This window comes from Lolium rigidum, chromosome 1, assembly GCF_022539505.1.
Source record: "Lolium rigidum isolate FL_2022 chromosome 1, APGP_CSIRO_Lrig_0.1, whole genome shotgun sequence".
NCBI classification, from domain to species: domain Eukaryota; kingdom Viridiplantae; phylum Streptophyta; class Magnoliopsida; order Poales; family Poaceae; genus Lolium; species Lolium rigidum.
In genome coordinates, this window is record NC_061508.1 from 276,260,142 (window position 1) to 276,404,320 (window position 144,179).

General features: G+C 48.2%; 1 protein-coding gene across 3 annotated transcripts in view; it reads left to right on the forward strand.

Annotated features, from left to right (window-relative positions):
- Positions 1-139,494: 139,494 nt before the first annotated feature.
- Positions 139,495-144,179, forward strand: part of LOC124694460 (protein NRT1/ PTR FAMILY 4.6-like) — a 12,234-nt gene continuing 7,549 nt past the window's right edge. The window contains exons 1-3 of one of the 3 annotated variants that reach the window (XM_047227452.1): positions 139,495-139,521; positions 139,620-139,728; positions 140,907-141,124. In XM_047227452.1, the coding sequence (XP_047083408.1) occupies positions 139,519-139,521; positions 139,620-139,728; positions 140,907-141,124 (330 nt within the window). In that variant the 5' untranslated portion in view covers positions 139,495-139,518. The other 2 variants (XM_047227447.1, XM_047227459.1) reach the window with 2 other exon arrangements.

Genomic DNA, 144,179 nt, shown 5'->3' on the forward strand with positions numbered 1-144,179 from the left:
TAATTCTGAAAAAGAATATAACTCCCAGTTACAGACAAATTTTAAACATACCTATCCATTTGCCCAACCCAATGATTTGAGCTAATGATCAAGTAATATCTGAAGTACGAAGAATTTAGGAAAGTAGGCCTAAATATTTATAAATGAAGTTCGTGGATAAGTATAAATTACTTCTTCTATATATAAAAAAATCAGTGGACTAAATCTACTATTGTCCACCTTTGTATAATCCAAATATGTAGGGCAGGAAAAACTCAAATTTGTACTACATGCAGTACTTCCTCATTTTGGTACTTCACAAAATCATAGAATGGGTGCTTTAAAAGTTCTTAAATCTGAATGAGATATAAACTAATCCAAATTAGATCTCAATAACGAAGTGGAAGCATGAGAATCAGATCCATATTTGTACTACATGCAATACTTCCTCATTTTGGTACTTCACAAAGTCATAGAAAGGCTATTGGTGCTTTTAAAGTTCGTAAATCTGAATGATATATAAGCTAATTCACTTTTACATTGCCTCTAATCTTACCTACTCTTCAGGTAATAATTTGTTAGATCTTCACTGTAATTTATGTTGCATTTAGCCTTCTGCACATATTAGTGCACTGATTTATGTCTATTAGTAAAATATACAGGTGCCTCGTGGAGTTGGGACTGGATTTACCTTGCTGTAGCAGAACACTTTTTGGCAACAATAGGCCGAAGTACAACTCACAAATGACAGCAGCTGAAGTTGGCACTTAGAAGAGAATGGTTTATAAGCTCAAAATATATCACCATGAAACAAAACCTGGAGAGGCAAAATAGTTATCATCAGTACATATCTTTATATTCTTATTTACTCAGTTCAAAGTTTCAGACTGAGATGTGCCAGATCTGGATTCGAGTTTTCCCCATTGTTTCGTTTCTCTACCTAACAAACCGTGAAGACTTTAAAAAAAAAAAAAAAAAAAGATATTTGCAAGAAGCATGTGAAACTATGAAGGGCTAGCTAGTTCCAGGGCAGTTACTTATGCAAAACAATAGTATAAATCACCTGCTCGCCCGAAGAACTTGTGTGATGCTTACAAACTGAAATCTTCAGTCAAGTGAAAATTCAGTATTGTACCATCCAAATCAGTACAAAATACTGGGAGTTTCACTGCAAATTCAGAATACTGAGAATATCCGCGCAAATTAACTGTCCTAAAGTATGCTCAGATAAGGAAACACTCAAGCTGACATCTAGGCAACGATGTTTCATTTTCATTTACTGGGGAACTAAACAAAATGTTGCTTCATCTCTGTTTAACATGCATCGGAAATTTCAATCTCCATTTTACAGTTACATGGGCAGAGACTCTGCCACATAAAGTATGAGCATCCGATACTACAGAGATAATGCCATGTAATCTTATGATGATATTTTACTAAGAAATATGCCTATATTGTTTATTATGGCATGTGTTTGCCATGGCTGGTAAGTAATAATAAGATGCTGCCATTGCTATTCCCTACAGATTATACAAAGCTAAGTTAAGGTGAAGAAAGTTTTACAAAACCGAAAAGTTATTTCCATCTAGAAATCGAGGTACAGAAAACTCAGCCTAAACCACCAAGACAATGTACCACAGATCAGGCACACCCAAAGAAATCGACTTATTCCAATAGAAAAAATATACCATGTCTTAAATGGTTATAGTAATGAAATAACGAACTACATAGCACCAAAGGCAGAGAGCTTCTCCAAGCGAAGAAATTGTAAAAACAATATGAACCACAGAAGAGGTAAAATAGTATAATTCATACCTGGCCAGTCACCATCTTCATTTGATTTCTTTAACAAAAATGTATAAATTCCATTAGAAACCGTTTCTAAATATAAGACGCTTTTGGAGTTCAATTTAAACTTCCAAAAAATCTTATATTTAAAACAAAGGTTGTACTTCACTTATGGCCATGCCATCCACTGGGAGGAACATAAGGCATTACAAATGCATGCCCTAAGGAATTGTCCCTGAAATAATAGAGAAATAAATCTTTGGACCACAGCTACTCAGCACATATAATAGGCTGAACTAAATATGAACATATAATTATTTTTATCCATGACATGATGACCATTTTAACAGATCAACCAGATTAATAGGCTGAGCAAAACAATAATCTGCCGACAGCATGAAATCTACTCACACTTACCAACAATTGGGATTAAGGAATATGTCTCAATCGCTTTTAGTATCGGAAATAAAGAGTACTTTATTTTAAAGGGGAAAATGTATGGATACTAAGGTATTTGTGTAAGAACAAACAAACCTAAACCATAAGTTTGCCCTTAGTTTCAGAGATTATAATAAGTTCCACCGGGTGTCGAGCCTCTGAACTGTGACTGTCATGTCATGTAGTCTCGATTTGCTGGTGTTGTATCATTTAGAATACTGACTGAAACTCTGGATAACTGGACCAATCATTTCTTCTCATTAATGATCGCATCACAAAGCTATTTGGCCTATGACCACATGGAGTACAACCCAATCAAACCCCCCACTGCAACAACAGAAGACATACTAATAACAATCCATCAATCATATGCTAGCCAATAACATAATTAAACGATGAATATCCATAGGAGAAATACATAACAAAACATACCAGCTGCAGCCCCCAAATCAGAGAACCCCGCCTCATGTCAAACCCTTGTGCAAACTGCAAAACGACACACCTCAGCAGAAACATGATACCAGAGACCACAACATCAGGAAGCCAGAAGCTTTGTTCAAAAAAAAAAGGAAGCCACAAGCCCCGGCCCAAACGAAAACTCTCGTCGCGGAGAATGTGCTCGGGGTGGTCGGACGCTTCACGGAGAAGTGCCGGCGACAGGAGGCAAGGAAGCTCGGGGTTGGCTTCTGGATCGGCCGGGTAAGGAATGGTAGTGGGCAAGGAGGCGGGGGCTTTGCTTTGGAGGAGGAGAGGTTACAGGCACCGGCATCGAGGCGGAGCCGCGGAGGGGTACTTGATGCCTCGGCGAGCTGGATTTGGAAGGCGAGGTCGAGGTCGGAGACATCGACGGAGGATGCGAGGGAGGTCTGCTCGCGGAGGGCGGAGAGATCGCCCTCGTCGGAAGCCGGTCGGCGGAAAGGCCGTGGCCGGAGCTCTCGTGGCGGCGGCCAGAAACCCTCGCCCCATACTCCATGCGTGTTTTTTTCTGGGGAGAGAGAAGGTTCGTGGGAGTTTTCCTGGCCAATTGCACGTTTTGAACTGGTGAAGCAAACCGTCCTGTCTAATGATTTTTAACCAGAGAACCACCCAGACCCACGCACCCGGTCCATGCGCCGTCCAAACGCTGAGAATGCAACAGCCTTATTTGTTTAGTAGAATGCAAACGAAAAGTGCAATTGAAGAATGAGCATGCCACCATACATTCCTGCTCTTTGAAGTGTATTGCCCGTAACCAGAGCAACCACGCTACTTCTTTTATGCACTTATTTTAGTATCTTCTTCACTCCAACAAAATAGCATACTATAAACTTATAATCAGCATGATACGACATATGGTGATACTAATATATGTTGGTTCAGGCATAGTTATGGCTGGACATAATTTCTCCAAAATATCTTTGAATCAAGAATCAAAATGGAGCCCAATGCTAATGTACAGGTTATGCATAAATATGTCACTAAGAACAGAAGCTATCAATAGGTTATTAGTAGTTTTTTCAGATCGTGCAGCTGAAAATTAACTAAGGATCTAAAAGCTTGAACACAGCTTCCAAGCGGTAGCACTATGATTCACTCCATTAATCTTGTTGCAAGAAAAAACCAGATACAGTCAGGAAAAAAAGGATGCAGGGTACTTGGTTTCGCTTTCAATGCTGAATAGCAGGTCCATGGTGTCCATCTTAACTTTTTTATAGACCTAAATCCATCACATTGCAGTTCTCACTTGATAAAAACTGCAAATGCGGAAAGTAGGTGGAAACCACTTCATGCAATTACAGAATATGATAAATACTCTGAAAAACAAGTATCTTTACTATTAAATTGGAATAGGTGGCTGGCTGGTGTCACAAACGGGTCAAAGAAATTTTTATGCCCAACGTCTTCCGGCAGCCCTTGGCCCAATGTTTTTTAATCCTGTCCTTGCTGACAGCCACGGTATCCGTCGTGGTTACCATCCGTCGACAGATCGGAACAGAGTTGCCATCCGTGTCCAAGTAGTATGATCTGTTCGTTTGACTGAAATTATTAGTCTATATTATTATATAGAACTATTTTGTCGGGGCACTATATAGAGATCTAAAGAGATTATAACTTAACCGAGACGGGCGCTGACATGCGCCCGTGCATATGCTGTCCTGCTGGGCAAGGCACCGGAGCGCTACAACGAAATAAAAGCCTTGTCCATCCAATCGGCATCGACAGCATGCATCCGGAAACGTAAAAAGACATGACCTCCTAATCCATCCTGTAAGCACTGTGCATGATCTGATCGTTCTTGAACGGTTACGGCTGTCTAACACCATACATCTTCCAACCCCCGACTCGTCAATCATGGCGTTTTGATAACGGAGTGGTTGCAAAACAGATATGCACCTACAATACAATGGAGTGGCTGGAGTTGGGGACATGGACTATGCCTGATCAAGGCCGTAATAATCATGTAGATCTTGCAAGTGTTCTACTAATGCACATGCATGCAATTTCTCTCAAGATTATAAATTTCGGTTCAAGTACTATACTGGTACACTTGGAGATCCAGAAATTGTAGAAATATTTTTTTTCCAATTTTATCCAAGTTTTAAAAAATTAAACAAAATTCAAATTTGACTGACGCAGCGACGCCTCCCTGGAAGAAAAAGGTTGTGTGTTGGACCGCAGTCCGCTGGATCTCTTCATGGAACAGAGTAGCTGAACACGTATCAAGATACATTTGCAATGGCAAAAGTTCAGCTACAATAATATCATAGCACAATATTTATGAAACTTTCTCAGTAGCAACGCACGGGTATTAAGCTAGTAGCAATATGATTAAAAAAGATCACACGTCTCAATAGAATGTTGTGTTCATGTGGATGGACACAGAAGTCAAATGTTTAGCACTACATCAAACGTCAATTACGCATCACCGTTTAGCACTACATCAAACGTCAATTACGCATCACAATTAAATTGAAGTAGTACCAGCAAATAAAACGACGACCTAAACATCCGTGGCTCTGGTTCGGTGTCCTCTGTGGTGCCGCATTGCCGCAAATCGCGAAGGGATGCGTGCGCCTCGACCTCAAGGCGATGGCGAGCACGAGCCCGACCGCGGGCAGCCTGTGGCGGCGCCTGGAGACGGTCTGCGAGCCAGTCGCTCCTCGGGTGCGCCCGCCAGAGAGCCTCCAGCTCCCTCCTTCCGCGCCTCACCAAGCAAACGTGTTATCCGGGCTCGTGGCCTCGTCCTCGGCACCGGCCGTGAGCCAGGTCGCTCCTCGGGTGCGCCCGCTGGAGGGCCTCTAGATCCCTATTTTCCTTGCCTCCTTCTCCGCCTACGTAGCTCTATCTGCTCGGTTCGCTGCTCCACAACCCTAGCACGGATCCATATTTGTCCTCACATTAACTTTAACCATTCAAGATGCTTATGATAGGGGTAATGAGAACTCAAAGCTAATGAGTACCATACTTTTTGGAAGGTTTATAAAACTTGTTAATCTTCCTTCCTTCTTCGAAGGACTTCTCTTTTACTTTTATGTTGAGTCTCCATCTTCTTGCTTTATGCACCAATTAAGAGAGCATAGTTGTCATTCTTAGTATAATATGCATAGTCTCAAATCTATTATTGATTGATTAATGATTATGCTATTGCTTGTTCTTAAATTACTTGTATCTAGTCACCCTTTGAACTTTAAAGGTGTCCTAGCATTTATGTTTTGCTACTTCATAAAGGACATGTTGAGTACCACTTTGCTATGTTTTCTCTATATTCATGATCCTTTGTTTGAGTTACTTCTCATGTTATAACATAGTTGCTAAATTATATTGTTAGAATTATATCTACCATGTCTATGTTAGAGTACTTTGATCCCAGCTTATAATGCTCTACCATAACTTGATCATCAAGACTGTGTTGGCTTCATGTCACCTTAAAAATTAATTTTTTATCACTTACCTACTCGAGGACGAGCAGGATTTAAGCTTGGGGTTGCTAATACATTGCAAACGTATCTATAATTTTTGATGCTCCATGCTTGTTTTACACCAATTTATATATGTTTTGCTTACACTTCATTGCATTTTTATCCATTTTCCGGCACTAACCTATTAACAAGATGTCACAGTGCCAGTTTCCTGTTTTCTGTTGTTTTGTATTTCAGAAAAGTTGTAGGGGAAATATTCTCGGAATTGGATGAAACAAAAGCCGAAGTCAATATTTTACCATAACAAAACAGAGTCCAGAGGAGGGTCGAAGAGGCGCCACAGGGCGGCCAGACCACCCCATGGCGAGGCCTGGGTGTGGCCTGCACCAAGGGGTGGTGTGGCCCCCCCAGGCATCCACCGACCTCGCCCTTCCACCTAGTTATTCACGATCTGTTTTCGCACGGGGTGGTTGATGTTTCTGGGTGTGCCGTTTGATTTCAGAAACGATTACGATATAGCTAATGCAGTTGCATCTTTTGGGAAATTCCACCACTGACATCAAGATGATGAGATACTTGAAAGAACTTTGGTCTATGCATCTTTTACATCACCAGCTTTAGTACCTCGAGATGTGGTGTTTGGAAACTATGCAACTCCAGGAGGTATAAAGGAATCATGGACTGCTGCATGTTATGTGTTGACAGCTGATTTTGCTGACATTGCTCCTGCGAATGAAGATCAAATGCCCCTTGATGGTAACCCCCACCCTATGCCAGGTCATATGGTTCCCAATGATCATAACTTTGTTGTTCCTCAGTTCCCAGAATTGGGGTGGAATGAGATCCCAATGCAGGAGCAACAGTTTTTCCAGCCAGAGGAACAAATACAGCATGAGCAGCAACTTGAGGAACAACTGCCCGAGGTACAGCTTGAAGTGCACCAGGAGCAAGGGTCCATTGTTCTGAATGAATCTGACTCTGATGATTCAGTCAACGATCAGCAGTATTAGCAGAATATTGTTTTAAACCAGGTGCTAATTAGGGATTATCACACTATACCTTTCTGGAATACTATGGATATTATTACAAAACATCTGCACATGCCCTCCATGCTGAAGGTTTTTAATCCAAGTGAAGGAATGGTTGGTCCAAATCTAGCACCGACTATGGTATGGAACAAATTTGTTGATATGTCAGTCCCTGTTTTGATGGCTCATTCTATTCCGAGGCCTCTATTTGACTATGATATAAAGGTTGATATGAATAAGAAGCGTAGTTGGGTTGTACTTTCAGACTTGGTGTGTTCTTTTTAACCTGGGAGATGGACAAATACTGGTCCACGTCGTGTTCATGTTACCATTGCTAGAACAAAGATCAGGGAACTAGGTTTTGATTCACTTGAAACTCGTCGGCCTGTAGCTCGTGCCCTTTGTTTCTCTGATCAGATTGAATAGTGCAATATTGGGACACATGTTCTAGCTTCTCCTGAATTTTCTGCTTCACCGGTTACACCTGTTAGGAAAACAAGAGGGAGGAAGAAAGTGCTTACTCCAGTATCAGATGTTGGTCTGCGCAGGTGTACACGGAGTTCCTCCAAGTTGGATGGACATAGACCTCCTCCAGTGTGTGATAACCCTCGGCCCAGGAAGAAAACCAAAGAAAAGACCACTAAGAGGAACACTCAACCTAAGGGTCAGACGTCGCCGCCAAGGGGAGAAAAACAACAGACTTTAACCCCTGAAATTCCTATAGAGACAGTGCAAAAGGTTGGTCAAAGTTTGGGAATTGATACAAGCAAACTCACAAAGGAGAAGCTTACAGCTGATCCTGTAACCAACTCTTCCAGCAGCTCATCCAATGATAAATGAAGTTGCAGTATATTTGGGGGTCTTGAGCTCTTGGTATAGGAGATGCTATATGTTCAGTTTTACACCGTGCTGGGGTGTGATTTTATCTATATGCTTTTGGGTCCAGTATTTTGTTAGTATGGTGCACAGGGTTTATGGGAGTGGGTCTGTTTCCTGCTTGCCATTCTGTTTTTTCAGTTATGTGTCAGTTGTTATATCTGTTGCCTTTACAGTGGTCATGATTATGATAGTAGAACTATTATTTGCTGAGAGTATGGTCTGTAATATGGTTTATAGTTGTCAGTGGGAACAGCTAGCTGCAATCTATTACATATGTTATCATGTGTCCACAACGTACTAGAATTTGGCGTGTTCTTTGTTGGAACGTAAGAGGTTTAAATGCTGATGCCAGGCAACGTGCTGTTCGATCAAAAATTGAGGAAAGCCAAGCATCTATAATATGTCTTCGGGAAACTAAATGTGAATATATAGATCACAGGTTTATCAAAAAATTGCTCCGAAGCGTTTTGACTGTTTTGCATATGCACCATCTGTTGGAGCCTCTGGTGGCATCCTAGTTCTTTGGAACTCAACAGTTTTCAATGGAAGGCTTATTCAAATTGATAGTTTTGGCATTATCATTGAATTTACCTCTTCCCATAATGGAGTGAGTTAGACATTGGTCACGGTTTATGGCCCATGCCAAGGAGTGCAGAGGGATAATTTTGTTACATGGTTATATAATTTACAAATACCAGTGGCAAGTAATTGGCTCCTTTTGGGGGATTTCAATTTTATAAGGTCTGATGAGAATAGAAACAAGCCAGGGGGATGTAAACGATATGTTTATATTTAATGATGTAATTGGACACCTGGGATTGTTGGAACTACCTTTAAAAGGAAGAGCATATACATGGTCAAATATGCAAGAACAACCTCTACTTGAGCAACTTGATTGGTTCTTCACAAGTGCAAATTGGATCTCTTTCTTCCCAAACACAATGGTACTTCCTCTTGCCAAATCTGACTCAGATCATGTCCCATGTGTGGTCAACATTGATACAATAATTCCCAAAGGAAATATCTTTCGTTTTGAGAATTTTTGGGTGGAGCAAGCTGGTTTTCAGGAATGTGGTAAGGATGCTTGGATCAAAGACTCAAATAAAATTTCTAGTGCTGCTATCCTTGCTGACAAATTTAAGACTCTTAGATATGCTCTTAAAAAGTGGCACATGAATTTGTCTAAGCTCAAACTGCTAATACAGAATTGCAACAAATGTATTCTGTTACTGGATACTCTAGAGGAAAATAGACCACTCTATACTACTTAGTTCAATTTCAGGAAAATTGTTAAACTCCATCTTGAAGATCTGCTGAAGATTGAGTGCAATTATTGGAGGAAGCGATGTACTATAAGATGGATCAAGATGGCCGAGGACAATACTAAAAAAAATCATGCTATGGCGACAGCTAGATACAGGAGGAATAATATTGCTATGCTGAAAAGTGAGGATGGCCGAGTTGTGACTGATCACCAAGAGATAGCTGGCATGCTTTGGTCCTGTTACAGAAATAGGATGGGACAAACTGAGGGTATTTCAATGCAATTTGATTTGAATAGGTTGTTTTCTAAGGTGAGTGGTTTGGAGGAGCTCACTGTACCTTTTTCAAAGGAAGAAATGGATCTAGTCATAAAGGAAATGCCCCCTGATAAGGCACCTGGGCCTGATGGTTTTAATGAGCTCTTTTAAAGAGATGCTGGACAATAGTAAAAGAGGAATTTTATAAGCTTGCAGCTGATTTTCAGGAAGGAAACCTTAATCTTCAGAATATAAATGGTTCATATATTACATTGGTTCCTAAAGTGCACACACCAGAATCTGTCAATGACTTTAGACCTATTTCGCTCACAAATGATTGTTTGAAGTTTCTCACAAAATTGGCAGCAAATAGACTACAACAACACATTCTTAGATGTATTCACAAGAATCAGTATGGTTTCTTAAAAGCTAGGTCAATCCAGGATTGTCTTGGATGGGCATTTGAGTATTTATATCTGTGCCATGCATCTAAAAAGCCAATTGTGATCTTGAAGTTAGACTTTGCTAAAGCGTTTGAGACCATTGAGCATGATGCCATTCTTCAGGTTATGGAAAGTATGGGTTTTGGTGCACTATGGTTGAAATGGATCAAGAATATAATGTCTTCAGGCACCTCATCCATTCTGCTTAATGGAATTCCCATGAAACAATCTGTCTGTAAGAGAGGAGTTAGGCAAGGGGACCCATTGTCACCTCTGTTATATGTGTTAGGCTCTGAACTGTTACAGTTGTTGTCAATGCATCAGGGTCACATATCTCCACCCATTGAGACATCTGAAACTGATTTTCCTATTATACAGTATGCAGACGATACATTGCTCATTCTGCCGGCAGATATGGATCAGTTACTTGCATTGAAAGATTTGCTGCATAAATTCACTTTATCCACTGGTCTCAAGGTGAACTACCTGTAACGACCCGGAAAAACTCCATATTAGATTTTTCACCGTTGCTTGTTTTTCCGTGTCGTTCCAAGTCATCATGGCATCATGCATATATTTTCAACCTCAAAATTATTTTATTAAACCCTATTTTATTCCTAGTATGATCCCATCTTTTATTTCAAACTAGCACAGTGGCCCTCGCAAATGCGAGGGCATCAACTTTAATGTATCAAAAAGTACACTTTCATGTTATGCAGATATTCTTCTTTATTTATCTCTTTTATCAATAAATTATACGATATTTATGCATGTTAGATTCCTACATACACCCGCAAATTTTATTTTTACAAATAGCGTACAAATTTTTCATATCTAAGATTGCATGTATTTTAGCAACTCCATACGTACGGTGAACGTATCGGTGTTTGACGGGATACTTAATCTTAAGATATGATTTAATTTGAATTTATCTCTTTGCTCTAAAGCTTAAGTACTTCTAATTAATGTTGTATGATTAATTGGTTGATTCCATGAATGTTATATACATAGTCCCAATTTTATTTTAACATGGTATAGATTTTCAGAAAGATCGGACGAAATACACTTTTGAAGATTTCATATATTCTATCTGTTATGTAGACTACATGCCACCACATCTGGAAACTTTTTATGGCTTACCCATGTCGAGGAAAAAATACTTTTACAAACTTTTGCTGTTATAGGCACTACAAATGCATCGCCACATTATATTGCCTATCACAAAGATTGTGCCAGCATGGAAAATACCAATATGTTCAATGATCCATATCAATCGTTAGGATCTTTAATATTAAATTAAATACTTGGTATCATATCGGTTAAAATAAACTCTCGTCAAAACTTACTATATTCAACTTTCCTAGCTCATGTTACAAAATATAAACCCGGGCCACTCATTTCAGAATGTTACATTTGCGAAATTGGTCTTCGGCGTGAGATGTTTATGAAGCAGGTTTCATGATTGACAAAAGTGCATCCATGGTCAATCCAAGTATTGGTTGACTAACCGTAATCTGTGTGTTCTCTGAATCTGCTTGTTGTTGTCTTATTGATGCTGACCTTTGTTTGCGGGATTAATCGTCTTACCTCGAAAGCCCATGGTATTTGCGGAGGAGACACCAACTGCTTGAAGGTGGATCATGTCCTGCATTTCGGAGACAATGAAATAACCGTGAGTCAAGCTTGCTAATAACAGTTATTTTGTGTGTATTGATTAGAACTGGTTTATTTTTCCTCCTATTATATGCAGGTTAATTTAAAAATTCTTAGATATATGCAAATATGCCCAAAGTATTACCATAAAAGTTGTGATCCATGCAAACAAAGTCATCGCAGCCACCGGGTTTTTTCACATTTAGCTACTTCCTCCGATCCATATTAATTAATTAATACTAAAATGGATGTATTTACAACTAAAATGTGTCTAGATACATCTATATTAGCGTCAATTAATATGAATCGGAGGGAGTAGCTCTAAACATCATGTAGTACTTCTTCACGGTAGGTGCATTGTGACGTGCCGATATGACTGCGAATAAACATGCCAAATATTAAATCAATTAGATTATGAAGTTTGGGGTAGAAAGAACTTGCCATGATATGACACATGTCCAAAGATAATAATAGGGGCTGCAGTCATTGGACATGGGGATCTTACGGGGCAGTGCAGCCATAGCCTGCAGTGGCTTGCTAGTGGAACGCATAGTGGATCGCCATTGGCAGCAGATTTTTGGCTTTACAAGATGTTGAGTGTGGCATCTTCCTGCAAGATTACTTAAGAGATTAAGGCTGATGCATGCTTTGACTTACCAGGTTATATAGAGATTAAGCCGAGCGCGATCCATTTCATTAATGTGATATTCCATAAATGGTTCAAATTATTAGCTTCTCTAGATATGTATCGGATTGGGCCGCGGGCGATTGTGAAGCAAATAGTTTTCAAGTCGCTGGCGAATTTTGGCTGCGAACATAATCTGATGTTGAAGTGCCCATATAGGGTTGCTTGTGGTCACCTCAGAGAGGCCGATAGGTTAAATGATCTTATGATGTATAACCAATAAGGAACTGCATGTTATATATGTTTATGCATTTATAGTTAACGAACAATGAATGTGTGGTCGATTTGGGGTGTTGGTAATAATTGTTTTTTCAAACTATTGGTAATTCATCTGGACGAAGCATCTTGTGTTGATAAACTTTATTTCTCTGTCCCAAATTAGTTGACTTAGTTTTCTCTAAATACATATGTATCTACTTTATATTTACCAATTTATAAGATGTGTTTGGTTTGAAACCCTCTTTACAATTTGCAACCTGAAGTTGTTGACCTGCATAAACGGGGCGAAACGTCGAGTCTTCATAGTCGCACGGCAGACCGGCCGAACGACGGCACTAAGGCGAACTCATCATGGGTGGCGACGATGGTATGTGCGAGGGCATGGAATAGAGTCCCAATACTTTCCACCTTTTCTTGAGACCCAATGGCGGCGGAAGTGAGGGCATCCATACGGAGTTTATCTAGTCATCGGGAGATCGTAGGGGTACGGCGAAATTTAATCTATGGCATACGTGGGTAATTATTTAAAATTCTAATATTACCTGATTATTATAGAGATCAAACGGGTTCTAATTGCCTAGTTAGTTTGATTGATGGTTGGATGTTTTTTGTTTTTTGTGTGATTTTCTACATAAAAGTCTTATAATTTGCTACAGAGAGAGTAGACACAAAAAACGTTCACGTTTCTAGACAAAGTTAAGTCAATTAATTTGGGACTGTGGGAGTAGATTGCTACCACCAGTCATTACATAACTACTCCCTCTGTCCTACGAAATATATCGAAGATTTATCAAAATTTAGATGTATCTATTATTATTTTGTGTCTAGATACATCTAAATCTTGATAAATCTTTTACATGTTTCGCGAGGAAGTATATCATTGCGGATACCTTCTTTTACCGTAAGCCTTATAAATCACTTTCAGACTTTTACTTTAGGATAAAGACAATGTTCTATAAACAATTAGCTAAGTATGAGGCAAAACCAAAGAAATTAAATATGGATGCATGCATACGTGTAGTTGATTGACGAAGCGAAGCCTAATCAATTGGCAAAAGATCAGTGAGCACGTACTTTGGTGATTCGCGGCCGCCGCCGTACTGGCCCAATACCTGAATATTTTATGGCCACCGCCGGACTTGCCAAGACCTGCATACTTTGATCGATCAAGGAACCTATATATTTTAATCGATTGGCTTCATGCAAACCACTCGAGACGCGCGGGCATGCAATGGTTGTTGCTTGCTTCTTACCAGTACACCTCATGCTCATGGGACGCGCTCTACCTGAGTATCTACCGGCGGCGGCAGCCTAGTAGATTGATCTAGTTAATTCTAGGGTGTTACATGGAAACATTTTATTCTATTCACAGAAAGAGTAACGAAACGGTATCTCATAATGGCAAAGGTGGGTAATTTATTTTAACGGGAAAGATCAATCGGCTGTTGTTTGCTATGTATAAAATTAACGGACAGATGATTCTGATTATTGTGGGATTTTCTAGCTAATTCTCTAATTTCAATCGGCTGTGGTTTGCTATGTATAAAATTAACGGACAGATGATTCTGATTATTGTGGGATTTTCTAGCTAATTCTCTAATTTCTGGTTAGCCCGTAATGTACTTTTAATATATAATAGATTATATCTCTCTTTTTTCTGTTTAACTTTATTGCTAAAATCTATTTAGTAAGCGGTTTTAAAAGAAACAGCAAACAGTTTTTAAAATAAAAAGGGAGAAGACGTCCCAGCCGACCAGGCCAAACCTAGGCCCAGTCGGCGGCCCAGCAAAGGCCATCCGGCCCGGCCGGCAGGAATCCTAGGGTTCCCATGATGGGATTCGTAGCACAGAAAACAAAAAAATTCCTGCCGCAAGAACGAATAACAAGCCAAGATCTAATCTAGTAGATGGTAGCAACGAGAAGATCATGAGACTAACCCTTGAAGATTTCCAAAGCCTATGAGATTAGATCTCGTTGTGGATGTAGTCGATCACTTGCCGCTTGCAAAAGGCGTAGAAGATCTTGACGGTGCCACAATCGGGCAGCACCTCCGTACTCGGTCACACATTCGGTGTTGATGACGACGTCCTTCTCCCCGTTCCAGCGGGCAGCGGATGTAGTAGATCCTCCTTGGAATCCCGCGAAAACGACGGTGTGGTGGCGGTGGTGGTGGAGAAATCCTGCAGGGCTTCGCCGTAGCCGTGCAAGAGGGAGGAGGAGGAAGGGGCGGCTAGCGTTTGGGGAGAGGGAGCTAGGGCTGCGACTTGTGCACCTCTTGGGGCTCCCCTTGCCCTCCTTTTATAGGTGGAAAAGGTCCTTGGGTCGTCCAAGACCTGCCCCTTTCCCGACCCCGTCAGTGGCCGCTGTCGCTAGCTCCTCTACGCTGCAGCGCGCCGCCCCACCGCATCCCTGCAAGCTCTGCGCCGTCTCAAGCGCGTCCAGCGCGTGCCGAGGCCGCCTGTCATCCTCGACCCTGCAGCGTCGTCGCACCGCCCGGCCTCCTCCCCGTCGACCCCTTCCCCTGCAACCGACGGCGTCGCCACAAGGACGACCTGACCCTGCTGTGCTGCGCCTCCTCCCAAAAGGAGCTCGCCTCGACCATCTGCAGGCGCGACTGCCTCCGCGCGTCCAGCATCTCTCGGGGCCCCGTTGCATGTTTTCCTTCCACGCGCTCCACCAGGACGAGAACCAAGCCGACGCCGCGGGTCCGCTCCTCGTTGGCTGGAATTGCAGCTCCTCACAATTTTGTTGCCATGAGTTTCCGCATCGTCAAGATCTTCTGGAGGTGGTGCATTCCCCGCCGGCTGCTACATTCTTGTTGCCACCCAAAGCTCTACTGCCAACAATCGTAATAAAACAAAGACATCGACGCCTCAAGTTCACCACCGACAGTTGAAGACGGAACACCAAGTTCTTCCCAGATCCTAAGACCAAAACCCCGCTTCATCTTCTTCCTCATCAATCCGGCGGCCCCCCTTGTTTCGATACCGTTAGACCCTGAGCCTAACCAACCCTATTTTATAAATATGGCATCTATCTTGTTGCATCAATCATACATGTTGCATCGCATCGCATATCTTGTGGGTTCGGGTTAATAGCAAATCACCTAATATCCAAATATGGAATTGTGCGGGATTGCTTATCTCCTATCCCGGTTCCATTTAATTTTGCGTAGCGCACCCATGCTATGTCTTTGCCATGCTAACCACCATTTAATATGCGGGGTAGGTAAATAAATCGAACCTAATAATTGTTTGTCCGGACTTTGGTTCCGCTTAAATTGGATAGTTGCATAGCATCATCGCTGCCATGTCATGCATGTTATCATGATCATGCCGATTCTTTTTCCGTAGTAGTAAGACTTGCATACGTTGTGTGTTCCAGCATTTTCTTCTTCCCGGATAGGTTCGCGAAGTGGTGTTGTGAGATACGACAAGTTCTCCGGTTGTTCCTCGGCAAGCTTTAACATGCAAGCATTTCCCTATACTCATGTCCCTGCAGGAGTCGCTCACCTATTTTATTTTGCCTTCTCCCTTATGCTATCCTTAAGTTGCGTTCTTATCACGTGTCCTTTCCACTTGTTACCTTAAGCAGCCTATATTGCCTCCACCAACCTCCTACAGCTATTGTTTGGTTTCGGGTCTGCCTTGCGAGTCGTAGTGCATGCTAGTGCTGTTATATCTCGTTACCGTTATTGTTATCTTATCGGGTTATATGTTGGGAAGAATCATGGTTACTTTAGTTGTTGATAATTGTTTAGCGGAGGCATCGGTGGGTCAGCTGATCATTTTGTGACGGCTCACTTGTGTTTCCTAAATAACTTAGGACCCGAGTTCTTGTTATCTGTTCCGAGACTGAGCGCTCTAACCAAACGTGGGTATGCTTACCGGGTCTCCCCTCGACCACTGCCGGAATCTACAGCTTTGTCCAGTGGCCACAATTAGTTTGAACGTTTTGTTTTTCCCGGGCGTGCAAGCATGTTTCTTTGTGGTCAGATGATATGACGTTACTTTTGGGGAAGCCGTGAGTGCCTTGTAACCCCGTTGTCTCTTGCACGCTCGTAGGATGCGGTACGTATTGTTAAGAGGTCATCCTCTAGTGGGCTCTGATCCTCTTAGCCGTAGACGCAAACAGCTAAGTCCGCTTCGGAGCACGGCCGGACTTCGATATGGGTTAACTTAGTTAGGTGGCTTCCTGGACATTGTTGTCGTGAAGGAGAGTGCGAGTCGTGATATCCACCTGTCGTAAGTGGGTTGAGCGTGCGTGTGGGCACATTTGGGCACCCCTGCAGGGTTACAATCTTATCGATAAGCCGCGTCCGCTGTTATGGACGACTTGGAGCTGTATGACTCGACCATAGACAACTTACACCTGTTGTTCCAATATTAATAACTTGTGTAGTAAGATAGAACAACTTAAATAATAACTGGTTAAAACTTGTCAACCGTGTGAGTGCCTTTGTAAGTACTTCTTTGCGAAGGGGGAACGCATCGGTTGTGTTATGTTTGCAGAGTATAGAACTGTTAGTTTATGCGCTCTCTCATCTTCTCTGATTAGACGAATGTTGTAGAGTGTCTCTATAGATTTTAAGTGCTTTCGCGTTGCCGCTTAACTCCACCATATTGCCTATGACGTTCCTCTTGCGTCCTCTAAGTCCCCTGCGTGCCTCAAGTACAAAGGACGACTGGTTGACGAATGCTTATACGTCTTGAAGTCTTGTTAAGTACGAACCCGTACTTATTGCTGCTTCTACGGGACATAACCGGGCAGGTATGAAGATATGTTCAATGAAGACGACGTTAGCAAGGTTACCCTTCCGGCTTGGCCTGTGCAGGGTTATGGACGCCACTGGTTATCTTCAGGACTCTTAGTCCAATTTGTATCTTGTCCGTATTCGGACGTAGTTGATCTTCTGTATGATCCGGATCTTGAGTTGTATATTTGTATCTTGACTCGTTGGAGTCGTTGTTGTAATATATGTTTCTTGTGGGCTCTATTGTAACCCTGTTGTAATGTTACCGCTCGTATTAATTCCTCTGGCATCACGTGTGTGATTCGTCGCGCACGTCGTGTCGGAGGGCGTCTCTGAATCGATATCGTGCGGATTTCGGCGGATCACTGGAATCCTCATGGTACCGGTTCCGGGGCGTCACACTACCACAAATCTAATTTAATTCCTGTCAATGCACCTGAGGGTTTGGTAAATGAGATTGCCCAGGCTTTTGGCTGTAAAGTTGCATCGCTACCGTTTACATATTTGGGGCTGCCGCTGGGCACTACTCGACCACGCATTCATGATCTGACTCCAGTTGTCACTCGGCTAGAAAGGAGGTTGTGTTCAATCTCAAGTTTTCTGTCGCAGGGGGCAAGATTACAGTTAGTACAATCTGCTCTATCCTTGATGAATACATATTTCCTTTGCTCGCTCAGTGTTCCTGATGGTATCAACAAGCAGTTTGAGAGAATCCTGAGGCAGTGCTTGTGGCGAGACAATATAGATACACCTAAACAATCACTGGCAGCCTGGGATATGCTTTGTAAACCAAAGCAGAATGGAGGAGTTGGAATAGTGAATTTTAAATTACAGAATGAGGCTCTATTGCTCAAGCATTTAGATAAGTTTTACAACAGAGCAAATGTACTATGGGTACAGCTCATTTGGTCGACTCACTAGAGGATACTGTGCCGCATGGTGGTACTGTATCTGCATCATTCTGGTGGAGGGACATCATGAAATTGGTAGATAAGTACACAGAGGTGGCTCGAGTGAAACCTGGTGCTGGTAACACAATATTATTTTGGTCAGAAAACTGGTGGTTTGATGGTTCTATACAGCCAATATCAGAAAGGTTTCCTAGACTTCTTTCCTATGCCCTTATTCCAAGTTATCAGCAGCTGAGGTTTTTGCTAGTGAAGATATAACAACTTTATTTCATCTACCCATGTCTGCACAAGCCTATGAGGAAATGCAACAATTATCTAGTAAAATGAGAGCTTCCCCTCTTTCTTTGGATCAGGATTGGTTGGAATATGTTTGGGGCAGCACCTATCAGGCCTCACAATATTATAAGCACTTACATGCTCATATCCAAACTTTTGTTGTTTCAAAGTGGATTTGGAAATCCTGCTATACCCTCAAAACCAAGTTCTTTGGGTGGTTGTTATTGCATGATCGGTTAAACACTAGGGATATGCCTCAACGGAGGAACTGGACGGTAACTGATGAAACACATTGTGTTCTTTGTCCAGGTAGAATTTATGAGGATAGGATGCACCTTTTTTCCAGTGTAACTTCAGTGAGAGGATTTGGTGTTATCTCCAAATTGATTGGTCTTTGAGTCAAGACTTGCAGACAGCAGCTTCTATGGCAAGAGCAGATTTTGGTAAGCCTTTTTTCATGGAGGTTGTCATAATAGCATGTTGGAATATTTGGAAGCAACGAAATGAGAAAATCTTTGAAGCACACAGACCTTCATTTAAAGGGTGGAAGTGGAACATTATTCATGATTTATCCATGCTTGGCCATAGGATAAAGAAGAAACATCATGCATCCCTCATGGCCTGGATAGGCAGCTTGTTGTAATTTAGCTTTCTCTTTTTTTGTACATATAGATAGTTTTTTGCTTCTCTCTTTTGTATATACTGTTCTTTTTTAATAAATTTATGCTGTGGGGCTTTTTGCCTCACAGTTTCATGGTCAAAAAAAAAGTTATTCACGATCTTGGGAGAAACCTTAACTCCCAAGCCTCCATCCACGAAAAGTTCCGTCGCGGCCGACATCGCATACCCTAGCTCGGGAGGGTTCTAAATCTCTTCCCGGCACCCTGCCGGAGGGGGAGATCATCACCAGAGGCATCTACATATCCATGCCCGCCTCCGAAGTGATGCGTGAGTAGTTCATCCCTAGACTATGGGTCCATAGCAGTAGCTAGATGGTTGTCTTCTCCAATTTGTGCCTCATGTTTAGATCTTGTGAGTTGCTTATCATGATCAAGATCATCTTTATGTAATGCTACATGTTGTGTTTGCTGGGATCCGATGAATATTCAATAATATGTTGAGATCGATTATATATTTGTCATATGTTATTTGTGATCTTGTATGCTCTCCGTTGCTAGTAGTTGCTCTGGCCAAGTAAATGGTTGTGACTCCAAGAGGGAGTATTTATGCTCGATATTAGGTTCATGCCTCTAGTTTTCTGGAAGAGTGACAATAAATTCTAAGATTGTAGATGTGTTGTTGCTACTAGGGAGAAAACAACAATGTTTTATCCAAGGGTAATTCTATTGTTTACTTTACACAATTCCTTAATGCGATAATTTGTTGCTTGCAACTTAATACTGGAAGGGGTTCGGATGATAACCGGAAGGTGAATTATTAGTCATAGACGCAGTTGGATTACGGTCTATGTATTATGTTGTAATGCCCAAACGAATCTCATAGTAATCATCTTGTCATGTATGGTCTCTATTCTGTCAATTGCCCATCTGTAATTTGTTCACCCAACATGTTATTTCTCTTTATGGAGAGACACCTCTAGTGAACTGTGGACCCCGACCCTTTCTTTTACACTGATACAATCATCCTATTCTGTTTACTTTCTGCAAACACTGTTCTTTTAATTCCACTGCAAACATATCTTTCCACGCGATACGTTTAATCCTTTCGTGTTCAGCAAAACCGGTGAGATTGAAAACCTCACTGTAAGTTGGAGCAAAGTATTTTGGCTGTTTTGTGTGCAGGGTCCACGTTGTTGCTGGTGCCGGTAGTGCACCCTACCAATAGTCAGCTAGCAACACCTTCAGAAGTCACGCCTTTCTCCTACTGGTCGATTAAACCTTGGTTTTTACTGAGGGAAAACTTGCTGATGTGCTCATCATACCTTCCTCTTGGGGTTCCCCAACGGTGTGCAATCTGCGCTCATCAAGATCCCACAATAGGAACCCTAACAACAAGATCCACAAAGGACTAGGTGGGATTGGTGAAATCTTTCTCGGTGGAACTATAGATCGGGGTCTCCTCCATCCCTCCTCAAAGTTTGGGCATGATTGGTTGGATGGGGAGGGAGATCCTCAAGGTTTTGAGCTCAGCAACAATGGAGCAGAGAGAGAGAAGACTTGGGTCGAGATGGGGAAGAAGGCCCCCTTTTACAGGGCCCCCCAAATCCAACCGTTACCTCCAGTTCCCGCACGATCGGTACTACCGCTCATGAGAGCGGTACTACCGCTTTGGGTCCAGAATTGGCCTGCAGTGATGACACGTGGAGCTTAACGGGTACTACCGCTGCAGGTACCGTAAAGGTACCGGCATGGCCTCTGGGAGCCCCGGACTCCTGCTCGGTACCGATGTGGTACTTGGGCAGAAGTACCATCGCGTTAGCATAACCGGTACCATGCCGGTACCTGGTCGGAAGTACCGCGTTCAAGCAGTACTACTGGTCAAGGTACCGGCATGCTCACTGCAAGCCTTTTCCATAGTGCAATGGCAGCAGCTGTACCTTGACCGGTACCAAAGACGGTAGCTGTACTACCGCTTTCAGTACCGGTACTACCGGTCATGCCGGAACTGATTTCTTCTCTTTTCCTCTCCAACCACGTCGCCTCACGACACACACACAAAACCAGAAAACCTATCAACTACTCTTGAGTCTTCTGATCCTGAGGTGTTCAGCGAGGACACCGTGCACCTGCAAATCTTTCAAGGTAACTATGCAAACGGTGAAATACATTCAAGTGTTGCTATCAAACATACAAAACACTATGGAGAGATCTTGCTCTTTCACACGTGATGACCAGGTGTGATAGATTCAACGTGTGCATACAACGGGTGCAAGCCAGATTTGCACATGCAGGAACTAAGGTTTAACTTGACGAGCCTAGTATATATTGACATAGCCTCGGAACACAGCAAACCGAAAGGTTAAGCATGAATCATATAAATTATATGATGAACATGTCGATGTTCGCCATTGAAGCTACATCATCTCTCATGATGATCGGACTTGGTGTAGTGGATTTGGTTCGTGTAATCACTAAAGAAATGTGAGGGATGTTGTTTTGACTTGGTGTAGTGGATTTGGTTCATGTAATCACTAAAGAATTAATAGTAAACTCAGTTTATCATGAACTTAGTCTAAACTCTTTGCAAATATATTATAGATTATGGTGATCCCTACCATCAACTTTAATTCCTTCCTAGAGAAAGAAAAGCTGAAAAATAATAGAAGCAACTTGACGGACTGGTTCCGTAACATGAGGATTGTCCTCACTGCTGAACAACTGCTCTATGTGCTCGATGCACCGCTGGGTGACCCACCAGCAGAAACAGCTACCGATGAGGCTAAAAATGTTTACCTCACTTGAAAGAACCATTACTCCACAGTTCAGTGTGCCATCCTCTACGGTTTAAAATCGGAGCTTCAGAAACGCTTTCAGAACCACGACGCTCATGATATAATCAGTGAGCTCAAAATAATATTAGAAACTCATGCGGCCATGGAAAGCTATGATGCTTCTGAAAAGATTTTAACTATAAGATGGAAGAGGGCAGTTCCGTTAGCGAGCACGTGCTCAAAATTTCTGGGCACGCGAAGTAACTCCTAGACTTGGGAATAACGATTCCTAATGCTTTGGGGATTCATCGTATTCTTCAATCACTGCCACCTAGTTACAAGAACTTCGTGATGAACTACAACATGCAGTGCATGAAAAAGACGTTACCTGAACTCTTCTCAATGCTGAAAACTGCTAAAGTGGAGATTAAGAAAGAGCACCAAGTGTTAATGGTCAATAAGACCACCAATTTCAAGAAGAAGGGCAAGCCTAAGGAAAAGGGTAAATTCAAGAAGGGCGGCAAGAAAGCTATTATTTCAAGGAAGAGGGATACTGGAAGCGGAACTGCTCAAAGTACCTGGCAGATCTGAAGAGCGGCAACATCAAGAAGAAAGGTATATCTCATATACATATTATTGATGTGTATCTTACTTGTAATCGTAGTAGTGCCTGGGTATTTGATACTGGTTCGGTTGCTCATATTTGTAACTCGAAGTAGGAGCTACAGAATAAACAAGACTAGCGAAGGACGAGGTGATGATGTGCGTTGGAAATTGATCCAAGGTCGATGTGATCGTTGTCGGCACGCTCCCCCTTCATCTACCATCGGGATCCAAGGTCAATGTGATCGCTGTCGGCACGCTCCCCCTTCATCTACCATCGGGATTAGTTTTAAATCTGAATAATTGTTATTTGGTGTCTGCGTTAAGCATGAACATTATATCCGGATCTTGTTTATTGCAAGACGGTTATTCATTCAAGTATGAGAATAATGGTTGTTCAATTTTTATGAATAATATCTTTTATGGTCATGCACCTGAGATGAATGGTTTATTCTTGTTAAATCGCCATAGTAGTGATACACATATTCATAACACTGATGCTAAACGAATAAAATTAAATGATAATTCTACATACATGTGGCATTGTTGTCTTGGTCACATTGGAGTGAAACGCGTGAAGAAACTCCATTCCGATGGACTTCTTGAATCACTTGATAGATCTGAAGCATGTCTGATGGGAAAAATGACCAAGACTCCATTCTCTGGTATAATGGAGCGAGCTATAGACTTATTAGAAATTATACATACTGATGTGTGCAGTCCAATGAGTGTACCATCGCGCGGTGGTTATCGTTATTTTCTTAGCTTCACGGATGATTTGAGTAGATATGGGTATATCTACTTGATGAAACATAAATCCGAAAGTTTCGAGAAGTTTAAGAAATTCCGAAGTGAAGTAGAAAATCAGAATAACAAGAAGATTAAGTTTCTGCTTTCAGATCGTGGAGGTGAATATCTGAGTTACAAGTTTAGCATGCATTTAAAGAAATGCGAAATACTTTCACAATTGACACCGCCAGGAACACCACATCGCAATGGTGTGTCCGAACATCGTAATCAAACTCTCTTAGATATGATTCGATCTATGATGCCTCTTACAGATTTACCATTATTGTTTTGGAGTTATGCATTAGAGACAACCGCATTCACTTTAAATAGGGCACCATCTAAATCCGTTGAAATGACACCGTATGAATTGTGGTTTAACAAGAAACCTAAGTTGTCTTTCCTCAAAGTTTGGGGCTACGAAGGTTATGTAAAAAAGTTACAATCTGACAAGCTCGAACCCAAAGCGGAGAAATGCGTCTTCATAGGATACCCTAAAGAAACAATTGGGTATACCTTCTATCACAGATCCGAAGGTAAAATTTTCGTTGCCAAGAACGGATCCTTTCTTGAAAAAGAGTTTCTCTCGAAAGAAGTGACTGGAAGGAAAGTAGAACTCGATGAGGTTACTGAACCTTCTCTCGAAAATCAGAGTAGCGCAGCACCGGAAGATGTTCTTGTGCCACCTGCACCGCTAAGAGAGGTAGCTAACGATATAGATCATGAAACGTCGAACGAAGTTACTACTGAACCTCGTAGGTCGATGAGGGTTCGTGCCACTCCTGATTGGTACGTACCCGCCTTAAATGTCGTGTTGGATGAAAATAATGACCACCCTGCAACGTTTGAGGAAGCAATGATGAGCCTGGATTCCAAAAAATGGCAAGAAGCCATGAAATCCGAAATGGGTTCCATGTATGAAAACTAAGTATGGACTTTGGTGCTCTTACCCTATAGCCGCAATGCTGTCGAGAATAAATGGATCTTCAAAAGAAAAACAGATGCTGGTGGTAATGTTATTGTCTATAAAGCTTGACTTGTCGCGAAAGGGTTCAGACAAATTCAAAGAGTTGACTACAATGAGACTGTCTCACCTATAGTGAAGCTAAAGTCTGTGAGGATTTTGTTAGCAATCGCTGCATTTTTTGATTATAAAATTTGGCTGATGGATGTCAAAATGGCGTTCCTTAATGGTGACATTGAGGAAGAGCTATATATGGTACAACCCAAAGGTTTTGTCGATCCTAAAAATGCTGACAAGGTATGCAAACTTCAGTGCTCCATTTACGGAATGAAGCAAGCATCCCGGAGTTGGATCCGACGCTTTGATAAGGTGATCAAAGACTTTGGATTTATACAAAATTTTGGAGAAGCTTGTATTTACAAGAAAGTAAGTGAGAGCTCTCTAGCATTCCTAATATTGTATGTGGATGACATATTGTTGATTAGGAATGATATAGAATTTATTAGTAGTGTCAAAGGTACTTGACTAAATGTTTTTCAATGAAGGACCTTGGTGAAGCGGCATACATTTTAGGCATCGAGATTTCTAGAGATAGATCAAGAAGCTTAATAGAGCTTTCACAAAGTACATACCTGGACAAAATTCTAAAGAAGGTTTAGAATGGATGAAAGCAAGAAAGGATTCTTGTCTATGTTGCCAGGTAAGACCTTGAGTAAAACTCAAAATCCAGCTACGACAGAAGAAAGAGAAAAGATGAACAAAATCCCCTATCCCTCAGCCATAGGCTCTATCATGTATGACATGCTGTCTACAAGACCGGATATTGCACATGTTGTTAGTTGGACCAGCAGATATCAAAGTGATACAGGAATGGAACACTGGAAAACGTTCAAGAATATCCTGAAGTACTTGAAAAGAACTAAGGATATGTTTCTTTGTTATGGAGGTGACCAAGAGCTCGCTGTAACAGTTACACTGATGCTAGTTGGAACACTGATCCAGATGACTCTAAGTCACAATCTGGATACGTATTTGTTTTAAATGGTGCATCGGTGAGCTGGAGGAGTGCTAAGCAAAGCGTTGTGGCGAAAGCTTAAACTGAATCGGAATACATAGCTGCTTCGGAGGCTTCATCAGAGGCGATATGGATGAAGTGTTTCATTACCGAGCTTGGTGTGGTTCCTAGTGCGTTGGACCCGATGACCATCTATTGTGACAACATGGGTGCCATAGCCAATGCACAGGAGCCAAGGTCACACAAGTAGCTGAAGCATATCAAGCTACGTTTTCTTTCTATTCGCGAGTATGTCGAAGATGGCGATATAAAGATTTGCAAAGTACACACAGATCTGAATGTGGCAGATCCATTGACTAAACCTCTCCCTAGAGCGAAACATGACCTACACCAGAACGCCATGGGTGTTAGGTATATTACCATGTAATCTAGATTATTGACTTTATTGCAAGTGGGAGACTGTTGGAGATATGCCCAAGAGGCAATAATAAAATAGGTATTATTATATCTTTGTGTTTATGATAAATGTTTGCATCCCATGCTATAATTGTATTAACCAGAAACATTATGTGTTTTGTAAACATAAAAGAGTCCCTAGTAAGCCACTTGTTAAACTAGCTTGTTGATTAATAGATGATCATAGTTTCATGATCATGAACATTGGATGTTATTAATAACAAGATCATATCATTAGGTGACTGATGCGATGGACATACACCCATAGTAAGCGTAGCATATGATCAAGTCATTAAGTTCGATTTGCTCCAAGCTTTAAGATACATAGTAACCTAATCCTTCAACCATGAGATCATGTCAATCACCTACACCGGATGGATGCTTTGATGACATCAAACACTACTTCGTAAATGGGTAGTTATAAAGGTGGCATTAAGTGTTCGGAAAGTATAGGTTGAAACACGTGGATCAATAGTGGGATTTGTCCATCCAAATGATGGATAGATATACTCTGGGCCCTCTCGGTGGAATGTCATCCAATTAGCTTGCAAGCATGTGACTGGCTCACAAGGGATGTCATATCACGGTACGAGTAAAGAGTATTGATCGGTAACGAGGTTGAACTAGGTATAGAGATACCGACGATCAAACTTCGGATAATTAAAATATCGCGCAACAAAGGGAATCAGTATCATATGTTAATGGTTCTTTCGATCACGAAGTCATCGTTGAATATTTGGGAGCCATTATGGATCTCCAGGTCTCGCTATTGGTTATTGATCGAAGAAGTGTCTCGAGAATGTCTCATAGTTCGCGAACCGTAGGGTGACACACTTAAAGTTCGATGTTGTTTTAAGTAGATATGGAATATGGTTTGGAGTTCAAATATTCTTCCGGGTCTTGGATGGGATCCAGCACATCAAGAGGAGTTCCGGAATGGTCCGGAGAATAAGATTCATATATGGGAAGTAACATTCCAAGTTTGGGAGTGCTCCCGTGAATTTATGGAAGGTTCTAGAAGGTTCTAGAATCATCCGGAATAATTCACTATGGCAAGTGGAGTCCCGGAGGGACTCCACTAGCCCTAGCCGACCCACAAGGTGGGAAGGTGGAGTCCATGGTGGATTCCACCACCTTGGCCGGCCACATGACAAGGAAAGGGAGGAATCCCTCCCTGACTAGGTTTCCAAAATTTGGTAGGTTTTGGAATTGGACTCCAATGTGGTTTTTGGGTGAAACCCAGGGCTTTCCACCTATTTAAAGGGGAGAGGAGGGAAGGGGCCGGCCGCACCTTGGCCGTACCACCTCAAGGGCTCCCTGACCAGTGCCCTAGCCCCTCCCTCTAAACCCCAGCGAACCCCTCCTCCTCATATCTCCCGCATAGCTACGGCGAAGCCCTGCTGGAGTTCTACACCACCACCATCATCACGCCGTCATGCTGCCAGGATTCCTAGGAGGATCTACTACTTCCGTTGGCCACTAGAACAGGGAGAAGGACATCTTCATCGACACCGTACGTGTGACCGAGTGCAGAGGTGCTGCCCAATTGCGGCACCGTCAAGTTCTTCAACGCGTTCTTGAGAGCGGCAAGTGATCGACTACATCGTCCACGAGATTTATCTCGTTAACGCTTAGCGATCTTCGAGGGTATGTTGATCTCATCTCATTTCTACCATCTACTAGATTAGATCTTGGCTTGTTATTCGTTCTTGCGGTAGGAAATTTTTTGTTTTCTATGCTACGAATCCCTACAGAACGTCCCCTCTTGGCATACGTCTGTTCGTCTAGTGCCGGCACAAGTGCCATGTCGTGTGCCACGACGGGCCACAACAGCCATGCGCAACATGCCCAAACCCCTGACTCGCACACGCCCGTGTAACCCTAGCGAACCTCTCCTCCTCATATCTCCCGCACGGCTACGACGAAGCCCTGCCGAAGTTCTCCACCACCACCTTCACCACGCCGTTGTGCTACCAGGATTCCTAGGAGGATCTAGTACTTCTGCTGCCCGCTGGAACGGGGAGAAGGACGTATTCATCGACACCGTACGTGTGACCGAGTGCGGAGGTGCTGCCCGATTGCGGCACCGTCAAGTTCTTCAACGCGCTCTTGAGAGCGGCAAGTGATCAACTACATCATCCACGAGATTTGTCTTTTTAACGCTTAGCGATCTTCGAGGGTATGTTGATCTCGTCTCGTTTCTACAATCTACTGGATTAGATCTTGGCTTGTCACTCGTTCTTGCGGTAGGATTTTTTTTGTTTTCTATGCTACGAATCCGTGCAGAACGTCCCCTCTTGGCACACGTCTGTTCCTCCAGTGCCGGCACATGTGCCATGCCATGTGCCACGACGGGCCACACCATCCATGCACCACATGCCCGAACCCCTGCCCCGCACACGCCCGTGTAACCGCGAAGGTCGGCTCTAATACCAAATGTAGCACGCTGACCACCCCCGGCCGGGCCTGTTACCCCTGGCAGCTCTCTAGGATCTCTAGACTATCCCCACAGACGAACAGATGTCTTTCCTGCACACTTTCTCCTCACTCGTGCGCACCCGGGAACTACTTCCCGGTCAGTCACCCATCCTCAAATTACTCCGGGCCAAGCACTCTTAACCTCGAAGTTCTTTGCTGATGAGCTTCCGAAAAAGAAGTTGCAACTTGTTGGTATGAGTATTCTATCAATCCTATTAAGCCCTAGGACAGGATGTCACACTAATGCCACTGGTGGATAGATCGGAAAGGAGATTGGTGTCCACTTCCACTTTTTTGGCCTATGGAGGCAAGTTACAGATTATAAGATCATGTCTTAGCTCAATGCCCATTTTCTTCATGTGCTCTTTGGATATTGCTCCTGGTATAGTGAAATAACTCAATAGAATTATTAGAAACTACCTCTGGAGTGTCAGAAAGCCAAATTCAAAAGGGAAGTATCTTTATTAGAAACTGCCTCTGGAGTGTCAGAAAGCTAGATTCAGAAGGGAAGTATCTTGCTTCCTGGGACATGATTTGTAAACCTAAGGATAAAGGTGGTTTGGGGATCCTTGATTTCAAAAATAAAAATGAAGCTCTCCTTATGAAGCATCTCCATAAATTCTATAATAAAGAAGAGCTCCCTTGGGTGAAGTTAATCTGGAATTATTACCCAAATGGAGTGCCACAGGCAACAAACCTATATGGCTCTTTCTGGTGAAGGGACATTATGAAATTAGTGGACAAATACAAAGCGGTATGTAATGCCACTACTGGATGCGGGGATTCTATTTTCTTCTGGAATGATACTTGGAATGGAATTTTGCCTTCAAAACAATTCCCAAGGTTGCACTCTTTTGCCTTAGACAATTTGCTCTCAGTAAGGGAAGTGGTTCAGTGTGAGGATAGGTCGACACTATTGTACCTGCCTTTATCACAACAAGCTTATGATAAGTATATTAACATGCAAAGTTTTATGGATTCTGTTTACCTCAACTACTCTGAGAAGGATGTGTGGAGAACAATTTGGAAGCAAGGAATTTTCTCAGCCCATTTTTACTACCAGCATTGCTTTTCACATATTCCCACTAGAAGGCTTCACTGTTGGATTTGAAAAAAGTAAAGTGGTCTTAAGAATAAAGGTTTTTTGCTTGAATATTAGTCAGTAACAAACTGAATACAAGAGATACGCTAAGAAGAAGAAAATGGAATGTCACAAATAATTACACATGTGTTTTATGCCCTACTCATCAAACAGAAGATTGGATTCACCTCTCTTTTGACTGCAATTTTAGCAGAAGAATCTGGACATATCTGCAAGTGGAATGGACACGAGAGGAGATGTTCATCAAAGCAAGGAAATCTTTTACAAAACCTTTCTTCACTGAGGTGGTTATTCTAGCATGCTGGCATATATGGAAACAAAGAAATGGGAAAGTGTTTGAGCACATTAGACCTTCTTTTGGATCATGGAAAGCTCAGTTTGTTCATGAGGCCTCTTTGCATGTGCATAGAGTCAAGCATAACATGCTGATATCTTCAAATCATGGATTGAAAATCTGTTGTAACTTTTTTCTTTTCATTTTTGTAACTATTCTCTTTTGTACAATTTGAAAGTTTTACTAATATGCTGTGGGGGTTTTGCCCCGCAGTTCTTGGTAAAAAAAAGATAGCGTTGAACAGAAAGAAGAGATTGCAGTTGCATGTGAAGTGACATGAAGTCAGTGAGTAGCAGCGAAGCTCATGGAAGACAACTCGAGTCCGAAGTACATGAAGGTTTGAGGCTTAGATGAACCCAAGGTGGCGAAGAATATTTGCCAAGGTGGAGTTTGTTGTGTTATGTCGAATATTAGTGTACGAGTTGGATTACATTTGAACTCTGAGTTGTAATAGGTGCAGATAAGATATGTGTGGTGTTCGAGTCAGACACTAGTAGCATGGGCTCCCATATAACGTGAGGGGTACCACACAATGTAACCCATGACGACTTGATAGCGGCGGGAGCGCAAGGGGAGCCGGCGGCTTGTGCCGGTGCCCAAGGTGCCCAAGAGCTGCGGTATCAAAGGGGAGAAGCACCCATAAAGTATGCCCCGCAGATGTAGGTGTTCGCCAAACCGCATTACCAAATCTTGATGTCGTCATCGTGCTTTGATTGCATGGTTTCTTGGTCGATCGACTGTGTGCCTACGACGACAACAATTTCGCCCAACGGTTTCGTGCCTTCCAACACCCATAACCGTGCATCTTTTTTAATCCTACCAAAGACTATATCCGAGGGGGCTTGCCTGTTATGAAAGACTTAAGCATTGTGTTCAATCCAAATCTCCCAAAAGATAAGCATTGTGAGAGAAGCCATAGCTTTGAGGTTAGGGATAGAGCCACCCGACATGTCACTCTGCCAATCCAAAATTTTGAGCCCGGACCATTGCGAAGGGTGAAGATACGGGCGACCCATCAACCCTTCACAAGACTCCAATGTCTAACGGTGAAGTGGCAATAACGAACGAAGAGGTGGTCGAAAGTTTCCGTACTTTGTTTGCAAAGTGAGCAAGGGCCACAATTTAGCGACAAACGCTTTGCCAACCTATCCGCCGTCCAAATCCTATTTTAGTTTGCAAGCTACGCGAAGAACATGACCTTGGGAGGTGCCCAACCTTTCCAAATCGTTTTGTTTATGGCTGGAGAAATTGAACCCAATAATTGCACCTCATAGACCAACTGGGCAGAATATTGCCCATTAGGTGTGAGCCTCCAAAGGATGTCATCCTCAACTTAGATCATCAATGTTGACATTTGCAATAAGAGACCAAAGCTCAATGAATTGGGGAAGGTGCTCCAAGGTGAACGGGCTCTCCAAGTCAATTTTGGCCACCCAAGCCCCATTATGCAAGGCTGCGAAACCTTCCAATGCTTGCTCTTTGAGGAGGCGAAAATAAGCGGTGCAATATCAATCGGTTTCCTTCCTTCAAGCCACTGTGCCTATAAAAAAGGGGCCATCCTTCCATTTCCAAAGGTGATTGTAGTGGCGGCATAGTAGACTTTCGTATCCTCGTTTGAGCAAGGGTTTCTGGAGCCCACTCAAAATTTATTGGAATCCTTCCATTCCAACCAAGGCCAATGAAGCCTTGGACTTTGGAGAATCAATGATATTTTCTCATCCCTTAAAAAATGACATTTTTTCACAAGAAAATGGAAATAAGATTGGTAAATGGTTGAATGCAAGGCATACGTAAATAAAAATCTAGTCTAAAGATTACTAAGTGGTTGTTTGAAGCCAAGATAGGCGATCTGTCTCGAGAAAATGAGTTTATACTGAATTTAAAAACAAAAAAATACTAAATTTTCCGGTTAAGGATCAGTTTATAGGACATCATGTTAGGGTTTAAAAAATTCTAATACTGAGTACCAATATTATGCTGTCTTTGTTTGGATACAAATTACCAATTCAGCTGCTCCTGTACTGGCAAGACCTCACAATAATTGAGACATTAAACTTCATTTTAGCAAAGTTTTAGCTATACTAGCACAGTACCCGTGCGTTGCTACGGCGCCACCATTCTCGGCAACAAACTCAAAATACAATTCTAAAAAAATAATAACAATAACAACTTTGAGATAGACAACATAGTCTAATATGGTTAAACTTACATGAGCAAAAAGCAAGACAATCCCAGATAGATGACCTCCTGGCTTCTTAGTTTTCTGGCGTAATTCATCTGAACCACTTGATACTCTCATAATTTGACTTCGTATAATTGATTGACCCGTGTTTTCCTCTAGCGTTGGCCTCCCATAGATGTAGTTAAAAAATAGATGACACGACACAATATGTTATCTTTAAGCTAATGGAAGTTTGCAACAATTTGGAAACGTGAATTTCATCAGTCATATTCAAAAGACGGATATGTGTTCTAATAACCCAGATAAGAAATAACACTAATATATGCACTATTTACTCGCAGATGAAGGGAGAGAGAAAGCCAATAACTTAACATAAAATCCTCGCATGTTTCTATTAGAAATCTGCAGACCATCAGTTTGGTGTGGATGATGACCAAAAGGCTTCATTCGTTTATTGAATAAATTTAGATTTTGATAGCGATTAGGAGTTCCAAATCGCTCCAATCTCTACACAATTGTTTGCCGTTACAAAAGGGAATGGCAGATATATCTGCTGCAACTGCTCCCACGGCCCACTCGATATCTGTACTGCTCCTTCGAGTTGAGTTTCAGAAAAAACAACAAACAATCAGATTGGGGTACAGCTATATGGTACCGATCCTGAAGTGCAAAGAGCAAAGCAAGACCACATTGCAAGTGCTCCAGCCATCGTAACGCGAGGCAGACTGGTAGTGCACGTCGCCGGCCGGTAGGGAATCTGACTACTGACGCACTGAGCGAATAGGAACTGGGTCGATTGGGCTGCCTACCCGGTTGGCAACATTGACTCGTGCGTGATCGCCAGGGCCGGCGTCAGGCAAAAAATTAGTAGGGCACCAGCAATCTCGCGAATCCGTCTCTCAGATTTCGGCCTTGGTGCGGTCGTCCAGGACGCCCTTTAGCTTCCTCGAGTCCGGCGGGATCTCCGGCCCCCTACCCAGTCGCCACCGCCGCTCGCGGGGCTGCTACTGCGGCCTCCTCCCGCCGCCCCTCCTCTGCATCTGCCCCTCTCATGGCGTCCCATCCGGATCTGACGGGGACGTGCTAGGGATCGGCCGGCCGGTGCTCAAAGAGGGCGGAATTGAGCAAGAGATTTGGTTTAGTTTGATCGAAGGTTTGCAGCCCTATTTATGGCCAATGGACGCGGTGGCGGTGCGGGGTCGAGGAGGGTGGGCTCGCTCGGCCCATATTTTCCTAGGCCCACTTCGTTCGTGCGAGTTAACCGGTACGTGGGTGGCAGTTGTGCAGTATTATGTGTTTTGGTGGGAGGGCAAAACGGTCCAACGAAAAGTTGGACGAAAATTTTGGCAGAAACCTTAGCTCCTTTATTATTAGGTATAGATTTTGAAAGATGTCACAACAATTGATAAGTTTTGACCCAAAAAAAAAATCTGTCGCCTGCACCAGTCCACCTTGCTATTTTCTCTACGCAAAAGAACACAAGACATCCCGGCAGTACAAAGTATATTTCAACTGACCATGCATCAAGATATTTAACATATACAGTGGTATCGTATATTTTTTCCAAGCGATCCAACAGGGGATCGAATTTCATTATCGACGAGATAACGAAACCATGTTTTACAGGAAACATAAAAACAGAAGGGGAAAGCGCCGCCCAACTGCTAGCGTTCAAACGAACAACAACCAAAACTAACACTAAGAAGTCTTATTACAGGACGCGTGGAACTGAATTTCCACCGAGATGAAACCATCAACAAAAGGATCGCCCAGGCATCAAGACAGAATGAAATATGCAACAACTAAAAGGATCCCAAAAGCACTTTCTCTTAACGTATTTCTTCAGCCAATATCTCCAGCATCTTTGTCATCCTCAAGCTTCTTATCTTCCAGGAGAAGAGTAGGATCTGGGCCGGAGATCCCAGTTTCAACATCCCCTCCCATCGACGCTAGCCGCATGAGGTTATCTGCACCAGCCTGGATATCTGCATCGTCCTTCTTCCCATGGAGCCCTGGCCAATATCCTCAAGCAGGCTCTATTTTTCAGTTTCCAAATAGCCCAGCAAATTGCTGCCAGGCCAGCAATTTGCGTATTGAGGCTGGCAGGAACAAACAACGTGTACCACCTGACAAATTGGGAGAAACTCCCAGGACGCGTAGGAGAGCCGATGCCAGTTGCAACGGCCCTCCAAACGAATTTGGCAATAGCACAGCCAAAGAACACGTGACTTATAGTTTCATGCTCTCAACAGAACTGACAGAGAGGACTTTCAGTCCAGTTGCGTCTGATCAAACTATCCTTGATAGCAGTGGCATTATGCGAGATCAGCAAAAGCCAAATCTTGATATCATATACTGAACCATTGCCAAGATTTATCTCCAGTGTCCAACTCCTTAGACGCTCGACTGCACCTGCAGCTGCTTGGACCTGGTGGACGATCTGTGCGTCAGTGAACCTGTGCTACATCTGACAATTCTTTCATGTCGGCACGTCTCGGACCGCTCGCTAAAAAGAAAAATGTACTCCACTACTGTAAGTAACGTGCAATTCTGTTACGGTGCAGATGCAGAAAAGAAAATATAGAAAAGCACTCGGGACTGCATTTCCATGTGGAAACAAAGTAGGCTTCGATCGGCATTAGTGATCTTGTAGCTAGAAGAGAACCGGCGCACGTGGTGACTTGGCTGGAGTCGGTCGTCTCGTCAGAGAAGATAAGGAGAGACACCGCCGGATGACCTGACGACACACCGACATGCCTATGCGCAGCAACCAGAAATGCAATAGCGAGTTGGCGTTTCGTTCTTTGTCCGGTTTGTCCCTTCTTCTTCAGATGAAACGGGCGGATGATATACGAACGAAAGATGACGCGCGCTTGTGGAGAGCGCACGTGCCAAAAACATTCGGGCTCATCTCTCGAAAGTCAGATCTCGATCAGGAGTGAGGACAAGCAAGCAGCAGCCCATGTCCATCGTCATTGGGGCTGCACTTGCGAGACCATTTCCGGAGCCATGACGAATGCTCTGTTCTGTTCGTCCGTTGTGCCGATCCATCTGGAGGAACTGAACTCAGCATTTCATTTTTTTTTTGTTATTTCGATGATATCGCCATAGTTTTAAGAAGATGCAAAATCTGTACAGTAATTAAACCAATCTAACCAAATCTGTTCTGAATGTTGTATTCTGCTTCTGCACAGTTCGCAAAACAGTCAGAGTTCATGTTTGGAGCCAGCTAGCTCTACAGAGAGGAGCATGACAGGCCTAGCTAGGAAGATCTTCAGAGTTCAGAACCTGGCAGAGAAGGAGCAACCAACGGTGCATGATTTAAAAGGAACAATAAGGGAAACATTGCAGTGATCCAACGGTCTTTGTTTTCTTACGGTAAAATGTCTGAACCGCGCATCCGAGACAGTGATTACTTGGTGCACTCAGTTCACAAGACTGAGTTCTTGTTTGGAGCCAGATAGCTCTACAGAGAGAAGCACGACACGCGTACCTAGTAAGATCTTCAGAGTTCAGAACCTGATAGGGAAGGACTGAAGGAGCAATCAGCTTTGCATGATTTAGAAGGATCAGTAAAGGGAGCATTGCAGCGATCCAACGGACTTCATTTTCTTCCGATCGATAAAATGCCTGAACTGTGCACTCAGAAATTTTCGAACGGAAAGTGCAATTACTACAATACATACTTTCTTAACGAAAGGGCTACTTGCAAAGTTGAAAGTGTGGATGGCGCCACTAAATTTCTTACTGCTTAAGATTTGAAAGTCCTTACTGGTTAAGAATCTTTGTATACAGGCCAACGGTTCACATCTTATCTCTGATGAGAACTGCTCAAGAGAGAGACAGCTGTGGAATCAGAACAAGCCATCAGAAAAGAACAGATTTTCCTCTCCTTATCCTAGGAACTGAATTTCCAGCTTTGCCACGATCCGTCTTGTAAACTATATACTCCTATGTCCTAGGATAAGCAAAAGAAAATCAGAGCCCTTTGATGGCTTCACTAACTGACAAAGGTATACCTGTGTTGATTAGTCTCAAGTCAACTGCTTAGAGCTGTTGCCAGATGCTCTAATCAGTGTGCTTTGCTTCCTTATATATTCACTTCATGATGCAGCTCTAGACTAAGATTATTCGGTCATGTGCTACCTGCCGTTAGTTCACGCGACCTGAACCTTTGCAGCCGGCCTGAACATGACCGACCATTTATAATCAAAAGTCGGGGGCAGAGAGTGTCAACTCGTGATTAGATCGAAACATACGACCAAATGAAAAAATATCCATCACCGATCTCGACAAGTCATCTGCCAAACTACGCTAATTTTCTAGACAACCCATGCTTATTTTTATTTTGGGCAGCCTGAAAGCAACATTTTGGTCAACTGCACAATTTCTTCAGTTACTTAACCTGATCAGAACGATTAACTAACTTGATGATTGAGTGCTGCCTTTGTTCCGGAACTGCTGGTCTGATTGATGTCACATAGCTTTCAAGAAAGAAACTGGAATACTGCATACGACTGATTTGCTGCTGAAAAACTTGTGCCTTAAGCTCTGCTAGCCGCTAGCATAAGAAAGCTACGCTTCTCCAGCCTTCTAATGCTCATGAAAGCAATTCCAGCAGGCACATCTTGTTGTGTGTGCATTGGATGCCACTAACAAATCATAGTAGCATGGTTGGCTGCCTCTCCCAAGACCAGCCTTTATGTTTGTTTATTCCAAAGGAGAGGCCGGCTTGCCCTTTAGATGCAGGACAAAACCTATCACTAGTTTCCTCCTTGCTCTGTCCTACTAGCAGATTAGGAACCAGTAGCATTATTGATTTAGATTGCGCCCACCTGCAATCAAGCAGGCTAAAAGAGACAAGAAATGGGTACTTGATCAGAATCTAAAGGGAGAAGAGGTCTTCTTAAGCTTCCTTGCTTAGAGCTATAAACTTCTCAGCTGGAGTACAAGACAATTCTTCTTCTTCTTTGTTAGGGATACTTCACGTACATGATGGAGCGAAAAATATTTACAATATATATTCTCATAAATTATGACAGAGACTACACATATAGTAGTGTTAATTCATGCATAGTTACGGATTGTACATCACATCAGATTCTTTCGCATATATAGGCTACATCCCATGCAGGATCACAATATTCTCCCCTACATATTTCATGAGGTTTACTACACACAAAAAGTTTATTCTTGTTCTATCTAACGAAACAAACAGAAGATGAAAAACTTGAAACATTATCAACAGAGATAGAATGACATCCGATATGATTCTTGCATGAATCATGTAAATTTAGGCCGAGGAGTTACAACTATTTTCCTTATAGAAAAAATAGTTCTATTTTTTTATAAAGAGGAATATGTTACTACCAAGTTTATATACACTTGATATCTGGAATAATACAATGTCAAGAGCTAATCAACACATCGAGTACGCACACACCTAAATTACTATATAGAAGAAAAAAAACTCCAAATTATAGAACAAAACAAAAAAAATACAGAAAAACTAGACAAAGATCTTTGGTTGAAAATTTCTCGGTTATTCTGACCAGCTCGTGTGCATCATGTTTGAGTCTGTTTTGTTCATTTTTAGAAAGCTAACGCAAACTTTTAGGTTGTATAAACTTATAATTCTAGGTGGTAAGATTACCTAAAGGAATTCAACAGTACCAAAATATCGATTCCAAAGGACGTAATATACTCAGCACACAGTTTAGTGAGTGCCACACGCAGCAACTGGGACTGGACTAACATTTGATACACAACTAGGTGCTTGCAAGTTACTCGGTAAATAACACACTTGACGGAAAAAATCCCGGCGATAGCCGTTTGACAGCGCCGTCTTGTTTTTTACACACTCGGCAATGAGCTCACCGCGCTCGGTAAAGGCAATGACCGGATGATTCATAATGGGCAATGTGTTAGGACAATGTTGTGCGTATCCAGTTGGGATTCATTCACCTTTTTGCCAATTTTATCCACTAGGCATACGTTCCCCCCATGACTTATTGCCGAGTGCCGGGTGTTGCAGAGTGTTTCTCTATACTATCGGCTTATGGCATCTCCAACGGGACGACGCATTTCAGCGTCTGAAAATATTCGCGCGTGTTCGTTTCCGTCAGCTGAAATGGTCGAAATCGAACGCGCGTCCGTTTGCGTCGGGGGTGGCTCCAGCGGCACGGCACATTTTTTGCTTGAATTACCATTTTTTATAACATGAAAACATAATTTACATAGTTGAACACATGGAAATAAACCCTAAACGCCTGCGACTACTGCTTCTCCTCGTCGTTGTCGAGCACGATGAGCTCCGGTACCACCCACGGCCAGTTGGGAACCGGCAGTACATAGGCCGGGCGCGCTGGCGGTGCTGGAGGTGGAGGCGCCCAGGCTGTGGCTGTGGCGGAGGTGGAGGCGCCCAGGGATGTGGCGGCGGTGGAGGCGCCCAGGGATGTGACGGCGGTTGAGGAGCCCAGGGCTGAGGTGGGGGCCCCCATGGGTTGTACGGCGGCGGTTGTGGCGTGGCCGAGTCCTGTAGCGCCAGTCGTAGGGCTTCATCCTCCGACAGGCCCGGCGGCATGATGCCGGTGGCGTACCGGGGCAGCGGTGGCTGCACAGGTCGGTCGTTCTCGGAGACGAGGACGCCGAACCCCGCGATCTCGTCGTCCGTCATGTTGTCCGGGTACTCAAACTTGCGGCCCTCCGCCATGGCCAGCTGCCATTCCTGGAAGACGACCGCGACGTAGTCGTCGCTGTCGTCCTTGACCTCCTCGTTGTGGTACGACAGCGCCTCGGTGTAGTCGTCATCGTTGTAGTCGTCATCGTCGTCATCGTCCTACTGCGCAAGCGTCAGTGCTTGCTGTCTTCGAGGACGAGGTGGCGGTGGACGGTCGAAGGGAAAGTCCCTGTCGCCCATGAAGCCCGCCCTCCTCCTCCGATCCCTCTCGGACACGAGATACGTGCACCAGCTGTTGGAGTCGATGGCGTACGCCGGATCAGCGCGGAGGTCCGGCGGCAGGTACCGCCTCTTTCGCCGGATATCGGCGCTCCTTTCTGGCTCGCGCGCAGGCACGGGAGGGACGGGCACCCGGCGGTAGCTGAGCCACCAGCCGCCAGGCATGTGCACGTCCCTCCATGCGTCGCACGCCGTCCAGTTCGCGTGCATCAGCCTCCCCAAGCTGACGGGCAGCGCCACCCTGTTCGCCCGCTCCTCCTTCTTGGTGCCGCTGCCAGACGCCTCGAAGTCGTTCTTCTTCTTCCCCATGGTGCTGTGGTGGTGGTGGTGGGAGTGGAGGTGTGGGCGATGAAGGAACGATGCCGATGGACTTTTAAGGCCGGCCGCGCACGGAAAACGATGCCATTGAAGGCAGCGCAGAAGCCCAGCCGCCGTCCGCCAGTGCACGCGCACAAGAGGCAGCCGCGACATTGATAACGAAGGCTGCGGCGCAGACGCGAAAGCGCTGACCGCGGAAGCGATTGCCGCGGAAGCGATGCCCTCGATACAGGCCCGCTGTCAGGCGGGCCCGGTGGAGATGCGAGCGGTCACTTGGTGCGTCTGCGTAGCGTCCGCCGCGACGCATTTCAGTCGGAAATATGCGCCAGGTTTGCATCGTCGCGGACGGCCCGGTCACGATGTGTCGTCCCGCTGGAGGTGGTACCAGACGCATTTTCGGGCCGAGCGAACGCAAACGGTCGCTTAGCCTCCGTTTGCGTGGCCCCGCCGCTGGAGATTCCGTACGTTACACGAGGTTTTGTCGAGTGTGCCTAATGATTTGATCTGGGCAAACGCGGGGGCACTCGCCAACTTAGCCGTTTTCACTAGTGCGGTCGATTGTGGTTGATTTGTGTTATCACCGATAGTTGTACAAATTGCAGACAAGCATCAAGAATATGGTCATGAATATGATCGGCAGAAAAGAAGAAGTCTACCACGGGAGTCCTCCAGACGGTCAATCTAATGGTCAACTCTAGATAGCTAGTAGCCAACATTTCTATATGTGGATGGTAATCCTGAAAAGGGTACGTAGGAATAGAACCGTATGCGCCTATTCCTTCCACTTGCAGGCTTCTCAAAAAGTGGAATATCAAGATATTTATTCCTCCCATGTATGGAGAATGTGTGAACAATATCTATGGTTTCTCCAGTGTTCTGACTAATTGAGTATAAGTAACAGCCCACACTAATTGGGACCTCTTAGACACAAACTGCTATTGTATACATTGCAGCTTTATTTGTCGTTTCTCTAGGTTTCTTAAATTTTCGAATTAGCTGTGCTGGGAATAGGTAATGAGGCTACTTTCTTTGGTGTTAGAGCAAGTACAATAAATTTTAGTCACCTGACTATAATGATTAACATAATATATTATTATTTAATTGGAGGAGAGAAGGTAAGTGAGCTTTCAATATCTAGCTGTAACACATGCTCGTAGACATTTTGTGAGGGTGTAAGGTATGTCATATATTGATAAAGTAGTGCATCTTTATAGCCAACTATTATACGTTCCGGCTATAATTCAGCTATGGATGACATTTCACCTTGCTTATAGCTAGCAGTTGGCTATACTATTGAACTTGCACTTAAACAAGTTTACATAGGTTCGGAGTAACAAAGCTCACATTCGGAACAAAAAAACACTAGACTAACCATCGACACGCTTCCAGATACATCTTTTAGCTATTTTTTTATTTTGCTTTGCTCGTATAAAACTAACTCAAAACTTAGAAATATGGTATGTTACGAGGATTTTCATTTTCTACGGCAATGTCAAGGTTTGCTTTCAGAGACTAGTGAAAAAAAAACATTCTTAAAGAAAAACTAAGTCCTGTAAATACGTACATTGATCAGATACTTGAATCAACAACTCATATCTTAGCAAGTGGAATACTTTTATTTTTCAACAAACCAAAGGCAAAAGGATGGCATCAATTCGTTGGTAAAGAAAGAGTTGTAAAGAAAAGCATACCGAAATCCTGCAAGACAACAAAAACCTAATGCTAAGAAAGGCAAATTCTGGGAACCCACCTTTGGTTAGATGGTTAGGAGGATTGTGGCACCCCAGCCACCAGAATTCAAACACTAGGTTTGACACTTTAGTATTTCATAAAATACAAAAAATTCTTTCAGTGGGAGGCGATGTTACCGTCGACATCAATACGTTTATATTGACTTTTGTCAATCTCAAGATCCGTTGGATCAGTCTTTTGGACTCAATCTCTCAAAGGTGTTTATAGGGATAGGATATATGTGTGCACGTTCATAGAGGTGAGTGTATGTGTCTATTTGTGAGCGTATTGTGTTTCGCAAAAAAGAAAAATTATGATGTACACATGGCATTATTATTTAGAAACAGTATTGTTGATCAGTGCCTTGTTCTTCGTTTCCTCAGATTATAACAAGAAAAAAAGCTTTCCTATTTATAACGTGGAAGTCCCTTATCGGAAACTTTATCAAGTGTATATATGTGGGGAACCAAATTCTGGTATTCGAATCACGACCAGCCACTTTACAAGTTGCACTACAATAAAAGTGTATAAATAGGATGGTGGTTGTTGTTGTTAGCTTGCCGGTGCCATATCCTATATTCGTACGTATATATAGTGGCACGTGCATGCTGGTCCACTGTCATCTGCAGAATCGATACCCCGATGGAAACACCCATACTCCATACCATTTGGGCGGCGCGATATCGTCCTGAAGTCCTAGCGAGAATATATTGAGTTATTTACCGTGTGTAATTAAGAAGAATGCACCAGCTAACTGTTGGTGCGTAATTCTTTCTGGCTCCTTCTTTCCAAAGAGACTATAATAAACAAACATGCAAGCATCCAACGGCAGCTTGATGAGCGCACGCAACCAACAAACAAACCTGCACGCATGGATGGATGCATATATAGAGGTAGCTCTCTCATAATCCGTATTTCAACGTTTCAAAAAATCTAAACAGAATTTTAGAGGTAGCTATTGGTGTGTAGTACATACATGTAAAATCTCAATGCAAATAAATTTATATTCTAGGCTACATAAAAATAACAATTTCTGGCAAATTTTGTCAAATTTCGTCTTTTTGTGTAGCCTAGAATATAAAGTAGTTCGTATTGAGATTTTACACGTTTGTAATATACATTATTGGCTATCTCTAAGTTTTATTCAGAATTTTTGAAACTTCATAATATGATTTTCTAATGTTCCAAAATGAAGGGATACACATGTAGCTCGGCCTTCGTTTAGCAACTCTCGAGGGAGAAGACAAAGATTAACTGGTGCACCAACACTGCCAATTGACACGTGACATGCATACCAATTTAGATGTAAAAAAACAACTCAATCCTATATGTTTTCTCTCATGTCAATTGGTAAAATTGATCCACACAGTTAAATATTCTTGTGGACCAGGTCTATGAAATTATTTTCCACTTGCGAGAGTGTTGAATTATAGCGGTACACTCAACACGTAGGCGTAGAGAACTATAAACTATAAGGTGAGGAGTGGCTAAGCGTAGCCACACTCTCGCGTAATAAACCTGGAATTCGAGCCGAGTCAAGCTAGCTTGACTTGAATTAGGCAAAGCTCGATCAGCGTGTTAGCTTGACTCGACTCATTTAACAATTATGTTTAGATTTGAAACTCGGCTCGACTCGCAAAGTTAATTAGATAAGGCTATAAACCATATTAACCAGAAATATTGCAATGCAAGTTAATAAACTACAAGTGTACTTGAGTTATCACATAACAACACTGGGCTTGGGATAGATTAGTTTCTTTGACCAAATTGCACTGCCTAATTTTAATTTTTACCGAGCTAAACAAGCTACTCGTAAGCTAGGTAAAACTGGCTCGTTCAGCTCGAACTTGTTTAACGACAAAAGTTGAAATCGGTTCATCTTGTTATACATCAACTTCGAGCCAAGGCGAGTTAAATCGCGAATTACTCGTTTAACTCGCGAAGTTTCGAGTTTTAATTTGAGTCCTACGACCTGAGTGATGCGCATGGTCATCTCTGACTGACTCGTATTGCACCCGGCACCTGGCGGTAACATGGTGAGGATAGTGAAGGTTCAGCTTATTAGAATATATGTACGGATGAGATTAGACTAGGATTAGATCATCTTGTACTCCAAGTCTACCTCCCCTTGTACGTCTATATATACCTCCAAAGGGTTATGACAATACAACACACAATTCTAGGGTTCTACAATTTCAACATGATATCAGACCACAAGGTCCTGGGTTCAAATCCTAGCCAACGTAATATTTGCGGCCTCCCTAAAATACAAATCCAAGGATACAAGTCTAAGACCCGTGCGAGATCTATAAGAAAAGGCCCACCGGCCTGGACGAGAGGGGAGGTGTTGAATATAATTGCCTAGCCCTCCTCCATTAGATCGGTCTTTTGATTGAACTAGTTAAAGCATGCAATTTAACATGGTATCAGAGCGGTTAGCCTCGCGGCGTCGATCCTAGGTTCCTCACCACTTCCGCATCGCGCCGCCACCGGGGAGATCTCTCCTTAGGGCGCGGCACCCGGTTTCAATTAATGATCGGATCGGTTATTAGTTTAGATTATGCAAATTTCGAATTCCTAATTTCCATAGATTAGATCCAATTTAGCCAAATAAAATCCCTGCATCCATGGTGAAACTAGTGCACCTTCCACACCGGAGAAGATTCTTCATCAACAAAAAACGCCACACGCCGTGGTGGTTCGTGCGGCAAGCATCAGCAGCAAGCCCACGTACGTGCAAGTGGACGAGGCACGGACGAGCGCGTGGCCATGCCATGCATGCATATGGATGGAACAACCATGCAATCCTAGGCAGGCGCAGCTACATCGCCAGCGGGCCGTCACCGATCTACAACGCCAACACGCCATCTTTATGGAGCTCGAGCACGACCTCACCAACACGAGATCTACACTGCACCAAGCCGAACTACACCGAGCCGAACACCTACGTCAAGCTATACGACTACACCAAAATCTACGTCGAATTCTATGTCGTCAACTACATCGCCAAGGTCTACATCAACATGATCTCCGTCAACATCTTCATCAAAAACAAAACCCGCCGCCACCAACAACCAAAAACCCGCCGCCGCCGTAGATCCGCTGCCGCCGCCGAGCTACGACACAAAAATCCGCCGCCGCACTACGATAAAAACCCGCCGCCGCCGCAGATCCGCTGCCGCCGCAGTGCTACGACACAAAAACCTGCTGCCGCCGCTGCACTACAACAAAACCCCGCCGTCGCCGCAGGTTCCTGCCGCCGCGCAAAATCTAAAAACACACGACCAAAAATGCGCAATTTTTTGCGCCTTCGGCGAATGCGGCTACACCGCTACACCACATATGACAACTACGACATCGACCTTGCCTCGACCACGGTTACATCAGACTCGGCTACCTCGACATCGACATCAAGAATATGTCTACAGTAACTGAAGAACACCAGTCAACAGTGTCCATGTCGTCACTTGCATCCACGACACTCCCGCTATGACCGCGGGAGGGAAGAGAAGGAACCAGAAGGGGACGCTGATGATGACAAGGAGGAGAAGCAACGTGAGGGCGACACTTCATATCCAGTCGAAAGCGTTCACTCCAATCCCGCTATGACTGAGGGGGATCTTAGAATATACGTACGGCTGAAATTAGACTAGGATTAAATTATCTTGTACTTCAAGTTTACCTCCCTCTGTACGTCTATATATACCCCAAAGGATCACGGCGATAAAACACACAATTCTAGAGATCTACAATTTTAACACAGCTCCGTCGGGGAAGGCGGCCTGGATGTATTCACACGTACGGGATCGTCGGATCCAGAGTCCATCGAGATCAGATGTATTTATAAAAAAACGACATCAGAGTTAGTTAGGCAGGCAGCTGTGTCATTGCATGCACCCGGAGGAAGAAGCTGATTAAGCCGCGGAATTAGCATGCCTAACTGACTAACAGAATAGTTAATTAGCAGGATACGACTCGATCCGAATGGCAATCCATCGAGTGCGTGTCTACGTTGTTTCTTTCTCACGATCGACTGGAGATTCGGTCGACTGAAAGCTCTCGGTCGAGTCAAGTAGTCTTGCGTGATCCGAAACCGAAAGGCGCGTAGGAACTTCCTGCCAAATTTACCGGACCAGCTGGCCACCGAGCCAGCAACAGCCGTCCATCGCGTCTCCATCGAGCAAGTTCATACTGGCCTGGAGTCTGGGATAACACGCGGGTGACCGGATAAGAGGAAAACCTACGAGGAACAACACGTGTCACGTACACTCGGTTCCTGACTTGTCCAAAAACATGGAGTACAACGTACGTATACGTGTGCATGCAGTCAAGAGCGATCTGGACCATCAGCGCTAGTGCCCCCTGTGACTGGCTCTATCACGCACGTGCGTTAGGGTCGTCCACGGCTCTCGCGGATGGAACGGCGGTCGAGGCACTTGTCTCCATGACACGTGGCAGCCAACGAATGCAAGCTTTGTTTCGTACCGGCCGGCAGACCTCACAAGTCACAAGTCAGAACATCCACGGATCGGATAATTTGGGAGGTCCATCACTCCAACCTTGACTATTACGTCTGCAGCTGGCAAGTACACAAAACTTGGTTGCCTATGGGAAAACTTATTCTTAGTTCCATATTAACCGTTAGTTCTTAGTTCTGAGTATTTCCTTCGTTCTACCATTAAAGATTACTTAATTCTTATTTCTTAGTTTCTTAGTTCTACCATTTAGTATTTCCTTCGTTCCAAATTAACGATTAAAGATTTGTCTAGGTTTGTATATTTGCATGTTATACATGCGGAAAGTTTTTGTTGGTCAATATGGAAGGAGGTTGTACATTTTAACTGTTCTTACTCAAGAGAGAAGACTTCAGATTATCCGATCACTAGCTAACAAATATTTAGAGCATCTCCAGTCGCGTCCCTCAAAGCATCCTCAAAGGGATTTGGGGCGCGTCTGACAAAAAAAATGTTCCTAGCCGCGTACCTCAAAGCCTATTTTTGTCCGGTGCGGCCCAATACGGTGTCCGGTGCCCCGAGCTCGTCCCCGCTACACAGGGGACGCATCGGGCACTCCGAACACAACGAAAAGCGAGGCGAGGAGTGGCGGGACCAACACGTCAGCGACACATTGAAATTTAACCTAACTGTCGTCTACCACGAACGGAAGTTATTGGCGCGCAGGAACGGTGCAGTTCCCGCAGAGGCGCAGCGAAACGTCTCGTCGCGCCTAGCCCTGCGTGCCAGCGTTGATGAGCGCCACCGCTCCCCCGGCCCCCTCCGGCCAATAAAAAGGGTCGCTCTCTCATCGTCCATCACACACAAACCCTAGCGTCTCTCTCCCCAACCCTAGCCGCCACCATCTCAAGAGTCGACACCATGGCTGGTAGAGGCGGATGACGAGGTTGTGGCCTCTTGTTCGTGGTCGTGGTCGTGGCCGCGGCAGAGCTGCACGCTCGTCGTCGCCTACAACACCGTCGTCTTCATCGTCAAACATGCAAGAGGATGAGCGGGAAGTGTTGTTCGAGTTTGTCGTCGTCCTCAAGGGCGACCCCCTCGGCATCCAGAAGCTGCCGGACAAGTTCGGCAACTTCATCGCTGGCAACGAGCCGGCCTCGCTGCATTTGCGGGAGGCTGCCTGCCACTGCTACCGGTGGATTGTGGACGTGCTCTTCGACACACGCGACAAGATGTACCTCCACATCGGCTGGGAGAAGTTCGCGCGCTACCACGACCTCAAACCGGCTGCGTGCTCATGTTCTCCTACCTTGGCAAGGGCGACATGAGCGTCAAATTGTTCGACGAGACGCGCTGCCGCCGGCACTACCACGGCGAAAATGCCGAGGAGGACGACGACTGAGTGGTGTTTCTTCGCAGCGAAAATAGGCACGGAGGTTTCTGGATGTTCTTCCTCGAAAGGACCAACGGGGCTATCATCACCAGCTGAATTTTCCTGTTTGGGTAACTGGGAGTGCCTGGGAGAGTTCTTTCACTAGTAGAAAAAGAGGCTTCCGTCCACCCCCATTAGTCCCGGAAATATTCGAACCGCGACTAAAGGGGTCTTTAGTCGCGGTTCGGGAGGTGACCCGCGACTAATGATCCATCCGCGACGAAAGGGTACCCCTTTAGTCGCGGTTGGTAACACCAACCGGGACTAAAGGGCTATGGAGGGATGCGGTCGGCGGAAAAACCTTTAGTCGCGGTTGGGGACACCAACCGCGACTAAAGGGTAGTGTCCCCAACCGCGACTAAAGGTTTTTCCGAGTTTTTTTACTCCCACGCACCCTGCACCCCCCCCGTGGATCGCTTTTTTTGGTTTGTAAAATACAAATGAAAATGATAGAAAATTCAAAAAAAAATTGTTTTCAGATTCTTGTATGTTATGCAAGCTACTATTCGGAGAAATTAAGAAATTCGAATTTTCACTTTTTTTGCAAAAAAAGTTTAAAAAATGGTAAAACCGCAATAACTTTTGCATACGACGTCGGAAAAAAACGTATAATATATCAAAAAAATCCTGGATTTACCCGGTTAGCCAATTTTTAGATTCTCAAAATTCCAAATGAAAATACAAAAGCAGGAAGATTTTAGTTTTTGCTATAAATTATGGATTTTATATTTTTAAAATTTTTCAAAAAAATAAAATTAATAATTGCATCCAGCATAAAGATTACTATTACTTTTACCCAATTTTAAGATTTTCAAATTTTTAGGTTTTAGGTTTGGCAAAAAAAAAATTTAAAAAAAAATTTAAAAATAATAAAAATTAAAAAGTTAATGTTTATTTATTTATTCATGATTATTATTACATCATTATTTTTGTTTATGAAAAAAATTATTTGAAATTTAAACAATAAAAAATGTGACATCGACCAACATGTTAATAGGATTGATATGATACTAGTATCACATACATGTGCGCGTAGCACTTGGATGCGGGACGGAATGGAACTCGGAAGTTAAGCGTGCTAGAGGTGGAGTAGTGGGAGGATGGGTGACCGAGCGGGAAGTTTGACCACGAGTAAGTAATTTGACTAGAGATAAGTGTAGTTAGAGATAGAGACTAAGCTATGCAAATAACTGAAATAATAGAAATTTTGAAAAAAAAAAACAGAGTGAAAAAAAATTTAGAAACCCAAATGAATTAAATTTTTTTAACGAAATAGCCTTTAGTCCCGGTTGGGGACACCAACCGCGACTAAAGGTCCTTCGCCCAGGCGCACGCTAGCCGCCCACGTGGACGGACCTTTAGTCGCGGTTCGTAAGCAACCGCGACTAAAGGGGGGGCTTTAGTCGCGACCATTTAGTCGCGGTTGCGCAACCGCGACTAATGGCAGTTGCGAACCGCGACTAAAGGCCATTTTTCTACTAGTGTTTCTTGGCAGCGAACACACGAAATCTACGATGCCAACACTAATTAGGTTTCGTTATTTTGCTATGTTTTAATTTGTGTCAACCATGGTTCAAACTATGTATTAGTTTGTGAAAACCATGTTCCAAACTATGTATTAGTTTGTGGAATGTTTCTTCTCTCTACTGAAATAAAAATGCAAAAAAAAAAACAAAAAAAAGTGTATTTTAATATTTTAAAAAGTTCGGGGGCAGCGTTTGGGGGACGCGGCTGGGGAGCGACGTCCCCCAAACGCGGCATGGACAAAACACATCCCACAAATGCTCGATTCAACGCCATTTGAAGATGCTTTGAAGGACGCGGTTGGAGATGCTCTTAACTATTCTTACATTGTAACGTCGGGTGCAGCCCTGCCAAAAGTTGTTGCGCGAGCGGGAAACTCACATGCCGGGTGACGGGGTTGAGGGAAACTAGGCCCTAGCAGCCACGCTCGAGGGTGTAGATAGCTAGTAGCATAGAGCAGAGCGCGAGGGCGGTGGCTGTGGCCCCGCATCAGCACACAAGTTGTACTACCCAGGTTTTCCTATCTTTTAGGGGCGCGTTTGGTAGTTTGGACGGCCCTTGGCTCGCATCGGCCCAACAATTTTCAGCTATTTGGTTGCCTGCGGGCCACCATGTTGTTGCATGAACCGGTTCTCAAAGCACCCCTGGGACAGGCCTGGAGGAACGTCCGGAATGGCAGTTTCTCTGGAGCCAGACCCGTTGTGGCAAGAAGGTTGCACGTGTGGGGAAGGAGGCGGAAACGCAGCGTCCCTTCGGGAAAATGCACCATAATTAGCCTCACCGCTCCCCTCCTTCGTCTCACTCGCGACCTCACTCTCACCACCCCAAACTGTCACATCACCAGACGGTTACCCTCCCATCGACCAATCCGCCGCACCGCCTCTAGGAGGAGCACCTGTACCGGAGGAGGAGACGTCGGCGAGCAGCACCCCGACATCAGGCTCAACCTACTCCGCAGTCTTCATCGGCATCTCGAGTTCGGACGCGAACTCGACCTCGTCCTCGGTCGGAACAATGGAGGTAACGACCTCTGCGTCTCACCTTCTTAGTCGTTGTGCGTGAATAGACCATGCTCGGGCATTTGCAACGACATGCATATTAGATCTGCTAGGGTTTCCATTAGGATAGGGTTCAGATAGATGTTTGCAAGGTGTTCGTCGCCATTGCTTGTTGTTCTTGTCCAGTTCTTGTTGTTCACGGTCTCGATTTGCTTAGATCTATTATTGTCGTTGTCGAGGGTGCTCCTCGGCAATGCCCTCCGATAGGGGCTTAGGGTTGATGGAATCCTGTAAGCTGACACGAGACATCGGTTCACAGACAAGCGGGGAGAGCGATTTACCCAGGTTCGGGGCCCTCGATGAGGTAAAACCCTTACGGCCTGCACTGTCGATCTTGATTATGAGAATATTGGGTTACAATGGGGTGCCGAAGGGTTCGGCTGAGATCTCGTCGAGAGGCTAAGTGCTGCGGCGACCTAGCTCTAGACTTCTGGTGGCTAAGATTGCTAAGATTGTACGTGTGTCCCTCAGCAGCCCCTCTCCTGGCCTTTATATAGGAGGCCAGGTCTCAAGAGGTCTAACCGAGTACGACTAGATTTTACAATAGTTCTATCTCTAAACCTTCCTTGTTCGGCTCCTTCCTTGCCTTGCCTGTCAAGGAATCTTCCGTTTCGCTATCCAATTGGCCCGCCTTGTCATCGAATACCTTCATGGGCCTCCAGCTAGATCGTATAGGGTAGGGCAATGTCGGTTACCCGAAGGGTTATGCCCACGTCAGTAGCCCCCGAGTGTCTAGCCGAAGATAGTTCGGGTAGAGACTAAAGCATGCCTCTACCTGATGTTCTTCTCCTTGATTGTTTTGTTCATCTTGTATCAGCATCATCTGCTTCTATCGGGTGCGCGTCCAGCGCTCCCGATGGGAGTAGCCCCCGAGTCTAGGTACGGATGCTTGCAATCCGTGCGTAGACTCAAGTTGTGCCACTCGAACGTTTTCCTCTGAAGTTTTGCTACAAGTCTTCATGGGTCATCTGATACATTTGTACCAAGGCTTGTTTTCTTCGATAAGTTTTCCATGCGTAAGGGATAATAAGTAACGTGCCCAACTTTTGCTGGTTAATTGCCGATGGCAAAACAACGTCACCCTACACAGAATCAAGTCCCCGGGCATGATCCTGGAGTGCAAAAAAGTTCTATCGGGTGCGCGTCCAGCGCTCCCGATGGGAGTAGCCCCCGAGTCTGGACACGGGTGCTTGTAACCGGGTGCAGACTCGAGCTAAGCATTCCATCCTTTTCTCCAAATATTTCTTCACAGGAATATCTTCGAGTCCTCATTTTATCGGGTGCGCGTCCAACGCTCCCAATGGGAGTAGCCCCCGAGTCTAGGTACGGATGCTTGCAATCCGTGCGTAGATTCAAGTTCACCATCCGATATCTTTTATATTTCTTCGAATGCTTCGAGTGTTCCTCATGACGTCACTGATGACGTTATTGTTACTTTGATCTTGACAGACAGGACGCGACCCGCTGGGCCCATCCTACCTCTGCATGGCTCTGTTTTTAAGTAATATCCGCTTTCCTCGTACAGTTTCCAAGGTGCCTCCTCGATTTCCGCAATCGATGGAGAAAGGGTCTTTTTAATGTGGCAGTAACGACACGTGCCCACGCAATCCTTAGGTTTTCCTCTTCTTAAAATCCCTTAGGAAAAAAATCCCCGGCATTCTTTCATATCCATCGTAGCATCCTCCCGTTCTACTTCTACCTTTATCTTTCACAACCGCCGCGCCGCCGCCGCCACCATTTTTAGATCTTCTCCAGATCTTGCGATGGTGAAGAAGAAGAACTTCGCCGCCGCCGCCAGTTCTACGAGCGGTGCCCCCGCCGCCAAGGCTTCCTCGAACCTTCCGAAGAGAAGCGTGCCAGATGCTCCTCCCCCAGCTCCGACGCCGTCGGCGCCGCCAAGTTCGGTAGCCGCGGCCAGACCCGGGGACTGGCTAGCGTCCTCCATCACAAAGCCTGATGAGAAGAGGGCCCGGAGCCTTGGGCTAATCTCCTTTGATGAGGAGGATGTTATTCTCCCAGGTGCGATCTCTCGGCCCAATCCTCCTGCTGGTTTTACCGTGATGTTCCTGTCATTCTTGTACCGGGGTCTCTCGCTTCCTGCTCACGAGTTCCTTCATCGTCTCCTGCGCACTTACGAAATCCAACTATGGCAACTCACCCCTAACTCAATCCTCCACGTTGTCATGTTCATCACCCTCTATGAAGCATTCTTGGGCATCGAGCCTCACTTTGGGTTGTGGAAGAAAATTTTCTTCGTAAAGAGATAGAGTAGTAGCAATGGTCCCTTTGTCATTGGGGGAGTGGGATTTGTCGCTCGTTCAGAGGTCAACTATTTCAGTTTCCCAATGAGAGAATCCGTGCAAGGATGGAGACTGAAATGGTTTTATGTTAAGGATTCCCCAACAACCGAGTCCCAGCTTCCTTGCTTTGCCGATGTCCTTGAAGCCAAGCCGAAGCATTCTTGGAAGAAAATTCTTTCTTTCGATGAAAAGGCAACAGCCGACGAATTATTTGCCAAATTCCTTCGGATCAGAGAAACCGACGGCCAAACCATGATTGGTACAGAGGTGGCTGCAGTGTTCTTGAAACGTCGAGTCCAGCCAATCATGGCCAGGGTCCATCCGATGTGGTTGTATTCAGGTCCAAAAGATGAAACCAGGATAAACATCGCCGAACTATCAGAAAAGGAGCTGCTTGATGAAGTTCGTCGCCTCACCCTCTTTAGCCAGGAAGACTCGATCCCGTTGATATCTTCTTATACTCCCCTTGATGCCGATCATCCGTTGACAGAGGTAAATTTTTCTTCTCATATCCATATTATTCTGTTCCACTCTGCTGATACGACTACTATTGTTCTTATTTACTCCTTTATTTGACAGATTCCGATAGTTTCTGAAAACTTGCATGATTTACCAAACGACACTTCCAAAGGAAGAGGTTCCTCAACTCCTGTCGATTTTCATACTGCCGAACATGATGATCCGATAGATTCTGAAGCTGTCTTTGCCGATCCTCCTCCCCCAGTCAACGATACTTGCGACACAGCGGGATCAGTGCGTGATGATGACGCTGATCATGATGCCTTTATTGATGCAGCTGTGGAGGAGGTCAGAGCTCCGCCTGTGAAGAGGTCAACCGTAGGCTTTGCCGATGAAGACGATCTCTTCGACCTGTAAGTGCCTTTTTCCTAGAGCGCGTATTTTGCTTTCATCATTCGTATTTCTCTCATAATTTTTGCTAACCATTTCCTTTCGCAGTGACGAAGGTCTCATCGAGCCCCCGCCTAAGAAGGCCAAATCTGACGCTGCTCTGCCAGATGTCGCAGCTTCCGAAGCTTCGGCTCCTACTGCAACCCCCGCGGCTCAAATATCGACTGCCTCCTCCCTTTCTGAGGGGAAGGACATTCCTTCGACTGTCGCCGCTGCAAATCCTCCTTCAGGAAAAACTGTAAGTCTTTCTCGATCGTACCGCTATCTTTCCTGAATGTGCCTTGATTAATGATTCTTCGTCAAACGTCTATTTTTCCCTTTCCTTAAGGATCTGCGAGGCGTTATATCCTCCTTGGAGGCCTTCGCCTCCCAATTTACTTCTCCGGAGCGGACAAGGTTCGGCTGCAAAAGGAAGTTAACTCCTCTTCCTTGAAGTTGGAAGGTGCAAACAAAATAGCCGCTGCTGCTCGCCAAGAGGTCGACTCCTGAAGGAGGAGCTCAGCAAGCTGAAGGAGAGGCTGAAGGAAGAGGAGGCGTCCAGGCTGGTTGCCGAAGCTCGGGTGACTGAGAAGGATGAACTTCTTCGCCAGTCTTCCTTAGCTTTGCTTGGTAATTCTCTTTATGCTTCCCTGTCGATTATTACACTGGAAATTCAAGCCTCTGATAGTAACTTTCCTCATTTCATTCCCTTGCAGAAGCCGCTGACATCCCAGCCGATGCCTTGGATAAGGTCTCGAACAACTCTACAGCAAACAGTGTGTCAATGACTCTTGCCGCGCACCAGCTTACATGGGAGCTCCTTGATAAAGGTAAAGGTGCCATGGCGCGGATGCACTCGATGATCTTCCCCAAGATTAATCAAGATAAGACTGCAGGGCAGCCTGATCGATGCCTTCGCGATCGACACCAAGGAGGTTATATAGGTATTCAAACGTACTTCACGTACTTATGGTGCACTCCTAGCCTTCCAACTTATGATGGGTCATGGCTTCAAGGCCGACATTGAGAAGATGTCTAGGGAGCTTCCGAAAGATCAAGATGGGCAGTTCATTGATTTAAGCACCTTCAAAACGTCAGCTCTTACATGTGCGCGTAAGCTCCTTGAACTGGTTTCATCAAAGAGAACATCGGCTGACCCAAGTTTATCGACCCAGACTCAAGCCCCTTGATTGTTGTAACAGACTTCATTTTGAATTGATGTGAAACATTGTTCTGTCACAAGCCTTGTGATTGTAATAAATTCCGTACTAGCAATGTTTGCTAGTGTACCCTTGCTATGACTTTTATGCTTGCATTCTCCCGATGGGAGGTTATTTCTGATGCTGAAGCGATGCAACCCGTCATACCTTTGACGCTGTTCTTTGTAGATTTTCCCAGTGCCTGCGTTTGTCGATGATTCTTCGGGTGCTCTTTCTGAAGGGGAACGGATCCAGCGCATGAAGGATCGGATTGCGCAGATGGAAAAGGATTTGCGCAGTACCTATGCCTTGGCTGCCATTGTTAGGAAGAAGGGCGAAATTGCAGCCGACGTAGAGCGCTATGCTCTTACTGAACTGCATAAGGCCACTGAAAGTTTGAACTGTAAGTTTTCTTGGTCCTTGTGCTTATTATTCTTTGTCGAACATATTGTCTGATCTTTCCATTAATTCCTTTGCTAGTCATAGCCCTGAACCGTGCTGAAGAGAACAAGCGAATTTACGAGCGCGTGAACGCATTGACTCAACTGTCATCAGCCGAAGAAATTTTCTGGAGGGAGCACTCGAAAGCTTCGGCTGTCGTGCAATTCCAAGATCGGGTCCAACAGGTCCATCATTTCTTCGACAAGTGCTACAAAGCCCTGAGGGTAATTTTGAAGACGATGTTCCCCTTGAACGCGGTCCCTCCTACGTTGTTGACTCTGATGTCTGAATTTGGGAACACCATGAAAATTCGAGACTTGGTGCGAGCTCAGGTTTTTGCAGGGGCCAGGTTTACACTTGCCCTTATCCTTGCACGGTATCCTTCAGCGAATCTGCTGTCTATCACCAAAGCAGTTGGTGATTTGAAGACGCTGTACCCGAAGGTAGTGCTGCCTGCCAATATAATTGCTGACAAGCTTGAAGAGGATTCGAAGGTACCTGAAGAAAGAGAAACTCCGCAAGAGTAATTCAGGATTAAGTTCTTATTGTAAATAGGCTACTTTATCCAAGCGTTTGGATTGCATAGTTCAAACTTTAAGTTCGGTAGATACATGTATATGTACTTTTACCGTATCGATGCCGTTGGCAAAAAAAAAATTTAAGGAGCAAATCTTAATTGCCCGTTTGAACGTATGTGTACTTGTTGGTCAGCAAATTGTTTGAGTGATCAGCTCGTGTTGCAGGTCTTGCTAAACCCGTTGTATGCGCAACTTTTCTTTCAACCGATGTATGTTCTGACAGCAGCTCCCGAACATATCGGGAGCATTAACTCTGCCGATGAGCCCGTTATCCTTTGATATTTCCATAAGTAAAATATCGAACGTGGGTTGTATGATATATAATTCCAGACTCTTGCTATTTACGGCGCTCGTAGAGGCATCTATAGCAGAGGGAAAGATCATCATCCTTGTTTATTTTTGCATCCTTTAGCACTCGTAGAGGATTTTTCGGAGCACAATCTTTTGCCGAGTACTACATTGCACCATCGTTCACCGAGGGGTGTAAGCAAAGGTTACGATGATGCGGATTAGGTGCTCCGAATTACTGCAATGCTTATCAAGGAATCAAAACTGAAGTTCTCATTAATAAGGTAAACACGGGACTAAAGGGCGAAAAAGGGGGAGCCCTGTTGAAAATAAAAAGGGAGAGCTAAACATTATTCGACTATTCTAAACAAGGAAAAGGTTCTTCTTATCTTCTGGCTTGTCTACCACGTTAGCGGTTTTCGAAGCGTCGTTGATTGCAGTGGGGGTCTCGACAGCGATTGGCAATGTCTTGCTGTCTCCTAAGACTGCTGTGCCATCATCTGCCGAAATTTTTGCTGCCGAAGCTTCTGGAGCAAGGTCGGCTGGCTTCTTCTTGGTTTCCCTAACATGCTTCTCCTCCTTAATTTCACGTATCGATAACTTGGGTGGAGGATCGACAAATTCTTGTTTTAACCCAAACTTCGCAGCAATCCTCTGAAAGTCGCGATCACAATTGTCCGAGCGTGAAAAACCATAGACTGTGATGTTTGTCCCGTTATTCCCAGGCATTTTCAGCTTGAGGTATGCGTAGTGCGGTACAGCCATGAACTTGGCATAAGCTGGTCTCCCGAGTATATCGTGATACTGTGATTCCCAGTTCACTACTTCAAACTCGATTTTTTCCTTCCTGAAGTTGTCGGTTTTGCCAAAGACGACGTTCAGGTAAACTTTGCCAAGAGAGTACACCGGTGAAGTTGGGAGAATCCCATGGAAGCAAGTGTCTGTTTCTTCTAGCATCCTCATGGTGATCCCCATACTTTTGATTGTGTCGACGAATATTAGGTTTAGCCCGCTTCCACCATCCATGAAGACTTTGCTCATCTTGAACCCCCCGATTTGTGCCTCGACTACTAAGGCAGCATGTCCTGGTTTTGGTATGGTCATCGGGTGATCCGCTCGACTGAACGTAATGTTCTGAGACGACCAGTCGACATACTCAAGGATGTTCGCCATGATATGTTCTGCCAGATTAATTTCTCGGGTGAGCTTCTTCATTTCTCTTCTCGAGACACCTGTCCTATGGATCATGCTCATCTGCCCACGTGGTGGTGGAAACGCCTCATTGGGTTGATGAGGCTGAGCCTGCTGGACCTGGTGCTGGGGTGGTGGTGGTGGTGGTGGTGGAGGTGGTGGTTGCTGTTGCTTCTGCCGGATGAGTTTCTCCATGTCAAGGAACTGCCTACAATCTCTGAGCAGGTGGCTTGACTTTGTTTTGTTGTCCTTGGAATCAATGTAAGAGTGCAAGTAGCAAGGAGCGTTGATCTGCTCGGCGAAGGGTAGCTCGGGAGTCCTCTGTGGTCGCGGTTTGTAGTTGCCGCGGTTTCCAGAATTATTCCGGTTACCATCCTGCCGATCGTCTCGTCTGTCGTCATCTCGATCGTCCTGCCGATCAGAGTATCCTGCGGCTACCAGGTTACTGTCGTCGTAGCTGCGGTTTTTCCTTTTCTTGTGACGATCCCTTCGTCCACCCGAATCATGCTTCGGCTGGTCGTCATCTTCGTCATCACTGCGCTGTCGTGGCCTTCGTACGTTGTCCTCGCCATCAGCCCAACTGTTGGCGATTTCCATTAACTTGGTTATTGTTTTTGGTTTTTTACGCCCGAGTTCCTCTATGTAGCTTTCAAGTCGGATGCCGTCGCTGAAGGCATCGATTGCTCTGTCGACAGAAACGTCTTCGGCAGCGTTTAAGAGCTTGGTGAATCTCCCGATGTATGCACGCATCGATTCCTTCTGCTTTTGCTGGCAATGCCGTAATTCCTCAATCCCGACGAGCCTTTTGTATGTTGCTTGGAAATTGGCAACAAAAGCGTCTACTAGGTCGTCCCATGATTTGATGGAACCCTTCGGCAGACCTCTTAACCAAGCTCGTGCTGAGTCCTTTAGGTAAAGCGGCAAGCATTGCATTGCTGCTATCTAATTTCCTTTGTGTAGAATCACAGTCTGCAAGTAGTCGTCTATCCAGGACCTCGGCTCCTGCTGTGCATCGTATTTGGCGGTGTCAGTAGGAGTAGGTTTGAACTTTCTGGGGGGGCATCGCCTCGCGGATTTTGTAGCTTAAACAATCGGCCCCCCTTAGCTCGCCATCGTTCTCCCGGCTTTCATCTGAAGAATCACTGTCATATTCCTCCCTAGCGGCGCGTCATCGCATTGCTTTGTTGATTCTGCTCTGAGTGATTTCATCTCGAGCATCTCTCGCATGATGCTTTGAGCCACTGGCCTGTAGCGTGGTCTTTTCCTTCCGCGGGACCAAGTTGTCCCCCAGTATCGCGAGACTTTCTAGGGCACCTCGATGGGCTTGGGCCATAGAACCTTCAGGGCGCTTATTGATGAGGTATGCCGCGCGATTGGCAGTTGCTCCTGCGATGGTTTTTGGCCGTGGCATGCCCGCGGTGTCCGTGGTCATAAAAGACTTGGTCAGGTTCGATGTTATTTCCCTGGCGTCATCTTCCGAGAGTCTGGACAATCTTGATCGGTGCTTGCCCGCCCCTTGAGTGCTTCGAGAGGCGCTTCCTCGCGAACCTCTCCTAGATTGTTCTGCAGTAGTTAAGCGTCTCTCGAGGGCGGCTTGCTATTTCGATAGGTGTTCCCAGTTTTTCTCTAGTATAGAGCGATAAGCGTTGAGGGTTCCAACCGAGGTTCCTGCGGGGAGCGGCGTGTTGTTAAGTACGGCTGCCTTGGCTGCTGCCCACTCCTCATCCGCGATGGTGTAATCGTTGATGTTGTTGCTGGCGCTGTTTTCGAAACTTGCTCGTCTACTGGAACGAGGGGTGTGATCTCCGTCCCCCCTGTGCCTTGTGTTTCCCGTGTTATTGGCGTCATAAACCTGGTGGTGTGCCGTTCTCCGGGTGGTACCTTGGATGATGCTGTCGACACTGTCCTCTCCCGATGAATACTGGGCATTGCAGATGAACGGTGTGTCGCTTGAACCTAGCCCGTGCCTGGCATCGCAGTGCAAGCAGTAGTATGAGGTTATCTCCGAAGATGCGGGATTGTCAGATCCAACCGACATGGAAGACGTTGAACGAGAAGTCGATGACGCGGGCTAGTCCGTTGAGTCCGTCAGAACAACCGAAAGGTCGATTGATGACGACGTGCTTGGATCTATCGATCCGGAGGCGAGTGGCTCCAGCAGCCGAAGAATTCCTTCTGCGTTGACGTTGTAGTGGACGCTGCCGAGGGTCATCTCCATGTTTCCTTGTAGATCTGAGAAGGTCGAGCGAGACGAGTCGCTGTGCGGGGTGAATTCATAGGAGCCGAATCGAATCGGGCTTCCTAGGCTTGGCGATGACGGTGTCGATGAAGTTGCCGATGACATGACTGGATCTTCCGATGACCGATCTTGTGCTGACAGGATTCCCACAGACGGCGCCAATTGTTGAGGGTGCTCCTCGGCAATGCCCTCCGATAGGGGCTTAGGGTTGATGGAATCCTGTAAGCTGACACGAGACATCGGTTCACAGACAAGCGGAGAGAGCGATTTACCCAGGTTCGGGGCCCTCGATGAGGTAAAACCCTTACGTCCCGCCTGTCTGATCTTGATTATGAGAATATTGGGTTACAATGGGGTGCCGAAGGGTTCGGCTGAGATCTCGTCGAGAGGCTAAGTGCTGCGGCGACCTAGCTCTAGACTTCTGGTGGCTAAGATTGCTAAGATTGTACGTGTGTCCTTCGACAGCCCCTCTCCTGGCCTTTATATAGGAGGCCAGGTCTCAAGAGGTCTAACCGAGTACGACTAGATTTTACAATAGTTCTATCTCTAAACCTTCCTTGTTCGGCTCCTTCCTTGCCTTGCCTGTCAAGGAATCTTCCGTTTCGCTATCCAATTGGCCCGCCTTGTCATCGAATACCTTCATGGGCCTCCAGCTAGATCGTATAGGGTAGGGCAATGTCGGTTACCCGAAGGGTTATGCCCACGTCAGTCGTGGATATGACCTAGGCAGGTGCTACAGGGTGCAACACTTCCTTGATGCGGGAGCAAGGACACGTAGCCATCTGCGGAGCGAGGTGCACAAAACGCAAGGTTTTACCCAGGTTCAGCCCCTCCCAAGTGTAAAAGGCCTACGTCCTGCTAGATCTATTACTTAGTGGAGAATTACAATGGGGGGATCAGTCGGCGGCTACGCCGAGAGCAATGGTGGAGAGATGTGATCTCAGATGATGTATCTTATAGGGTTTAGCTTGAGGGTTTATATGGACATCCCCGATCTAGGGTTACAGGAGGATAAGTACGAATCATATCAGTTACTACCAATCCGGGATTCGTTATCCCGCGCTCAAGTAATTTTGGTCTTCAGTCGCCTGGGCCTCCAGTCCAGTCGCCATTTCAAGGGTTTACGCCCAGTCGCTTCAAGGCTTTAGGCCCAGTAACCATCGCGAGTAAGACTGATGATGTACCCCTTGGGCATATCCCATCAGTAGTCCCCGAGCGCGCTGGTGATGAGGCAAGAGCTTGAGTCAGGACATGAAGAGGCCTGACGATGGGTTGAGGCGAGTCGACGGCGTCCTGAAATAAAGAAACGAACATGGTTTTGGCCCTTAGTCGTAACGAGCCAGTCAGAATTTTCCAATCGGCGTATACCAATCGACGCATGTCAATCGGCGCTTGTGATTTTCTAAGTACTAGTCAGCGAAAGCTAGCCGACGTGAACCGTCCAGGTGACGCACGTGGCGGCTTCAACGGCTAGTTTCACGTTGACCGAGGCGCGAGCCGTTGCTCCTCAGTTGACCGTTGTGTTGGATGTGATGGGTAATGGTTAGTTAACATCCGCACAAGTGACTCCGACACGAATCTCGACCATTGATCTTCGGGCACCGATTGCGGAACGACATTGAACGGCGGATCCACTTCCTGATATGGAGCGACTGGAGAGGATCATTCCGCTTCACTTCTTCTCCACTGCTCTATCTCTTCGCCCACAATTCCCAACCGATCCTTATCCGAGCTCTGAACGTAGCGATGGCGGCAAAGGGGTGGTCCAAGTCCAAGGTGACCAGGGAGGCTCTCCTCCCATACGTCTCCGCGGGCATCATCCCTGAGATGAACCGCGAGAGGTGGCGGGTGCCGGCGACGAATGAGACGGAGCCGCTGCCAAGGACGGGGGAGTTCGTGATCTTCATGAGCTTCCTTGCCCGTGGCTTCGCGGTGCCGACCTCGGATTTCCTGCGGCTGCTGCTCATGTTCTATAGCATCAAGATCTCCGACCTCGGCCCGCACATTGTCCACCAGATCTCGCTGTTCGTGGCATTGTGCGAGTGCTACCTGGGCTGCCCGCCCTACTTCCCGCTCTGGGTCTCCATTTTCCATGGACGGGCGGATCGGGTGAGTAAGAGCGATCAATCGCTCGTCCCGAATGGGGGGATCACCTTCCAGGCGAAGTCCGGGGAGGCCTTCATCGACATGGTGCTCCTGAAGAAGGCGCAAGCGCAATTGCGCAAGTACTGGTTCTACGTCAAGGAGCATAGTCAGAAGGGCGAGGTTGGCATCCCTCAATACTCGCCCGAGCCAAGTGTGTCGCGGCAGCTGAATGTGGGTCGCTGCCGCGCGAGCAGAAGGAGGTCGTGAGGGAGATGCGGACGGTGATCCAGACGTTGAAGGACGCGGGATTGACCGCCGGCAATCTCTACAACTGCTGGCTCACCAGGCGGATGATCACTAGGCGGATGATCCCGCTGCGGAGCCGAGGCCACTACATTTGGGAGTACATGGGGCTGGGTGACTGCAGCCGCTCCACTACCACCGAGTGGACGGAAGCGTAGTACCGGAGGGCACACGCCAAGATCACCACGGCGACCTTTAGTTCATTTGACGCCGAGCTGCAGCCCTTCTCGGGGGACAAGCCGACTCCAACGGTACGTAGAGATTTCCTTCTTTCATGTTTGATAAAAGTAGCTTTTTAACTTGTTTGTTGTTCTTGTTGGAGATATGCCCAAGAGGCAATAATAAAAGTGGTTATTATATGATGGGGATATGCCCATAGGGGGTGGGTCGCCAGTCCCACTCGCCGTGAAGACGGAGGCCCAGGCGGACCGCCAGTCGCCCAAGCGACTGGGCCCTAAGGCGACTGGGCCGTGATCCCAAGGAGGTGATCTACGCGACTGGACAAGAAGATTACTTGCGAGAGGGTTAGCGGATCCCGGATTAGTAGCAACTGATACGATTCGGAGTTATCTCCATGTAACCCTAGATCGGGGTGCCTATATAAACCCCGAGCTTAAACCCTAGAGGACACCTTACTCGAGATCTAATCTCCCCTTGTAAGCTCTTGGCGTAGCTCGCCGACCGAGCCCCCATTGTAATTCTCCACCGAGCAATAAGATCTAGCAGGACGTAGGCCTTTTACTCTCCGGAGGGGCTGAACCCGGGTAAAACCCTTGCGTCTCTTGCACCTCGACCCGTAGATGGCGATGTTCCCTTACCCTCGCATCAATGAAGTGCTACCCCTCGTAGCATCCGCCGTGGTCACATCCACGACGGTGGCGCCCACCGTGGGGCATGGGACATCAAGCCTCCGAGCTACGGCGAGGCCCTACTCGCCAGTGCGGCGGCCGGTCGCTTCCGGCAGGATGATCGCCACCGGCAATTTCTTCCACATCCAGCCAAGCACCTACCGGCCCGCCTCGTCACCTCTCAAGCACGCCTGGATGGTGCCGATCGGCTCCATCAACCTCTTCGTTCGGCTCGCCGGTGTCAGCGACCCCGCCGAGCCCCGCCCCGGTCGGTCGCACGACCCCTTCGCGCCGGGACAGCACCTCACCGCTACTCGCCCGGTCACCGGCGAGGTATACGCGGAGGCTGAGACGGCCCTGGAGGATGATGCCGATTCGGCGGTCGTGGCGCCGACCGCCAACTCCATCGTTGCCTCGACAGCCGCCGACCCCGTCGACACCGTCCCAGCCATCGACTCCGTTATCTCCGCGATCGACGCCGACTTCACCGACATCATCGCTATAACATCGGCCGCCGGGTCCACCGCTGCGTCCCCGACTGCCCGCTCTGTCGCCGCGGCGTCGGCCAAGGACTCTATCTCCTTGGTCTCTCACCCGAGCGACTTCGAAGATGGCTTCGAGGACGACTCCATCCTCTCCCTCTTCGGCAGTGACTCCGACCCGGACTCTGTCGACGCCCCACGCTACCGCTACCCGACCGCAGTCTTCATGGCTGGGGGCGAGGAAGAACTTCCGGTCGACACCTTCACCACCCCCCTCCCTGCAACCGCCACCGCAACAGAGATCGAGGCGCACCGGGCGGCCCTCGAAGAGCAGAGGAAAAAGGAGCTCGCCGAAAGGCAGAAATTTCGTCTCGAGCAAGACGAAGTGAGAGCCGTATCTCACTATCGTCAGCAGCGAAACCGCCGGCGCATGGAGCGCGCCCGCGCAAACGACTTCCCCAGCGCGCGCCTTAACTTCGACGACCCAGACGGAGAGATCCGGGTCGCCCGAATCCAAAACCCTGACATCCCGGAAGGAAGTCGGGCTGCTGCCGATAGAGCGGCGCGCGGAGCACCTCCGCCACCCCCACCGCCACCACCCGAAGTTCCTCGGGCAGAAGTTGACGCCAACGGCCTACCATTGCACTCGTCTCCAGCCGACAACGTTGCGGCTGCTCAGGCCGTCCTCGCAAGAATCCCCGAAACGGGAGATGGTGCAATCCTTGTCCAACACGCCAAGGCTTTGGTAGCCAAGGCATTGGAGCAGCAGCACGCCGCAGCCGACTCGCAAGGGCGACTCTATTCGCGCACATCCGCCAGTCGCGCGGCGTCGTCGGACGCGGCAAACCGCGCAATCGTCAACGCCAACAACGGCCCGCCGCCAGCACCACGCGCGGCCCACTCGTCTAATAACCGAATCGAGCCGCGCCCCGCGCGGGTGATGGTCGCCGCAAATGGACAGCCAGTGGACGCGCGGACCCACATTGTCAACGACCAAGAATGGCGGGCGCGAAATCGTCTGAACGACCGCCACGCCGATGAAGCCCCGCGCCAGAGCGCGTTAACTCGGATCGGCCCCGCTTGCTTCGGGCCAATGATCAGAGGCGAGCCGTACCCCGTTGGGTTCAAAGGACCACGTGACATCGAGAAGTACGACACACATATCGACCCTACGGTCTGGATCGACTCGTATGCCATGGCAATGGGGATCCAGGGCCACTCCGAGTTACTCGCAGCACGTTACCTGCCCCTCATGATGGACGGCGTCAATCGCCACTGGTTCAACACCCTCACCGTCAACAGCATTGACTCTTGGGAAGAGGCCCGCGCCGCATTTATCCAGCACTTCGCCAGCGCATACACTCGTGCTACAACCATAGAAGACCCGGATCGCTGCGTCCAAGGCCCGCGCGAGTCGACCCGCCGGTGGGTGCAGCGCTGGCAGGACATGTGGACGACCTCCAGCGGCATCAGCACGGACACGGCAATCTATTGCTTCCGACGCTGCTGCCGGTACGAACCGCTAAGCGCCAAGCTCCGTCGCGTCAGCAGGGATAACATCTCAATCTCCGAGCTCTTCGACATCGCCACCCGCTACGCCGACGAAGACCCTACAGTCGACTCGGACGACGAGTATGGCCAGCGACGCAATCGCCGCCCCGCGCACACGGAGCCCCGGCGTGGCGACTACCGATTCGCTGGCCGGTCTAACAACGGCAAGCGCCGCGGAGAGGGAGGACACAATGAGCTGGTCGCCACCACCGACTATGAGCAGCGCGAGCCAAAATCGTTCCGGCGCGACACTCGCGCACCACGGGAAGATCGGCCTCAGCCCAAGCGCTTCGACGCCCGCAGCCTCCTAGATGCACCATGCATCTATCACAGCAAGGAGGGCAAACCCGCCAATCACACGACGGGAAATTGCTACTCCCTGAAGCAGATAGAAAGGGCCCGCCGCGCCAAGGAAAACGACGGCGGTAATCAGCACAAGGACCGCGCCAAAGACCAAGACCAGCACAAGGGAGAAGGCTTCGGTCGCAGCGCCGGCTCGCTCCACACCTTCACCGGGGTCGGCGACCGGCGGGATAGGAAGGTCCTCGCAAGGGCAGTGGCGGTACACGCAGTCATACTTTCTGACGTGCCCCGGTGGCTCAACTGGTCAGAGCAAAGCATCACCTGGAGCCGCGAAGATCACGCCCCCCGCATCGAGTACCCCGGGCGAGTAGCACTAGTCGCCAGGCCCAAGGTCGCCGACTACTGGCTACCAAAAACCCTGATGGATGGGGGAAGCTCCATCAACATTATGTACTACGAAACCTTCCAGCGACTTGGTTTACCAGACTCACGCCTCGAGAACACCAAGGTTACGTTCCACGGCATCGTCCCTGGGCGGAAGGCCTTCCCGATCGGCAAGGTGACATTGCCAGTCACCTTCGGCACGCCCGTGAACTACCGCACCGAGCGGATAACGTTCGAAGTGGTGAACTTCCGCAGCTCCTACCACTGCGTACTCGGCCGACAGGCGTTCGCCCGCTTCATGGCGACCCCCCACTACGCATACAACATGATGAAGATGCCAGGGCCTCGAGGCATCATCACCGTCCACGGCGATCCAGAGATGGCACTGGAATGCGAGGACGTCAGCGCCAAGCTCGCCGACGCCGTCATCGCCGACGAACAAGACAACTCCGCCGAGCTCGCCAAATACCCAGTAGATCGCAATGACCCCGCCATCCTGGAGAAGCCGACCGAGCTCGACTCGTCCGCAGCAACCTTCAAGCCTGCAACAGGCACTTGCCAAGTAGATCTTGTAGAAAACGATCCAAGTAGGCAAGTTACCATTGGGACGGGCCTGTCCGCCCAATAGGAAAGCGCGCTCATCAAGTTCCTCCGTGAGAATCGAGATATCTTTGCATGGAAACCGTCTGACATGCCAGGTGTCCCGAGAGAACTTGCTGAGCACAAATTACACGTCGAACCCCTCGGAGTAGTGCGCCAGCACCATGCTCAGAGCCATGGTAATGCCAACACGGCAGGAGGAGCGGCGGAGCCAGTCAACGACGGCCGGAATGTTGGACACGGCCCTGAAGACGGACGGCGTGTCCCGCGGAATCACCTCCCGCGGACTCGAGTGCTCGGAGCGCAGCCGATATCTCCCCCGCACAGGCAATGATGTGCGCGGTCGCAGTCGACAGGCATTCCCGCGGAGTCGCCGTCTCCGTGAAGTCGCTCGTACCTACAACCAACAATACAAGGAAGAGAAAATAAGAACTCGCCCTTGACATCGACTCGCCATGCTCGGGGACTGGCCCCCGAAGCCGACTCGCCATGCTTGGGGACTGGCCCCCGAAGCTGACTCGCCATGCTTGGGGACTGGCCCCCGAAGCCGACTCGCCATGCTTGGGGACTGGCCCCCGAAACCGACTCGCCATGCCTGGGGACTGGCCCTCGGAGCCGATTCGCCACGCTTGGGGACTCGAAGCCCCGGCAATCAAACAGTAAGCGAAAAGACAAGAACTTACCAAGAAGCTGCCGCGACATCTCACGGACGAAAGCCTCGAAGTTGGTCTTCTCGGCCTGCACCGCCAGGACGATGCCATCGGACGCCTCCTTTTCCGCAGCCAACTCCTTGGCGTGCTGCTGCTTCAAGGCCGCAACCTCTTCCCGCAGAGACGCGGCGGCCCCACGCGCGGAGTCCCGCGCATCAGTCGCGGCCTCCAGATTTACCTTGTACTCGGCGATGACGTCTTCCAGTTCCCGGCCCTTCTGCTCCAGGACCTTCGTCAATTCCGCCACCTCCGCTTTCGCCCTTTTCCGGGCCTCTTCGGCCTGCTGCGCCCGGAATTTGGCTTCGCGGTAGAAAGATTCCTTGACGAATCCCTCCCGGGCCTCGGCAAGAGCCTTTGCCTGCGCCTCTGCTACAAAAAAAGAAGACGGTGAGAACGGAAGTTCAGTCAGGGCCAGTGATACCGAGAGAGGAAGGCGAGCGGGCATGACTTACTGCCCAGAGCAATCAACTTTCGGTTCTTTTGCGCCGCCTCCTCCATGAGCGCGGTCAATCGCTTAACCTCCGCCTGCAAAAATCCAAAAACAATGCCAAAGTCAACAAAAGAAGACCAGACAGACAAAAGGAGACTCGACTCGCCCTTTCAGGCCAAGTCGACCCTCGGGGACTGGGGGTGACTAGACTACGAGTTCAGAGACACTCTCCACATGTGCTTCACCAAGCGCCGTGTGGAGCTCAGTGAAGGTCACGGTAGAAGGCGGTGGATGGCGCGACTCGGCCGCCTCCCCCGCCTGCATCACCGCCTCAGTCGATGGCACCTCGCCCGCCCGCGTGTTGGCGTCGCTGGGCGGGGCTCGGTCCCTAGCAGCCTTGGACCGGCGCTCCATCAGCGGCTCCGAGAGGCCGCCCTCCTCGACGATGTTTTCTTCGACCTCGGGCGCCTTTTGGCCCTCGGTCGACCCGACGCCCGCCGACCCCTCCTCCACCACGGGTGGAACGGCGTCCGGTCCTATCGCTGCGCTCGCCATGCCCCCGCGAACCATGCTGGGCAGAGGGAAGACTTCGGCGGTGGGCTCGGCGTGGCTGGCGCCCACCTTCCCAGCTTGGCTCGCGGTGACGGGCTCTTCCGGAGCCGACCCCGCGCCCCCAAGGTCGGATGGCGACGCTTTCTTCTCCGCGGCCTTCTTCTTCGCCTCAGCCGCCCTCGTGGCCGCCACCCCAGCAGCGGCCGGTTTCGCCAACGTCTTCTTCTTGGACCTACAGGGGAGCAAGGTGAGTCGACACCCAATCCCGCCATGAGGAGAACAAGTTTGACGAGGAGCACTTACTTCACCGTGGGGATTGCTTTCACGCCCGGACCGGCCCGAGCTCCTGCATCGATCGCGTCCTTCAAGGGGCGCTGAAGCCTCATGGAACCTTCCAGGATAGTTGGGCGCAGTCGCTTCGACGGCGGCTCGGCCCCTTCCTTAGAAGGCTCCGCCTCGCCCTCCGGGCGAGAGGTCGCCTCCTCATCAACCGCGCCCTGAGACGAGGACCCGGTGCCCCTCTTCGATCCGCGCGGAAGTCGGACGAAGTCCCGCGCTTCGGAATCCGACTCGGTGCGCTCCTCCTCGTCGTCGACCTCTTCTTCTTCGCCTTCGGTCATTTCCGGAGGCTCCTTCCCGGCGAGGGGGGGAAGGTGGTCGGCGATCTTCTGCCAGCGCTACATTCAAATCAAGGAAACAAGTCAGAAGAGAAGAAACGCGGCCAAGCCGTTCGGAGTCACCGTACAAGGCATTACCTGAAGCGCCGGGGTATCTTCGGAGTAGGGCTGCAGGCCATCCTCGAAGGAGGTAAAGGTGGCCGTGGTGATCTTGGCGAGCGCCTTCCGGTACTCGCTCTCGTCCCACTCAGTCGCCGTCGACCGGGTGCAGTCGTTTTCCCCCGGTATTCCCACATGGGGTGAGCTCGGCACCGCAGGGGGATCAGCCGCCGGCCAAGCCAGCAGTTATACATATTGACCGCCGTCAGGCCGCTATCCTTCAGCGCCTGGATCGCCTGGCGCGTCTCCTTCACCACCTCCTCCTGCTCGCGCGGCAGCGACCGGACGTTGAGGCGTCGCGGGACGCTCGGGCTCGGGGCTGAACCGAGGAATGCGGACCTCGCCGGGGGAGTGTACTCCTTGGCGTAGAACCGGAAGCGGCGCCACTGCGATTGCGCCTTCTTGGGGAGCGCCATGTCGATGAAGCTTTCCCCGGACTTCACCTGGAAGGTGATTCCGCCATTCGGGATGAGCGCCTCGCTGCTCTTGCTGGTCCGAGTCTCCCGCCCGTGGAAGATTGATACCCACAGTGGGAAATAGGGCGGACAGCCCAGGTAGCACTCGCACAGCGCTGCGAACAGCGAAATCTGTTGGACGCTGTGCGGCCCGAGGTCGGAGACCTTGATGTTGTAAAAGGCTAACAACTGCCGGAGGAAATCGGAGGTGGGGAGAGCGAACCCGCGGTCGAGGAAGCTCAGGAAGATCACGAACTCCCCGGGCCGCGGGAGGGGCTCCACCTCGTTCGCCGGCGGAACTCGCCACCGCTCTTGCTTGAACTCCGGGATGACCCCGGAGGCGACGTACGGGAGGAGAGACTCCCGTGTGACCTTCGACTTGCCCCAGCCTTTCGCCGCCATGGATGCGTGTGGAGCTTGGAATGAGGATGAGGTGAGGAGAAGATGAGAGAAGAATGCGGAGGAGTGGTGAGCCCTAATCCCAGGGGCAGCCCTTTATACCACCCGCACTCGCCCAGATTAAGGATGAAATCCGTTCGTTAATTCGTCCCGGAATCGCCGCCCCGCAATCAACGGTCAAGATCTGCGCCGGCTCCAGCTGAATAGCCGTTAAACTAGCCGTTAGCGGTCACGTCAGACCCAACGATCAACAACATGCAAACGGTTCATGCCTCGGTCAACGTGAAATCTAGCCGTTGGCTCCTCCACGTGTCTCTATGGTGAATGCGCGCCGACTGGCAAACGACGACTGGCTAACGCCGATTGTCATACGCCGACTGACTGACCAAGTTCTGGCGACTGGAGACTGGCACCGAACCCGCAACTTTATCTTCGGGAGCCCGGTGGCTATTCATCTTGATCCATCACCGTGCCTCTCCAAGACTCGCTCTAGATCCACGCTTCATCACCACCGCGCTCGGGGACTACTGATGGGGATATGCCCATAGGGGGTGGGTCGCCAGTCCCACTCGCCGTGAAGACGGAGGCCCAGGCGGACCGCCAGTCGCCCAAGCGACTGGGCCCTAAGGCGACTGGGCCGTGATCCCAAGGAGGTGATCTACGCGACTGGACAAGAAGATTACTTGCGAGAGGGTTAGCGGATCCCGGATTAGTAGCAACTGATACGATTCGGAGTTATCTCCATGTAACCCTAGATCGGGGGTGCCTATATAAACCCCCGAGCTTAAACCCTAGAGGACACCTTACTCGAGATCTAATCTCCCCTTGTAAGCTCTTGGCGTAGCTCGCCGACTGAGCCCCCCCATTGTAATTCTCCACTGAGCAATAAGATCTAGCAGGACGTAGGCCTTTTACTCTCCGGAGGGGCTGAACCTGGGTAAAACCCTTGCGTCTCTTGCACCTTGACCCGTAGATGGCGATGTTCCCTTACCCTCGCATCAATGAAGTGCTACCCCCTGTAGCATCTGCCGTGGTCACATCCACGACATTATATATCTTTATGTTTATGATAAATGTTTATATACCATGCTATAATTGTATTAACCGAAACATTGATACATGTGTGTTATATACCATGCTATTAACTAGCTTGTTGATTAATAGATGATTAGTTTCATAATCATGAACAAGGTTATATCATTATATGAATGATGTAATGGACACACCCAATTAAGCGTAGCATAAGATCACGTCATTAAGTTATTTGCTATAAGCTTTCGATACATAGTTACCTAGTCCTTATGACCATGAGATCATGTAAATCACTTATACTTGGAAAGGTACTTTGATTACATCAAACGCCACTCGCGTAAATGGGTGGTTATAAAGGTGGGATTAAGTATCCGTAAAGTATGAGTTGAGGCATATGGATCAATAGTGGGATTTGTCCATCCCGATGACGGATAGATATACTCTGGGCCCTCTCGGTGGAATGTCGTCTAATGTCTTGCAAGCATATGAATAAGTTCATAAGAGACCACATACCACGGTACGAGTAAAGAGTACTTGTCGGGAGACGAGGTTGAACAAGGTATAGAGTGATACCGATGATCAAACCTCGGACAAGTAAAATATCGCGTGACAAAGGGAATTGCTATCGTATGTGAATGGTTCATTCGATCACTAAGTCATCGTTGAATATGTGGGAGCCATTATGGATCTCCTGATCCCGCTATTGGTTATTGGTCGGAGAGAGATCTCAACCATGTCTACATAGTTTGCGAACCGTAGGGTGACACACTTAAGGTTTGATGTTGTAATAGTAGAACTTCAATATGGAATGGAGTTCGAAGTATTGTTCGAAGTCTCGGATGGGATCCCGGACATCACGAGGAGTTCCGGAATGGTCCGGATTCATATATAGGAGTCATATTCCAAGTTTGGAAATGATCCGGTGCATTTATGGAAGGTTCTAGAAGGTTCTAGAAAAGTCCAGAAGAAATCACTAAGGAAGGAAGAGTCCCGGAGGGACTCCACCTCCCCATGGCTGGCCAACCCTAGAGGGGGGAGTCCAAGGTGGACTCCCCCAAGGGGGCCGGCCACCCCCCTTCATGGAAGGGTGGGAATCTCACTTGGGTGGAGTCCCACCTTGGGTAGGTTTCCCTACTACATGGAAGGTTTTGGGTTGGGGTCTTATTCGAAGACTTGTAGTCCAACACTTGGGGTTCCACCTATATAATGAGGGGCATAGGGGAGGGGGCTGGCCACCACAAGCCACCAAGCTGGCCGCACCCCTTGAGGCCGGCCACCCCCTCTCTCCTCCACCTCTCCCGCACGCTTAGCGAAGCTCCGCCGGAGTTCTCCATCGCCACCGCCACCAAGCCGTCATGCTGCCGGAGTCAAGGAGGAGCTACTACTTCCGCTGCCCGCTGGAACGGGGAGAAGGACGTCGTCTTCATCAAAACCGAACGTGTGACCGAGTACGGAGGTGCTGCCCGATCGTGGCACCGTGATCAAGATCTTCTACGCGCTTTTGCAAGCGGCAAGTGATCGTCTACCGCAGCAACAAGAGCCTCATCTTGTAGGCTTTGGAAATCTTCAAGGGTGAGTCTCGATCATCTCCTCGTTGCTCCCGTCTTCTAGATTGCATCTTGGCTTGGATTGCGTTCTCGCGGTAGGAAATTTTTTGTTTTCTATGCAACGAATCCCTACAGTTCTTGATGCAGCGATGGCAAAAGATTGCCAACCACCTGCCTCCACTCACCAGGAAGGAGCCTCCGGAGATGATCGAGGGTGAGGAGGGCGACGAGGAGGAGGAGTAGGACGATGGCGAGCGTACGGAGTCAGACTCTGAGGTGCCCAGCCACGAGGCCATGGGCCAAGCATGGGGCGCGAAGAGAGGTGCAACATCCTCCTCGCAGACCTCTCCCCAAGAGGTCGTAGCGGAGGAGGAAGACGAGAAAACTTCCCCACTCGAGGTCAGAGCGGCTGCCGGTCGGCCCGATGAACCACGGCCCAAGCGACTGCGCCAAACTGTCCTGGAGCGTGGGACGGCACTCCAGCGCCCACTCGACGCCACAATCAGGGCAGGGGAGCGAGTCGGCCCAGGCATTAAGACGCTCCCGACGGTGAGGTAAGTATCGCACATTTCCCTTGATCTGGTTGTTTTTGTTGGAGGAGTTTGGCCTAACCATGGCGTTTTGCAGGGCCAAGCAGAAGGTATTGACAAAGTTTGCACCCGCACGTGGGGCGGCGGCGATGAAGGCGGCCGAGGCGAGGAATTTCGATGAGGCGAAGAAGGTGATGGGAGAGCCTACCGCCGACTTAACGGCGTCGCAAGCGGAAGCAACCGCCACGACGAAGACTGTTAGTGCTGAGGCTGCCAGGCGGGGCGCAGGAGTCAACGCGGTGAAGAAGGCTGCTGAGGCCGAAGCTGTGACGAGGGCGGCCGAGGCTGTCGCCACGAAGACATCCGCCGAGGCCAAAACAGCGAAGGACCTGGAGGGCGAGTCTCCAGTCGCACCCCTTCCGTGCCCAAGGGGCGAGTTGCTTCCAAGGAGGGTGTAGCGTCGGTCGCATCGCTGAATGAGCGGTGGACAAAGGCGGCGAAGGACCCCGCTTGGACCGAAGATCCTCCCGCACCAGAGGTGGAGACGGCATCGACGAAAGCAGCGATGCATGCTCCCTGCACGGAGGAGGTAGAGGAGCTGCGCACCACTCACCAGCTGCCGCTAGCTTCACTGTCATTCACTGAGATACACAGGGCACTCGGCGATTTTCATGTGGTAAGTGTCGTGCTCATGTGGTACGGTCTCCCCCCACTCCCCGAGGGTCAACTTGGGCTGGAGGGGCGAGTCGATTCTCTCATGATTGGAGCTAGACGACTGACGTTTCTATTTGTTGTTTGTCTTTACAGGCCGAGGTGAAGCATCTGACTGCACTAGTGGAGGATGCAGCGAGGAAGAACCACTCTGTCGAGGGTACTCCTCGGCAATGCCCTCCGATTGGGGCTTAGGGTTGACGGAATCTTGTAGACTGACACGATACATCGGTTAACAGACAAGCGGGGAGAGCTATTTACCCAGGTTCGGGGCCCTCGATGAGGTAAAACCCTTACGTCTTGCCTGTCTGATCTTGATTATCAAAATATCGGGTTACAATGGGGTGCCGAAGGTTTCGGCTATGATCTCGTCGAGAGGCTAAGTGCTACGGCGACCTAGCTCTGGACTTGAGGTGGGTAAAACTACTAAGATTGATTTTCTGTCCCTCGACAGCCCCTCTCCTAGCACTTATATAGGGGGCCAGGTCTCAAGAGATCTGTCCAGGTACGACTAGGTTACAAAAGTCCTAGCTCTAAACCTTCCTTGTTCGGTTCCTCTTCGTCTTGTTCTTCAAGGAATCTTCTTCGGCACCGTCGTAGTGGCCCACCTTGCCATCGGGTGTCTTCATGGGCCTCCAGTTGGGCCGTACAGGATAGGGCAATAACAGTTACCCGAAGGGTAATGCCCACGTCAGTAGTCCCCGAGTGTCTAGCTGAAGTTATTTCGGGTAGAGACTAAAGCATGCCTCCACCGAATGTTCTTCTCTCTTGATAGTTCTTGTCCATCTTGTAACAGCATCTTCTTTTATTGGGTGCGCGTTCAGCGCTCCCGATGGGAGTAGCCCCCGAGTCTAGGTACGGATGCTTGCAATCCGTGCATAGACTCAAGTTGTGCCACTCGAATGTCTTCTTCTGCCGAAGTTTTCTGCAGGTCTTCATAAGTCATCCGATACATTTGTATCGGGGCTTGTATTTTTTCAGTAAGGTTTAATGCGTAAAAGATACTGAGTAACGTGCCCAACTTTGCTGGTTAACTGCCGATGGCAAAACATCGTTACCCTACACAGAATCAAGTCCCCGGGCATGATCCTGGAGTGCAAAAAAAAGTTTGTCGGGTGCGCGTCCAGCGCTCCCGATGGGAGTAGCCCCCGAGTCTGGGCACGGGCGCTTGTGACCGGGTGCAGACTCGAGCCGAACATTCCGTCCTTTTTTTCAGATATTTCTTCACGCCCCTCTTAGTAGGAAAGTTTTCAAATCCAAGTTTATCGGGTGCGCGTTCAGCGCTCCCGATGGGAGTAGCCCCCGAGTCTAGGTACGGATGCTTGCAATCCGTGCGTAGACTCAAGTTGTCCACCCGATGGTTTTTGTTTGTTTTTCTTCGGATACCTCCAGTGATCCTCACGACGTCACTGATGACGTAACTACCGTTGCAATTCTGACTGACGAGACACGACCTCCTAGGCCCATCCTACTCCTGCACGGTTCCGTTTTTAAGAAATGACCGCTATTTGCGCGCAGTTACCAAGGTGTCTCCTCGATTTCCGCGATCAATGATGAAAAGAGGTCCTCTTGATAAATTGGACTCAACGACACGTCCCCGCTCAATCCTCAAGTTTCCTTGTACTTTATAATCCTTCGGGGCAAATTCCTCCCTTTCCACACTCCATCCTTGCGCCCTCTTCTTCTTCATTCATCTTCTTCATCTATAGCCACTGCGCCACCGCCGCCGTTTCTAGATCTCCATCAGATCTCAAAATGGTGAAGAAGAAGAGTTCCGCTCTGGCCACCTGTGCCGCGAGCAGCGGTGCCTCCGCCAAAGCTTCTCCAAATCTGTCGAAGAAAGGTGCTCCAGATGCCCCTCCTCCAGCTCCAGCGCCGCCAGCACCGTCGAGCTCCACGGCTGGGCCCAACCCCGGCGATTGGCCGGCGTCTACCACCACAAAGCGCGATGAGAAGAAGGCTCGGAGCCTTGGATTGATTTCTTCTGACGAGGGGAATGTCATTCTCCCAGGTTCGATTTCACGGCCCAATCCCCCCTCTGGTTTTACCGTGATGTTCTTGTCTTTCTTGTATCGAGGTCTTTCACTCCCTGCTCACAAATTCCTTCATCACCTCCTTCGAGTTTACGAGATCCAACTGTGGCAGTTGACTCCCAATTCAATCCTTCACCTTGCAATTTTTATCACCCTTTGTGAAACGTTCTTGGGCATTGAGCCCCACTTTGGTTTGTGGAAGAAAATTTTCTTCGTGAAAAGGTACAACAATAGTGGCGGATCCTTTGTCATTGGCGGAGTTGGGTTTGTCGCTCGCAAAGAAGTTAACTACTTCAATTTTCCGATGAGAGAGTCCATGCAAGGGTGGAGGCTGAAGTGGTTCTATATTAGGGACTCTTAAACAATTGAATCCCAGCTCCCTCGCTTCTCCGATGTTCTCGAAGCCAAGCCTAAGATGTCTTGGAAAAATATCCTTTCTCCTGATGAAAAACCAGCAGTCGACAAGCTGTTTGACAGATTTCTTCAGATCAAAGAAGCCGATGGTCAGACCATGATTGGGATGGAGATAGCCGCTGTGTTCTTGAAGTGTCGAGTTCAGCCGATCATGGTTAGGTCTCATCCGATGTGGTTGTATTCGGGTCCCAAGGACGAGACTAGGATAAATATCGCTGAATTATCTGAGAAGGAACTGCTTGATGAAGTTCGGCGCCTCACTCTCTTCAGCCAGGAAGATTCAATCCCACTGATATCTTCCCGTCAACCATATGATGCTGACCACCCTCCAATCGAGGTAAATTTTCTCCTTCAAAACCTTATTGTGTTGTTTCTCTTGATCAATGTGACTACCATTGTCCTTACTTGTTTCCTTCGACAGATCCCCATAGCTCCCGAATACTTGCGAGACCAGTCGAATGATACTTCTGAGGGAAGAGATTCCTCAGTCCCCGTAGGATTTCATACTGAAGAAAATGCAAGCCCAAAAGATGAACGTGATGATCCAATGAATCCTGAAGCTGTCTTTAACAATCCTCAATCTTCAGCCAATGATATTAGCTACACAGCAGGGTCAATGCATGATGACGATGCTGATCGTGCTGCCTTTGTTGATGCAGCTGTGGAGGAGGTCGAAGCGTCTCCTCTGAAGAGACCATCCGGTGGCTTTGCCGACGAAGTTGATCTTTTTGATCTGTAAGTCCTTGCTTCCTTTCCCAGAATTTGTGTTCTGTCCTTGCCATTCACACCCTCTTTTTGACTTTGCCAATTTTCATTTTCACAGTGATGAAGGTCTCATCGAGCCTCCGTCCAAGAAGGCCAAATCTAGCACTGTTCTGCCGAATCCCGCAGCTTCGGAGGCTTCGGCCCCTGCTGCAGCTCCCACGGCCCAGATGTCGACTGCTTCTTCCCTTTCCAAGGGGAAGGATATTCCTTCGACTGCCGCAGCCGCAGCTTCTCCTCCAGGGAAACCTGTAAGTCTTTTTCTGTTTTAATACAACATCTCCCGAACGGACCTTGATCGGTTTTTCATCTGATAACTGTTTCTTCCTTATTTTTAAGGATTTGCGAGATGTCATATCATCCCTAGAAACTTTCGCCTCTCAATATACTTCTTTGGAAGTTGACAAGGCCCAACTGCAAAAGGAGGTCGAGTCTTCTTCCTCGAAGTTGGAGGGCGCAATAAAGATGGCTGTCGAGGCTCGTCAGGAGGTTGACTCCTTGAAGGAGGAACTCAAGGGGCTGAAGAAGAAGCTGAAGGATGAAGAGGCATCCAGGCTAACTGCTGAAGCCCGGGTGATTGAGAAGGATGATCTTCTTCGCTAGTCTTCCTTGGCCTTGCTCAGTAATCCTCTTTTTGTTCTCTCACTGATTATTGTTTTTGTGAATTCAATTCTTTAGTTAACGAGCTCCTCTTATTTCGTTCTTCATAGAGGCTGCTGATATCCCTGTCGAGGCCCTGGACAAGCTCCCGAGCAATTCTCCGGCAAATGTCCTTTCGATGACCCTTGCGTCTCATCAGCTTGTTCAGGACCTCCTTCAAAAGGGCAAGGGGGCCATGGCACGGATGCACTCGATGATTTTCCCCAAGATCAACCAAGACAAGACTTTGGGGCAACTAATGGACGCTTTTGCTGTTAACACAAAGGAGGTTATCGACGTATTCAAACATACTTCGCGTACCTATGGCACCCTCATAGCCTTCCAGCTTATGATGGGTCATGGCTTTAAAGCCGATATCGAAGAGATGTCCAAAGAGCTGCCAAAAGAGCAAGATGGGCTATTTGTCGACCTTGGTGTCTTCAAAACTTCGGCTCTTAAGTGTGCTCGCCAGCTCCTTGAGCTAGTCTCGGCAAAGAAATCATCAGTTGTTCCAAGCTTATCAAACCAGACGCAGGCCCCCTGATTCTTGTAATTCTGCTTGGTTAAGACAATGTCTTGTCATAAGACTTGTGTGGTTGTAATGAATTCCATGCTGGCAATGTTGCGAGTGTACACTTGCTATATCATTTTTATTTGCACGCTCCCGATGGGAGTAATTTTCAGCATTGAATCCATATAATCCATCATGCCCTTTAACAATGTTTTGCAGATTTTCCTGTGCCTACTTTTGTCGATGAGTCTTCGGGTGCTTGCTCTGAGGGTGATCGACTCCAGTGTATGAAGGATCGGATCGCGCAGATGGAAAAGGATATGCGCAGTACTTATGCCTTGGCTGCTACTATCAGAAAGAAGAACGAGCTTGCAGCTGACGCAGAGCGTTATGCTCTTACTGAATTGCATAGAGCCACATAAAGTTTGAACTGTAAGCCTCCTTGTCCTCTTGCTCCTTGTTTTTCCACGAAATGCATCTTCTTATCTTCCCTTGTTTCTTTTCCTAGTCATCGCTCTGAACCCCGCTGAGGAGAACAAGCGGATTCACGAGCGTGTAAACGCATTGACTCACCTATCATCATTAGATGAAGTTTTCTGGAAAGAGCACTCGAAGGCTTCTGCTGTCGCGAAGTTCCAAGATTGGGTCCAGTAAGTCCATCGTTTCTTCGACAAGTGCTATAAAGGGCTGAGAGTAATATGGAAGACGATCTTCCCTTTGAACGCGGTCCCTCACACGCTGTTGACTTTAATGTCAGAATTTAGTAACGCCAAGAATATCCGAAGCTTGGTTCGAGCTCAGCTTCTTGCAGGAGCTAGAATTACACTGGCCCTCATCCTTGTACGTTATCCCTCGGAAAACCTGCTAGCAATTGCCAATGCAGTAGGCGATTTAGAACCGCTTTACTCGAAGGTGGGCCTACCTGCCGCCATTATTGTCGAAAGGCTTGAAGGAACCTCGATGGCATCCGAAGCAAAGGAAACTCCACAGGAGTAATTCAGAGTCATGTCCCTATTGTAAATAGAAAACATGGTTACTTACTGCATCCGAGTGTTTGGATGATTATGGTTAAACTATTTTTATCGGTAGGTGCATATATATGCACCTTTACCATGTTAATGCCGTTGGCAAATTTTGAAGGAGCAAATCTTAATTACTCATTTTAGCGTGTGTGTGTTTGTTGGTCAGCAAATTATTTGAGTGATCAGCTCATGTTGCGGGTCTTGCTAAACCCGTTGTATGTGCAACTTTGCTTTCAACCGATGCATGTCTTGATAGCAGCTCCCGAATATATCGGTAGCACTAGTTCTTCCGATGACTCCATCGTTCTTTGATACTTCTATAATTAAAGTACCGAACGTGGGTCGTGTTTCATGTTCCTTGCTATTTGCGGCACTCTTTGAGGCATCTATAGCAAAGGAAAAGAGCAGGGTCCCCGTTGATTTTGCATCATAGCACTCGTAATTTCAGAGGCTTTTTAGAGTGCAATCTCTGGGCATGTTTTTCGTCGCACCAACGTTCGCCGAAATATGCAAACAAGGTTCATGATGGTGTGGTTCGGGTGTCCGAATTACTGCAATGCTTCAAAGAAACAAAACTTGAGTTTTCATTAATAAAGTAAACAAAAAACTAAGGGGCAAAAAAGAGCCCTGCCGAAAAGAGAAAAACTAAATGCTATCTGTCCTCTTAAGCAAGAGGAGGGTTCTTCTTATCTTCGAGCTTGTCCATCGCGTCAGCGGTTTTGGCAGCGTCACTGATTTCACCAGGAGTCCTGGCGGTGATTGCCAGGGTTTTGTATTCTTCTATGACTGCTGTGCCATCAGCTGTCGAAGTTTTCACTGTTGGAGCTTCTAAAGCAAGATCGGCTGGCTTCTTCTTCCTCTTCCTGGCGCGCTCATCTTCCTTATTATCGTGTGCCGACGATTTTGAGGGGAGATCGACAGTTTCCTGCCTTAGCCCAAACTTTGCAGCGATCCTCTGAAACTCGCGATCACAATTATCCGAGCATGAGAAACTTCCATAGACTGTGATGTTTGTCCCATTATTCCCAGGCATTTTCAGCTTGAGGTATGCGTAATGCGGCACAGCCATGAACTTGGCATAAGCTGATCTTCCGAGTATAGCTTGGTACTGTGATTCCCAGTTTACTACCTCGAACTCGATCCTTTCCTTCCTGAAGTTGTCGGGTTTACCAAAGACAACGTTCAAGTAAACTTTGCCAATAGAGTACGCCGGTGAGGTGTGGAGAATCCCGTGAAAACAGGTATTTGTTTCTTCGAGCATCCCCATCGTAATTCCCATGCTTTTGATCGTGTCGAGGAATATCAGGTTTAATCCGCTTCCACCGTCCATGAAAACTTTGCTCATCTTAAATCCTCCAATTTGCGCCTCAACCACTAAGGCAGCATGTCCTGGCTTTGGAATTGTCATCAGGTGATCTGCTCTACTGAACATAATGCTCTGAGATGACACGTCGATGTATTCAGGGATATTAGCCATAATGCTTTCCGAAAGGTTCATTTCTTGGGTGAGCTTCTTCATCTCCCTTCTCGAAACACCAGTCCTGTGAATCATACTCATTTGCCCACGTGGTGGCGGAAAAGACTCGTTGGGGTTGTGAGGCTGAACTTGCTGGACCTGGTGCTGAGGTGGAGGCGGCGGTGGTGTTGGCTGCTGCTGCTGCTGAATGAGCTTCTGCATCTTGATGAACTGTGGACAATCTCTGAGAAGGTGACTTGACTTCTTCTTATTGTCTTTAGAGTCGATGTACACGTGCAGGTAGCAAGGAGCATTTATCTGCTCAGCAAAGGGTAATTCGGGGGTCCTCTGCGGCCGTGGTTTGTAGTTGCAACGGTTTCCAGAGTTGCTCCGGTTGCCATCCTGTCGATCGTCTCGCCTGTCATCGTACCGATCGTCCTGCCGATCGGAATATCCCGCGGCTACCAGGTTGCTATCGTCGTAACTGCGGTCTTTTCTTTTCTTATGGCGATCCCTTCGTCCACCCGAATCGTGCTTCGGCTAGTCGTCGTCTTTGTCGTCACTGCGTTGTCGTGGTCTTCGTACGTTGTCTTTGCCATCAACCTAGCTGTTGGCGATTTCCATTAACTTGGTTATGGTCTTTGGCTTCTTGCGCCCAAGTTCCTCTATGTACGTTTCACGCCGGATGCCACCGCTGAAGGCATCAATTGCTCTGTCGACGGAAACGTCTTTGGCAGCGTTCAGGAGTTTGGTGAATCTTTCGATGTATGCGCGCATCGACTCCTTCTGCTTCTGCTGGCAATGCCTAACTCTTCGATCCCAACAGGCCTCTTGGAAGTTAGCGACAAAAGCGTTCACAAGGTCATCCCATGATTTGATGGATCCCTTCGGCAGGCCTTTCAGCCAGGCCCGTGCCGAATCTTTCAGGTAAAGCTGCAAGCACTGCATCGCTGCTATCTGATTTCCTTTTTGTAGGATCACAGTCTGCAGGTAATCGTCTATCCATGACCTCGGCTCCTGCTGTCCGTCAAACTTAGCGGCGTCAGTAGGGGTAGGTTTGAATTTCTTGGGTGGCATTGTCTCACGGATCTTGTAGCTCAAGCAGTCAGCCCCCCTCAACTCGCCATCGTACTCCTGGCTTTCTTCTGAGGCGTCGCTATCGTACTCTTCCCTAGCGGCGCGTCGTCGCCTGGCTCTATCGATTCTACTCTGGGTGATTTCGTCTCGGGCATCCCTTCAGCGATGCTTTGAGCCGCTAGCTTGGAGCGTGGTCTTTTCCTTCCGTGGAACCTGGTTGTCTCCCAGGATTGCGAGGCTTTCCAGGGCGCCCCGATGAGCTTGAGCCATAGAACCTTCGGGTCGTTGGTTGATGAGGTACGCCGCGAGGTTGGCAGTTGCTCCCTCGACGGTTTTTGGCCTTAGCATTCCTGCAGTGTCCGTGGTCATGAAGGACTTGGATAGGTTTGACGTTATTTCCCTGGCATCGTCTTCTGAAAGTCTGGATAGCCTCGATCGGTGCTTCCCTGCGCCTTGGCTGCTTCGGGATGCACTTCCTCGCGAGCCCCTTCGTTGTTCGCTAGATTGTTCGACCGCGAGCAAATGTCTCTCGAGGGTGGCTTGCTCATTCGATAGCCGCTCTTGATTCTTCTCCAATATTGAGCGATAGGCGTTGAGGGTTCCAACCGAAGTTCCGGCGGGAAGCGGTGTGTTGTTAAGCACGGCTGCCCTGGCGGCTGCCCATTCTTCCTCCGCGATGGTGTAATCGCTATTATTGTTACTGGCACTGTTTTCAAAGCTACGTCGCCTGCTGGAGTGAGGGGTGTGATCTCCACCTCCCCCGTTCCTTGCGTTTCCTGTGTTGTTAGCAGCATAAACTTGGTGGTGCGCCGTTCGCCAGGTGACTTCCTTAACAACGCTGTCGACACTGTCCTCTCCCGATGAATACTGGGCGCTGCAGATGAACGGTGTGTCACTCGATCGCAACCCATGCCTGGTGTCGCAGTTCAAACTGTAGTACGAGGTCATCTCTGATGGCACGGGGTTATCAGATCCAACCGACATTGAAGATGTCGATCGAGGGGTTGACGGTGATGATGAATTCGTCGAGTCTGTCAGGCCAGCCGAAAGGTCGATCGATGATGACATGGTTGGCCCCGCAGCCGATGGGGGTGATTTCCTCGCTGATCTGGGGGCGTACGGTTCTAGCAGTCGAAGGACTCTTTCCGCGTTGACGTTGTAGTGGACGCTCCCGAACGTCATCTCCATGTTTCCTTGTAGATCTGAAAAAGTCGAGCGAGAAGAGTCGTTGTGCGGGGTGAACTCATAGGAGCCGAATTTGATCGGACTTCCTAAGATTGGCGATGATGATGGCGTCGACGAAGTTGCAGATGACATGGCTGGATCTACCGATGACGGATCTTGTGCCAACAGGGTTCCCACAGACGGCGCCAATTGTCGAGGGTACTCCTCGGCAATGCCCTCCGATTGGGGCTTAGGGTTGACGGAATCATGTAGGCTATCACGAGACATCGGTTAACTGATAAGCGGGGAGAGCGATTTACCCAGGTTCGGGGCACTCGATGAGGTAAAACCCTTACATCCTGCCTGTCTGATCTTGATTATGAAAATATCGGGTTACAATGGGGTGCCGAAGGTTTCGGCTATGATCTCGTCGAGAGGCTAAGTGCTACGGCGACCTAGCTCTGGACTTGAGGTGGCTAAAACTACTAAGATTGATTGTCTGTCCCTCGACAGCCCCTCTCCTGGCCCTTATATAGGGGGCTAGGTCTCAAGAGATCTGTCCAGGTACGACTAGGTTACAAAAGACCTAGCTCTAAACTTTCCTTGTTCGGTTCCTCTTTGTCTTGTTCTTCAAGGAATCTTCTTCGGCACCGTCGTAGTGGCACACCTTGCCATCGGGTGACTTCATGGGCCTCCAGTTGGGCCGTACAGGATAGGGCAATAACAGTTACCCGAAGGGTAATGCCCACGTCACACGCCCTCATCGCCGCTGGCAGTAAGTTGTCCAGCGCTTTACTTCTCTTATTTGTTTGTGTCGATTAGGGTGTTCCTCAGTGTTATATTCCTGTAGCAGCGGCGCGTGAAAAGGCACTCGCCGAAGCTCGGGCCGGGTACGTAAAGGAGTCACTGCTGAGAGAGGTCGAATGGCGGGCGACTGAGGCTGAAGCCGCGGCGAAGCGCGCCAAGTCGGAAGTGGCCGACCTCACGTAGGTTCTCAACGACAAGGGCAAGGAGACGGAGGATGTCATTGATGACCACAAGAGCAAACTTGTTGCGGAGTTGCAGGAGAGGGACGCAGCTCGCGCGGCCACCACGGCGGCTCAGAAGAAGCATGCCGAGGAGCTCGCTGTAGAGAATGAAGCTTCCTCCTCGACCATTGTCGCTCTGCAGAAAGAGAAGACCTCCTTCGAGGCGTTTGTCCGGGAGATGTCGTGACAGCTTCTTGGTGAGTGTTCTTCCCCTTTTTGTATATGTTTTGTTGCTGTTGGATGATCTTGAGCTTGGTGAACCCTCCGGGTGGCGAGTTCGCTTGAGCGGCGAGTCCCCGAGCGTGGCGAGTCTGCTTGGGCGGCCAGTCCCCGAGTGTGACGAGTCCACTTGGGCAACGGGTCCCCGAGCATGGCGAGTCCGCTTGGGCGATGAGTCCCCGAGCGTGGAGAGTCCGCTTGGGCGACGAGTCCCCGAGCGTGGCGAGTCCGCTTGGTGAACGTGTCCCTGAGCGTGGCGAGTCCGCCTGGGCGACGAGTCCCCGAGCGTGGTGAGTCCGCTTGGGCGACGAGTGCCCGAGCTAGCGTGGAGAGTCCGCTTGGGCGACGAGTCCCCGAGCGTGGCGAGTCCGGAGATGTTTTTGTTTCGAATGTTGACTTGTTGCTTTTTCGTTTGTAGGGATGTGTGACTTCATGGAGACGGTGACTCCACGCGAGTGCCTAGAAACTGCCACGACACACATTATCCGGTGCGCAGCGGACGTCATGTCAGCGCTGCAGTACCTGAGTTCGCGGGAGCGGATCCCACATGACGCCACCTCGGTCTTCAAGGCCATCCCTGACATCCCTGCTATCGTGGATTGGTTGCGACGCTCGCCTTGCCGGGTGGGCATTACCATGGTCCTGAGCATGGTCCTTGCCCACTACTCCGAGGGCTTCGACGTGGAGGAGGTGACGGCAGGGTTCCCCTCTAAGACTGGTGACTTCGACGTGGCGGAGGTATTGCGACTAATGGAGCTGGTCCGGCCGTATGCCGACCGCGTGCTGGCGACGACGGATCTGTAGTCGCACATCACCAGTCAAATCGCCCCGGAAGACGTCGAGAAGGAGCAGGCCGAGGAGAAGCCGCATGACTTCCCTGCTGAACGGTTGTTCCAGGCCGCCGCCAACAAGATGCTGACAACGTACCCCGTTGTTAGGTACGTGCCAAAGTTTACTTATGGAGACAGCGGCGCGGAGCCAGTGGTCGACCCTGAAGTCGGCTCCTCGAAGTAGGAGAGTTTGCATTTGTGGGGGGAATGCCCCCTCTTTGCCCTGTAATAAGATGATTTGTGCCTGCGAGTCGATAGAAGAGACTCGCGGGATCTTTTGGTTAACGATAGCAGTACCTTAATATATGAACATGTTTACCTTTGCGAATTTGGTGAAGTTTCTAGTCGCCCGACCCTAGTCGTCAGGGGTGACTGTGGCACTTTTTGATTTGTTTTGAGACATTGTATGCTAGCGTGCCTGCTCATCATGGCCCGAGGGGCTAGTCGCTTGGCGACCCCAATGAAGGCTCTCATCATGATTGTTTTCCTGTTCGAGCTGGGTTTTCGTTTTGCGAAGTCCCCAGTCGCAGTACGTAATCGTTAGTGCGAGTTGCTGCTTCAAAGGTAGAGGAGGAGGACGGTTAAGGTTGCGCTGTTCATTAGCGCGCCGCACGTCGTGGCCCGGTGGGCCAGTCGTATGGTGACCCCAAAGGAGGTTCTTGACTCGGCGTTTTTCCTTGGCGAGCCGTGGGTCCGTTTTGCGGAGTCCCCAGTCGTAGTACTTAGCTTTTCAAGTCACCAAACCTAAGGTAGAGGAGGGTGATTAAGGTTGCGATGTTCGGTAGCGCGCCGCTCGTTGTGGCCCGGTGGGCCAGTCGCATGGTGACCCCGAAGGAGGTTCTTGACTCAGCGTTTTTCCTTGGCGAGCCGTGGGTCCATTTTGCGCAGTCCCCGGTCAAGTACTTAGCCTTTCAAGTCACCAAACCTAAGGCAGAGGAGGGCGAGTGGATGATGTATGGCATAGCATTAGTCGGTTGCTAAGGCCCGTGGGGCTGGTCGAGCGAGCAATCCTGCTGAGGGACCCAGTCGTTGTTTTCACTTGGCGGCGTAAAGAGCGGTGAGTGGGTCAGTCCTGAGGTTGCGACTGGCTTGTCTTCCGCGTTCTTTTTTAGCTGTTCGTGGGATTGCTCTGTCAGTAGAAGCAAGCGAAAGTCTCATGGTTCCGGAGTTGCACAGCTTGGCGTCCAACTCGTATCGGCGACTTGGAAGATATATTCGAGCAATGCACAGTTAGAATGTTAGGTCGGCGACTCCGCAGAGAGCAAGCATTATCTTTATTGATAGTCGTATGGCATTTACATGGAGATTTACGTGTAAAACCTGCGAAGGAGATTGACGTTCCAGGGGCGTTCGACCTCTCGGGTGAGTGGCTTGCCGTCGTCGTCCTTGTGCACGTTCGTGAGATAGTAAGCGTCATTGTCGAGCACGCGGCTGATGGCGAATGGCCCCTCCCATTGTGGAGACAGCTTGTGCATGCCCTTCTTGTCCTTGATTAGCCGGAGGATGAGGTCGCCTTCCTGGAAGGAGCGACTGCGAACGTGGCGATTGTGATAGTGCCGAAGACCCTGCTGGTATATGGCTGTCCTGAAGAGTGCGAGGTCTCGATCTTCATTGAGGAGGTCGACTCCTTCTTGATGGTCGAGCTCGTTTTCTTCTTCCGAGTAGTTCACGACGCGCGGCAAGTTGTGATTGATGTCCGTGGGCATGACGGCTTCCGCTCCATAGACCAGGAAGAAAGGCGTGTAGCCCGTCGACCTGTTTGGCGTTGTGCGTATGCCCAGAGCACGGATGTAGTTCTTTCGCCCAGCATTCGGCGGTGCACTCCAGGGGTACCTCCAGTCGTGGCTTGATCCCTTGGAGGATGCCTTGGTTGGCTCTCTCTGCTTGGCCATTCGACTCGGGATGCGCGAATGAGGCGAGGTCGAGTCGGATTCCGTTTTATTCACAGAAGTCCGCCGTTTCTCCTTTGGAGAAGTTTGTGCCGTTATCGGTGATGATGTTGTGCAGGTACCCATAGCGGTATATCAGCTCCCGCAGGAACTTCGTTGTCATTTTACCGTCAGACTTCTTTATGGGCTTTGCTTCTACCCACTTCGTGAATTTGTCGACGGCGACGAGGAGGTGAGTATAGCCGCCGGGGGCTGTTTTGAACTTTCCCACCATATCCATGCCCCAAACGGCAAATTGGTGGTCTTGAGTGCGGAGCCTAGCATGTGCGACTGGCTTGCGTATTTTTGGCACCCAATGCATACGCAAATGAGTTCGACTGCATCGGCGTGGGCGGTTGGCCAGTAGAAGCCGTGCCTGAAGGCTTTGGCCACTATCGAGCGGGCTCCCGCGTGATGGCCGCAGTTGCATGCGTGTATCTCACGCATGATTTTGTGGCCCTCCTCAGCGGTAACGCACCGCTGGAATACTCCAGAGATGCTGCGCTTGTACAGCTCATGGTTGATGATGGTGAAGGACTTGCATCGACGTATAATCATATGTGCTTCTGTTTCGTCCATGGGCAGGATCTGCCGCTCGAGGTAGTTCATGTAAGGCTCCGTCCAGTCCCCAGCGTCCGATGCGACTGCGACTAGAACGGAGTCGGGAGATGCCGGTTCGCGATGTCGACCTCGCGGGGTGCCCGTACCGATGGGCGAGTGAGGATGTCGAGGAAAACGCCCGGCGGAGGTGGTTGTCGCTTGGAACCGAGCCTGGAAAGCGCGTCGGCCTCCTTGTTCTTTCGCCGGTCGATCCATTCGAGGACGTGCCCATAGAAGCTGGCGCCGGCCTGGTCGACCGCCCGCTTGTAGCAGATCATGTTGGCTTCGGTGGCGTCACAGGTGCCGGAGATTTGGCTGGCGACTAGGTCGGAGTCGCCAAAGCAGCGCAACCGTGTTGCGCCCATCTCCTTGGCAATCCGCATGCCGTGGAGGAGTGCCTCATATTCGGCCATGTTGTTGGTACAAGGCTCGAATTGTAGCTGCATGACGTACCTCATTGTGTCTCCTTTCGGTGATATGAAGATGATCCCTTCTCCGGCCCCTTCGAGATTCTTGGAGCCGTCGAAGTAGAGGGTCCAATGCTTGAGGTCCGCCGGGGAGGTTGGCTGTTGTGCTTCCTCCCTGTCGACGAAGAAATCGGCCAACGCCTGGGACTTGGTCGCATGGCGTGAGTCGTACGTGATGTTGTTGACGCCGAGTTCGACCGCCCACTTGGCAACTCGCCCAGTCGCGTCCCGATTGAGGATGATGTCGGCGAGTGGCGTCGATGCAACGACCTTGATGGCGTGCTCATGGAAGTATGGCACCAGTCGTCGTTGGGCCCTGAACACGGAGTAGACCAGCTTCTGGTAGTGTGGGTAGCGCTGTTTTGACTCGGTGAGGGCCTCACTGATATGGTACACCGGGCGTTGAACGAGTTGCTCCTTCCCTTCCTCCTTGCGCTCTACCACCATGACTGCGCTCACGACACGATTTGACGCAGCGACGTAGAGGAGCATGGCTTCCTGCGGTAGTGGTGCGGCTAGGATAGGTGCGTTCTACAGGGCATCTTTGAGTGTGTCCAAGGCTTTTTGTGCTTCCTCCGTCCACTTGAAGGAATCAGACTTCTTCAGTAAATGGTAGATTGGCAGGGCCTTGTCACCGAGTCGAGGTATGAAGCGACTGAGCGCTGCGACTCGCCCATCGAGCTTCTGCGCGTCGAGGAGGCATGCGGGCCTCTTGATGCGCATGACGGCCGATGTCTTCTCGGGTTGGGCTTGATCCCACGCTTGGAGACGACGTAGCTAAGTAGTTGCCCTGATGGGACTCCGAAGGTGCACTTCAGAGGGTTGAGCTTGACCTGGTAGCGTCGAAGGTTGGCGAAGGTTTCGGTGAGGTCGGTGACTAGGTCATCCTGCCGAGTCGACTTGACCACCACATCATCGACGTATATGTGGACATTACGCCCGATTTGGCTCTCGAGGCAACTGTTCATGCACCGTTGATATGTGGCTCCGGCGTTTCTGAGGCCGAAGTTCATGGCGGTGTAGCAGTAGGCGCCGAGTGACGTGATAAACACTGTCTTTTCCTGGTCTTCAACTGCCATTTTGATCTGATTGTACCCGGAGTAGCGACTCTGAGCCCGCGACCACATCGATGATCTGATCGATTCGCGGGAGGACGAATGGGTCTTTGGGGCAAGCCTGATTGAGACTGTTGTAATCTATACACATTCGTCATGTCTTGTTTTTCTTCAGCACTAGGACTGGGTTTGCCAGCCACTTGGGGTGCTTGATTTCCATGATGAATCCGGCGGCGAGTAACCGGTTCACCTCTTCGGCGATTGCGCGTCGGCGCTTTTCACCTACGGGTCGCATCGTCTGTCTGACGGGACGCGCGGTGGGATCAACGTGAAGTTTGTGCTCAACAAGTTCTCTCGGGACACCTGGCATATCATAAGGTTTTCATGTAAAGATATCTCTATTCTCACGGAGAAACTTGATGATCGCGCTTTCCTATTGGGCAGGTAGGCCCGTCCCAATGATAACCTACCTACTCGGGTCATTTTCTACCAAGTCTACTCGGCGTATGTCGGTCGTTTCCTGGGAGGTCGCCGTGGACAAGTCGAGCTCAGTTGGCTTCTCGAGGGTGGTGGGGTCATTGTTTTCGACCGGGTACTTGGCGAGCTCGGCGGTGTTGTCGCGTTCCGCAGCGATGATAGCATCGGCGAGCTTGGCGCCGTTGTCCTCGCACTCCAGGGCGAGGTCGGGGTCGCCACTGACGGTGATGACGCTGCGTGGTCCCGGCATCTTCATAATGTTGTTGTCGTAGTGTGGCGTGGCCATGAATTTGGCGAACGCTTAGCGGCCGAGGACGCAGTGGTAGGGGCTGCGGAAGCTGACCACCTCGAAGGATATTCGCTCGGCGCGGTAGTTCGTTGGCGTGCCGAAAGTCACCGACAGTGTTATCTTGCCGATTGGGAAGGCCTTCCGTCTGGGGACGATGTCGTGGAAGGTGACGCTCGTCGTCTTGAGGCGCGAGTGATAAGGGGTGGCCCGATCTTCTCAGCAAGCAACGGTGGTGATGATCATCACGGGGTGATAGCAGCGGAGAAACACGACGATGTAATGGATGATAACTTGTATGACGCAACGAGATCTCTCGATTGGTCCCTGTCGCCAGATGCAACAGCTCTCAACCCTGCAAGATATTCGCAACTCCACACACTTGCGCACGTAGCCGCCGACCACGAAGCGGTAAGTTGCAATCGTCTAATTCCCAATGGAACGAGCAGATCACACAAGACTTAATCGGGATCTACACAATATCCAAGCAATATGGTGTAGGGAATTCAATAGTTTTGCGTGAGCAAACAACTAAGAACTAGGGTTTATCTTAAACATGGTCTAAAGCAGCTAGGGGGTCGTCCAAGGCACTTATATAGGCGTCCGGGATGAGTTCTGGTCGAAAAATACAAGTAAAACTGACCCAGAATAGATCTGGTCGAGACAGACTCGGACTGGTCCGGTCTGGAATCCGGTCGACCGGGCTGTGGACCGGCCGATCCGGTCGGTGGTCCGGTCAACCGGGCGGCAACCGGGAAACTGCGAAGTTTCCGGTTTCTGCCCGGTACGATACGCTCCCTCCGGTTGGCGGCCGGTTGGCGGCCGGTCGACCGGGCCAGGGACCGGGCGGCCCGGCATGGGGGCAGGTCTGACCGGGCGCTGGACCGGCCTGGACTTCTTCTTCTCCTCTCGCGCATTCCTCCCGCTCCTCCCTCGCGCGTCCATGAGATATCTTCATGTCCAGCTCCATGTCCAGCTTCACGTCCATCTTTACGTCCAGCTGCTCCTCTCCTCCTCGTGCGATGCTTGTCTCCTCTTCATACCTGATGATACATAAGTAATAGGACTTAGGTAGTATAAAGTTCTCATCAATCAAGGTATCGTTTAGGAACAAGTTCACCTGTCGTTTAAGTAGCTTCGCACGAGCTCGTGTCATTGGTCCAATCCTGACTTCATTGGACTTGAGCTTCACGACGAGGTTCATCTTCGGTTGGTAATGACGGAGGTAGTAGTGAGGTAGGGATGTCCTCATCATCTCCCCCTTCAAAAGGCGTCGACCCCGACGCTCCAAGGTCTTCTCCGTCATATGGTGTCAAATCAGCAACATTGAAAGAATTACTGACACCAAACTCATCCTCTGGAAGATCTATCGAGTATGCATTATCATTGATCTTGGCAAGCACTTTGTAAGGACCAGCACCACGAGGCTTCAACTTAGACTTCCTAAGCTTCGGGAACCTATCCTTGCGAAAATGTACCCAGACCAAATCACCAGGCTTGAACAACATCTCCTTGCGCTTCTTATTCATCCTTGCAGCATTGCTCTTGCCTTTCTTCTCAATCAACTCTTTAGTCTTCACATGAATCTTCTTCACAAAATCTGCCCTCTTTGATGCTTCCATATTAACTCTCTCATGTATGGGCAAAGGCAACAAGTCAAGTGGCATAATGGGTTTGAAACCATACACCACCTCAAAAGGACATAGCTCCGTGGTAGAATGCACCGCCCTGTTGTAAGCAAACTCCACATGCGGCAAACATTCTTCCCACTCCTTCAGGTTCTTCTTGATCATGGATCTCAACAGTTGTGACAATGTTCTATTCACCACTTCAGTTTGACCATCGGTTTGGGGATGACAAGTAGTACCGAACAGCAGCTTCGTCCCCGGCTTTCTCCAAAGCGTCTTCCGAAGTAGCTCATAAACTTCACGTCACGATCAGAAACGGTAGTCTTCGGGACTCCATGCGGACGTACAATCTCCCCGAAATACGGGTTAGCAATATGCGACGCATCGTCGCTCTTGTGGCAGGCAATAAAGTGGGACATCTTAGAAAATCTATCCACTACCACAAATATAGAATCATGGCCTCTCTTAGTACGCGGCAAACCCAACACAAAATCCATACTAATATCCTCCCATGGTGTAGTAGGTGCCGGTAAAGGAGTATACAAACCGTGAGGCTTCAGATTGGACTTGGATTTGTTGCAAGTAATGCATCTCCTCACATATCTATCCATGTCCCGCCTCATCTTTGGCCAATAAAAGTGGTCAGCTAGCATGAGTAGTGTCTTCTCACGCCCAAAGTGACCCATCAAACCTCCAGCATGTGATTCCTGCAATAAGAGCAAACGCACAGACGATTCTGGAACACATAGTTTGTTAGCTCTAAACAAGAACCCATCATGTATGTGATATTTTTCCCATGCTTTACCAAGAGCACATAAGCGATATGGTTCAACAAAATCATGATCAGTAGCATACAAATCACATAGTATCTCTAAACCAGGAATTTTAACATCAAGTTGAGTTAATAGCATATTCTTCCTAGATAGAGCATCAGCAACAATATTATCTTTTCCCTTCTTATGCTTAATAATATATGGAAAAGACTCAATGAACTCAACCCACTTAGCTAGACGCTTATGCAAAGTAGATTGGGATTTCAGGTATTTTAAAGCTTCATGATCAGAATGTATGATAAATTATTTTGGCCACAAGTAATGTTGCCAAACCTCAAGAACTCTAATTAAAGCATACAATTCTTTATCATATATAGGATAGTTCAACTTAGCACCAGAAAGTTTCTCAGAAAAATATGCAATTGGGCGACCCTCTTGCATCAACACACCACCAATTCCAATACCACTAGCATCACATTCAATCTCAAATTGCTTATTGAAATCAGGAAGTGCAAGCAACGGTGCAGAAGTTAACAATCTCTTAAGTTCATCAAAAGCATGATCTTGGGTTGCACCCCACTCAAAAACAACACCCTTTTTAGTCAAATCATTCAAAAGTGCAGCAATAGTACTAAAGTTGGGCACAAATCGGCGATAAAACCCAGCTAGACCATGGAAACTCCTTACTTGACTCACATTCATGGGAGTAGGCCAATTTTGAATTGCTTCAATTTTAGACACATCTACTTCTACTCCATGCTTAGAGACAACATAACCCAGAAATATGACCTTATCTTTGCAAAATGTGCACTTCTCAAGATTATCATAGAGTTGATTATCACGCAACACTTGCAAAACATGTCGAATATGTAGTGTATGATCAGATTCAGTGCGGCTGTAGATTAATATTTCATCAAAGTAGACAACCACAATTTTGCCAATAAATTCACGCAAAACATGGTTCATCAGTCTCATGAAAGTGCTAGGTGCATTAGTTAACCCAAAAGGCATTACTAACCACTCATATAAACCAAATTTTGTTTTAAAGGCTGTTTTCCACTCATCCCCTTCTTTCATCCTAATTTGATGATAACCACTACGCAAATCAATTTTAGAGAACACAGCAGCACCACTCAATTCATCTAGCATATCCTCTAAACGGGGAATAGGATGACGATATCGAATAGTAATGTTGTTTATAGCTCTACAATCTACGCACATACGCCAAGTACCATCTTTCTTTGGAACTAGAATAACAGGAACAACACAAGGACTAAGGCTTATGCGAATATAACCTTTGTCGAGTAGCGCTTGTACTTGCTTCTGTATCTCCTTCGTCTCTTCGGGATTAGTGCGATATGGCGCCCTATTGGGCAGCGAAGCTCCGGGAATCAAGTCAATTTGATGCTCAATACCTCGCAAAGGTGGCAGTCCTACGGGTACCTCCTCCGGAAACACGTCGCCAAATTCCTGCAAAACATTAGAAACACCAAGAGGAAGAGGGGTCATGTCGTTAGTAACCAAGACTGTACCCCTGTACAAAAGCACAAGAGGCATGGCCGTAGGATCCTCACTAAATTCTCTCATGTCTTCTTTGGTGGCTAATGAAACTAAGGAATTCACTCTCTCACTTTTCGTTATATCACTCACGACATTACAATTCTCTCGCCTATCTAGAGGTGCATCCTCCAAATTCACTTCAATCTTCTGACGAGACTCATTGACAATCTGTTGTGGTGACATAAGCTGTAAGTTAATTTTCTTGCCCTTGTAGTCCAAGTGATATGTATTGGCTCGGCCATTGTGTTGCACGTAACGGTCATAGAGCCAAGGCCGACCCAATAAGAGGTGACAAACCATCATAGGAACCACATCAAAATCAATGCAATCCTTATACGGTCCAATCTCAAACTCAACACGCACCATGTGGTTTACCTTCATCTCACCATTGTCGCTCAACCACTGAATATAATATGGATGCGGGTGCGGTAGGTACTTCAACTTCAACTTGGTACATAACTCCTTGCTTGCTAAATTGCGGCAACTCCCGCCATCAATAATGACCTTGCAAGCCTTGTCAGGACCAACTAAAGCTTTGGTTTGGAACAAATTGCAGTGCTGAGTAGATGTACTAGGCAACACATTAAGAGCACGCTGCGACATAACAATGGTACGAGCATCAGAAGGATAGGCATCTTCACCATCAGTGTCATAGTCATCATCGTCTGGAGCATTTGGATCAACATCATCTCCAGTCTCATACTCATTGTCCTCATTAATAATCATGACTTTGCGGTTAGGACAATCTCTCTTGAAGTGACCCTTGCCACCACATGTATGGCAAAGCATATCGCGGTTGCGCGCTGTAGACATGCTAGAACCACTCGGACTTGCAGCAGATTCGGACTTCTTTGCATTAGATATATTGGAGACCGGTTTGCTAGGCGGAGTAGAGTAAGGAGCGGAGCGCGTTGAAGGCGCCGGCGCTGTTGAAGGCGCACGGGGTGTAAAACGCCCACCTCCCGTAGCACGTCCCTTAACCTTTGCTTCTTCAGCCAACTGTGATTCAGCTTCTCGTGCATGATGTAACAATTGATTCATATTGGTGTAGGTGTAATGACGAACAATGCCTTTAACATCATACTTCAATCCATTGAGAAAACGCTGCATTGTCATCTCTAGAGACTCACGGACACGACCACGCTGCATAATCATCTCCATCTCCATGTAGTACTCATCAACAGTCTTCACACCTTGCCTCAATAGTGTAAGCTTATAAAATATATTCCACATGTAATTTGTAGGCACAAAACGAGAAGTCATAACTTCCTTCATAGCACGCCATGTACGGATAGGTTGTGCACCATCTTGGTCGCGGTTACGAACCAAAGAATCCCACCAACGCAATGCATAACCATCAAATTCAGAAGAAGCAAGCTTGATCTTCTTATCTTCAGAATAGTTGGGATGTAAGCTCCATAACTTCTCAATCTTGAGCTCCCAAGTGAGATATTCTTCAACATCAGCTCCTCCTTCAAACTTAGGTATGGAAAACTTGGGCTTACCCAATCCATCTTCTTCATCTTGTCCACGACCATTGCGGCCAAGTGGAACCCAGCCACGAGGACGATGACCACGAGGCGCACCACGAGCAATGTGTGCGTCATCTTCAAGCTCAGGATCTTCATCATCGTCTTGCTGTTGTTGTTGTGCAGTCAAATTCTCAATAGCGAGGTGCATATCTGCAATATTGCGCTGGATATCCGTCATTTGATCAGCCAATCCAGTGACGGTGACATTAGTAGCATCCAGCGTTTGTTTGATCTCGTCAACTGTACCCTTAAGCTCATCATCCTTAGTGCGGAATTCACGTCGCATCTCATTACGAAGAGCTTCATACTCCCTCCATGTGATGATATCTGCCGAATTCTTGTTTTCCTGGTTAACAATCTTATTATCACTAGCAGACATGATTAGTAGGTTAGTGCACTAAATCAAAAATATATGGTGGTACTCTCACAACTCACTCAAAACTGATAAGAAAAGGAAATCTTACCGTTCCAAAGTAAATTAGGATTGCTTACCACTTGTAGTAACAACTAGTGCACGGATGTAGCGAAGCGAATATCAAGGGTATAAGAACAATCACACGACAAAGCAGGGTATATGTGGGGCTGTAGGTAGGCTACCTATTTGCACCAATAACAAGCTCTAGCGCTGACCGTAAACAACCAAAGATACTCACACAAGGCGATATAATGGGGCAATGCAACTATATGGAGGAAAGGTTGCAATGCACTAGACAGACGCTAGCAAAGCTCAATGAGACAGGCACAAGATTGCTCAACTACAGGTGCAGTAAAGAAAAACTTAGGCCTTCACTTGAATTCAACTAGCACGACACTTTTCTTTTTGTATATTCGTTTTGTAACACACGCAGCTATGTAGCTCTTTTTGCTTCTTTTCTATTTTCTCTTTTTTTTGATTTTATGACTCAACTCCTTGATAACACGGCCAACAAGATATGCAAAGCACCAAAACCCTAATGAGCAGCCTGTCGAGCGGTAAAACTAGTCTCTTCTGGGGAAGTTCCTAGTCACGTATATCGAAAGGCTGTAGCTATGGTTTGGACAAACACACTGTATGCTATGTGGACTCGGAGTAACAAAAACTGACACTAGATGACTAAATAACACAAGATGATAGAGTAAACTCAAATCCTAAAATACTAGATGAAAGATAAAGTTACGCAAAAACAACTACGAAAAGCAACTAAAACTCGAAATTAGTGCAAGCTATGGCTATGGCAAACCCTAACCCTAATTTTTTTTTTGGCTTTTTCTGTATAGGAAAACACTCACAACTCAACTATGGGGTGGATTGTGGATGGCTTACCGAGGAAAACTGGAAATCTGATACCAAGATGATAAGGGGTGGCCCGATCTTCTCAGTAAGCAACGGTGGTGATGATGATCACGGGGTGATAGCAGCGGAGAAACACGACGATGTAATGGATGATAACTTGTATGACGCAACGAGATCTCTCGATTGGTCCCTGTCGCCAGATGCAACAGCTCTCAACCCTGCAAGATATTCGCAACTCCACACACTTGCGCACGTAGCCACCGACCACGAAGCGGTAAGTTGCAATCGTCTAATTCCCAATGGAACAGCAGATCACACAAGACTTAATTAGGATCTACACAATATCCAAGCAATATGGTGTAGGGAATTCAATAGTTTTGCAGAGCAAACAACTAAGAACTAGGGTTTATCTTAAACGTGGTCTAAAGCAGCTAGGGGGTCATCCAAGGCACTTATATAGGCGTCCGGGACGAGTTCTGGTCGAAAAATACAAGTAAAACCGACCCAGAATAGATCTGGTCGGGACAGACTCGGACTGGTCCGGTCTGGAATCCGGTCGACCGGGCTATGGACCGGCCGGTCTGGTCGGTGGTCCGGTCAACCGGGTGGCAACCGGGAAACTGCGAAGTTTCCGGTTTCTGCCCGGTACGATACGCTCCCTCCAGTTGGCGGCCGGTTGGCGGCCGGTCGACCGGGCCATGGACCGGGCGGCCCGGCGTGGGGGCCGGTCTGACCGGGCGCTGGACCGGCCTGGACTTCTTCTTCTCCTCTCGCGCATTCCTCCCGCTCCTCCCTCATGCGTCCATGAGATATCTTCATGTCCAGCTCCATGTCCAGCTTCACGTCCATCTTTACGTCCAGCTGCTCCTCTCCTCCTCGTGCGATGCTTGTCTCCTCTTTATACCTGATGATACGTAAGTAATAGGACTTAGGTAGTATAAAGTTCTCATCAATCAAGGTATCGTTTAGGAACAAGTTCACCTGTTGTTTAAGTAGCTTCGCACGAGCTCGTGTCATTGGTCCAATCCTGACTTCATTGGACTTGAGCTTCACAGCAGGTTCATCTTCAGTTGGTAATGACGGAGGTAGTAGTGAGGTAGGGATGTCCTCATCAGCGAGTCGGGCAGTGTGAGCCGCCGAAAGGTGTCATAGTACATGATGTTGATGGTGCTCCCTCCATCCATCAGGGTCTTCGAGAGCCAGTACTCGGCGACCTTGGGTTTGACAATTTGGGCTACTCGCCCTGGATACTCGATGCGTGGAACGTGATCTTCGTGGCTCCACGTGATGCTCTGCTCGGACCAGTTGAGCCAGCGCGGGACGTCCGCAAAGAATGCATTGACGGCCACCCCTCGTGCGAGAACCTTCTTGTTGCGGCAGTCACCAACCCCGGTGAAGGTGTGGAGGGATCCGACGCTGCGACCGAAGCCGTCATCCTTGGGTTGGTCCTGGTCCTTGTTGCGATCCTTGTTCTGGCCGCCGCCGCCATTCTCCTTGGAGCGGCGGGCTATCTCGATCTGCTTGGGGGAGAAGCAGTTCCCAGTCGTGTGCGTGGAGGGCTTGCCCTCCCTGCTATGGTAGATCCACGGGGCGTCAAGCAGGCTGTACGGGTCGAATTGCCTGCCTGGGAGCGATCCTCTCGTGGGCCGCGGTTGTCACGGTGGGAGGACTTCAGGTCACGCTGCCCATAGTTGGCGTTGGCGAAAAACTCGGTGTTGCCTCCGTCGGTGCGGTGCTTGCCACTGCTTGGGCGAGTGCTGAAGCGGTAGTCATCGTGGTGAGTGTCAGATCGGATGGGGCGGCGATTGCACCGCTGGCCGTACTCGTCGTCCGAGTCGAATGTGGGGTCCTCGTCAGCGTAGCGCTGAGCTATGTTGAACAGGTCGGCGATTGAGATGTTATCTCTATTGAGGCGCCTGAGCTTGGCACCGAGTGGCTCATATCAGCAGCACCGCCGGAAGCAGTAGATCGATGTGTCAGTGCTGATGCCACTGGAGGTCGTCCACATGTCTTGCCAGCATTGCACCCACCTACGAGTCGATTGGCGGGGGCCCTGGATACAGCGGTCCAGGTCCTCCATGGTGGTGGCACGAGTATACACGCTGGCGAAGTGCTGGATGAAGGCAGCGCGGGCTTCCTCCCACGAGTCAATGCTGTTCGGGGGCAGGGTGTTGAACCACTGGCGATTCGCCCCGTCCGTCATAAGGGGCAAGTACCGGGCGGCGAGCAGGTCATAGTAGCCTTGGATGCCCATTGCCATGGTGTACGAGTCGATCCAGACTGTCGGGTCGATGTGGGTGTCATCTTTCTGCTCATGGGGTACTGCTCGCCTCTGATCATGGGGCCGAAGCATGCTGGGGTGACCCGGGTGAACGCGCTCTAGAGCGGGTGCTCGTCCCTGTAGTTGTTGTCCAGGCGGTTGCACGTGCGCCATGCTTGTTCGTTGACGATGTATGTGCACGCGTCGATTGGCTGTCCATTGGCGGCGACCATCACTCGTGGGGGGCGCGGCTCGACTGGATTGTTGGTCGAGTGAGCGGCACGCGGTGCCGGGGTAGGGAAGTTGTTGACGTTGTCGACCTCGCGATTTGCCGCCGCGGAGGATGTGGCGCGACTGGCGGTGGAGCGCGAGTAAAACCGCCCCTGAGAATCCTAGGCCGCATACTACTGCTCCAGGGCCTTGGCGACTAGGGCCTTGGCGTGCTGGATGAAGAGGGCACCCTCACCGGTGTTAGGGAGATTGGCGATGGTGGCCTGAGCGGCGATGACATTTTCTACCAGCGACGAGTGTAGAGGCAGTCCGTTGACGTCGACTTCCATGGGAGGGACTGTCCGACCCCCCGGTGGTGGCGGTGGAGGTGGTGGTGGTGCTGCGCCGTTCGCCACTCGGTCGGCGGCGGCCCGGCTCGACTCCAGGATGCCATGGTTCTGGATTTGGGCGACCCAGACCTCTCCGTCTGGATCGTCGAAGTTGAGGCGGGCGCTAGGGAAGCCCTGCTCGCGGGCACGCTCGATGCGCAGGCGAGTGCGATGTTGTGACAAGGCTTTCGCCGAATCTGGCTTGAGGCGGAATTTCTGCCGCTCGACGAGCTCCTTCTTCCTCTGCGCCTCCAAGGCCGCCCGATGTGCCTCGATCTTGCTCGCAGTCGCGGTCACGGGGAGTGGCTTGGTGAAGGGGTCGGGCGGAGGCTCGTCACCAGTCGCCATGAAAATTGCGGTGTGGTACTGGTACTGTGGGGCATCGACGCAGTCAGACTACGAGTCGTTGTCGAAGAGGGGGAGGATGGAGCTATCCTCATAGTCACTCGGGTGATGGAGTCCACGCGTGACGCCGCGATGATTGATCCGGCGACTGACGTCGCAGCCGCCGAATCGGCGTCGTTCTCCAGGGCCGACTAAACTTTGGCGTGCATCTCGCCGGAGAGGGGGAGAGTGGTTGTAAGCAATTGGCCCCGTGCGTACGGGTCGTGTAGCTGGCCGGGGCGGACCTCGGTGGGGTCGCTGACACCGACGAGGCCAACGAAGAGGTTGATCGTGCCGACCGGCACCGTCCAAGCATGGGTGAGAGGCGACGGAGCCGGGTGGTAGGTGCTCGGCTAAATGTGGAAGAAGCTTCCCGTGGCGATCATCCTGCCGGAGGCGACCGGCCGGCGGATAGGCGAGTAGGGCCTCGCCGCAGCTCGGAGGCTTGACGTCCCACGCCCCACGGTGGGCGCCACTGTCGTGGATATGACCACTGCAGGTACTACAGGGTGCAGCACTTCGTTGATGCGGGAGCAAGGAGACGTAGCCATTTGCGGAGCGAGGTGCACAAGACGCAAGGTTTTACCCAGGTTCAGCCCCTCCGGAGAATAAAAGGCCTACATCCTGCTAGATCTATTACTCAGTGGAGAATTACAATGGGTGTGCTCAGTCGGCTACGCCGAGAGCAATGGTGGAGATATGTGATCTCAGATGATGTTTCTTCTAGGGTTTAATTAGCTCGGGGGTTTATATGGACACCCCTGATCTAAGGTTACAGGAGGATAAGTCCGAATCATATCAGTTACTACAAATCCGGGATTCGTTATCCCGCGCTCAAGTAATCTTGTTCTTTAGTCGCCTGAGCCTCCATCCAGTCGCCGCTTCAAGTGTTTAAGCCCAGTTGCTCCAAGGCTTTAGGCCCAGTCGCCCTCGCAGACTGGATCTTCTTCTGGGCCTTCTCTCCTACGGCGAGTAAGACTGATGATGCAACCCCTTGGGCATATCCCCTTCAATTACTCTAATCTTCGATCGCGGTAGATCCTTCGTAGATCAAACTGTCAATTGATGAAACTGTCAGATTTTATTGTGCATGCTAAGAGGGGAAGGGTTTTTTGTGCTGGGGTTTATCCTGTTGTGATTGTTGTGCGAAAGATTAAGATGAATCGCGCTAGTTTGTTCAGACGCAAGAGGAGTGGGAATTGATGAACGAAGTTGCTCTGCTCAAGAATCTGCAGAGAACACAAGAATAAGTGATGAGGGCTAAGAAACAGGAATGAGAGGTAGAAAGAAAGGCTTTGGAGGCTCAGAAGAGAAAGGTAGAGTTTGACATATACAATATGTTTCAAGTAAACTTTCCAATCAACGATAAGCTCAAGGGGATTAGGGCTATTTGTGATGAGTGATGAATGTGTTCTAGATGTACTGTACGAGAATTTGTAATGTACCCTAAGTAGAATTTGTAATGTACCCTAAGTACCACTCGTAATGTACTCAATTTGAACTGCTACTTGTGTTCTTTCTGATTGAACTAGGCCGATGATTATAACCTGGGATCATAGTATGAGGCAATGATTGATCAGAACCTATGGCATGACTGAACATGACCATGCCATTGGTTCTGACCAAACATCTCCTCCATATGTCCTCATAGTATGAGGCCTCTGCTACCTTGCTTTTCATGTTTCTGCTTCTTCAGTTCTGCGTTGGCCAATGATTGAACAATGGCACAACGGAAGGCCGGGTACTGCCCTCAAATTTAGTCATGTGTGCCATATTCGTTGCACACTAGACTTAGTTTGGGGACAGTTCCTCTGCCTTTCGTGTGATCCTAGATATGAGGCCTCGTTTTGGTTTGTCTAGTGCATTGGCCAATGATTCAATAAAGGCACAATGGAAGGCAAGGTGCTGCCTTCAAACTTAATCGTGAGTACCATATTCGTTGCACACTAGACTTAGTTTGGGGACAGCCCCTCTGCCTGCCATGTGACCAAATGTATGAAGCCTCATTTGTGTTGGCCAATGATTCAACAAAGGCACAACGGAATGTTAGGTGGTGGCCTCAAACCTAGTCACGTGTGTCACAATCGTTGCACACTACACTTAATTTGTGGCCACTCCCTATGCCTGCCGTGTGAGGGAATGTATGAGGCCTTACTAATATTATCAATGTCTGTTTTCATCTAAACTACTTGTGAGCAGGCACACCTCTAATGGCATGTGTTCTTTTGGTAGACTGAGAAGATCATGCTTGGGTCACCTGCTGAGGTTCCCGACGAGGGACCAACGAGGAAGCGTCGTGGAAGGCCGGCTAACGTTGGCCACTTCCACGATGACGTAGGGGCCGGACAACTTCATTCGCATGATCTTCAAGCCCACCTTCGACCGGCTCATGATCCCTCAAGCTTTTGTCAAGTGGTTCGGAGAAATCCCTTCCAACATCATCGTCACCACCAACACTGGATTCAACTGGAGGATGACTACGAGGAGAGATTCATCGACCAGGGGTGGGCGGCCTTCGCCATTGCCCATCAACTCAAGGTAGGCCAATTCCTCACCTTCAAGAAGGTGTCCTCCTTCGAGTACAGTGTGGTCATCTTTGACCACACCTGCACTGAGGTGACGGGCATGTGCTGTACCATGGCGATGACACTAGGTGTGTCATCTCCGAGCATCATGTTTGAAGCTAACCTGCTACCATGTTGTGTCTAGTTGTTGTTCGTTTCAAGAAGGAGAAGAAGAAGGAGAAGAAGGAGCAGAAGAAGAAGAAGAAGGAGAAGAAGGAGAAGGAGAAGGAGAAGAAGGAGAAGAAGAAGAAGAAGAAGATGACAACAAGGTCATTACCAGACACAACTAGTGCAGCGAAGCTTAAAGCCCACTTGGTGATTTTCTAAGAATCATGAAGCTAAAGATAATCTAACAACTATGAAGCATTCGAGGCCCATGTTCCTGCCGTGTAGAACAAAGACAAACCCAAGATTAGGGAACCCTAGAGTTCTTCCCTACCATATAACCGACCCGGTCACGATACCTGAGATCTTGCGTACTATACAAAGGTTAGGAGGGGGCGTCGGGGAGGCTCTCTTGAACTAACATATAATCTGCTCTTGGCATGATGAAATCTACATTGCCATAGCCATCACGGCAACAATGTGATCTTCATGAATAATCAAGATTAGATAAGCTGGATGACGTGGGCATTACCCTTCGGGTAACCAGTATTGCCCTATCTGGTATTGACAAATTGGAGGCCCATGAAGATACCTGAAGGCGAGATGGGCCACTAGGTCGGCGCATCAGAAGATTCCTTGACAGGCAAGACAAGGAAGCGAACAAACAAGGAAAGATTGGATCTAAAACTACTGTAAACTTAGTCGTCCTCGGTTAGGACCCTTGAGACCTGGCCTCCTATATAAAGGCCAGGAGAGGGGCTGCCGAGGGACACGAGCAACCTTAGCCAAGAAAAGCTTAGAGCTAGGTAACCCTAGCAACATCAATCTCGACTAGATCTCAGCCGAAGTATTCGGCACCCCATTGTAACCTATTTTCATCATAATCAAAGAACGAGACGGGCGGGACGTAAGGGTTTTACCTCATCGAGGGCCCCGAACCCGGGTAAATCGCTCTCCCCGCTTGTCCGTGTACCGATGTCTCGTGTCGGCTTGCAGGATTCCATCAACCCTAAGCCCCTATCGGAGGGCATTGCCGAGGAGCACCCTCGACAATTGGCGCCGTCTGTGGGAAACCTGTCGGCACAAGGCAGGGCATCGGCAGTACCAGTCACATCTGCAGCGTTCGTGCTTGAGTCGCCAACGCCTCCAAATCCAAAGAATTCGATCCGCTGCGGATCTTTCGAGTTCATACCTCACCCCAAAACGTCGCACTCAATTCCTGCGGAATCGTGTGACGACATGACCGCTACCTTTGGAGGCATCCACTTTATCGTCGACTCCGGAGGCTTTCTCTGCCTCCCAAGGACGGATGCGTCTGATTTCAGGCCCTCGGTTTCGGCAGAGGATACCTTGGCAGCAACTTTGGGAATTCCACCCAGGAGCACGCATGGAAGCAGCCAAAGAAGTTTTGACTCCACGACAGGGCGGAAGAAAAGGCGAAGGGACTTATGCTATGAAGAAGAAGAACGTGCAGCGCCTCACCCTCGCCAGTCCGAACGGGAACAGGAGGGCATGCAATCGATCCATGGCCGCGCTCGTTCACCACACCTGTCGGCCACGGAGCAACTCGATGCACCGTGCTACCTCCACTCCTATATCGACCCAAAGGACGGTCGAGAGAAATCCAGTCACCTATTGAGGAACTGCCGACACTTCTTGGAGATTCGACAGTTCTGTGATGACCTCAGGAGTGAAGCTATATCAAGAGTCCACATGATGGAGAAGAGGGCGAGATCCTATAGCTATCGGGCAGAGCCGTACGTACCAGAGCCATACGTGCCGAAGCCATACGAACCAATGGAGAAGAACGAATACGTACCAGCCGAGGTATTCCCAGAACCGCGCGGGCAGGTCAGCATGATTCATAAAACCAGCTTTTCAAAAAGGGAAATTAAGAAATTCTCGCGAGAAGTGAAGTACGCGGAAGTCGCTATGATCGACACACCCAAATTCATCGATTGGTCAGAGCAAAGTATCTCCTTCGACAGGACAGATCACCCGAAAGCCGTCCCTAGACCCGGCCATGCAGCTCTAGTCCTTGAGGCGCAGATTGGAGGGTACAACATGAGCAAAGTATTCATGGACGGAGGAAGCGGCCTAAACCTACTATTCACCAACACAATGAAAGCAATGGGTCTAACAGTCGATATGCTGAGGGAATCCGACACAGGATTCCATGGCATTATACCGACTCGACCCGCTTACTCTCTTGGGAAAACATCGTTGGATGTAGTCTTCGGCATGCCCACCAATTTCAGGAAAGAGAAGATCGAGTTCGAAGTCGTCGACTGGGAGTCCCAGTACCACGCCATCCTCGGCAGGCCAGCGTTTGCCAAGTTTATGGCCGTGCCTCATTATGCGTACCTAAAACTAAAGATGCCAGGCAACAATGGGACCCCAATAACCGTTCACGGGAGTTTTGCTCGATCAGACACCTGTGACAGGGAGTTTCAGAAGATCGCTTCGAAATTCGGCGCTAAGGAGGAACTCAACGCGATCAACGCAGCTGTGGATCATACGCAACCACCAGCCGACAACCGAAACGTAAGATACGACGAGTTCGATGCTACAAAGGAAGCCAAGAAGCTACAGGTGCATCCCACTGACCCGAAGAAAACGGTCAATATATCGGCTGACCTCACGGTCGCATAGGAAGGCGCGCTCATCGAGTTCCTCCGTGAGCGCTGGGAGATATTTGCATGGGAACCATCCGACATGCCAGGTATCCCCAGGGAACTCGCTGAGCACGCCCTTAATGTTGACCCGACAGCCAAACCAGTGCAGCAGTCGATGCGTCGATTTTCTGAACCCAAGAGGAGAGCAATTGGTGAGGAAATCAATCGACTTCGCAAAGCAGGATTCATCCGAGAGCTCAAGGAATCAGAATGGGTGGCTAACCCTGTCATGGTACCCAAGAAGGACACCACCGCTCTGCATATGTGTATCGACTACACTGGCCTCAACAAGCACTGTCCGAAAGATCACTTCCCGCTGCCTCGGATTGATCAGATAGTCGATTCCACAGCCGGATGCGATCGCCTCTCCTTTCTGGATGCCTACTCTGGGTATAACTAGATCAAATTGAAGAAGGAAGATCAGGAGCTAACCGCGTTCATCACCCCACACGGCGTTTTCTGTTACATCGTCATGACCTTCGGGCTAAAAAATGCGGGAGCAACTTACCAACGTTGCATGCAAGCTTGCCTTGGAGAGCAGATCGAGCGAAACATCGAAGTCTACATCGACGATATCGTGGTAAAAACGAAGCACACTGCCACCCTCGTCGACGATTTGCGGGAGACCTTCGATAACCTAGACAGGTACAAGATCAAGCTAAATCCCAAAAAATGCTTCTTCGGAGTACCAGGGGGGCAAGTACTAGGGTACTTCATCTCGGCCAGGGGAATCGAAGCTAATCCTTTGAAAATCAAAGCTATTCTCGACATGGAGCCGCCAAAGAACCTGCATCAAGTGCAGCAGTTGGCAGGACGTTTGGCAGCACTCAGCAGGTTCATCGCCAAGTTAGGAGAAAAAGCTCTGCCTTTCTACAATTTGATGAAAAAATCGGAAAAGTTCGAGTGGACAAAGGAGGCACAGGAATCCTTCGACAATCTGAAGAAGATCTTGTCGACGTCTCCAGTCCTTGTAACCCCCCGCGAGAAGGAAACGCTGCTCATGTACATAGCTGCGATAGCCCAAGTCTTCAGCAGCGTCTTGGTCGTCGAACGAGAAGAGGCAGGAAGAGTTCATGGCGTACAAAGTCATGTTTACTATCTCAGCGAAGTACTCACACCCGCAAGACAGAGGTACCCTCATCATCAGAAGCTGGCATATGCAGTATGGAGGTCAGCCCGCAAGCTACGGCACTACTTCACAGAGCATCCGATCGTCATCGTGAGTGAAGCGCCGTTGAAAAATATAATGACCAATCCAGAGGCCACAGGTCGAGTGTCTCAATGGGCTATCGAGATAGCACCTCACGACATAACTTACGTTAACCGGACGGCCATAAAATCTCAAATCCTCCCAGACTTTGTGGCAGACTGGATCCAATCCCAGACACCGGCGGCACCCGACATGTCGGGATCATGGATAATGTATTTCGACGGGTCAAAGCGAAGCACAGGCGCTGCAGCAGGAGTAGTACTGATATCACCACAAGGAGATAAGATGAAATACATATTACGTATGAACTTCTCTCTGCCGACAAATAATGAAGCAGAATACGAAGCACTGCTGCACGGAATGAAGATGGCAAAGGCGTGTGGAGCGACTCGCCTTGAAATCTACGGGACTTCAAACTTGGTAGTACAACAGTCGATGAATCTGTGCGACGCAGTTAGCGACAACATGATCGCCTATCGGCAACTGTATCAAAATATGGAAGCCAAGTTCGAGGGGTGTGAGCTCAAACATATCGGCAGAGCTAGCAACGAGGAAGCCGACACCTTAGCAAACATCGGCTCCATGTGCTCTCCCATCCCAGACGGAGTATTTTACGAAGTAATTACTCAGCGATCAATAAAAGAGAAGACGCCGGCACCCTTGAAACTATCGACTGAGGATGCAGAGGCAAACCTGCAGCAAGTTATCAACGAAGCTCCAGCTCTCTCAGCCGAACAAGTCCTCCTCCTTGAACCGTTATGGACTAAACCGTTCCTGGCGTATCTTACAAGGCAGGAACTGCCGGCGGATCCAGTAGAAGCAAAACGAATCGTCAGGCGATCGAAAGCTTTCACCATAGTAAACGGTGAACTCTACAAGCGTAGCATATCCGGTATCTTCCAAAGGTGCATTGCCATCGACGACGGAAGGGCACTGCTGCGCGAGATACACGAGGGAACCTGTGGGCATCATGCAGGAAGTAGGGCTCTTGTCGCAAAAGCCTTCAGGGCAGGATTTTACTGGCCAACGGCGGCAGCGGACGCTCGAGATCTGGTCATGAGGTGCGACCCTTGCCAGCGGTTTTCCCCAAAACCACACGCTCCTGCAACAGATCTAATGATGATACCCTTGGCGTGGCCGTTTGCCCAATGGGGACTCGATCAAGTTGGGCCACTGCCGAGATCATCGCCTGGGGGACACACGTACTTATTAGTCGCAGTCGATAAATTCACAAAGTGGATTGAGGCAATGCCAGTACGAAACCAGAAGGCAAAAACAGCAGTCCAATTCTTCAAGGAAATAACATGTCGATTCGGCGTACCTCACAGTATCGTCACAGATAATGGGACTAACTTCGATTCCAAAGAGTTCCGAGAATTTTGTGACGACAGAGGAATAAAATTGAAATTTGCATCAGTGGCTCACCCGCAAACAAACGGTCAGGTGGAAAGGATCAACGGTCTAATAGGGGACGGCCTCAAGAAACGCCTTACAGGCGCAGAAGGAGCTTGGGTCGAAGAGTTACCATCAGTACTTTGGAGTTTGCGTACCACGCCGAACAGGTCGACTCAGTACACCCCATTCTTTCTGGTACATGGGGCCGAGGCAGTCCTGCCAGCTGACGTTCAATTCGAAGCACCTCGAGTGACGGCATACACAGAACCCTCTTCCAACATCGTACTGCAAGATGCTGTAGACCTACTAGATGAAGCCCGAGACATTGCTTTAGCCAGAACCACGGTATACCAGCAGGCGCTGAGGAACTACCACAGTCGATGAATACGCAACCGATGCTTTAGCGTTGGAGATATGGTACTTTGGCTAAAGCAAAAAAGACCCTCGAAACTCGAGTCTCCATGGGAGGGACCCTACATCATCACCGAAGTGATACCAGGAGGAGCGTACAGGCTCAAAAATCCAACTTCAGGAAAAGATGTCGGAAATCCATGGAATGTCGCACACCTGCGACGGTTCTATACATAGGGCACGATTGTTTTTACTTTTTACAGCCCTTAAGGTTGCTTTTCCTTATAAATAAAGTTTTAATCAGGTTTTCTGCCTCCTTTCTTCAATTTAGGCCCCACCACTTGAACAGGTCGACTGAGGCCCCTACCTTTGGCTCTTACTCCCATCGGGAGCGTTGGCCCAGGAAACACGCAGTGTCATTAATTAAATACTCTCAACGGGAGCTAAGATTAGTGACACACAAAAAGAAAACAACCAATCCAAGCCTCGAGAAAATACGCGAGTGCTGCAGTCGATGGTTACATTATCACAAAACAAGGCTCAAACCGGTGCACCGCGTGACGATGCCAAGCGTCTAATTCCCTCGACTAAGTTGATGGGTCTCGCTCTTACAAAACTTACACGTAGGCTTCGCAATAACATTGCATAATCCAACGAAGTCGTCGGGAGAGCAGGTTGAACCGATCACTCAGCCGCCCCGACAAATAAAATATCAATTGAATTAACATAGCATACAACGTATGCAATAAATTTACACAAAGTAATCTTATGCAGGAAATAAGGCTATTACATTCATAGTCGAGCTCCCCGGTCCCAATGCGACTTCAGATCCTTCTCAAGGCACGACTCCATCCGAGAAACAATGGTGTAAGCAGGACCTCTAGCAGCATCATAATACTGGCCTAAGCTCCTCTCAGTGTTCGCCACAGCTCCCAAATCTAGAGATGGATGACATGCCAATATTGAAGCAAAAGCAAGCTCCGCACCAGCCAGGAGTTCCTTCCGCACCAACAACCGGATCCTTCAGGAGACTTGAATCGGGTGAACAAGGCAGATAAGGTTTTGGGTGCCTGGTCCAGAGGGAACAAGGTGTTCCAAACCATCGTAAGATGAGCATGGAACTTATCAAAATAATAATGCGCCTTTCCCACCCGATACTTAAACTTCGCCATGACGACAGACCTTCGGACGATGCAACCACAAACCATGATTCGGGTGCGCAACGTCAGTCATTGCCTCAACCTCTTCATCAATCTTTTTGTTCTCCTCAGCTGCATCCGAAGCCACGACTGGAAAAGGAACGAATGTTAGAACATTCAAGCTATACCTAGAATCAGAAGGTGGGCTAACACTCACAGTTCAAACTTTCGGTAGCAATATGAAGACCATCAAGAGCGTATTGTTCAATGGCAGTTGCTATTTCTCCCTTCTTCTTCACCAAGGCAGCCATCGCACGAAGGGAAGTAATGTCTTTATTTAGACTAGACACCTGGTCACGTAACTGACGAACGAGGCTTGATTCATCATTACCCGAAGGATTCGGAAAGAGCTCGGCACGGGAAGAAGATGAGGGAATCGCAAGCACGTCCTCACTTCGGACCAAGCATTAATATAAAAAAGAAACTCCCATCGGGAGCATTGAGTGCACATCATACGAGCAAAAGGATGTTTGGCAACAGAGCCGAATTTAAAAAGTGTTACGAAAATATTATGTACAACAAATCAAATAACAGTTCAAGGATTAGCCGACGTTGAACCGGGGGCTGACTCGGGAGCAGTGCTCGGCTTGTGCTTCATCCACCAACTTCGAAGCCGGTTGGCGCAAGTGATTGCCGATCTTTTGAAAGGCTCAAGGTTGACCAGATGATTTTCATCATTAACAGGCAACGCCTTAGAGAACTCTTCCAATTCCGACCCCATCCCGTGGCCCATAAGCAACTGGAAAGTAAGAACTGCACCAATCAAGCGGCTGCGACGTTTCAGTACCTCTACAGGATCGGAGGGATCGACAAGGAAAGCTTCAGCCATCTCGTCGAGAGTCTTGTCCAGCTTCGCCTTAGGGAAGATCATCGAATATAACTTCGACAGTGCTTCCTTGGACTTCTGCAGCAACCTGAGGATCTGGACATTTGACTCAGCAGCAAGTGACAAGGCGTCGGCTGTAGAATCCTCCCGAAGCTGATGACGTCGACTGACAGTTAAATTGGCGGTCTCTGAAAAAGAGATGTATCAGTAATCAATGGAGAAAGCATCAAGAAAGGAGCGGAACATCATAAGGATTTTCTACCCAGTAAATCCTTGATAGATTCGCGGAGGACACCTTCCTTCTTATCAATTGCAGCCGCCGCTGCACGCCTGGCATCTTGATCATCTTTTATCTGACGCTTCAGCCTCGTTACCTCCTCCTTCAACAAGGCGTTCTCACTCTTGGCATCGGCAGCAATCCTGCTGGCTTCGATCGCTTGATCAGCCGAAGACTTGACAGCCTTCCGAAGTTGGGCATTTTCGGCCTCTAGGCGAGTAAATTGTTCAGCAAAATTCGCCATAGCATCGACTGTAGCGTAAATCGGCTGCAGCCAGGAAAAAACAAGAGGAGTCAGGTGATGGAGATTCAGCAAAGCCAGACAGTTTAAGTACTTACATGATCGCGGCCAGTCGGCGGAGTGGGAGCATCATCAGAAGGAATAACTCTCGAAAATGGGACCTTCCCTACACCCGTTCGGGATGGAGGTGTCGACTTGGCAGGAGAAGGGTTCGATTCCTTAGCCGATGCTACTCTTTCAGAGGCCAGTTTAGCCCTCTTTGCGAGAGGAACATCGTCATCGTCATCGGCAGAGCTGTTCAAGTACGACGAGCAGTTAGCATACAAGGTGACAAGAAATAAAAGTAACAAAGAGTATAAATGCTCACAGGTCCAGATCATCTTCGTCCACGAAGAAACTTGTTGAACCCTTCTTAGCAGGAGGAGGCGAAGCAGCTTCGTCGGCATCATTATCTCCTCCTGTAGAACTTGATTCAGCCGAAGCGATAAGATCATCATGTACCTGCTTGCGACGTCTGCTCTTGAGGAAGGCGTCATCTTCAGCAGTTTCCTCTTCTTGGACATCGCTGTCCTCAAGGGCGTGCTGAGCATCTTCGGTTCCCTCAGAATCGTCATCGTCGTCCTCTAATACCACTCCGCTCTCGGGTGAGGGAGGATAACATTGGGCGACAGCGGGGACCTGCGGAAGGATGGAAAACACGTAAGGCACAAATAAGGAAAAAAAGAAGTAATGACAGTAAACGAAGAACGATAAGGTTACCTCAGACGGAAGATGCTTGAAATCATAAGGAGGGCGCGCCGATGTCAAGATAATGGTGTCATTGCTGCTGAGGCATGTCAGGCGACGAACTTCGTTCTGGAGTTCTTCTGCCGACAGGTCGGCAGAGTTGACCCTCGACTTGTCGTTTTTGCCAGTGAAAAGCCACAGCTGGTGAGGGCGAGACATCAGCGGCTGCACTCGACGTTGTAGGAAAACTGAAACTACTTCAGTACCACGCATCGTCATGCCTCCTGAATTCTTCAAAGTGACAATTTGCTTGAAAAGCTCGTCGGCTGTCGCCTTTTCTTCAGGAGAAAGGGCGTTGTTCCAAGACTTCTTCTTGTGAGCCACCAAGACATCGTCAAAAGGAGGGAGATTTGAACGCCGCCCAAAAACAGCGGGATCTCGCAGGTAGAACCACTTGTTGCGCCAGCCTTGGACGGATTCCTTCATCGGATAGTCGAAGTAATCGACCTCCTTCCTGACGACAAAGCCAACGCCACCGACGACAGGGGGGCCATTGCTGTCATTATGACTCTTCACATAAAAGATCTTCCTCCAAAGGCCCCAGTGAGGCTCAATGCCGAGGAAGGCCTTGCAGACGGTAATAAATATGGAAAGGTGAAGGATAGAATTTGGGGTCAGCTGCCAGAGCTGAATCCCATAGAAGAAAAGGAGGGAGCGAAGAAACTCGTGAGCCGGAAGAGAAAGACCACGAAACAGGAAAGCAGCAAACATGACGGTGAAACCCTTCGGGGGCTTTGGGCGAGTAACCGAACCTGGGAGACAAATGTCTTCCTCAGATGCGGAGATGAAGCCGAGGGCGCGAAGCTTGTTGATATCGCGATTGGAAATGGCGGAGGCGCTCCAAGCACGGCTAACTTTGACCGCCTCCGAGGTGCTGCCACTCTTCTTCTTGCCCATGGTGAGCGGAGCTTCTGCTGAAGAGGTGGAGGAACAAGGAGGCTTGAGGAAGAAGATGAGCAGTAAGCGGGGTAAAAGATAAAAAAGAGAGGAGGCTCCCTATTTATCCCGTAAGAATTTGTGCCCAATCGTGGCCATAACTCCACAAAGCGTCGTGGGGGGTGAGGCAGATCTGACTGTACACGTGGCGCTTGAAGAAGGAGTGGAACCGACGGCCCATTATTCCCACGTCGTGCGAAAATCGAGGAGGCGCCTCGATCGCCACGCGTGCATTGGTCAAGCCCTAAAAACTGCCTACGCAGAGCTAGGGTGGGCCCGTCAGGTCAAGTCTTGTCAATCAGGCCACAGAAGTTACACGTGTGACGTCATAAAAAAAAACTTGAAGCATTCGAAGGAAAAAAGGAGAGTTTTCGGATGAGGGATTTGAGTCTACGCCCGGCTGCAGACATCCGTACCTAGACTCGGGGGCTACTCCCAACGGGAGCGCTGACGCGCACCCGATAAAATAAAGACTCGACAGAATGAGCAGTCGAAGGAAGAAGGTTTGAGTCGGCACTCGGTTGCAAAGCGCTCGCACCCAGACTCGGGGGCTCGACTCCCATCGGGAGCTCGTGATGCATACCTGATAGAAGTTTTTTGCACTCCAGGATCATGCCCGGGGACTAGATTCTGTGTAGGGTAACGGTGTTTTGCCATCGGCAGTTAACCAAACAGCAGTTGGGCACGTTACTCATTATCCTTTGCATATAGAAAATATATCGGATGATTTATGAAGATCTCGGCAGAGGAAAGTATTCGAGTAGTACAACTTGAGTCTATGCACGGATTGCAAGCATCTGTACCTAGACTCGGGGGCTACTCCCATCGGGAGCGCTGACGCGCACCCGATAAAAAGAAGATGAAGCATAATCAACATGAACAAAAGCAATGAAGGAGAAGAATGTCAGGAGAAAACATGCATTAGTCTCTACCCGAATTATCTTCGGCTAGACACTCGGGGCTACGACGTGGGCATTACCCTTCGGGTAACCAGTATGTGCCCTATCCGGTATTGACAAATTGGAGGCCCATGAAGATACCGAAGGCGAGATGGGCCACTAGGTCGGCGCATCGGAAGATTCCTTGACGAGCAAGACAAGGAAGCGAACAAACAAGGAAAGATTGGATCTAAAACTACTGTAAACTTAGTCGTCCTCGGTTAGGACCCTTGAGACCTGGCCTCCTATATAAAGGCCAGGAGAGGGGCTGCCGAGGGACACGAGCAACCTTAGCCAAGAAAAGCTTAGAGCTAGGTAACCCTAGCAACATCAATCTCGACTAGATCTCAGCCGAAGTATTCGGCACCCCATTGTAACCTATTTTCATCATAATCAAAGAACAGACAGGCATGACGTAAGGGTTTTACCTCATCGAGGGCCCCGAACCTGGGTAAATCGCTCTCCCCGCTTGTCTGTGTACCGATGTCTCGTGTCAGCTTGCAGGATTCCATCAACCCTAAGCCCCTATCGGAGGGCATTGCCGAGGAGCACCCTCGACACTGGATGTAGGGTACTATGCTCCGGAGGCCTAGGTAAATTGTGCCTTCTCCTTAGAGCATCTCCAACAACCTTTGTTTAATGGGCTAGGATTGCTAAAAACTGAAAATATAGCAATATGCTTTAATAATGTTGATCCAACAACATTTTGTATAAATGGTCCTCCCACACAAAATTATAGCAAGCTTGCTATCCTTGCACATAAACTTTGTATATATACAAAGTCTAGAGGCACTTGGTATATTTCCAAAGCCTACGTGGCAGAGAACCAACAACCTACGAGGGACTGTTCTGCGCGTGACCATGCTGCGCCGGCGCCGACCCACTACCTCGTTGCCACCGTATCCCGCCACCGGAGCGGCCATGGAGGGCAAACCCGACCTCCCACGCGTGTTCTCCGATCCCGCGCTTTCTTCGCCGCCCCCGCACGTTCTCTGTCGTACCCGTGTGTCCATCATCACCACACGTTCACCACCGTCCCCTCGCGTGTGCCACTATCCCCACGCGCTTTCCGCCCCCACGGGTTCTCCGCATGTCTCCGCCGTGCCAATTGGGGTGCCGAGGTAGGCCGGCGCAGGCCGATTCTGGCGCGGTGGATCTTTTCCTCGACCCCGTCGTGCTTCCCCAAGCCTCCTCCCCTTCGCGCCGTGCTCCGTCGCCCACACCGTCCATCGAAATTGAGGTCGCCCCGCCCGCATCGTCGTTCGATTCGGTCGGCATGGGCTGGTGGCAGGCAGAGGCATGGGCTGTTTACGAGCGGTGACATGGGCGGTCGGCGGGTATGCGTGGCCAGTGTGCGGGCGGCAGGCTTGGGCAATGACCGGTTCTGCCATGGTGGAGGGAAGACGAAAATGAAGGAAAAGGTGTAATCCACTGACATATGGGTCCCACATGTCCATTGTCAGTTTTCGATTGCTATTATAGCAATGCTAGAAAAGCATATTTTGGCTAGGATTTCTATACCTTCTCTCTCCCATTTTTATACTAAAATTTTAAATTGCTATTATAGCAATCCTATTGGAGATGCTCTTACTTGTTAGCCGATGAATTCACCGGTACACCTATTTTATCAAAAGTCTACCAACCGTGGAAATTGCCGTGCTTACATCACGTTAGTCGCTCCCACTTGCATACCGCTGCTACGAGTCCTAGATCACGAAGCAAATTTCTCATCGCCACAAAAACTCGAACCGCCATTACTAGTACTTAGATCTCGGCTTACATGATGTCTCCGCTTCTGACTTCACCATGGAATGTCCCATGATGGAAACACACAGGGAGCTTTCGCGTCGATCCCTCCTAAAACAAAACGGTCGGAAAAACACGAGTGCGCACGACTGAATCCCATATAATCTAGTAATCTCCAGGCATGATGCGTCCAATGGAGTTCACCGGTAGAGCCTTCCAAAACTCGACACTTCAGCCATGTCAATAAGGACAAGCATCAAATAGATCATCGTCTTGACACAACAGGACCATATGACCGCCGCATTTATTCAAGAGAGCCAGTAGCCTCTGCGCCACCAGCTAGTAGTAGAGGAGAAGTTGAAATATGGGTAGGAAGTGAAAAAAATTGGATTACCTTGCTTCCTCATGTGTAGCATTGTAAATGCACTATATATTCTCTAAGACAATATTATTTAGTGTACGACATGTCTCGTCACACCTTATCTTAGTTCATTTTAAATACAACATACTTACATCCGTTGCGCGAGATAATGTTACCATAATTGTTATCTCTGTCGATCTGCTTAAGATAATGTGAAATATTCTCTTCACTTCGTTTATTGTTACAGAATATTTTAGATATTTTAATATGAAATAGCTAGATGCAAACCAAAATAAGTGAACAAACCAGTAAAATGCGTCTAGATACAAGCTAAAACATCTAATGATACTAGACTGATGAAGTACATAAAAAATTGAAGACAGTCTCATCAAATATTCTACGTGTCTTCAATAAACATGGAAGATAAGCACAATGTATACTTAGCTTTGCCATGGCCCGCAGACGTACTTCAGATTTAGATAAGGCTTGGCCACTTTCTTTTTATGTATAAACCGTTAGACGGCCATTACTCCGTGACACTGTATAAGTCAAATGTTTTCTTAACAGCCTGCTTAGCCGCCACAGAACGTGCCTTCAAACGTCAGATCTTAGAAAAAAAATTGTTTACTGATTGTCAAAGAAGATTAACACCGCCGAAATATTTTTAATTGATTCCAAACAGTATTGCAACTATTGTAAATTGGCTTACATTAGACAAACTGAATTGGTTTGTTCCCGAGAAAAAACACAAGTGTTGACTGCAAAATATTTGTAGTCCCGTTCGTATGTAAGGTAAAACTTCCAAGCAGAAGTCATATACGGAGTAGAATAGTTGGGACTGTACATTCCAGGAAAATTGCTCTCTTGTGTGATACCTTTGCCGATCTGGGGCTCCCGTATAACACGGGGCATGTGCAAAGTACCGACGGTTAAGGACAAAACTGGGGCATGTTAGCATTCCTCCATTCATTCAAGTACGTGTGAGTCAAGAGACGACTTTAAAACCTATCTTATGATCAACGTACGAATTCTAGGAAAGGGTTGTTCGCGTATAATACCACAGCTAGCTGGTGGCCACCAGTTCCTCACATGAAGATTTGTCCTATTTTATTTGCTGCGGCGTTCTCAATACCTATGAAGATGCAGGTGAAGTCAATCTTTCTTTTTATCTATTCGTGGCTGCTAGTCACGGTATTACGATGCAGAAGTCCTCCCTGATTTTTGGATTCAAACTAGCAGATGGCGATGTTAACCGAGAACACGTGTACTGGTGACGATGGTTGATATGAACCACAGGGTTCTTTTGTGACTAAATTTAATTAATGTTTTTTTATTCCATGGCTGAAAAAAACTTATTAGGACATGCCAACAAACTGATTATGTCTAGATATATACAAATAGAATATTAACTTGGGTCCATCTACTCAAGATGCATGATGTGACATATTTCTATCTTCTCAAGATGAAGTGAAATATCCCTGTCAGTAACCATTGAACAATTTTTTTCGACAAAGAACCATTGAACAATTGGAGCAGTAAGTAACATGGTCATGCTTAATTTCTCCTCCGTCCCGATTTACATACTCTACACAGATATGTACTGCTGGATGTAACTGATCACCAAGTAAGAGCATCTCCACTAGTCTCCCCGACGAGGCCCCCGAGCGACGTTTTTCTCATCCGGACGGCGAAATTTGGCCTAGTCGCGCCCCCGGTTCCTCGTTTTCGTCCGGATTTGGCCCTTCATCCATCCGGCGAGCCCACGTCATCCCCGGTCCCCCGGGGAGCTATCGGGGAGTCCGGACGAGTGAAAAGCAGGCAAGGGCCCGATCTGTCGGCGACTGGACACACGAACCCCACCACCACCTCGCTCAAAATCCCCCCCACCCCTCGTATCTCTCTCGCCGCCGGCACCACCCCGCCGGCTTGTTGCCCAGATTCCGCCGTCCCTCCTTCCCACCTGCCTATATTCCGCCATCTTTCGATGACGGCCTATCTGCCTGCTCCTCCGCATGCATGTTTTTCGACGACGGCCTACTCCTCGTCGTTCGCGTCTCGGCTAGCCTCGACCACACCCGTCAGGTGTTCGTCCATTTGCCTCGCCGACCATGGACTCGGACGAAGAGGAGGAGCAGATGTTCGTCGAGCTTATGCGAGAGGAGATGGCAGTCGCCACCCAAGACGAGGAGCACATGATGATCCTCCGTTGCTTATCAAGCATGTACGCCGGGGTGGCAGCTGGTCGACGTGGTGGGTCAGCACCAGGTCGCCGGAAGTGCAAGCCGAGACAGCGAATGGAGGGCTACTGCATGTTGTACGCCGACTACTTCGCCGGCAATCCATTGCACGGTGAGACTGTTTTCAGGCGTCGTTTCAGCATGAGCAGAAAGCTATTTCTGCAAACTGTGTATGCCATCCGAGACTTTGACCCCTACTTCAGATGCAAGGCGGATTGCACTCGCTTGGTTGGATTTTCGTCACTGCAGAAGTGCATAGTGGCTATGAGGAAGCTGGCGTATGGAGCTCCCGGTGATGGTGCAGATGACTATCTTCGGATGACGGAGTCCACCGCCCTTGATTGCTTCTACCGGTTCTGCAGGGCCGTCATAGCAGTGTTCGGGGACTTTTACTTGAGATCACCCACTGTTGAAGACACTCAGAGGATCCTTGCAACAAATGAAGCTAGGGGTTTTCCAGGGATGCTTGGAAGCATTGACTGCATGCATTGGAAATGGAAGAACTGTCCGTTTGCGTGGCAGAGAATGTACAAGGGTCATAAAAAAGGCTGCACTGTGGTAGTTGAAGCAGTGGCTACCCATGACCTCTAGATTTGGCACTCTTTCTTTGGTATGCATGGATCCAACAATGATATCAACGTCCTAAACTGCTCCCCGATCTTTTCCAAGCTTGTTGAGGGTCATGCTCCCCCGGTGAACTATGTGATCAATGGTCGGCACTACAACAAAGGATACTACCTTGCAGACGGTATCTATCTAAAATGGGCAACATTTGTGAAGACTATCTCGAGACCCGGCACCCCCAAACATTCCGAGTTTGTCAAGAAACAAGAAGCTTGCCGAAAAGACGTCGAGCGTGCATTTGGTGTCCTCCAGCAGAGATTTGTTGTCATCCGGTTTCCCGCTATGACTTGGTCCAAACATCAGATGTGGGAGGTGATGAACTGTTGTGTGTGCTTACACAATATGATTATTGAAAATGAGCGAAAAGTTCTGGTTCCTCTAGCTGAGCAAGAAGCACCATATGAGAGAGAGGGTCATCTTGCACAGCCTAATCACCAGGTGCCGACAACATGGGCCGCCTTCATTGCTATGCGCCAGGAGATTCGAGACTCTACAATGCATCAACAGCTGCAAGATAATCTGGTGGAGCACATATGGACGCTCCGAGGCAACGCCGACGCCAACGCCGACGCCAACTAGGCTGTCTTTATTAATTTGTTTCAAAACTTGTGAAATTGTGTGCTTCATTTGTTTCACCACTTGTTAAACATTGTACTGATTTTCGCCAAATTTGTTTCAGCAATTTTCTGAATCTTGTTTGCCAAACTTGTTAAATTTTATGTCGAATTTGTTTGAAATATGTCAAATGGCCGAGGTTGGGGGTGTCCTGCCGGGGGGACGGCTGGAACTTCGGCGCTCCCCAGGCTAAATTTTCCTCTAATCCGGAGGAAAATTTCGTCGAATTTAGGCGTGGGGAGCGCCAACGAGTGGAGATGGCTCTAACATGGCCACACAACGAATCTTGTCATGCTTATGTCTCACATCACATGCATGATGTATTGTTGGTCTCGATGTAGATCATTTGTGGACTCGCACCTTAGCTACGCGAGACGGCAAGGTCCATGGACAAACGTACATCTTGAGAATAACAGGTTAACACCGGAGCATATTTCAGGAAGCGCCACAGTTCCACGATAGCTGAAGGCGCCACTGGTTTCGGGCATCTCCAGCGGGACGACGCATTTCGGATGCATTTCGGACGCCTAAAATGTCTGTACGTTCGTTTTCATCGGTCTAAATGGTCGAAATCGATCACGCGTCCGTTTGCGTTGGGTGGCTCCAGCGGCACGATATATTTTTTTAGACTTTGCATGTTTTCAACATAAAAACATAATTTACATAGTAAAAGAAAAAGAAAAGAAAACCCTAAAACCGAAGAACGGCTACTCCTATTGGGCATCGTCGTTGCTGTCGATCACGATGAGCTCCGGTACCGGCCACGGCCAGTTCGCAAGCGGCGGAACATACGCCGGTGCCAGGTGGTGGAGGTAGAGCAGCCCAGACGGGTGGTGGAGGTTGAGCAGCCCAGGCCGGTGATGGAGGTTGAGCAGTCCACTCCGGTGGTGGTGGCGGCGCCGCCCACGCCAGTGGTGGAGGTGGAGGTTCCCACGGGTTGTACATATATCGAAGGTGGAGGCGGAAGCGAAAGCCGCGGAAGCGATGCCCTCGATATAGGCTCGCTGCCAGACGGGTCCGGTGGAAAAGCGAGCGGTCACTTGGGGCGTTCGTCTGCGTCCGCGTAGACGCAAACTTGACGCACGTTCGGGCCACGATTGCGTCGCTGCAGATGGCCCGATCACTATGCGTCACCGTCGCCCCGCTGGAGCGGGTACCAGACGCGCAAACGGCCAGTCAGTGTCAGTTTGCGTCGCCCCGTTGGAGATGCCCTAACACGTACCCTACGCGTGAATGTAGACCGAGAGAAGTACCTGTTTCGACATATCGTATGTGGTACCGGTACAGAAATGGACCAGGAGTGACGGTCTCATTACGGCCGCGTACGTAATTGTTCGAAGGTCTGGGACCGTGGCGTGTTTCTTGCAAAAAGAGGGGACACATCACACATGCATGTATGGGCTGAGAAAAAATGGCCTTTGACCTTGGGAACCTTGTTCGTATATGGAAAAAAGGTGGCATCTCACCCATGCCTAGTAGAGTGGCTCCAGCTTCTACAAGATCCTTTCATGCATGGCTCCTAACCATGTTGATAGAATGTTGCACATTATGGGGGATAAAAATCCTATTATGTGGGTGAGTTTTATGTTTCCCATGCATCATGCACTCATGCTTGGCTTCCTAATATAATGGTCTATGTCAATTTGATCCGACTAAATCCTAGCTTCTTTATGGGTACATGTATTTATTAAAATTTAAGTCTTACAAAAAATACATTATGCACACTAGTGGAGAAGAGGCCTTTGGACCCAAGCAAATGACCCACTGCTGAACCAAACCGGGTCCAATGCCCCCATTGGACCCGGTTCGTTTCTGCCCAGGACGACCCCACACGCTGGCGCCTGTCTCTGTAGCGGCCTTTGGACCCGGTTTGTCATACAAACCGGGACCAAGGGTCCACCCGCAGGGCGCGGCAGGCCGTGTCAGCCTGGGGAACCCTTTAGTCCCGGTTTGTATGACAAACCGGGTCCAAAGACCCCCCTCGGCTATATAACCTTCCCCCTGCCCAAGTGTGAGCCACACTTAGCCATTTTTCACTATCTTCACAAGAGGGTGTATTGCTCTCCTCTCTTCTTCACATGCACAAGAGGTGTTTGATGAAATGCTTAAGAGGATTTGCCACTTGAGTTTACACAAATCAAGCCACACTTAACTTGCTTTTTTTCTTCTTCATCGAGGTTAACAACTTTATCCTTTTCATCTGCAATTGATAAAATGCATGTGTATATATACATCGTGATGGCGAGTAATGGTTTTGATCAGCTTAATTATATCATGCAGATGAATCGGCAATGGATGTACATTGACCGACGGTTTGACGAGTTCACTGCGGGCCTGGATAATTTTATGGTCGTGGCGGAGGCAAACAAACATGGTGGCTTCATGTATTGTCCATGTGTGGACTGCAAGAATACCGTAAATTACGCTCGCTCGAGTCTCATTCACAGCCACCTTCTGCGATCCGGTTTCATGCCCGAGTTACTATTGTTGGACCAAGCACGGAGAAAGAGGGGTTATGATGGAAGACAATGACGAAGAGGAAGAGGATGATGACGGTTATCCCAATTTCCCTGAATACGATGATACTGCAGAAGGCAATGAAGACAATGAAGTAGAAGATCAAGAGGCACCGGATGAGCCTGCTGATGATGATCTTGGCCGGGCCATTGCTTGATGCAAGGAGAGAATGTGAAACTGAAAAGGAAAGGTTGGCCTTTGACAAGATGATAGAAGATCACAACAAATTGTTATACCCAACTTGCGAAGATGGCCATAAAAAGCTAGGCAGCACATTGGAATTGTTGCAATGGAAGGCAGAGAACGGTGTCACTGACTCAGGATTTGGAAAGTTGCTGACAATAATTAAGAGGAAGCTTCCAAGGGGTAACGAATTGCCCGCCGGTACGTACGAAGCGAAGAAGATTGTCTGCCCTCTAGGATTAGATGTGCAAAAGATACATGCATGCATTAATGATCTGCATCCTCTACCGCGGTGAGTACGAGAATTTGGATGCATGTCCGGTGTGCACTGCATTGCGGTATAAGATCAGACGAGATGACCCTGGTGATGTTGAGGGCGAGCGCCCCAGGAAGAGGGTTTCTGCCAAGGTTATGTGGTATGCTCCTATAATACCACGGCTGAAACGCTTGTTCAGAAATAAAGAGCATGCTAGGTTGTTGCGATGGCACAAAGAAGACCGTAAGAAAGACGTGATGTTGAGGCACCCTGCTGATGGCTCCCAATGGAGAAAAATCGATAGAGAGTTCCCTAACTTTGCACAGGATGCAAGGAACTTACGGTTTGGTCTCAGTACAGATGGCATGAATCCTTTTGGAGAGCAGAGCTGCAGCCATAGCACCTGGCCTATGACTCTTTGTATATATAACCTTCCTCCTTGGTTGTGCATGAAGCGGAAGTTCATTATGATGCCAGTGCTCATACAAGGCCCGAAGCAACCCGGGAACGACATTGATGTGTACCTGAAGCCATTAGTCGAAGAACTTCTACAGCTGTGGTCCCTAGCAGGTGTACGTGTGTGGGACGAGCACAAGCGGGAGGAATTTGACCTAAGAGCGATGCTTTTCGTAAGCATCAATGGCTGGCCTGCTCTTGGTAACATTTCGGGACAGTCAAACAAGGGATACAATGCATGCACACACTGTTTACATGAGCTCGAAGGTGATTATTTGGAAAAAGGTCGAGAAGGTCGTGTACACGGGGCATCGTCGATTTCTTAGGCTTACCCATCCCGTAAGAAAGAAAGGCAAGCATTACAACGGTGAGGCTGATCACCGGAGGAAGCCTCCCCATCGTGATGGTGTTGATATATTTGGTATGGTCAAGGATCTAGATGTAATATTTGGAAAGGGTCTCGGCGGACGGTACATTCCGAATGACGATGCCGGACACGCGCCCATGTGGAAGAAGAAATCTATATTTTGGGATCTACCCTATTGGGAAGTCTTAGAGGTCCGCTCTTCAATCGATGTGATGCACGTGACGAAGAATCTTTGCGTGAACCTGCTAGGCTTTACGGGTGTGTACGAGGAAGACAAAAGATACACCGGAAGCACGGGAGGACCGGCAACGTTGGAAAGACCCCAAAAAGCTGCATGAGAGAGTTAAAGGACGTCATTTATCCAGCTACGCTCTTACAAAAGCGAGAGAAGGAAATATTTTTTGAATGTCTTAGCGAGTATCAAGGTCCCGTCCGGCTTCTCCTCCAATATAAAGGGAATAATAAATATGGAGAAGAAAACATTCCAGAACTTGAAGTCTCATGAGTCGTCACGTGATAATGACACAGTTGCTTCCGATTGCATTGAGGGGGCTTCTACCGGAAAATGTTCGACTGCCCATTGTGAAGCTATGTGCATTCCTCAATGCAATTTCTCAGAAGGTAATAAATCCAGAAATTCTACCGAGGTTGCGGAATGATGTGGTCCAATGTCTCGTTAGTTTTGAGCTGGTGTTCCCACCATCCTTCTTCAATATTATGACACATCTCCTCGTTCACCTGGTCGATGAGATTTCCATTCTCGGTCTGTGTTTCTACACAATATGTTCCCCTTCGAGAGGTTCATGGGAGTCTTGAAGAAATATGTTCATAACCGTGCTAGGCCGAGAAGGAAGCATCTCCAAGGGCTATGGAACGAGAGGAGGTCATTGAATTCGTGTTGACTTTATTCCGACCTTAAGCCGATTGGTGTTCTCGAATCGCGGCATGAAGGGAGACTAAGTGGAAAAGGCACGCTAGGAAGGAAATCAATGATATGTAGGGACGGGATTTCTTTGACTCAAGCACACTACACGGTCCTACAAAGTTCCACCTTGGTGGCTCCGTATATCGGTGACCACAAGAACTTTCTACGCTCCCGGAACCCGGGCGGTCGAACGATTGGATTAGACGTGAACACATGTCGACTTTCGGCGGTTGGTTGCAAAAACATCTCCTGAATAACAAACATATTGAAGATCGGTTGTACTTGCTGGCCCGGACACCATCTTCGATCTGTAGTGACTTTCCAAGGGTACGAGATAAATGGGAATACATTTTACACGATCGCCCAAGATAAAAAGAGCACCAACCAAAACAGTGGTGTCCGCTTTGATGCAATAATGAATGAAGGCCCAAATGACACATATTATGGTTACATAGAGGATATATGGGAACTTGAGTATGGACCTTCTTTTAAGGTCCCTTTGTTTAGGTGCAAATGGGTCAACAAAACGGGAGGCGGGGTTCGGGTAGACAAGTTGTATGGAATGACAACGAGTGGATCTCAACAATCTTGGGTATAGAGACGAACCATTCGTCCTAGCCAAGGATGTGGCCCGGGTTTTCTATGTGAAGGATATGTCTACCAAACCAAGAAAAAGGAAACATAAGGAAACAAATACATCAAACGATGAGCCAAAGCGCCACATAGTTCTTTACGGAAAAAGAAACATCGTGGGAGTGGAGGACAAGACAGACATGTCGGAAGATTATAATCAGTTTGATGAAATTCCACCCTTCAGAGTGAACATTGATCCAAGCATCAAGTTAAACGATGAAGATGCTCCATGGTTACGGCCGAAGAAGATTAATTAAATGATGAAGATGCTCCATCATCAAGTTAATTGAAGAATGTTCATGGCACAAATGAGTATCTCAACATGGCAATCAATTTCCCAATTATTTTTGTGTAATCATGTAACTGTATGTAAGATATTAAAAGTGGAGATGCGCCACGGGAGATTTCCCAACCCTTTCCCCAACACCTTGTTAGATGAGATGTAGTCGTTCGGGGGCTTGGCAAGGCGTATCGATGCTCCTTTTATAGGCACGGCACCTCTTCTACTTTGTCTTGTTCCTTCGACGGGCGTCGTGCGCTACATACTTTATCTCATCGAGCGGTGCGTCCACCCATGCGTTCTTATCCTGCCGACATCTTTAGTCCCGGTTGTACCCACCAGCCGGGACTAAAGGTTACCCACACGTCCTTATCCCACCGAGCAGTTTGTTAGATGACACAAAAAAGGATCTTTAGTCCCGGTTGTACCCACCAGCCGGGACTAAAGGTTACCCACACGTCCTTATCCCACCGACGAGTTTTTGGCGCCCTTGCGTTCCCGCCTATTTTTCTTCCCCCGCTTTCCACTTGCTTCCCGCCTCCGTCCTCCCGCCATTTTTTCACTATGTATATGTTGGCTTGGCCTCCATTTACATATCACATCTAGACTCATATCTCGCAAACCTCATCACCAGGTCACATGGCTTCCATCGTATCTCTAACCCTCCGGGAGGCGGAGGCGCTTTGCGCGTCGAACTACCCCGCCCGCCGGGCTACCGCGTCCCTACCGGCTGGTTGCTGAGCGTCGGAGGGGTACCGGTCCCTCCTTGTCCCTCTAGGTGTGGCGCGCGAGATGGCCATCACGAACCACTACTACTTCGAGCTCACGCCGGAGCGGCGGAGGAATCCCCGGTGGCATCCCGACTACGGCCCGACTTGGGAGAGCTTCTTCATCAATCGGCGTGAGAGGGCGCTCGCCGAGGCACGAGGAGGGCGGCCCGCCTCCTTCGAACTTCAACGAGGCCGGCCGTCGGCTGTGGTGGCGCGACCAGAACTCTCCGGGGCGTCATGGCCCACCGTGGCCCCCGCTGCGCTACCCTCGGTCCCAGCCCACGCGTGCTCTCCCGCCGAGGTTTGACTACCGCGACCCCGATGCCGGCGACGATGATGACGGCGACTACGATGACTACGGTGGCGAGTACTACGGGGCTAGGCACGAGTATGAGCCGAATGACTCGAACGGTCGAATGCGGCCATGTATCTTAATTAATTTTCGGTTGAGCTAGGCACGAGTACTATAGGGCTAGGCACGAGTACTATCTGGCCATGTATCTTAATTAATTTTCAGTTGAGTTACTGTACTTTAATTCCACATGTAATCTGGCGGGAAACTTTTCTCATCATCAGCGTCTGCCACAACGACTTTATTGAAAATACAATAAAATAGATAAACAACTAGTCTAGTCGATCTACTCGTCGTCGGAAGCCACCGGCACGCATCTCGGCGTAGAACCTACCGTTCGGCCGCGCTCGGACGCCACGGAAACCGGACGAGCCGCGACGGCGCGGCGGCATCCCGGCGACGAATGAACGGAGGCGACGGCGACGTGTGGTTCCGCGCGCACGCGGCGCTTTATAGCACAGCGACTCGGCAAGTTTGGCGACAGGTGGCGCGGGGAAGCGGCGGGGCGTGGCACGTGGAAGCGGCGGCGACAGGTGGCGCGGGCAAGCGGCGGGGCGTGGCACGTGGAAGCGGGATCTACACGTCGCACGGCGGTGGCGGCGGGGCGAGGCACGTGGAAGCGGCGGTGACACGTCGCACGGGGAAGGGACACGTGTGGCGGTGGCGATGGTGGGCAGTACACGGCGGTGGCCCGTACATGGCGGTGACGGTGGTGGCCAGGCGTTGGCGGTGGTGGTCAGTACACGGCGGTGCCGATGGTGGCCAGTACACGGCGGTGGCGGTGGTGGGCAGTACACGGCGGTGGCCCGTACATGGCGGTGGCGGCGGGGCGAGGCACGTGGAAGCGGCGGCGACACGTGGCACGGGGAAGGGACACGTGTGGCGGTGGCGGTGGTGGGCAGTACACGGCGGTGGCCCGTACATGGCGGTGACGGTGGTGGCCGGGCGGTGGCGGTGGCGGTGGTGGGCGGTACACGGCGCTGCCGACGGTGGCCAGTACACGGCGGTGGCGGTGGTGGGCAGGCGGTGGCGGTGGCGACAGTGGCCACTACACGGCGGTGACGGTGGTGGCCAGGCGATGGCGGTGGCGGTGGTGGGCAGTACACGGCGGTGCCGACGGTGGCCGGTACATGGCGGTGGCGGTGGTGGGCGTACACGGCGGTGGCCCGTACATGGCGGTGGCGGCGGGCGAGGCACGTGGAAAGCTGCGGCGACACGTGGCACGGGGAAGGGACACGTGTGGCGGTGGCGGTGGTGGGCAGTACACGGCGGTGGCCCGTACATGGCGGTGACGGTGGTGGCCAGGCGGTGGCGGTGGCGGTGGTGGGCAGGCGGTGGCGGTGGCGACAGTGGCCACTACACGGCGGTGACGGTGGTGGCCAGGCGGTGGTGGTGCGGTGGTGGGCAGTACACGGCGGTGCCGACGGTGGCCAGTACACGGCGGTGGCGGTGGTGGGCAGGCGGTGGCGGTGGCGACAGTGGCCACTACACGGCGGTGACGGTGGTGGCGGTGCGGTGGCTTTTTTTCATTTGAAATAAGGCGGGAATGAAATTTTTTAAAAAAATTGGCCTTTGGACCCGGTTTGTATTACAAACCGGGACTAAAGGCCTTTTTTGCGCGCGCAGCGAAACGCAGCAAAAATGGCCTTTAGTCCCGGTTTGTATTACAAACCGGGTCCAAAGGGGCCTTTGGACCCGGTTTGTAAACGCACCGGGTCCAAAGGGGGGGTATAAAGCGACACTTCGTCTCCGCGCGGAGATCAATCGCGCGGAGACGACGGAGACGACGCCGCCGAGCTGCCCGCCCGCCACTGCCGCCCACCGCGCCGCCGCCCACCGCGCCGCCGCCCACCGCTCGCCGTCGCCCGCCGCCGTCCGCCGTCCGCCCACCGCGCCGCCGCCCACCGCCACGCCGCGCGCCCGCGGCATTTGTCCGCGCGCCGTCCGCCCGCCGCGCGCCGTCCGCCCGCCGCCGTCCGCCCGCCGCCGTCCGCCCGACCGCCGCCGGCCCGCCGCCGTCCGCCATGCCGCCCGCCGCGCGCCTCCTCTCCGCCGCGGCGCCAAGGTGAGCCGGCCGGCCACCATTTTTTTTTAAGTTTTAAGATTTTTAGATTTTTGTTTTAAGTTTTAAGATTTTTAGATTTTTAGATTTTTAGATTTTTAGATTTTTTCAAGTTTTAAGATTTTAAGATTTTTGTTTTTATATATGTTAGATTAATTAGTTTAGTACAAAAATAGTTACAAAACTAGTTACAAAAATTAGTACATAATTTGTAAATTAGTACATAATTAGTACATAATTTGATTTATTAGTTTGTTAGTGTTAGTGTTAGATAAAAAATTAGTGTTTAGTGTTAGATAAAAAATTAGTTAGTTTGTTATAGTGTTAGTGAAAAAGTTAGTGTTAGATAGAAAATTAGTTAGTTTGTTAGTGTTAGTGTTAGTGTTAGTTTGTTAGTGTTAGCTAGTGTTAATAGTGTTAGAAAATTAGTTAGTTTGTTAGTGTTAGTGTTAGTGAAAAAGTTAGTGTTAGTGTTAGTGAAAAAGTTAGTGTTAGAGTTAGTGTTAGTGAAAAATTAGTTATATAGTTAGTGTTAGTGTTAGTTAGTGAGTATGTAGTGCCACCGCGCCCCCGGCCCAAAATAAAGTATGTAGTGCCGGCGCCCCCCAAACGGTAGTGCCGGCGCCGACTAAGTAGTGAATTTATTTTTTAATTTATGTTAACGTTGGTACATATATATATGATTTGTTTCCGTAGCTACGATGCCGCGACGAGCGGCAGCCGGCGGGCCGTGGTCGACTCTCACCGAGGAGATGGAGCAGATGGGGGAGGTCCGGGACCGGGCTCCGCCGGGGGTGGCCTTGGGAGGTCTTAGCTTCGGGTCGCGCACCTTGGTGCGGAATCCGGGTCCCGTTGTCGACCCGGATATTCTTTGGTGGAGGTCTTATGGGCCACGGTCGTTTCGAGAGGGAGCCGGCCCCGCGGAGGAGGTAGCTCGGCGCATTGAAGCGGAGGACCAGCACGTTCGCCGTTACATGTACGCGTTAGACAACATGTATAGGACCGGATGGAGCGTTATGCGGGGATCTCATGTTAGTTATGCTCCCGTTGTTGTTCCGTGGCTTTGGGGGCACACCCGGCGCGGCTCGGGACCCGGTCGGCGCCCTCTAGGACCCGGTCTGCGCGGTTGAGTGGTTGTAGTAGTGATTGATATGTATTAGGGTTAAATAAACATGAACCCGATCTATGTATGCATGTAAGCTGCAGTATCTGCTTTCAGCACTATATTATCGATCCTTAGTTAAGAACTACACATATGTAACTCCATTTTCAGTTTTACGCATTATCCTTAATTTGATCATATGATGGTTCCTATGTATAGCTTGCAGGTCGTTGTAGAAAGCATGGAGAGAGATGAAATTCAAGAAAATTTCATGGAGGAACTCGTAGCAAACGGTACTCTGGATGATCGCGACGACGACGTTATTCCAGATGATGGCGGTGACGATATCACCGCAACTTATTTGAATGACTCCGGTGAGGGAGCGGAGGATATTGAGGAAGAAGATCCTAGTGGCGCCGGTGACGAACAAGATCATCATAATGGCTCCCGAACTGTAGTTATCACCGAGGTATATAAATTAATTAAGCCGCTGTTGATCGACTAGATGCATTAACTAATGAAATTGTACTGACTATGAACTATTTCTTTTTTAGCCCTCCGGATCGAGCACTTCTTCGTAAAGTCGAGGAAGCGAGGCCCGGCCAAAAAGTTGGATGACGGTGTTAGGCACGACATCACCCACATCGAGAATGATGGTAAACCGATTGCTCCGAGAGAAAGGTGCAAAGGCATTTATAGCTCAATGCGGAGTGCTTGTTAGGGACCACGTCCCGATCACCGTTCGAGAATGGCACAAGCCGAAGGGACTAGTGCTGTCATCGCAGAGGAAGAAGCTCAAGGTCTTTATATCGATGATGTAGCCAAAAACAGCATTATGAACAAGCTCATGGCACATTTCAACATAGTACCCGAAGAGGGGGTGACGGCGAGAAGGCCAAGATGGAGCGAGGCCCTCCGCGAGTTTGGCAAGAAGAAGATGGCCGAACTATTCAAGAGCCACAAGAAAAGATTGCGCCGCCTTATCAAGTTAAAGAAGACTCCGGACGGTGAGAAGGTAAAAAGTCAACGGGACGAATTCGTGAAGTACGGCACGGAGTCGAGAAGAATTTTTGAGAAGGTCGGAAATAAATAAGGCAAATGCTTTGCGTTGAAGCTATATCACCAAATTCTGGGTCCAGGTGGATACGGGGCTAACCGTCCTAAGTGGGAGGCAGGCGAGGCGGAACCGACCGATAAAGGGATCAGATTAGGGACACACGGTTGGATCGAACGGTGCAAGGAGTGGTTCTACGGGATTGGGGGAACGTTGGATCCGGAAACGGGGAAGTGCATCTATAAGAAAGCTCATCTGAAGGTTCCCATTGATGCCACTGGAAAAGGCACATAGGGACGTGGAGGCGGGGTTGTTCCGGCCCGAAAGAGAGAACGATGAGGCTGACACGCGCCCTTGGGAACAAAGAACACGGCGGACGAACACGAGGCACATCGGGCTCCGTTCCGTGGAAGTATGGCTTTCTGCGGAAAGGAAGAGATTTACTGATAAAAGCCATGAGAGGAGGAAGGCAAGGGAAACAGACCGCCTGGCTAACTTAGAGGAGGGTATGAGCACCATGCAAGCCCAATTAACCATGGTAACCCAAGTACTTACATCTCAGATGGCTCGGGGGCAGGCTGTAGATCTGCACGCTGCTCAATGCCATCGCCCCGGCTGCAATCTCAACCACACCGGAAAAGCAGCGTGGCTTCCTCTCGGCGGAGTGGATAATGATGATGATGATGACCGGGTGGTCGAGCCTCCTCGCTACCCCCCGTGGATGATCTCACGAGAGCCGTCCTTGTGAGCTGCATGTTAAAGTTTTCAACCTATCCTTCAAGGCGGCGGTCGGCATCCTCTTACCTACAAGGTCTTACCATTGCCGTCCGGTCCAAGACGACTTTCTTGTTGTGATGGTGGATGAAGTGTTGAGAGAGTATTAGGGGTTGGTGCTTGAGCACCCTGCGAGGTGAAGATGGGGAAATCAAAGAAGCGGGAGAAGCCCGTAGAACCACCGTGCAATGGCGGAAGGAGAACATTGTGTTTCCGGGTGAGAAGCCAACAAGCGAGGCCACCTCCGCCTCCTCCGCCACCTCGAGTCTCCTCCGCGTGATGATTCTCCTCTGCGCGATGATGATTCCCCTATCCATGACCGAGTCTCCTCCGCGTGAAAATACTCCGCCGCCTCCTCCTCCTCGTCGGGAGACTCCGCCGCTTCCACCTAAGCAAAAGAGGAAGCGGTCCGCGGCACCTCCTACAGCTCCGAAGAGATCATCAACTCCAATGAGGGAACGGACTCCCGAGTTGTTGCCACATGAGCGGATCGAAGAGCAAAAGGCGTTTCTTGCAAGCTGCGCCGAAGAAGATGTTTATTCCACCGCGGACGGTGAAGCACTTTGCCGAGACGAGAATGAAGAGACCTGAGCCGAGAGCTGATTATGACCGCTCTCTTGGACAGTCCTCTAAAGCGATGAAAGAAGCAAAAAAAGTCGCCCGGCTTGGACAGCGGGACATTCAGGCCGCACCCCACTTCATCGTGGAGCCATATCATGATCCGGAGACGGCATCGATGATCGAACGGGAGGCTAGAGCTCAGGGAGCATCAGTTGAGTACGAAGATTACTATCCAATGGCTCAAGTGGTAAACAAGTATAGATACGGATGTGATCTCGTCAAACCTGGCGAGCTCGCGTGTCTAGGGACTCATATGCGAAGGTTCCATGACTGGTACCTGAAAGCCTGTCGAAGAGGTGATCGCTACCTCACGGTGTATCTTAGAGATGAGCATTAATTCCGGGGGGAAGACGAGATAAACATTGACGTAGAAGAAGCTGTTTCGATTATTCAATCAAGACGCCCTCGACAAAGCTGTCATCGGTTGCTACTGCTCTGTAAGTGATTTATTTGTGTAATTAAGTTTGTAGCTCATTCATTTGCACTAACAATTATCCTCATTATATTCTTTGTGTACGCTATACATTTAATTATGCAGAATGAAGAAGCTGGAATACAAAAGAGGCAAGCTCCTACCGGCTGGGGTTCATAGACCCAAACACGGTTCATGAAGTTACGGTTCGAGACTTCGCCAAGGACACGAGAGGACAACATCGTAATGTTTTTAGAGAAGCAAGCGAGACAAAGAGGATATATTCTTTCCCTACAACTTCAAGTGAGTGTTATATATAACATACATTATGCTTGTGCACCTTCCACTTTATTCTCGTAATCATTGAGCTATGCTTGTGCGGTTTCCATTTTATTCTCCTAATCATTGATCTTCACCTTGGAGTCGTAAACGTCATGGACTCGAAACGTAAAGAATATGCGGAATGGGCGGACATGGCTGCCATCCTCCAGAGGTAGTTTCAATCAATTTCGTATTGGCATCTTCATCTGCTCTAATTCGAAGATATCATCAACTAATCAATTACTCATTTACTCATTATTTTTTGCCGGGCAGGGCTTGGAAACGGTTCATCAATACTGTTCCGGGTGAATGGAAACCGGAGCTTACATTTAGAGATTACACTGTAAGTAGTACTATATATATAGCTATGTCCGTGAAACTTTATATATGATATTTACTTTCAATACGATGCTTGATTATTAGTTTGATCGAACTATTTTTTCGTAAAGTGTATGAGGCAGGAAAAAGGGAATAACTTATGTGGATACTACGTACGCACCTTCATGCGTGACATGTCCTGTCCCAAGGGTGGGGATCCCCGAATACACCACACTCGTGTACGATAACAAATTTTCACAATTAATCTTAATTAGTACCATCTATTGTATTGAGTTCCATTCATATATTGATCTCCTTTTTTAAATATAGATGACACGCCTGCGGGACACTCTCATAACAGCGGATCAAATAAAAGCAATTCAAGAGGAAATCGCGGGATTCTTTATTACCGAGGTCCTTACCCCGGAGTGGAGAGCACTATCGGAAGATCGTGACGTCGGACGATATTCGTTCAGGAAAAGTTGTATTGTAAATATGCATGCATTACGTGTACTTGTGTTGACTATGTCGTGTACTGTTGACGATGTCTATATATATTCATGACGATTTTTTGTGGTTTCTTGAATGATATATATATGCATTGCTGAAACTCTGCCGCGGCAAGGGAAACAGATTGTTTCTGCGCCGCGGCGGAAACGCTAGTACAGCCCAAATCTGTGCCGCGGCAGAGAAATAGCAATTCTCTGCCGCGGCGAGAAACTATAGGCCCGGTTCGTACCACGAACCGGGACCAAGCCCTTCCAGCGCGAGCTCCCTGGTCGCACCACGTGTTGAGGCCTTTAGGCCCGGTTTATCTTTGAACCGGGACTAAAGGGTACCCCCTTTAGTCCCGCCTAGTTGGTCCCGGTTCGGGAACCGGGTCTAAAGGCCCAAATGGACCGGGCCTATTGCCCCGTTTTCCACTAGTGGCACTTGGTCGATACATATACACCTATCAATCATTTAAAATCAAAAGAGATTATGAAACGACACCGAATCAACATGCTATCCTATGATCAAAACACGAGCTAGGCTGGCTGTATACTAAGGCATGCTAACTTAATTATATACTTTTCTATATTTCCTTGGTGGATAGACCTTCAAAAAGAATTTTTGCGGGTAAATCTTCAAAAAACCTTAACTTATCTTGTTGACATTTTGTAGGTTTGATTCCTGAAATAGGACTACAATTTTGGATTTTTGGTCCGGCTTGAAGTACGACATGTATACATGATACGTGTGTGAATCTTTTTATGCACTTTATTTATATTAGCTGATAAAAACAAACTTGATACAATTAAGCCCCATCTGAATATTTATTCCATTCCTCCTAAAAAAGCAGCACTTGTCATGGGTTTCGATGCCATGCCACACAACAATCACGACATAAGGAATTTTATATGTCAAATCGATAAGCAGTTTCATGTACTGCGACCGTACTCCTTTTTCCCATATTTCCTTCTCCGATTAACACGGCACAGCAACAGAGATCTATAGAGACACGCACCTATAGCTAGCTCTCTCGCATGTGCGTATATATACTTGTATGGCTGCAGATCGATTTCCTCTCGAACCCTCTCATGTCGTGCTCTGGTCTCATATGTCATTTATATTGATCGCTAGTACCTCATCTATATCTATACCTAATAATAAAGGAGCTAAGGTTTCTTCCAAAATTTTCGTCCAATTTTTCATTGGACGGATTTACCCTCCCACCAAATCCCTTAATACTACAATCTACCATGGTACCGGTTGGTTTATTTCTTTCTCAAACTCCCAAACAGAACCGTGTCCGAGCTCTGAGCAGGGCGACGTGAGTGGAAGCAACCGGTTTATCCCATCCGGATTTTTGTTCGCCTAGCCGGTGCATCTGGGAACGTTCTTGGGCTTTGATTTGGCTGTCAGATCTGAGCTTTCAGAAATAACTAGGGTGATTTCCGGCCTAAGAACGCAGTAATAGAGATGGTGTATTGATATTCTCTGTTGAATAGTCCCACATTGATTTCTTATAGCGATTTGATCCGGTTTATATACACTTGGGAATACCAATCATCAGCAAGCAATTACATAGCAAGCAATTACATCAGCAGATGACTTGATCTTCCAACGGCAGAGACGACATGTGAAAGATGTTGAGAAGCGAGAGCACAACGCTTTGTTTGGCATGAGGCATGCGGCGAGCTGTTGCCGCTGGTCGGGAGGGCATGCACACGAGGTGCATCGAAACATGTGCGCATGGACCGGGTGACAGTGGCGAAGCTAGGAAAATTTGTCGTTGGTGTGAGCCATCTATATTTAGTGGGTGTCACTGCACATAGTTACATTTTTCCTATTTCATAGGAGGATCAGAAAAAATCGTTAGTCTCGCTGTTGGTCGCCGGGCCGTTCAGAAGACTACGGAACATCATTGGTGTTCATTTGACACCATTGATTACATGCTAGCTCTGACCGTGCCATGCGAGCTTCTCGGAGGTTCCATGGAAGCATGACCGACATTGAAGCGTGGACCAACACATCACCAAACCTACCCTCCCCGAGCTCAAGGCCCTCTCGAGGCCGAGTCTGGTCCCCGCGTGCACATCAACCACCTTGAAGCAACTCTGTATATATGTATTTTTATGCTACCTCGTTAGCAGTGACATTGCCATAAAATTGTTGACGATGCATGGACACGAATATTTTTCTCTCCCAGTGCAACGCACTGGCGTGTTTCCTAGTCTTATCTGAATTGAGTAAGAGTGGCTATGAGACCACTCTCATGTAGTACTAACGATCTGAATCGGAGTATGTAGGCTATGTTTATCATTATCTCTTAAATTAGATTTCAATTGGAGCTTATTCTATTTCTTAGTTGTGAATCGTAGCAGTTTTTATCTATTTGAATTATTTGTGCAATTTTTTTATCAATAAAAACATCGTGTGCATCATTTTGATGCACAATCTGGAGATTTCAACCTTCTTTTTAAAAAAAAGAATATGTGTAGTTTTTGCCTTGTGAAAGGGTGACAACATATATGCACTTCAATAATTTTCTCTAAATTGTCAAGATGAACCTATGACATGGGAGGCTTGCTTCGGTGTCCCCCCTCACCAAAACTTTAAGGGGTATGTTTTTCCTGGTGCCTTATTTTTTTAGCCCGCAAAAATCCATATCAAACCCTATACCCTCATATAGATATACTAGGTGTACTCAATATTTTACCCACGGACTTTTCGGTTTCTAGCGTACACCGTTGTCTGCGAGTCTGACTACTGAACAATATAGATTTAAACGGATCGTACAAGTTACTCTAGACATTATAATCAGTGGCGGAGCCAGGCTCCAGGCTGCACGGGCCTTGGCCTGGGGCGTGGGCCGAAAACTTAGGCTTGACTGTAGCAAAATTCACACTGTAGCGGGCACTGTAGCTACTGTAGCAAAAGGATGGCCCGGGGCGTTGCTGGATCCTGGCTCCGCAACTGATTATAATTATGTCTTTTTTATCACTTTTAACAATACGTCCCTAGTTACAAAGAGGTATGAAGAGATCTTAACCATTCGTGTGTTTCAGTTCACCAAAGATTGAAGGAAGGGGGAGACACCGAAGCAAAAGTGATGACATGGAATTCAAACGTGCATTCGTTAGGGATGCATTCCATGACAAATGTGATGTTGTGTGGTGCGACTAGTTTAGCCGGGTACAAAGCATGTCAGCTTTTGCCGCATGTAAATACTATTATATTTGTACATAGTTCATTTACAAATTTTCTCTTCAACTGTGTTGTATCAAATTACGATTATTGGTACAAAGCATGTCAGCTTTTGTCGCAAGTAAGTACTATTATATTTGTACATAGTTCATTTACAAATTTTTTCCAAACGAGAATGATTTGTTTCAACTGGCCAATCGAGTTCCTTTTGCAACCCTACTTCTCTTTCCCCTCCCCCTCCCCCACCCACCTCACTCTGATGTCCTCTCAGGCTCCCCGTCTGAATCTGGATGGAAGCTATGGGCCTCATGGTGGTTTCCGATTTAAATCTAAAAACCATGGCTCGAGGAAAACGATGCGCTAAGCATAGCATGTTCAACGTTGTTGGATAATGTAGCATCTAGACTCTGATGAAGCTAAATTCGTTGTCATTGATCCCATGGATGGCAAGGTCAATTCTTAAAATGAAGGTTAGTGGTTTACAGATTCTATTTGTTGTACATGCTATTTTGATAGTCTGCAAGATTGTTGTGTAATGTTGCAAACACACCCTCACATGTTGAATTCATGTTGCATTTTTTTGTTGTTGTTTGCAAGCTTTAGCCAACATATGGCATACATGCCATGATTTTTCTTATTGACTTATTGCGACAAATGGGAAGTTGTTGGCAAAATGTTGCATGGACGTGTCTCTAATGTTGCAGCGTTGTTTGCATGTTTTTGTTCTAATGTGAGGGAAGTACGGGAAATCCACTTTGGTTCATAGGAGCATATGAACCCGTTGTGTGAAAATACATTTTGAAGTGTCCAAAAATTTTAAAATAAAATTTTGCATGTACATCTAGACATTTTATGTTTGTACACAAGTTTCCAGATGTTCTTTTCTTGTGTGTCTCATGTAAAAAAGATAAATTTTGATGCTACAACACGACTACGTATAGGATATTGTTTTTGTCTTTTTTGTACATGCTACATAAATTGTTGTTTTTTCCGAAAACTTGTCTACGAAGATAAAATGTCACAATGTAAACCATAAATTTTATGTCGTAATTTTTTAACATTTTTAAAATTGTTTTTTAATTATTTTGCATAATGGGTGCAAATTCTCCTATGAGACAAAACGCCTCCTCCAGGAAATACGGTGATGTTTGAAATGTAATAAAAACATGTTGCAAACAGAGGTTTTCCATTGAAAGCCTCGGGTCACATTCTTAAGGGGGTGTTTGTTGTGGCTTTTTTTGGCTTTCGGCTTTGGCAAAAGCCACCAAAAGCACCTAAATAGGTGCTTTTTTTGGCTTTTGGATTTTGGAAGCCAAAAGAATAGGATCTTTGTTTTTGGCTTCCAAAATCCAAAAGCCAAAAAAGCACCTATTTAGGTGCTTTTGGTGGCTTTTGCCAAAGCCAAAAGCCAAAAAAAGCCACAACAAACACCCCCTAAGTAAGCTCAAATGCGGGAGCGGCTAACCTTTGTTTCAGTTTCAGCGGACCGACGCCTAGCACATCTCCTTCTTAGAAACAAGAAAACATGCATGCATGTTAACTCCTTGCAGACATGGTGAGTTGAGTTTCGGAGCAGCAACTTCTCAAGGTCTTTTAAATAAAAGACGATTATCATTTTCTTACTTATTATTTTAATCATGAAGACCGTAAATTCAATTCGACACTGCTCCTGAGTCGTCGGACTTATCTACCTTAGGGATTTGTGGAATTTCCCTTTTTGAATCGCGTTGGGGGATGATTACCGATTCGTGGACATTTTTCCGTAATCTCTTTATGCATCATCTGGTACATATTCTACCGAATCCCTTAATTTATGTAATTCATCCCTATCTCATCTCACATGTGAATAACCAAAAAAAAGGTATAATTGTGAAAAAAATCTGAAGCGTACGTAGGAGAATAGATTTAGGCAAAGAAAATATACATCCACCCACTATCAAATTCCACCCGATCTTTGCATTTATCCCCTCTCACAGTCCCACTATCACGGACGGAAACCTGACCACACAAAGAACGCTCGAAACATGCAGTAGCCTACCTAGCCAGAGTACTGCAGCCATCCAAGTGTCGCCGTGAGCAAGTGTCGATCGGTCAGGCCGCCTCTTGTTCGCCTGCACGCGCACGATCAGGCGATGTACGCATCAAACAAAGGAATTGTTTTTCCCTCAAAAAAAAAAAACTATGGAATCGTTTGCTTGCTCCTTATCACCGGCTTGTGCTCGTCGTGTTTCGTGGAGGATTCACTGCGCGCTAGACAAATCATGTCGGTTGTCCGGTACGTGTTATGTAGGCTGAGCTCAGAAAACTGTCAACGATATTCAGCTGCTGTTCATTCAGTCGAAAATGACACTAGATACATGCGTTGGTATATCCTATGACAGAAACGAATGGGTAAAAAGGGACGTCTTTCCCTCGAGTGAATTACATCTACTGTGCTTAAACTTCGACGGTACGTTCACTTTAGTCATCGTACATTCAAATCTACTATTTCAGTGTCCAAATTCAAGGAATTTTTCTAAGGAAAACAGTACGTCATTGACCTAATGCAAATAAGTTTATATTAAGTAAAAGAACGTGTCCATCTATGGGAGAGCAAAGGGAAGAAAAGGAGCGATAAAAAAATCTACTAAATCTGTCCGGAATTTTAACATCTTATAGTTTAGAACGGATGTACTCCCTCCGTTCACATTTATTTTGCATTTTAAGTTTAGTCAAAGTCAAAATTTTGTGAAATTGGAGCAAACATTTAGGAATAGCGTATTAGAATCTTCATAAATTTTATTTGTATATTGTATGCATTCGTATTATGAATGATGATATTTTTCCTAAATTCTTAGTCAAAATAAATTTTGTTTTACTAAACCTATAACACCAAATAAAGAAAACGGAGGGGTAGTACTCAGAAAAAGAATGTAGTTGTATGTGGCCTCCACACAAGAGAAAAATGGAACTTTCACGACGGAAGGTACGGAGCTTGCACTATTCCTCTTGCATTCTTCCAAGTTGTATACATTCGCATTAAAAATTGAAATATTGCATGTACATTTGTGCAATAAATCTCTACATGCATGATTTTTTTTAATTTATCTAAATGTTTACTGAATTTTTAGAATCAGGAATGCCCTTTGGGGATTATACTAGTTTCTTTCTCAGATACACACCTTTGTATTTTCACGCCCATATCAAGATATTTTCTCTGGAGAGATTGTCATGGTGATATTTTTGTAATGTTTAGGTCTAATCGAGTCTGTATTCATACCATCCACAACTCATTGTTCGTCCTATAATTCTTCGGTACTTTGAATTCACAATAATGTAATTGATGAGTACGAAAGGCCCCCACCCTGTGGTGAAAGGCTCGGGGGGAGCTCGACATGGCCATGGTGAGCATCAGGCCTCAGCCGGACCCAAGAGGAAAACAATTTAAGCGCTGCTAGAGACAACAATCAAGGATATATTTGAGTGGTTCGGAAATGTAGCGGAATAGATATAATGTTAGATCCAATGAACTGGGGACCTAAACACAAATATTGAAAACCCCTGATGTGCGCAAAAATGCCACCATGACCATCACCCACGTCCGAGTGTACCTGATTTGCTAGCTAATCATAATTTGGACGAAATTGGCCAAGCGTTAGAATTTAAAAACTTAATAGTCAGTTTGAAAATTTGTGAACCAAAACAAAGTTCAAGGCCAAAAAATTGGGGAATCATGGATGCTTTTTTTATCATCTAATCAAGCTAGTGTGTCCAGTTGATTGGTTTGGCGAGACATAATAAAGAACTTTGTTGATTACTTCACAAGTATATTGTACCACGATCAGTGGTCAGATGCACAACTAGTAGTCGTCTAGATGAATAGTCTCTATCCAAAATAAAATTATGTAGTGACTATTGGTTTGATTAGCATGAGGGTGGTTGTACTCTTAGTCTACTAGAGATAAAACATTGGGTTCAGTTTTACGTCTGTCTTGCTAATTCGGACTATTCGTTCAACGGAGAATGTGTTCCTATCGATAGCAATGATCTCGAGGTTTCACCACTCCTGTCTAGTCTTGAGTGGGCGTGTATGCACTTTCCTACCGTAGCTTTTATCCACCAGCAAGAAAAAGGTACACACATTATCACCTACTTTTTGCTGCCTTTTTTGATACTACCCCCGTTCCTAAATATAAGCTATATAGTTTTTTGAGAAAAATTCCAGAATATAGCTTTAGTGTGACGCAGCACTTCTTTGGAATTTTTTTTAGGATTCTATTTTCTTACCTTATGCAAAGGCCTCTATTTTCTCACGTCAAATGTATGGGGGTAATCTCACCCAAACCTGGTGTAATTTTCTCTCAATATACGTTCTTTAGTTTCCATGCCAAAAACTATATGACTTAATATTTACGAACGGAGGGAGTATAATATAACGAGTTCAGACTACTGGTTAGTTTGTATATACCTTCTTATTTATGCGATGCTTTTTTACCACGATCTTAATCACACTATAACCATTTTATGCTTAAGGATGGAGAGGAATACAACGCCAACAACACTAAATCCCAAAATGATGGGATTTTTTTGATATATACAAATTTTATATTTTTTGTGATTTTTCGGCCCCGCTATGATAAAATCCTGGCTCCGTCCGTGGTAATGTATGCATTTTCCTATATTGTACAAGTTTTTCTCATAAGAAAAAAAGACATGGACTATATAACCATCCTACATAACATTTTAATAAAAAGGTAAAAAGAGACCGACAAGTGGTACAAGAAGCTGAGAACTATTGGCACAATAAAAACATGTTATTTATTTATTAACAGATATACCAAAAATGAAAAAGGTAAACGGTCCCATGCACAGCTAATCATATATCTATTACGATTGATAACCTTCATAAATATCAAGATATATGGAAATCTCGGAGGGGCACGAGAGGGAAGAAAAACTATTAGCACAGGAGGAGAAGAGGGGCAAGCCGAGACTGACATCTCTGCTGCGGACTTTGCCCTCGCGTCCCCGTCACGCGCCTGTGGGCTGGGCCGGTGCCCCTGTGATGCGGGGGGGCGGCATCCCGTATTACCGTTCTACCCCTGGAGCAGCCGCAGTCACCTCTTCTCGCTTTTAAATACAGGATCTCGCCCCCTCTTCCTCTCGCTAAAGCCAGACAGCCAGGCAGAGACGCTCCCCCAAGTCATCCTACAGTCAGTCACCTCAGGCTCAGGTCATCCCCGTTCAGTTCACACAGTAATTCGGAGTTCAGACACACCTCGAGGAAGGTTGACGCCGGCGACGATGGTGAGTCCCCGTGATCCGCTCGCGATTCTTGATCATTCAGCTAGCTATTCGATCCCGTTCTGTTCTTGCTTAAGGCGTTTGTCCGTGGCGGCATGCAGGAGGGCGGAGTGCGGGAAGCGGAGCGGTGGGAGGGGTACGTGGATTGGCGGAACCGGCCGGCGGCCAAGGGCCGGCACGGCGGCATGGTGGCCGCCTCTTTCGTGCTCGGTAAGTCAACTTCCCTGCCGACGGTGCATGCTCTCCTAGCTAGATTTTCCTTCTAGATTCTTCGGGAACCATCTCGGCTGGCTGGGCCGGACGACGACGACGTAGTGGTGGACCGGCGGGGAAAGGGGCGCAATCAGGAATAGGATACTCGGAAGGAAGGAGGCACCGCGCGCATGCACATATCATGGTTGGTCCATCCTCTCCCTCTCTGCGCCTTCCCTTTCCTCGACCTTACTTTCCTGATCGGGCCCTTGTCTGATATGGCCACTTCTCCCCTCTCGCTCTATCTTCCGCTGGGGCTCCATCTCCATTTCCACAGATTCTCCCGTTCTCGACCTCTCTTTCTCTTCTCCCAGGCCCGTACGTTCCCATCCGGGCTCGTGCAACTTGGGACGAATTGTCCATTGGGGGCACCTTTACCTCCCAATTGCGAACTTTGCGAGACAAGAGGGGTGGCCAACTTGCAGGGAGCTATAGTTGTAGTTCCATGGCGCTTTTGCTCGAGCCTTCGCATCCAGCCCTCTCTCCCAATGCGAGACCCTGTTCCGCCACTGTGCCGCGACGGCGATCTCTCCGTCCTGCCGTTCTAGAAGCCTCGCTTTCGGCTTAGGTTCCGAGAATGAAAGAAAGGAACCAGAGGGGCCCCGCCCGCTTCCTTGTGTGGAGGAGAAGCTTGCTCGTGCTGTGAACTTGTGATCGAGCGTCGAGGCCCTCTGTTTCTTTCCTTTTGGTGGTTGAGGACGAGGTTGGAAAAAAATGATGGCGTTAGAAAGTTTTCTCTCCTTTTTTTTTACCCGTCCAAACACGGCGCATTAAATCCGGCACGAATCGCAAGGCAGAAACGGCGCGCAGATTGGGCCGGCAGGCGCGCGTGTAACGGGGGACGTTATGTCAGTTATCGCCGCGCCCCCAGGATGCTCGCGTATGCTAATTGTGCAAAGGGCAAATAAATGGGGCGCTTTAACTGCTGTCCCGTTTTGCACCGCGTGGGACGAAATTTCGTGTCGAGCAAACTTTATATTACCACGTGGGCTAAAAGTTACCGACTTAAATCCAGAGTGTTCCAGAACCTGAATAAGTGCACTGTAATCTAGAGGGGATTCTGGAACAGACCAGTGCTGATTCTAGCTAGTGCTAATTAACGATTAACTAATGTTGCTTGATTGGTGTGTATGCAGTCGCTGAGGTGCTGGAGAACCTTGCGTTCCTGGCGAACGCGAGCAACCTGGTGACGTACCTGATGAACTCGATGCACTACTCGCCGTCGCAGTCGGCCACGACGGTGACCAACTTCATGGGCACGGCCTTCCTGCTCGCCCTCCTCGGCGGCTTCCTCTCCGACGCCGTCTGCACCACCTACGTCGTCTACCTCGCCAGCGCCGCCGTCGAGTTCATGGTACGCGTCCATGCGCCAGCGCAATCTTTGTCTTATTACCAGCATGATCTCACTAGCTGTCCGTTTTCGTTTTCCGAATTTGCATAAATGCACCGACGGAAAAAAAAATACATGATAGCCGTTACGTATCCTTGTAGGTAGACGTGTTTCTGGATATATATACGTAGATATAATCAATACTGTCCTTATCTTATATCCAAGCTAGCAATAGATGGATAGAGATATATGCCGAATATCCCGTCCAGCTGTGGCGCCATGTCACCACGTTGACTTTTCTGCTTTAGCCTTTTCGCTTGGCTGCCCGCTGCAGGGCAGTACACGACGTACTCTCGACATGTTTGACCGGCGAGACCCTTCCTTTTATTATGGAATGGAAAATCTGTGAGCTGCCGAAAGGATTTTCTCTAGTTAAGTAACTGCGATGGATGCAGCACTAGCGTGATTAAGCTACCTGAGGAGGCGACACATGTCCGAAGATAACCACACTCGCTGGCTGGATTTAAAAGCGCGTCACCTCAGATGATAATCTCGAGAGTGATACGATCCTTGATGATCCCAAACACGTGGTTTTATACCCGCACTTTGCGATCCACCTTGTCTCTAGTACTCTGGTTGTTAATTGCCAGGATACCCGGTCCCACACGGTGCTCTTTACCGCCACAACTGCAACGGCGTACGTCGATGGTTTATCTGACAGTGGCTGCGCGCGCCACAGTCCACAGATGGATCGGCCGGAGCACGCAGCTTCCCTGCGATTTGGGTTGGCGAATGATGGATCGTAGGAGCCGTCGCTTTATTCGCACAGGAACGAGCAGGATGCATGGGCGGGAGCCGATAGCCTGGGTCAAAGGGAACCGCTCTGATGGAGCTAATCACGTACGTCCTACGTACTGTGACAGCATGCACTAGGCTATCGCCGAGATAGCGATGGTGTGATGGGCTAATTTTGTTCACTTTTTTTTTGATAAAAGAAATATATTAATATCACGAAGATTTAGATTATATCTAGTTTTTTGCATAAACGAAATATCCTAAAGACATTACAGATGCAAACAAGTTCTACTGCAAAAAAAAAAAAAATTTGGTACGATGATAAAACAAAATTTGTAGTTGCAACACAATCACTGCTAAGACAACACCCATAGTCGAGTATCAAAAACAATGCCTTCAACAAGTTCGTTGCGAGGCACAACCAATTAAGTAAATACCTTAGGTTTACGACCTGGAGCAAGTTTGCCCTCTTAAAGCAATGCCTCGCTATTGCAAGTCACATCCAATTATGGTTAAACCTTAGATTTTCACCCTGGAAGATAAAACTATGTACTCCTCATGTACTGCTGGCTCCGCTTGCCGGTGTTGATGCTGCTTGCGGCAAGTCAAGAAACACCAAGCAAAGTCCTGATCACTACAAAGACTCAGATTGCCATTACTAGATCTTAGACCTCAGCCACCATGACATTCTCCCCACTGTCTTAGCCATGGAAATCCCATCTGATCCCATGATCACAACAGACAACGAAGCTATTGTGGGTGGACACGACTGAATCCCATTCGATCCATAATCTGCATGCATCGGTTGTCAAATGGAGATCGCCGGCGGATCTATTCGGAATTTATTACCGGCTAGATTAGGGTCGCCGCACCACCACCTCCATGAAGAACGCCACCGAGGGCTATCACAGGAGGAGATCAGCTCCGCCAGCTCAACTGGAGAACACCGTCCCGACCGATGGATGTGACGTGAGAATCGCTCCGCCCTAGCCTCGCTCGTTCGCTGTTGCCGCGGACAAGGCCGGTGGCAGCGGCGAAGATGAGCTGCATGGAGAAGATTTTTGGCGGCGGCTATGGTTCGGTCTGGTGTTGCCTTGTTCATTTGGCTGGCCGCTACGGCAAAAGATGTTGGGATTTATATATTATATCGGTGTACGTGCGGGTGTGCTTACATAATTTGTTGTGGGCATCATGCAGGGGCGGAGACAGGGGGGCGAGCAGGGGCTAGACCCCCCCAACCTTCGGCCCCCCTCAACAAATCTCAGTATACAGTATAGTTCTAAGTATGGCAAGAAGCAGTTAATTACGACCAGTTTTCTACCATTATTCAAGGATAATAGAGCGTGACTTCCTGTACCCACGCAAGACAAAGCCCAACCGGCCAACACCAGCCCATTACGATCAGTATTGGAGCATCAGGTACAGAATTAGCTATAGCCTAGAGGGCTCAGATGGACCCAGCCGCAAGCCTTTACCTTACACGCTAGATTATCGTTCATCCATCGACTTTTGGTTCGGCTTGCTTGATCACCATCGTCCGCGACGGTAGGGCATAGCCAGCAGCCGCCACTTGGAGTAGGTCAGACGCCTTGCCGAACTCCGGCCACCGCGATGGGTTGATGGCGCGGGGCGCGGCTGCTCCGTCTGCCGGAGATATTACCTCAGGTATATTGCTAGTTACTCCGTATCATTTTATAAATCGGTGATACAACATACTATCTTGTCCCCAGATGTGAAATTACCAAGCTAAATGTTCAATAGAAGGTTAAATTTATCTATTTTTTCCAAAGAAAATCTGCGAGGGAAATTCTGGGTAGTAAAAGATAGTATAGATTGTGTATAAACTGTAGCAAAACTTTCACAATTGGTGAGAATTTCGATTTGTTCCATAAGTCCAGTGGACCTATAGCTACAAACTAATAGAACGTAGCATTGTTTCAAATGCAAAGACTATATTATCATAATTTGATCAATCAACCAATATCAAACTAAGACCTGATATATATTTGTGAGACACTTCTTGTGCAGTTTTTTTTTTCTTCGCCCCCCCTATACTCAATTTCTGGCTCCGCCCCTGGCATCATGGTCGCGGTGGACGTATGCGGCTATGTAGGACGACGATGGTGTAGGGATTGTGGGTGAAGTATCACATATTCACATGGGGTACACATGGGGTACGTAGGTGGCGATGCAAGTTGAGTGTAATTGTGAGAACCAACATGTGGTTGGGTGGTTAGGGGGGTAGAGACACCTCCAGCCACCAGAGTTCAAACTCTTGGTTAAC